A 135740-nucleotide genomic window follows, 5' to 3' on the forward strand; every position below is an offset into this window, starting at 1 on the left:
TCTCAGCATAGTCAAGATCCCCAGAGCAAGGTGACTAGCTAGACTAGTTCTGAATTCAAGTAAGAAATTCTGCCTCTCAATATAGGAGCAATCAAGGAAGATACCAGATGTTAACCTCTGACTTACACATACACGTGGATACTTGTGCATGAATGTCTGCACACACATGTTCCCATACACATTCAAATATACATATACACATGCACCCCACACACATACACATGCCCTTAGACCTCTCGCACCATGCACATTTATAGTCACATTCTTTTGCTTACATGAACTAATCTAATTAATTAATATCGTAAAAATGCACAAGGATGTAGATAGCAGAAGGCGAAGAGAAGTCACTAGGAGAAATAAAAATATTACGTAAAGCATGTGTGTGTATACACACGTGCATTTTAAGACAGGTTCTTACTACATGGGCCATATTGAATTTGAGCTCTTTACATAGCCCAGACTAGTTTTAAACCCATTGAGTAGCTCAGGCTAGCCTTGAACTTGTGATCCTCCTGCCTCAGCCTCACCAGAACTCCAAATTAATAAGTACTAAATAAATCTTACCAAATGTGCATCATTTCAGTGCCTCTTGGAGTAATTTACAGAAAGGTACATAAGCCATGTTCTTGTGACATGAATGTTATAAATGAAATTAAAACTGTTTAATTCAGTATATAGAATAAAAATTTACACTTCCATATCAATCAACATAGATGATTTTGAATGTGAAACCCTAAAAAAAAAAGCAGAAAGCCATCTTCAGAGGAAGCCACATTACCCTGCAGTCTTCCTTGCTACTGTTTGTATACATTAGCAGAACTCAAGGAAATCCCACTGAAAAATGAAACTGCAGGGAATCATCCCATTCCCAGAATTTCTGGACATGACTGGTCACATAGAGAACCCGTTTGCCATTCTGTTCCAGTGTCCCTTTTCACAAGCCTCTTTTGCAGGACACCTAACCAAGTTCACAAGATACCCAACAGGTTTTTCCTTCTTATAAAAATAAAAATAGTGTCTCCTTTTGGTGTTTAAAATGTTACTGACTGCTCGATGTATACCAATGATGAATACCGACAGCCTGGATTCCAGGAAGACCATGCTTCCACATTCTCTATCACAAGCACGAAACTTTCTTAAATTTAGAATTTGCAGACTGTTGTTTTTTAAAGCAGAGCTAGAGACATAAGTCATTATTTACAATATGAAGCAAAGGTTGAGCTTATATCATGAAAGCAGCAATCCTGAAGAGAATTGGGGGAGTTCCCTGTGGGATGGGGCATCTCCTCACAGTTCACAGATCCTATAGTCAACAGCGAAGTCGATCCAGGAGTGGAGAACTGGGGATGGTCTCCGACGCTGTAGACAAGAACTTGGTGCACGGTTATAGAAAATTGAAAGACCAAAACAAACGAATCAAAGGTCAGGATTTACAATCACGAACTAAAACTAGATCACTGATAGGGCATTGATCCCTACAACAACAGGAACATTTGTAGAATTCACTCCCTCTAAAGCACATCCTTTTTGTTCATATTTTAGGCAACCTTGAGGGGAAAATTGTCCTTTCTTTTCAATTTCACCCTATGAATGGGAAAAGCTGCAAAATGCAGGTATAATAATAAAAAGACTTCCAGGACACGGCGGGGTGCTCATTATGAAACTGTGTATGCAGTAAGACACATTTTCAAAAGCTATTCACAACCTTTGAAGTTCTGTACAATTCAAAAGAAAATATGAACACAGGAGGGTCGGCTCAGATTTTGTTATCTGCTCTCTGCAACTTTACTGTTCTGCATTATATTATTTTCTGGTTTGAAGTTTTGGAAGCTAATCATGCACAAAAATATTTGCAAACAGTGAGATCCAGCTCTGAAGGATGCACAGCAACATCCCAAGCCTTTGTTGATTGTTCCAGGAAAACTATCCTCATAGATGAGCATTAGCCACGCAATAAGGAACAGGAAAACGCAAAGGCACGGGCATTTCCATTAAAAAAAACCACTTTTAAAATAAAGAACGACAGGTGAAACAACAAAAGATGTTGGTTTTATGTTATCAGAAAAAAAAGTATAAAAAAAAAGTATAGAGTATCTTAATAATGTCCCTTCAGAACTGAATGTTATTTCTAAAGCAGGGTACGTAAGATGCATATCAAGGTTTGCTAAGCCTCTGCCCCCCCCCCTTTTTTTTCTCACAACATGCCATTTTAAAGGCAACCTACAGTGTTATTGAAGATCCTTGCCATGTATTTAACCAAGGAGAGCTCATATATCCAAAGATACACCTTAGGCTTTGTATAGATTTAATAAGAAAACCAGTAAGAAGAAGTAAGTGCACGCAATTGAAAGATGGGTAAAGGACATTGTCAATTCATCCAGGAGCATTCAATAAGAGCAAACACTGAAAAGGTTCTCAGCAAGAACAAAGACCGGAGCAGTGCGAATTTAAACTGCTAGGAAGAAATAACTAGCAGATACTAGCTACCTTTACCAATACAGATGCATTCAAAAGACTGATAGAGATCAGAGAGTGGTTCAGCACTTATGTGCACTTACTGCTCTTTCAGAGGACCAGGACTTAGTTCCTAACACCTATATCATATGACTGGCTTACAACCACCTGTAACTCCAATTCAAGGGGACCTGACATCATCAGCTCTCTATGGACATTGCACATAGATTGTGTATGTGCAGACAAGCAAGTACATACATACATATACACATACATACATACATACATACATACATACATACATACATACATACATCTAATCTATTTTTAGGTCTGAGAAGGAGGTTGGGAAAGCATCTCAGTGATAGACCATTTACGTAACATGTAGAGAGCCCCCAAGTTTCACCACAAGCATACACACACACACACACACACACACACACACACACACACACACACCACTTGGCAAGTTAAAAGGATGTTAAGTAACAGAAAGTTTGGAAGATGACATGTTTTTTGTTTATCACAGCCAAAGATTTAAAGTCCTATAATATAGTAATTTAAGTTTTAGATGTTATTCTCAAATTAAGTGCTGCACACTTATAATGAGCCATATATAAAAACTCTTGCAACAATGTTACTCTTAAGAGCTGCTCTGAAGTAGAAACAAACTAAATGTTCATTAACAAAATGGATACAAAAATGTAGCTATTGCTCTGGCTTCAGAGTAGGTTGTCCCTCCAGGGTTCATTTGCTGGAGGCTTGATTGCAGTGTTCTCTGGCATTAGAGGATCGTGAGGCTTTTAAGAAATGAATTCTAGGGGCTGGGGATTTAGCTCAGTGGTAGAGCGCTTACCTAGGAAGCGCAAGGCCCTGGGTTCGGTCCCCAGCTCCAAAAAAAAAAAAAAAAAAAAAAAAAAAAAAAGAAATGAATTCTAGTGGGAAGTGGTTAGGTGTTTAAGGGCCCTGCTTTGAGAAGGGATTGACTCTGCTGTAATGGAGTGAGTTCCTTCTTAAAAGCGTGGCATTCTTTTCTGGCGTGAAGCTTGAGGTTAGACATGCACAAACATATTTACAAATAGCCAGAACCAGTCTTGAATAATGTATGGTGAAATCTTAAGTTTTAACTTTCTTCCTTGAAGCTCACTATACAGACTGGCATTGAATATGCAGTGCCAACAGCAAAACAAACAAAACAAAGCAAAGCAAAGCAAAACAAAACAAAACAAGACCAAAGAGAAAACCCACAGGCTCAGAAACTTTCTGGGACTTCCTAACGCATCACGTAATCTCTCCTCACACACTCCCACAGTGACGACACCCACCATGTTGTGACATAATCAAGGGGGTTTCACCAGAGTTCAAAGAGACAGAGCTGCTCACCCTTGGACTTACAGCCTCCGTGACTGTGAAACCTCTTTTCTGTAGACATTATTCAGGACCAAATTTTTTTATTTGTTTGTTCAAATGACCAAAAGATGGACTACTGAAGTTACATTGGCTAAATGAGATAGTACACATCATGAAAAATGAACAAGCTTCAGTATGGCTCCCTTTCCTTGAGGGTGTCTTATAGTTCCCCCATGAATTCCTGAAGCCAAATAGCATCCCAAACCTCGTACATTCCATGGATTGTTTGCATATGTGTATGGTGTAGTCATGCATGTGTATGTATGTTCACATGTATGCATGTACATATGGAGGTCCAAGATTGACAGTGTATTTCTCAGTCACTCTTCATCTATATATGAGGCAAGGTCTCTCACTTGAACCAAGAACTTTCCTCCTCGGCTAGTCTGGTTAACCAGGATTCCTCATCTCAGCTTCCTGCTGATTTGGGGTTACAGCTAGCTGCCACACCTTGATGGCTTTCACACAGGCTCTGGGGATCCACATTCTGGTGCTCAGGCTTGCCTGGTTAAGAACTGTATCTCCTGAGTCATCTTCCCAGCCTCATACTGTGACTTTTGATTCGGTAAATGACATGGTGACTAACAGACAGATGGTGTATATAACGGGATGGAAATACAGGACAGAGATGGCCTGCGGGAGAGGGAGGGAGTGGACTATATATGAGAGCACATGTTGTACTCAGACTAATATCCTATTTAAGACCTTTGAATTGTTTCTGTAATTTTCTGTTTAACATTTTGGACTGTGGTGGCCCGCAGGTCAATCTGAAATTATAGAGGGAAAGTGAAGATGAATGAAAGGAAACTCCTGAATGTCAGGCAATGACATAGCTGAGCCTCATGAAAATAATGTTGAGCAAATAAGTCACACACGGTGTAATATATTCCGCAAGGTTCTATTTGCACGAGTTCAAATACGGGTAAAATGAAATTATAATGTTTAGGCTACATAGTTAGCTTGTTAAATTATAAAGAAAATTACAACCAAAGAAAGGTCCCAAAATTAGCAACCCCGGTGAGTAGGAAAGCTGTTACTGAGAAGTTGAAGTAGCTAGAACACTGCTTGGCAATGCTCCTTGCCTTGACCCACATAGTGTTTACACAAGTTCCATTTTATAAATACTCCTTAACTGTACGCTTATGTTTTATGCATTTTCTGTTATTCATGGAACAACAAAGGCATTTTAAACCTTCTTTCGACCTCAGCGGTGAAAACTCAGGCAATTATTTTACAATTTACCCCCAAATAATAAGGCATAAAAATCGATGTACTTCACACACTGACCTATTTGCAGTGGAAGTTATAATTCACATTCAACCCCATTTTAGGAAATGCAAAAGCATCTGCCAATGAGTCAGTCAGTTAATAAGTCTCTAGAATTAACAGAACAAAATCAGAGTTAGTAATAATCTGCCTCTTCTAGTTACGCCCAATCACTCCTGATTGCAAAAAGTCCTTTGCAAAAATCTTGAGCGTTCAGGGTTTCTTTACCTGCAATAGTATGCGTGACGATACATTAAGAAAAATATATCTGGCCCTGGGTTCGGTCCCCAGCTCCAAAAAAAAAAAAGAACCAAAAAAAAAAAAAAAGAAAAATATATCTGCTGGGTGTGGTGGCATGTGCCTTTAGTCCCAGCATTTGAGAGGCAGAGAAAGGTAGATGTCTGAGTTTGAGGCCAGCCTGGTCTATAGAGTGAGTTGTAGGGTAACCAGGGCTACACAGAAACAGATCCCTTACATTCTTTTTTTTTTTTTTTTTTTTTTTCCGGAGCTGGGGACCGAACCTAGGGCCTTGCGCTTGCTAGGCAAGTGCTCTACCACTGAGCTAAATCCCCAACCCCGATCCCTTACATTCTAACTGTGAACCTCACAGCCATAGTTAATAAATTACCTTGAGGTCACTTAAGATTGCTATCCTACTGTGTACTTAGCCTGTTTATTTAGCATGCCTTTAAGAGAACAACATAATAACCAACTTTACTTGCCTTTATTTCCCATCTAATCAGCTCCATAGCCTAGTTAATACATATCTGTAATCTTAAACTGTGCTCTTCCATGACCCTCGCCCTTGAGTGATGTCATAATAATCATTTGCTGGAAACAGCAAATAGGATGAAAATGGACTCATAAAATGAGTATCTACTATGAATGTTGAACATAACATAAACAATATTGCTTCATAAACAATGATATCTGTAATACTGTTTGCTATCTGGGTCAGTTGGAGTCAGTGATATAATCCCTTGTAAAACACTACTGAAAGATTTTGTAAAGTATCCTTCATTTCTTCCCCATGTGATACTTTCTTTTTCAATGAACACAGAGCAACATTCTTTGTTAGGGACACACACAGACAGTCAGATTTGACAGCTTTCAGGCAGGCACAGAGTGTGACCCATATAAGAGATAACTAGGAACAACAGAAGACACAGGGAGAGGAAAGTAGGAAATCCAAACCTCTGTTAAAGTACACCAAGCAGCAATGTTCCCCAAATGCCCTTTCCTTCATCAACACTGACATATTATTGGTGACTCTGAGTTTATAATTAACGTATTCACACTGACCACAAGGATGTCACATTTTCTGTGGTGATGTGAACATCTATTTGTAGGCATAATTTTTTTCCAACCTACTTAATAAGGGTTCACCCTCCCCTCTAGCCCACCACCCGCCAGAGGTAGTGGAGGAGAGAAGTTATTAGGACACGGAGAAGTGGACCCGTTTGCGGAGCGCGTCCAATCTTCATTGTCAAGATATCAGCAGTTCAGTCCAGTAGCAAACACCAAATAGGAATCAGCTGCCACAGTCTAGTCCTCTGGGCAGTCACTACACACAAACCAGCAAGAGCAGTTCGATCCAGAAGAAACCCCAAGGCTCTCCACCCGGCTTGAGGCTGCAGAAGTGGCAAGAAGCTGCAGGAACCTCAGCCAACATTCTTTGGCAAGTTTCTCTCAATGTTGTCACCATAAGCAGAGCTCGGCAACACAATGTAAGGCAAATCAATATATGTGGGTCCTAGAGAAGAACAGTGAGGCAGAGCAAAGCAAACCAAGGCTTGAGCTCCCACTGTCTGTGGGGACATGTTTACATTCCTTCTGGACGTCACACATCCTTTCATGCGTTTGTTATAGCAAAACATCCTTTCGCCCGTGTCTGCCTTAACAAGACATCCTTCTACCTATGAGCCCCAACAAAACATCATTTGACATAACTGACTTTCCAAAGAAACCAGAAGTTTCCACTTAATCTGTTCCCCTCAGATAGGGCACCATAAACAAAGCAAAGAGCCTACCCATGTGAGGCTTAGTCAAGCAGTGAGACTACCCCATACTAGCACTCACCCCCCTTCACCTCCACCCCTATGTGAGCATTTGAAAGCTCAGGTGACTTCCTGAGAACTTCATCATGGGTCATGCAGACAAGACTTAAGCAAGGACTTCTGATCACCAGGCTCACGGTTTTGCTCATTATTCTATGGAAGGAAAAAAAAGATGGAGTTACGCTGAAATGAAATTTTTATGAACAGGAAGAAGAGAACCAAAGCATAAACATCTGAAACACCAACACACAGTTTTTCCCTGGTGGCAAAAATTAGAAAGTCTAAGTATAACAATTGTCACTGAAGGTAACTGGGAACTGCCACAGCTTATCAGAGGGTATCAACTCAGAAAACTTCTGAAGTTCAAGATGAATATGCTTTAGGCCACAATACTTTAGACAATTTTTAAATGTGTCCAGTATATTAGTGCAATATTGGTTTTTTTTTTTTGGTTCTTTTTTTCGGAGCTGGGGACCGAACCCAGGGCCTTGCGCTTCCTAGGCAAGCGCTCTACCACTGAGCTAAATCCCCAACCCCGCAATATTGTTTTTAAATCTAAGTCATATGACTCAGTTTCATGAGACATGAGCCTTCTTAATCTGGGGTATTTTCCTTAAGAAAGAGAATACATTATAAACATAAGTAGTTGTCAGCTTAGAACAAAATAAAGAATTGTAAGAAGTTTCTGGTTTAAGTTAGTTAAAGCGCATTGTGTAAAACCCTGTCAAAACCTTCCCAGAGAGGCTACAGAGATGGTTCGGTTTGAAGAGCACTGGATACTCTTGAAGAGGACCCAGGTTCTATTCCCAGACCCCAAGTGGCAGCTCATAACTGTCTGTAACTCCAGTTCTAGAAGATACAACATCATCCCCTGGCCTTTGTGGATACCAGGAACACATTTGGTACACAGATACACATGCAGGCAAAACAACTATACAAGTAAAAAAATTTTTATTTAAAAAATAATCCTTCACAGAGTTCAGGAATAATGCTGATATAATTCACGGCACAGATAGAAAATACCAGAGGGTAACAACATGGACAATTCGTTTCTGTTTCTCACTCCATTCTTCAGGAAACTGAGAATCACAGAAAGTCTGGTAGATAAGTCTTCTTTATGTTGTAGGAGGAACAATTCATGGGTGTCTAATCACTAGAGTAACAAAATGAGTAAGAACACGAACGGAACAAGACTTTTAAGTAACTCGGTGTATGCGGCAGAAGCTCTAAGCTTCCGTTTCTTCTAAGCATGAGCGACTGTGAAGATGGAGTTAACACATGAAGTGTTCTTGGCATGGAATGGCCACTGTGTAACACTCTACTCATCACTGTGGCTGGCACGGTAGGACATTCACGTTAGAAATGTCGTTCTTGCTGCTATCGGGAAGGTGATGAATCTAAAGGCAGAAGTGTGAATCCAAACACTGAAAACAAATCAGAAGACAGTAGATAGAATTTGGCGCAGTCAAAGAGACAAGGGAGCGGTTGGCGGAGCACAGGCAAGCAGGCAGTGATCAGCTTTCACTGCAGTTTGCATTACCCATGGCTAATTTCCCATTTCACCTACTGCGGTCCCTTCTCCTTGGGTTACTGAACAATGGCCCTCTGCTTAGTTTTCTCATGAATCCTTTGGCTTCCGTAGAGGAAGAAAGTCTCCCTGAGATTTGACTATGGTTCTTAAACTCTAGCAGAGCAAAGCAGAGGAAGAAAGAAGATGAGACAGAAAAATTAGCCTAAAGAGAAAACGAGCTTGCTGGTTGCTGGTTTCATCCTTTTAGGGGAAGGGGGGTATCTAATATACTTTTATACTTTAAAATATAACCGATATCTGTGTATTCCGAAGGCTACACGTTTCTGTTTTGTTCCTTCTCAAGGTTCCAGAAGTGTCCATAAGTATTTTTATTGGAGATATTTTCAAGTCTGTCTAGCCATTTTTCTTCCCAGCAGCTTTTCCTGTCCTCTTCTTACAGGGAAATTTCTGACATTCTCCTCCGGCAAAATTCTAACCTTCCTCCAAACTCAGCCTAATTATCTCTTTCTCTGGGTTGCCATTCCTCTTGCCATGTGCACATTTGTGTGTGTGCTCTTGCTGGTTATAATGCAATGATGCCTCTCTGCTTCTATCTCTCTATCTCTCCTTCTGTCTCTCTCCCCCAGCCATCATCTTTACATCATACACTTCCTGATGGACAGGACTATGGTGTCTGACAGCGGAAACTTTAATTAGTCCTTATCTTGACCTTTTCTTGTTTAACTAGATAACCGTATTATCATGTGTCTCACTGAGTTATGAAAAGAAATAATTTTTGTGTAAACTTCAGATTTAACTGACTATGAAAATGTCATTGTTTTCCGATCAGACAATGCAAGTAAAATAAGAGGAAGACTTGCCGAGTCTGGCAGGGAAAGCTTCAGTCTCTCCTTTATAAGCAATGGTGTGTTTGGATACCACACAACAGCGACTTCAGCAGGTACTAGGTCTGGAGTCTGACTTCCTACAGCTCAGAACTCCTCTTTATCCCTAGGACTCTGCACAGACACTTGCCTTCTGCATCTGTCAATCCTGCCCACAAGTATTCCTCAGTCGCCCCAGAGATGATCCCAAAGAAGCTTCCTAGCTGTTTCTGAGAAACCTGAGAAACCCTTGCGCCTTAGCCCCGCCCACCTCAGTTCCTGCACTGCCAGCACCCGCCCCACGCAGATCACCCCGCCCCTTGGCCCGCCTAGCAAACTCCGGGACACAATCACGCATGCTCAGCCTCCGACTCCACCTAGCGTGATGACGTAGGAGCGCGCACGGAGGGACGTAGCTCAGTTGTAACGTGCTTTAACTCTGGGTATGGGCTCTGGACCCACCTACACTGTAACATAGGTCTCCGTGTTCGGTGTAGTAGAACCTTCTGTGCTTTCGGGAGCTGGACGCGGAGGAGGGCTCCTGCAGGAACGGCTTGGGGCGCGGAGGGAAGAGCGACCCGAGAGCCTGACGGCAGGACTGTGCGGGTGAAGAAAGCTGCTCTGGCGGACTGCGAGCCGGAACGTACCCCGGCCGTCCCTTGGATCTCTGGCCGGTCTCACCATGCTCGGGGCCCGGCGCCTGCTCGGAGCGCTGCGCCTCTGTTCCTCTGTTTCCTGCCCCAGGCCCCGCGCGACTGCCAAACTGCGCGTGCGGGACGCTCTTGGGGTCCAGGACGCGAGTGGGGAGTGCGTAACGGTGCAGGTGGGTTTGTGGAAAGACTGCTGCCTGAGCTTGCCTGGCTCTGAGATGTCCTATTGGACCAAGCTTGGGCAGAGCAAAGTTGGAAGTGAAGGCATCTCAAGAGCCCACACTTCTGGGATCGTCCTGTTATTTTTGCAAATCGTTCTGACGATTAGAAGTGCAGCAGCTGAGGTTTTCATCACACCTAAGAGTTACCTGTGAACACTTTTATCGTGAGGAAAAGTTGGAATGAACACGCCCCCTTTTGTTTATTTATGTTTGTAGTAATAACATGGGATGCCTTAACCCTAGTTCCTTGAGAGCAAAAATTCGGTCTTCCCTCTTTTCCTGTTCATCACCTGGCTGGCTGGCAGGAAATAGTGGTTCCAGGTGTGTCCAGCCTTTTGACATAGCAACACGGTGTTTCCATTTACCAAGTTCACACTTGAGCCATCGAGTGACCACCTCTACCCTCCAGTTAAAAAGTCTCAAAGTTTACAGTTCCGTTCTGGGCTGCATTCCCAACTATCCTTAGTTGCTCACTGTGGTTCATTAGACACAAGTTGGACACAGGAGAACCCATGCCTTTTCAGTTCCTTCTGCTCCTGAGGCTTCCATGTATTAAACAAGGAGAAAAAGCAACATGTTGTAGTTTAACAAGCTAAGGGCTGCAGTTGCTTTGGCTTAATTCGCTTGCCCTACGTAGTTTGTTACTTATGGGCATGTCACTACAGTGCCTCAGGCATCAGTTTCTCTTATGAAAATGGAGATAATAGTTTATATTTTGGAAAATTTCTGAAAATTAAGTGGGTTAATGAGTACAGGCTATTTGGAATAGAGGCCTGTCAATGGTAGCTGCTGTTATTTGTGACAGCTTTGAATAGATCTTAAAGAACAGAAAGAATAAGACCGGTGCTTGGCTGTTTCTTCTTGAATTGCTGAAACACACTAATTGGTCTTACCTATATATTCCTGATATCAAGCTGTTCTTCCTTGTGTTTATTTTGGTTTCATACTTGTCCCATGATCCAAATCAAAGTTATCAAAACTGCTTGCAGTACTCATTGATTAGTTTGACACCCACTAGTTATACCATTTTTGAGATGATCAAAAGATTCAAAGATGAACTGAACCTACTAATCAAGTCACAGACTTTCTTTTACTTGGGTGCTTTTACTTTGGTTACTATGGAAACTGCTAGCCACCTGTGGCTCTGAGCATCTGAAGTGTGTTTCAACTGCATGGAGATGTGTTGATTTTGAAGAGTAAATGAATTTTAAAATTTAAATATATAGAAATAAAAATATTTTTATATTGATTACATATGAATGATATTCAGAGTATAATTGTTTGAATAGCATGTTATTCATTACCTATTTTTACTGTAAGGACAAATCTTTTTAAAGATTAATTTTATCTTGTATTTATGTATATGTGTTTGCTTGAGTATGTGCCACACAGATAGGAATACCTATGGAGAGCCATAGAGGGTGTTAGTTCCCTTGGAGCTGAAGTTACAAGGAGTTGTGAGCTTCCCCAGACGGTACTAGGACCCAAACTTGAGTCTTCTGAAAGAGCAGAAAGTGCTGTTAACCTTGGAGCTAACTCTCTGTAAAACTCACTTTATGTTTCTGTTTAGCCCTAGTTTGCAGCAGTGTGGTGATTATTAGTGGTGCGAATAAAGAGCTGTAAGGAAACAGGGAGTTCCTGAGCTGTGTGGAGCTCAAGAAGGTGTTCCCTGCATGTCAGGTTGCCCTGGAGGATTGTCTCCCCAGGCAGGGTAACTGAGGGACTGGAAATAGCAGCAGGATGTGTTCCCAGGCAGGGTGGGAAGGAAACAGCATTCCAGAAACACTCGATGCTTCAGATTGTACTACCTCATAATTTTCTCTCTACCTGCATTATCCTTTAAATTTTTCTAAGCGTCTGTTCTTTTCACAAACGCCCACAGCCACTTTGTTTAGGCCTCATAAGGATTGAATAGCACAATACTTAGACTTCAGGACAGAAGCACATCAGAAGTGCTCCATGTTAACTTTCCAACAAGTAAAAATAAGAGTGTGGCTTCAGAAGTTGACTGAGAATGAGCAACCGTGGGTGCTTTGGGGGGCTGGGTGCTATGAAGTGGTTACACTTCGTGCTGTGCAGCAGTTTCCAGTCACGTAATCTCGGGTTCACACTTGAACACCAGTTCATCAGCACTGTGATTTTCATCTAACAGCCCGGAGCCACCGTTTATTTTATTTGGAAGAGAGGTGTGATAATCATTAGGACTTTTATGAGAAGGAAACGAGATAGCATATGAAAGAAGTAAGCTTTTTTTTTTTCTTTTTTTCGGGGCTGGGGACCGAACCCAGGACCTTGTGCTTCCTAGGCAAGCGCTCTACCACTGAGCCAAATCCCCAACCCCAGCTTTTCTTTTTTTAAAACATGACGTGTGTCCAATAGGTGGTGGATATTTTTTCACTTAAAATGTTTGTGTTGGAGAGATGGCTCAGCACTTACGAGCTCTTACTACCGTTCTAGAGAACCAGAGTTTTCCTTTTTGTTTGTTTGTTTTTCCTCCCAGAGTAGCTGAGTCAATTGGCAGAACCTAAATCAGGAGGCTCTCAACAACCATAAGTCCAGCTCCAGGGAATCCAGTGCTCTCTCCTGGCCTCTATGGACACCTACTCTTACTTGTCACACACATGTACACACACACACACACACACTCACTCACACACACACACACACACACACACACATATGTAAATGGAAATGAAGAGCAGCAGATGGTTCTCTTAAAGTTCCAGGTAGACCCTAGACCTTGTTTCAAAAAATGGACAGTAACAAAAACATTGGATTCTTACCAATGCACTAGCAATAAACTTAAAATCAAGTAAGCTTGATTTTTTTCTGGGCACACCTGTAATAGTGTCTGTAGGTATGGCTGAGTGGCAGACACAGTAATAATAGGAATTTTTGTGTGTGCATAGCCTCATGCTTTCTACAAGCGTTATTAGTAGGAAGTATCTATCCATTTCTTTACATTTAGGGGCCACTTCACAATGAGTGTCTTTGAAAACATTTTTCTCTGTTAATTCCTGTGCTGGTTAAATTCAGGTTGGGAATGAATGTAGCCATTAGTCCATTGAAGACTTCTCACTTGTTTTTCCTTTCCTTTCTTTTTTTTATTTGATAATTTACAAGTTAATATTTTTATTAAAATATTTTATTTATTCACATTCTAAAAGTTGCCCCACTTCCTTGTTCCTTCCCCTGAGTTTTTCACTCCATCCCCCCTCACTCCCCTGCCTCTGAGTAGGTGGTGCTCTGTCACCTGCCCACCCACCCCCACTTCACCCGAGCAGCGTCCCTCTTCCCTGGGGCATCAAGTTTCCACAGGTTTAAGCGTAACCTCTCCCACTGAGGCCAGACGTGGTTGTCCTCTGCTACACATGTTCTCTGGGGTCATGAAGGAGCCCTTGTATGCTTCATGGTTGGTGGCTTAGTCTCTGGGGGCTGTGAGAGGGTCCAGTTAGTTGACCCTGTTGTTCTTCCTATGGGGTTACAATCCTTCAGCTCCTTCAGTTCTTTTTCCTAACTATTCCACAGGGTTCCCCAACCTTGATCGAATGTTTGGCTGTATCTCCATTTGTCTCAGTCTGATGCTGGTAGAGCCTCTCCGAGGACATTCATGCCAGGCTCCTGTCTTCACACATAGTATGGCATCAGTAATACTGATAGGGTTTGGTGTGTGCCACATGGGCTGGATCCTAAGTTGGGTCAGTCACTAGGTGGCCATTCATTTACTCTCTGTTCCATTTTTGTCCCTACATTTCCTTTGGACAGAAACAATTTGGGGTCAAAAATTTTGAAGATGGGTGTGAGGCCCCTGCCTCCACTGGGGGCCATGTCTATCTGCTGGAGGTGGTCTCTTCAGGTCCCATCTCCTCACTGTTGGTCATTTCAGCTAATGTCATCCCCATTGAGTCCTGGGAGCCTCTCACATCTCAGGTCTCTGGGACATTCTAGAGATTTCCTTGCCCCCAACCCTCCCTGCTGAAAATCTCAGTTATTGCTCCCTCTCAGCTCCTCTCCTGTCTTCCCCCCAATACCTTATCCTCCCCCTCTTCCATTCATCTTCCCTGTTCCACCCAGGTTCCTCCTTCCCTGTACCTCTCATGATTATTTCTCCTTTTAAGTGCATTTCAGGTGTCCATACTTGGACCTTCCGTGTTAAGCTTTTTACAGTCTGTGAGTAGTATCATGAGTATTTTGAACATTTTAGTTAATATCATAATACATGCCGTGCTTGTCCTTTGGGGTCTGGGTTATCACACTCAGAATGATATTTTCTAGTTCCATCTATTTGCTTGCAAAATTCATGATGTCCTTGTTTTTAGTAGCTAAATAGTATTGCATTGTGGGAATGAACCACATTTCCTGTATCCATTATTCCATTGAGGGACCTCTTGGCAGTTTCCAGTTTCTGACTATTACAAATAAGCCTGCAATGAACATAGTGGATCACATGCCTTGTGGTATAGTGGAGCATCTTTTGAGTCTGTACCTAGGAGTGGTATAGATGGTCTTCAGGTAGAACTATTTTTAATTTTCTGAGGAACTACCAGATTGATTTCCAGACTGGTTGTACCAGTTTGCATTCCCACCAGCAATGGAGGAGTGCTCTTCTTCTATATCCTTGCCAGCATGTACTGTAGCATGTACATGTATCTTAGCCATTCTGATTGCTGTAAGGTGGAATCGCAGGTTTATTTTGATTTGTGTTTCCCTGATGACTAAAGATGTTGAACATTTCTGTAAGAGCTTCTCAGGCATTTGAGGTTTCTCTGTTGAGAATTTTCTGATTCGGGAAAATCTAGATGAAGTGGATGATTTTCTTTAAGGAAAATTCTGAATAAGTTACCCAGAACAGACTATCATTGTCTTGAGAACAGCATCCAGATTGTCTTTGAAATCCCCAGGATAATGAAATGTCCAGCTTGAAGTGTATGTGGTAATATCAGTCTAAAGTGAGTGAGTGTTTCTCCATGTCCAAGTTTGCCAAGCAGCTGCTTGCCTGCTTAGTTAAGAGGGTAAATAGCACACCAAAATTCCCTTGCTAATTTACTAGATGTAGTGTCTGGTGGGAACAAACACTGTTCCCCGAATATGAGTGCAATCCAGATTTCACTTGTAGAGGTCAACATCTGTAAATACACAGAGCAGGATCTTAACGTCACCTGCCATGACTTCTCTCTATGTCCCTCCTCAAGACTTCTCACTTGTACTTGGGCATACCTGTCCCTTAAGTTAAGACTGTCTTTGAAATGCATGTATCACTGTGTGTTCCTAACGAGACTTTGCTTTTTATCATAAATTTTTATTTGTTTGGCGTTGACATTTCTGTGCCTGCCGCAGAGCAGTTTTTGCCGTGGCAGAAAATCACACTTGAGAAATGCCCAGGAGACCGTTTTCAATTAACACTGTCTCTAAAATTTTAATTTATTGGTTAACGTACGAAGAAATGGGTCTCTGGTGCTGGAGAGATGGCTCAGCGGTTAAGAGTACTCACTGTTGTTTGAGAGGAAGAAGAGGACAAGCGTTTAGCTCCCAGTACCCACATAGGCCAGCTCCTAACTGTGTACAACTCCAGCTCTAGGGGATCCAAGACCTTCTCCTGGCGCCCCTGACCACACGATGCCTGTGGACACACACACAATTTTTAAAATCTAGTGTGAACCCACAAGCGTTAAAAAGACAGATTTCTTTCATTGTGACGTTCTTATATGTATATTTCATTATATTTTTTTCTTTTGTTTTGGTTCTTTCTGAGACCTAGACTAGCTTCATAGTCAAAGTTGCCCTCAAACTTGGGATCCTCCTGTCTTGGCTTCGAAAGGGCTGCCTCACAGGTGTACACTACCTAGCTTCACAAGACTGAATTTTTTGTTTTGTTTTGTTTTTTGTTTTTTTTAAAGAATATTTTGTAAACACGACATCTCATATGATATTTCTAGTCTAATGATCTCTCTGGATGACCTAAGGAGAAAGGCACAAACTTGTAGATTTTATTTTATTTCGTAATTGGGAGAGGAGTAGTTTTGAAAAGCCAATATTAAGGCGGGCCACTAAATGCATATCCCATTGTGATAAGAGTCGTGTGAACCGTGTACACATACAGATAAGCCAAAGGCAGTTCATTTTATGCGGCTGACAGACATACCGAGGCAAGATTGTGAACATCTCCTTCCAATCCCTTTTTAAATGTGCAGTGAAAATGTAAAGTGTTTGATTTTTAGGCTCATATTTAACCATACTTCTTTTCAGGGGTGGATCCGGTCAGTCAGATCCCAGAAGGAAGTTTTGTTCCTGCATGTAAATGACGGCTCTTCTTTGGAAAGTCTTCAGGTTGTTGCAGATTCAAGCTTCGACAGTAGGTAGGTTTGTTTGTTTTATCCTTTTTGTTTTCTAAAGAGTTCCTTGTTTTTTCTTTTCTAGTGTTCTCCACTTGTCTAATTGAATGTTTGATCTTTCTAATTGTATCTGTGAAAAATAGCCTTGAAGAAAAATCCAGATACTTGGAATCAGGAGCCTTCAAGCTCTAATATTTCCTCATGCTGATATCCTCTGCCCATGTTTTATTCCAATCTTTTTAAACCTTTTTACACCTCCCCTAGTTGTTGTCTCCTAGACCTTGCACATGTTGGTCCCTCTGCCTGATGTAGACCTGTTTGTGGCTCCAGTTTAGACATCATCTGGTGTCTATGGCAAGTGCTTCTCTGCTCCCTTAGGATTGTCCTGTGCCCATCCTTCATAGAATGGATAACATCGTTTGGAAATTAATTAGTAATTAACTTATTAGGCTCCTTTAAGGACTCAGTCTTTAAAGTTAGAAATGATGTATTCTATTTGTTTATTTATATTTATTTATTTAGTGTATGAGCACACTGTCACTGTCTTCAGACACACCAGACGAGGGCATCAGATCCCATTACAGATGTGGTTGCTGGGAATTGAATTCAGGATCTTTGGAGGAGCAGTTGTGACTGCTCTTAACTGTTGAGCCATCTCTCCAGCCCTGATGTATTCAATTTTTGTTCATAATTCCTGTCATAGTATTGGAAAATAACCAATTATTATTGGATAGCTGGAACTCTTATGGTCTCACTATCAGATGTTAGAACTAGTAGCACTTTATGTTAAAGTATAGCCTATAATTCTGCTAGAATAAGAGCGCTTTGTTATTCCAAGGACTATTGGGCAGAAAGACAAAATTTATCTTAATTATGTTTCTATTACTGTGATCAGTCACCTTAACCAAAGCAATTTACAGAAGAAAAAGGGTTTTGGAGGCCAACAGATTCAGGTTAGAGTCCACGACCATGATGTTGGGGAGCATGGCAGCAGTAGCAGGCATGCACAGTGCTGGAGCAGTAGCTGAGAGCTTCATCTTGCTCCACAAGTATGAGGTAGAGAGAATGAGCTAACTGGCGATGGCCTGTGCCTTTGCACCCTCAAATCCCACCTTCAGTGACACACCTCTTCCAACAAAGCCATCCCTCCTGATCTTCAAACAGTTCCACCAATTGAGGACCACACATTTAGATATCTGAGCTTCTGCGGGCCCTTCTTACTCTTGCCAGCACACTGTCGCACTGTGACAGCCTTTTAAAAGAGGTTTGTGCTCTCTAATGGTGTCTGTTAGGAAGCAATTGCATGGCTCTGTTTAGCCCTGCTGGATCACGAGGCAACTCATAACTGCCATGGACAGTCTGAAGCAGCCCCATGTCCCCATACCTGGGATTAAAATGAGGGCACACTCCTATTTCTATGTTTTTTTTTAAAGAAACCAAAATTCTCGATTCCCGAGACCACCTCTTAAAAAATAACAGCAAAACCCCTACATGTGCCAGGTGGTGGTGGCATAACTTTAATCCCAGCACTTGGGAGGCAGAGACTGGTGGAGCTCTGTGAATTCAAGGCCAGCCTGATCTACAGAGTGAGTTCCAGGACAGTAAGAGCTGGAAAAAAACAACCAACCAACCAAATAAATAATAAGGATTTTCTACATGTGAAAAGTAGCACCAAGAGCATCTTGTGACACCATTGTATGTTGTCAAAGCAGGGGGCCGTTGACGTTGGTGCAGTGCCATCAGCCAGACTGTAGGCCCTAGCCCCAGAGCTTACATAAAACCTGCCCCCTTAAAGTATGTGGGCCAGTGTAATTGATAAGACGTGATAGGCCTGGTGGCGCACACCTTCAATCCCAGCACTTAGGAGGCAGATGTAGGTGGATCTCTTTGAGTTCCATGCCAGCCTCATCTACAGAGTGAATTCTAGGCTCTTCTCCCACACCCTCAAAAATCATAACAGTTACATAATTTGTTAATTCTAAATAACGTTAGCAAGGGATTCATTTTTACAGTCCTAGTCCTGCCAGAGCATCTGCAGATTATTTAACTGAGGGTACTTTTGACATTGTATACTTTAGCAAGATTTTGACTGAAATGTAGGCTATCGATAGTGTCTTTTCTGATCTTAGTTCTTTTGTTACTCTAGAGAATTGGCTTTTGGGAGTTCTGTGCAAGTCCAAGGGCAGCTGGTCAAAAGTCAGTCCAAGAGGCAAAATGTGGAACTGAAGGCAGAGAAGATTGAAGTTGTTGGAACCTGTGAAGCCAAGGTGTGTTTACTGGTGGTTTTAGGGGCCGTTTAGGTTTAATTTAGAGCATGAGTGCTCTGCTTATGTCTGTTGCAAGGATAGCACACAGAGCGAGTTTCCTTTGTGACTTCCCTGATCACTGAAAGAGACCACAGAGACTATCGAGAAGAAGCATTGTAGTGATTGCCTCAGCTTCTGGAAGCCAAGTTTTCGTTAGTCCGTGCATCTTGGTGGCACCTGCCCTCTGAAGTCTGCCTTCTGGACATTGGCTTCTTGTTTTTGCTAGTACTGATTTTTAATATCTAATAGGCATAATTACCATCCCTTGGCTTCTATTGTTTTTATACTTTTGGTTTAGTGTTATATATTTACTTTAAACTTTTATTTTTCTTAATTCCAAATCCAAAACCTCAATATGTACGTGGGTCGTATCCCCTGCCCCTCCCTGCCCTTTCGGTGCTAAGAATCAAACCCCAGATCCTGCCATGGGTAAATGCTATCTCCTGCCCCAGCTGAGTGCTACTTAACATATTCAGACATGAGAGAATTCTGACTCTCTACTGATGGGACTGTAGTTTACCTCTAATAAGTGTGACATCTGTTTCTGTACAACATAAAACCAACGTTTACACAGGAGACTAGAAGTGAGTGCTATCTATCCTTTTTAACTTTGCTGTTATCTTTAATGGAAACTTGAAGTTTTGTTTGAAAAGATGTTTGTCTTGTTAATTTTGTAACCTAAGTGTGGCAGGTTGGAAATGTTACAGGTTAGACTGATAATTTCCTTTAATTTTTCCCAGTCATCAGTACTATGCTAAATGAGAGAAAGGTGTTGCCTCTCCCTCTTGCTGTTAGATAACAATAACAAGTTGATAAGCGAAAAAGCCACCTTAATCAGTTATGCTTGTGGGCTTTCAAGACATTGGGAGAAATACCAACTGTGTGTGAATAGTGGTAGAAAGTCTTTTATGCCTCTAGTGTTTGAGCTCACTAGTCAAAGTGAATTATTTTGAATAGTACATGCAAACCCCTTTAGTTGTAAGAGACTGACAGCTAATGGGTAGAAACTTGATAAATAAGGGGCAAGCCTCAGTGACATTGAGTAATTTAACTGCTAAGTAGGAAAGCTGGTTGTAACCCAGCATCTCCCTAACTCCACCCAACGATTCTGTTTCCCTGACAGAAGTAACAGGGCTACAATTCATTGTATTAAGCAGTAGGGGTGAGCAATGGCTCCGGGATAAATAAAGATGCTCATCTCCTAACTTGATAACCTAAGCTGGATTCTTGGGACCCATATGGTTGAAAGAGAGAACCAACTCCAGGTTGTCCTCTGATTGTTGCACATTGGTGTGTGTGTTTGTGTGTGTGTGTGTGTGTGTGTGTGTGTGTGTGTGTGTGCACGCGTGCGTGTGCACGCACGCACTCATCTGAACACACAAATACATGCACTTAACTTTTTTTTAAATAATAAAGAGGGAAAGCATCTTCCCAAAGTGCTAGTGTTTTAATAAATACTCTGTGTTTTTGTTTTCTTCTAAACTTCTTTTGGCAGGCATTTCCTATAAAGTATAAGGAGAGGCATCCTCTGGAGTACCTGAGACAGTACCCTCACCTGAGGTGTCGGACTAATGCTCTGGGTTCCATACTGAGAGTCCGCAGTGAAGCCACAGCTGCTATTCATTCCTACTTTAAGGTAAGGCCCTCTGCTTCCGTGTGTTCTTTCTACTGCAGAATTCGAATAGTTGTGAGCCTGGAGCATTTTTCCTAAAAGACCTCATTTTTTTAAACACTCTTTATCATAAAAAATTAAGTGTCACAGACATGCATATGTGTCTTCTCCCCTCCCGCCTCTATTTCCTTCTGTGTGTTTTAATAGCCATGTTGAGGAGTAACTGGCATAAAGAACTGTGCACACTGCCTCTTTATGTGACGAGTTTGGACATGGCTATACACCTGAAGGCATCACCACTGTGACCCTGAACCTTTGTTCCTGTAATGCTTCTTATTTACTTTCATTTCGAGTACCTTTTGTGGATATAAAACTGCAGGTCGGTAGGCGTTTTTGTGTATATGAGAGTTTTGCATTCATATATGTGCATGCATGTACCAGGAGAGGGTGTCAGAGTCCCCTGAGACCCGAGTTGCAGACAGCTGTGAGCCACCATCTTTGCTTAGAGACTGGAACATCCTAGGGAAGGGCAACGAGTGTCTTCACCGCTGAGCCACAGACCTTGTTAAGTAGGCTTCTCTTGGAGTCAGTGTAGCCTCAAACTCAACCTGACCTTGCCTCAGCTTCCCAAGTGTGAGGGCTACAGACATAGGCCCAGACTCCTTAAAGTCGCCAAGTCGCCACTGTGTCTTCTCATTGTTTCTAGTGGGACTTATGTCCTCTCTTTTGGTGGTTCCTCCAAATAATACCTTTTCCTTTGGCTTCTCCTTATTACTGTTTTTTATTTGTTTTAAAATTCAATTATTATGTGTTTTGGCATAGTTTTGTTTGTCTCTCTGTTAGGGCTGGTTAAGTTCTTAAATACACAAGTTTGTCATTTTTATTGGTTTGGGCTTTTTTTTTTTTTTTTTGCTTTGTTCCTAGGGCTTTCCTGGCATTTGTAATTCTCTTGATTTTAGTCATCATACCCAGCCCCTGAAGGGTGCTTTTAGCCATCATTTTTTTTTTTTTTTAATTTTTTTGTTGTCTCTTGAGATCATCCCCGTAGTGTTAGACCACTTAAGAATATCACATAGCAGGGTTGGGGATTTAGCTCAGTGGTAGAGCACTTGCCTAGAAAGTGCAAGGCCCTGGGCTCGGTCCTCAGCTCCGAAAAAAAAAAGAAAAGAAAAAAAAAAAGAATATCACATAGCACATTGAACCGAGGCCCTCAAGCATGCTAGGGAACTTTGCCTTGCACTTGTGGGCAAAAGATGCATATTAACCCTTGTTTGTTTTCAGATTAGAATCTCATTAAGTTGTCCCAGCTGGCCTTGAGCTTGTGATACTCCTTCCTCAGCCTCCTACGTAGCTAGAATTACAGGCTTGTACAACTTCACCCACCTGGGACTTATATTTTATGTCTTTCATGCCTATTTAACTTTTCTTTTTTTCTTTCTTTCTTTTCTTTTCTCCCCCCAAGGGCCTCTCCTCCCATTGATGCCAGCTAAAGCCATCCTCTGCTACATAGGCAGCTGTAGCCATGGGTCCCTCCATGTGTACTCTTCGGTTGATGGTTTAGTCCCTGGGAGCTCTGGGGTAGGGGTGGGAGGGTCTGGTTAACCCCGTCATTCGGGTGCCTGTGCTCAGTTCAGTGGTTGGCTGTGAGCATCCGCATCCATATTGGCTAGGTGCTGGAAGAGCCTCTCAGGGGGCAACTATACCAGGCTCCTGTCACCAAGAGCTTCTTGGCATCAGCAATAGTATCTGGGTTTGATGTCTGCAGATGGGATGGATCCATAGGTGGGACAGTCTGAATGGCCTTTCCTTCAGTCTCTGCTCCACTCTTTGTCCCTGCATTTCCTATAGACAGGAACCATTCTGGGTTAACATTTTTGAGATGGCTGGGTGGCCCCATCTCTCAACCAGGGGTCATGCCTATCCACTGGATATGTTCGCTACAGGTTCTCTCCCCCCTTTGGTGGGCATTTGAGCTAATGTCATCCCTGTTGGGTCCTGGGAACTTCTTGATTCCCTGGCATCTGGGACTTTCTAGTGGCTACCCCCAGTTCCCCATCCCCCACTGCTACACACCTCTGTTCAATTTCCTGACCTTCTGTACTTCTCTCCTGCCTACTCACACACCCGATCTTGCCCCCCTTTCCCCTCCCCCTCCTCTTTTCCTCCCAGGTCACTCCCTCCCTCCATCTAACTCCCATGATCATTTTGTTTCCCCTTCTAAGTAGGACTAAAGCCTTCACTCTTTTCTTAAGCTGCATATGGCCTATGAGTTATATCATGGGTATTCCAAGCTTTTGGGCTAATATCCATAAATCAGTGAGTGCATACCATGTGCGTTCTTTTGTCACTAGGTTACCTCAGTCAGGATGATATTTTCTAGTTCCATCCATTTGCCTACAGATTTCATGAATTCATTGTTTTTTGATAGCCGAGTAGTACTCCATTGTATAAATGAACCACATTTTCTGTATCCATTGAGGGACATCTGAGTTGTTTCCAGCTTCTGGCTATTATAAATAAGGCTGCTATGAACATAGTGGAGCATGTGTCCTTGTTATATGTTGGAGCATATCGTGAGTATATGCCTAGGAGTGATATAGCTGGGTCCTCAGGTACTTCAATGTCCAACTTTCTGAGGAACCTCCAGACTGATTTTCAGAATGGTTGTACCAGCTTGCAATCCCACCAACAATGGAGGAGTGTTCCTCTTTCTCCACCTCCTCACCAGCATCTGCTGTCACCTGAGTTTTTGATCTTAACCATTCTGACTTGTGTGAGGTGGAATCTCAGGGTTGTTTTGATTTACATTTCTCTGATGACTAAGAATGTTGAACATTTCTTTAGGTGCTTTTCAGCCATCTAGATTCTTCAGCTGAGAATTCTTTGTTTAGCTCTGTAACCCATTTTTTAATAGGGTTATTTGGATCTCTGGAGTCTAACTTGAGTTCTTTGTATATATTGGGTATTAGCCCTCTATAGGATGTAAAGATCTTTTTCCAATCTGTAGGTTGCCGTTTTGTTCTATTGAAAGTGTCCTTTGCCTTACAGAAGGTTTTCAATTTTATGAGACTCCATTTGTCAATAGTTGATTTTCGTGTAAGAGCCATTGGTGTTCTGTTCAGGAAAATTTCCCCCATGCTGATATGTTTGAGGTTCTTTCTTACTTTCTCTTCTATTTGATTCAGTGTATCTTGGGCTTTTTTTTTTTTTCATTTTTTTTATTGGATAGTTTATGTATTTACTTTTTTTTTTTTTTTTGGTTCTTTTTTTCGGAGCTGGGGACCGAACCCAGGGCCTTGCGCTTCCTAGGTAAGCGCTCTACCACTGAGCTAAATCCCCAGCCCCTATGTATTTACATTTTAAATGTTATCCCCTTTCCTGGTTCCCTCCTCTCCCATCTCCGCTCTCCCTCCCACCCACCTACTCCCACCTCAACACCCTGGCATTCCCCTACACTGAAGAAACGAGCCTTCACAGGACCAAGGGCCTCCCCTTCCATTGATGCCAGACAATGCCATCCTCTGCTACATATGCAGCTGGAGCCATGGGCCCCCCATGTGTACTCTTTGGTTGGTGGTTTAGTCCTGGGGGGGTCTAATTGATATTGTTGTTCGACCTATGGGGTTACAAACGTGGAAGCCCTTGATTCACTTGGGCATGAGCTTTGTACAAGGAGATAAGAACGGATCAAGTTGCATTATTCTACATGCTGACCGCCAGTTGAACCAGCACCATTTGTTGAATATGCTGTCTTTTTTCCATTGGATGGTTTTGGCTTAGGTGACCACATGTGTGTGGATTTATTTCTAGGTCTTCAGTTCTATTGGATTGATCTACCTGTCCTTCTCTGGATGAATACCATGTGCTTTTTATCACTATTACTCTGTAGTACAGCTTGAGGTCAGGAATGATGATTCCTCCAGAAGTTCTCTTCTTGTTGAGAATAGTTTTTGCTATCCAGGGTCTTTTGTTATTCCAGATGAAATTGAGAATTGCTCTTTATATCTCTGTGAAGAATTGAGTTGGAATTTTGATGGGGATTGCATTGAATCTGTATATTACTTTTGGTAAGATGGCCATGTTCACTATGTTAATCCTACCAATCCATGAGCATGGGAGATATTTCCATCTTCTGAGGTCTTCTTCAATTACTTCCTTCAAAGACTTGACATTCTTCTCATACAGATCTTTCATTTGCTTGGTTAGAGGCGCACCAAGATATTTTATATTATTTATGACTATTGTGAAGGGTGTTGTTTCCCTAATTTCTTTCTTACCCAGTTTATCCTTTGAGTAGAGGAAGGCTACTGATTCGTTTGAGTTAATTGTGTATCCAGCCACTTTGCTGAAGTTGTTTATCAGCTGTAGGAGCTCTTTGGTGAAATTTTTGGGGTCACTTATATATATTGTATCATCCACAAATAGTCATATTTGACTTCCTGCTACCCAATTTTTGACTTCTTTTGACTTTGGCTTCTTTTGTTGTCTAATTGCTCTGGCTAAAACGTCCAGTACTGTATTGAATAGATATGGAGGGTATGGGCAGCCTTGTCTAGTCCCTGATTTTAGTGGGGTTGCTTCAAGTTTTTCTCCATTTAGTTTGATTTTGGTTATTGGTTTGCTCTATATTGCTTTTACTATATTTAGGTATGGGCCTTGGATTCTGAATCTTCCCAAGACTTTTAACATGAAGTTGTGTTGTGTTTTGTCAAAGGCTTTTTCAGCATCTAATGAGATAATCATGTGGTTTCTTTCTTTGAGTTTGTTTATTTAGTGGATTACATTGATGGATTTCTGTTTATTGAACCATCCCTGCATCCCTGGATGAAACCTACTTGATCATTGTGAATGATCGTTTTGATATGTTCTTGGATTCGGGTTGTGAGAATTTTATTGAGTATTTTTGTATCGATATTCATAAAGGAAATTGGTCTGAAGTTCTTTTTCTTTGTTGGGTCTTTGTGTGGTTTAGATATCAGTGTAACTGTGGCTTCATAGAAAAATTAAGTGTTTCTTCTTTTCTATTTTATGGAATAGTTTGGATAGTATTGGTATTAGGTCTTCTATAAAGGTCTGATACATTTCTGTACTAAACCCATCTGATCCTGGGCTTATTTTGGTCGGGAGACTTTTAATGACTGCTTCTATTTCTTTAGGGGTTATGGGACTGTTTAGATGGTTTATCTGATCCTGATTTAACTTTGGTACCTGGTATCTATCTAGAAAATCATACATTACATCTATATTTTCCAGTTTTGTTGAGTCTAGTCTTTTGTAATAGGATCTGATGATTTTGTCAATTTCCTCAGTTTCTGTTGTCATGTCTCCCTTTTCATTGTTGATCTTCTTAATTAGGATATTGTCTCTCTGCCTTCTGATTAGTCTAGTGAAGGGTTTATCTATCTTATCTATCTTGTTGATTTTCCCAAAGAACCAGCTCCTAGATTTGTTGATTCTTTGATAGTTCTCTTTGTTTCTAATTGGTCGATTTCAGCCCTGAGTTTGATTCCGACCTGCTGTCTACTCTTCATGGGTGTATTTGCTTCTATTTGTTCTAGAGCTTCAGATGAGCTGTTAAGCTGCTAGAACCTGCTCTTACCAATTTCTTTATGGAGGCACTCAGAGCTGTGAGTTTTCCTCTTAGTACTGCTTTCATTGTGTCCCATGAGTTTTGGGTATGTTGTGCCTTTTTCTTAAATTCTAAAACATCTTTAATTTCCTTCCTTCCTTCCTTCCTTCCTTCCTTCCTTCCTTCCTTCCTTCCTTCCTTCTTTCCTTCTTCCCTGACCAAGTTCTCATTGATAACAGACAGCATTGAACAGCAGAGAGTTGTTCCGTCTCCTTGAGCGTGTGGGCTCTCTGGGCTTTTGTTGTTGTTATTGAAGACCAGCCTTAGTTTCTGGTGATCCGATACATTGTGTGGGATTATTTCAATCTCCTTGTATCTGTTGAGGCCTGTTTCGTGTCTGATTATAGGGTCAGTTTTGGAGAAGGTACCATGAGGTGCTGAACAGATGGTATATTTTGTTTTGGGGTGAAATGTTCTGTAGGTATCTGTTAAATCTATTTGGTTCATAACTTCTTTCAGTTTCACTGTGTCTCTGTTTAGTTTCAGTTTCCATAATCTGTCCAATGTTGAGAGTGGGGTGTTGAAGTCTCCAGCTATTATTGTGTGAGGTGCAATGTGTGCTTGGAGCTTTAATAAAGTTCCTTTTATGAATATTGGTGCCCTTTTATTTGGAGCATAGATGTTCAGAATTGAGAGTTAATCTTGGCAGATTTTTCCTTTGATGAATATGAAGTGTCCTTCCTCATCTTTTTTGATAACTTCTGGTTGAAAGTTGATTTTACTCCATATTAGAATGGCTACTCCAGCTTGTTTCTTGAGACCATTTGCTTGGAAAAGTTTTTTCCAGCCTTTTACTCTGAGGTACTGTCTGTCTTTGTGACTGAGGTGTGTTTCCTGTATGGGGCAAAATGCTGGGCAGTTTTTTTTATCCAGTCTGTTAGTCTATGTCTTTTTTTTTTTTAAAGATTTATTTATTTATTATATATAAGTACACTGTAGCTGTCTTCAGATACACCAGAAGAGGGCATCGGATCTCTTTACAGATGGTTGTGAGCCACCATGTGGTTGCTGGGAATTGAACTCATGACCTCTGGAAGAGCAGTCGGGTGCTCTTAACCGCTGAGCCATCTCTCCAGCCCTAGTCTATGTCTTTTAATTGGGGAATTGAGTCCAGTGATGTTGAGATATTAAGGACCAATGATTGTTGCTTCCTGTTATTTTTGTTGTTAGAGGTGGAATTATGTTTGTATGACTCTCTTGTTTTGGGTTGTTTTGAGACAATTAAGTTTTTGCTTTTTCTTGGGGGTAGTTTCCCTCCTTGTGTTGGAGTTTTCTTTTATCCTCTGTAGGGCTGGATTTGTGGAAAGATATTGTGTAAATCTGGTTTTGTCATGAAATATTTTGGTTTTGCCATCTTTATGTTAATTGAGAGTTTTGCTGGCATTTTGAGAGTTAGCCTGGGCTGGCATTTGTGTTCTCGTAGGGTCTGTATGACATCTGCCCAGGATCTTCTGGCTTTCATAGTCTCTGGTGTTAAGTCTGGTGTAATTCTGATAGGTCTGCCTTTATATGTTACTTGGCCTTTTTTTCTTACTGCTTTTAGTATTCTTTCTTTGTTCTGTGTATTTGGTGTTTTGATTGTTATGCGATGAGAGGAATTTTTTTTCTTGTTAAATCTATTTCTTGTATGTTTATGGGCATCTCTTTAGGTTAGGGAAGTTTTCTTCTGTAATTTTGTTGAAGATGTTTACTGGTCCTTTAGGTTAGAACTCTTCGCTGTATTCTATACCTTTTATTCTTAAGTTTGGTCTTTTCATTGTGTCCTGGATTTCCTGTATGTTTTGGGTTAGGAGCTTTTTTGCATTTTCCATTTTCTGTGACTATTGTGTCAATGTTTTCTATGGTGTCTTGAAACCTGTTAAATACTTTTGGTTCATCATATCTTGAACAGGGCTCAGTGCACTACTGGCTGTTCATTATGATCTAGGCCAATGGTTCGCAATCTTCCTTCTGTGCTGTGTCCCTTTAATACAGTTCCTCATGTGGTGACCACCCCTCCCTCCAAACCATAAAATTATTTTTGTTGCTGCTTCATAACTGTAATTTTGCTACTGTTGGGAATCATAATGTAAATGTCTATGTTTTTTGTGAAAGGGTCATTTGACTCCCAAAATGGTTGCCCTGCACAGGTTGAGGACCACTAATGGAGGCAAAGGCCTCCTGATTATTCTATTTGGCTGTGCGAGCATCCAGCCAACAAGCAAATACCAGACCCTGTCTCCGCCAATGTCTGTGGACTATTCCTTTCACAACTTTGCACATTTCCTTCTGTTCTTGTACTAATCACTTCTAGCCACCTGCCACCTGGTTCTCACCTGTCTGATACCCTGGCCTAGGAACCATAGCCATTTCGTTTCTTCAGACTCTTGACAGTTCCTCCTCAGTTCAGGGAGGCTTCTGGGGTCCACCTTACTTCCTCCTTCCTGAGCTGTGTCCGGAAGGTTCTCACTATAGTAAGCTGGGAGCTTTGTTTGTTTCTCACAACCCACAGATCACTTGCTGCCCTTGTTGTCTGATGTCTAGTATCTTGAAAATCATTGTTTCTAGATGTGAAGGGACTCTGAAGGTGGATGGGGGCAGCGTTTGGGATGTAAATAAATGAATACATAAATAAGAAAATCATTGTTTCATATATTTTGCCTCCTGTTTTTATCCATTTGTTTTGTGCGTATTCAGATAAGAGGGTGAACTCCAGAGAGCCAAATAACCCTATTAAAAAATGGGGTACAGAGCTAAAAAAATATTCTCATCTGAAGAATATCGAATGGCTGAGAAGCACCTAAAGAAATGTTCAACATCCTTAGTCATCAGGGAAATGCAAATCAAAACAACCCTGAGATTCCACGTCACATCAATCAAAATGGCTAAGATCAAAAACTCAGGTGACAGCAGATGCTGGCAAGGATGTGGAGAAAGAGGAACACTCCTCCATTGTTGGTGGGATTGCAAACTGGTACAACCATTCTGGAAATCAGTCTGGAGGTTCCTCAGAAAATTGAACATTACACTACCTGAGGACCCAGCTATACCTCTCTCGGGCATATACCAAAAGATGCCCCAACATATAACAAAGACACGTGCTCCACTATATTTATAGCAGCCTTGTTTATAATAGCCAGAAGCTGGGAAGAACCCAGATGCCCTTCAACAGGGGAATGGATTAAAAAAATGTGGTACTTCTATACAATGGAGTACTACTCGGCTATCAAAAACAATGACTTCGTGAAATTCATAGGCAAATGAAATGAACTTGAACATATCATCCTGAGGTAACTCAATCACAGAAAAACACACTTGGTATGCACTCACTGATAAGTGGATATTAGCCAAAAAGCTCAAATTACCCAGGATGCAATCCACAGACCACAGGAAGCTCAAGAAGAAGAGTGACCAAAATGCGAATGCTCCCACTCCTTGATATGTCTCTCTCAAAGTTTAGAGCAGTGACTCAAGGAACAGCCATTCAGAGCCTGCCCCACATGTGGCCCATATATACACAGCCACCAAAACTAGATAAGAGTGATGAAGCTAAAAAAATGCTGAAAGGGACCGGATATAGCTGTCTCCTGAGAGACACAGCCAGAGCATGTCCAGTACAGAGGTCAATGCTAGCAGCAAACCACTGAACTGAGAACAGGACCCCCTTGGGGGGAATTAGAGAAAGTATTGAAAGAGTTGAAGGAGCTTGCAACTCATAAAAACAACAATGCCAACCAACCAGAGCTTCCAGGGACTAAACCACTACTGAAAGACTATACATGGACTGACCCAGGGCTCCAACTGCATATGTAGCAGAGAATAGCCTTGTTGGGGCACCAGGGGAAGGGGAAGCCCTTGTTCCTGCCGAGGTTGGACCCCCAGTGCAGGGGTATGTCAGGGGGTGTAAGGGGGTGGATAAGGGGAACAACTGTATGGAGGGGGAGGGGATGGGGGTACCTTATGGACAGGAAACCAGGAAAGGGAATAACATTTGAAATGTAAGTAAAGAAATATATCTAATTAAAAAAAAAAAGAGGGTAAATCCAATCATCCAGTCTCTCTCTATCTTGGTCATATTTGTGGGAGGCCAGTGGTGATCCAGCAGATAGGGCCTGCGCTGTTTGCCCAGGTCACCTCTTCAGACTCTGCTCGTCAGACTCTGTTCGTTTACAGAGGCAGTGCAACACCATGCTCTTCCCCGTGGCCATCTGACCTCGTGCAGTCTCAGCCCTGTTCTATCTTCTTCACCAGGATTCTTCATGCTTTTTGGAAAGGTCCACTAGAGGTCATTTCTGGAAGACTGCCAAAGAGCATCATAGCTTTAAGGCATGTAGTTTTGATTAAACAGAGGAAAGTAAAGTATGCAATTTTATCCCATTATACCTTAAAAGGGCCTATTTACATGTCATGTCATAAATTTACTTATGCCTTTTATATGACTTTTTGGTAGTGCTTTGCCAAAAAGAAAAGGATGGTAGCAACATTGATATTGTCTCTCTCTCTCTCTCTCTCTGTGTGTGTGTGTGTGTGTGTGTGTGTGTGTGTGTGTGTGTGTGTGTGTGTGTGTGTGTGTGTGTGTGTGTCTGTGTATCCTGGACTTTGAATAACTGAGAAAATAGACCTGCTTTAATTCTGAAACAGTTATATGTAGTTTTGGCCACTAGATGGTGCTATTCACAATCCATTGATAACTGACAAGTAAACTGTACACACTTTTGTATATTTCTTTTTTATTTTGAGCTTTTATAAATATGAAAACAACTTAAAGAGTAAACTATAAAAATCTGAAGTAAGAAAAATAGTTAAAATTAAGTAAATCTGTATGTGATTGAAAGTAGTTTTTATTAATTACATTAATTTTAATTAACATTAATAGTTATGAAAAAGTCAAGATACTTAAACGCTTTAAATTTACTTTTTTAGTTTTTTAAAAAATACACTTGATGAATATGTGTGTTTTGCTTGCATGTATGTGTGTGCAGTGCATGCATTTTGAGGCCCGCGAATGCCAAAATGGGGCTTGAGATCCCCAGGAACCAGGATGAACCAGAGTAAACCATGATTGTGAGCACCATGTGGGCTGTGACTCAAACCCAGGTCCTGTGGAAGAACAAGCATGCTCTTAGCGCTGGCTAAACCATCTCTCCAGCTTCTCACCTTAAAATCTTTAATTATATCAAAACTATATAATGTTTCATTTTGTGGTGTCTGCTTGTATACACGACAATTTGAATTGTATATTTTCAAGAAGTTACTAGAACCAGAGTGTGTTGATTTCATGACTGTAATCTCAAGTACTCAGAACACTGAGGCAGGAGGATTGCCAGAAGTTGTGGTTAGTAATCACCACCTCAACCAGGGCTGCATAGTATGTCTCACAAATCAACAAAAAGTCATTGTTGTACTTATAAATAATGGTTATATATCACCTAACATTTGATATTGTTTCTTTGATTTATTACTCTAAGCTTACAAAGATGTTAAAATTTCATAAATTCCAGAGCTATCAAATTTATTAATATAGTAAAGCTTGGGAATTTGAAAAGTATTTTAAACTAGGATACTGTAACAGTCTAAGTCATTTTTTGGTTTGAATATCAAAAACGATTTTGTACGGGTGCCAGGCTGTGGTCGTGTTGCAGGAAGGCTTCAGCCACTCCGTGGAGGCAGACACCAGCGCATCCCATCTCCCGCTGCGGCTCACTTCGCATCCGATCTGGGTCTTCCTCTCCTACCTTCTCCTTTTCAGACTTTGCGTGTGCTACTTTAGCTGCCCTTCCTCTGGATTTCTCCTTATAGCTGTGGTAATGCCATGGACCTTGATGAGCTTCGCTGGCCGTGTTAAAGCGTACAAGCTGATAGTCCTGGAACAGCACGGGGGCGCTGTTAAAGTAGTCCCCGCGTTCTGTGGGCACGGCGGCTGTTAAAGTAGTCCCCGCGTTCTGTGGGCACGGCGGCTGTTAAAGTAGTCCCCGCGTTCTGTGGGCACGGCGGCTGTTAAAGTAGTCCCCGCGTTCTGTGGGCTTTGTGCTTTAGGTTTCGTGCTGTTCACCTCACATCTGCGTGCTGCTTCACATGGCAGCTCACAAGCTATGGTGTTGGCAACCGTAGTTAGCCGTTACATTCTTCCCCCACCCTCGTTTCCTTTGGATTTTTCACTTCCTTTCTTTGTTTACTGTGCTCATGCTCAGAGCTGTCTACATCACATGGGATACATGATTCATGCCCACAATTCTTGGCTCATAAGAAATAAAACTTTTATGCAATAGTTTTATTGATCGTGTTCATTGGTCCTTCCTAGTGCGCTGGGTGGCACCTCTAAGGATACTGCTTTCAGGTTAAGTGCATCTTTGAATAATTTCTGGGAGCCTTAATTTATAGCTTGGAAGTTTAACTAGTCTCTATCTATGTAAGTTGTTGATTAAATAATGTCTTTTGTGGTCAGAGCTCTTGAGTTCAGAGGTCACACTCCCTCTGCTTGTGCCTAAAGGCGTTTTTACATTCTACTAGTGATAGGCAGAACCTGACAGGGATGCAAATGCATGAATTTTTATTGTATTGATTTCAAGGCTGAAATTCTGCATTAAGTATATAGCATTCTGCCTGTACACTGTAAATTTACTTTGAGCTATCTGCACTCCCATCCTGCCACATCCATTCCAATGTAACCTTTTGCCTACATGCAGAGTCAAAACGACAGAAGCATAACCTTGAAGTCGATGGGTTATTTCAATCCTGCTAGCTACAGCTTTTGTGGTTCACTAATGGAAATAGTCGCAGACTTTTGATCGGAACGGCAGCAGTTGGGCGCCTCGGTGATGGATGGGCTTGGTCCTCTCAGAATATTATTCAGGCAAAGGAAGCATGCTCACTGCCTGTGTAATGTGCGGTGTGCATAGTATCATCGATCGAATGATGGCGCCTCCTTAGGTCATTCCTCCCTCTTCCTCGGGACTTCTTTAGTCCCTATTTATCAGACTTTAGTTTCTCCTTTGTGAGGGTCCATTACTGCTGAGGTTTCATTTCACCATAACCTCATGGTGTTCTCTTCGCAGTCCTTAGCAGTGTGGGCAACATCATCCCACATGACTAGCCCTAGGTGAAAGTGTGTTCCTTATCAGGAGTGGTCAGGAGGGGGGGGGGAGCGAGCGAGCGAGAGGGGGGGGGGACAAACATGCACGCATGCGTGCGTGCGTGCGTGCGTGCCTCAGAGCTTGCTTGTGCTCTGCCCCTGCCCAGCTACTGACTAGTTGTCTAACTTGGAAATTTATGAGATCTCTCTGGAACAGAGATTGCTTATTTTTGAAATGAAGTAGACAAGGTACATCTAAGTCTGTCACGTATTTTGAATTTTTTGTGTACTTCTAAGCATAATTAAACATTCAGCTCTCCAGGTATGATAATGTATGCCTACAATCCCAACACAAGAGGTTGAGAGACAGGAGGATCAAGAGTTCAAGGCCAGGGGCTGGGGATTTAGCTCAGTGGTAGAGCGCTTGCCTAGGAAGCGCAAGGCCCTGGGTTCGGTCCCCAGCTCCGAAAAATAGAACCAAAAAAAAAAAAAAAGAGTTCAAGGCCAGCCTATTGTTAGTCCATAACAAACCCTTTCCAAACACCCATAAACAACAACAAAAAAACCCATTTGACTGATCTTTGAACAGTGTTATATATGGAGAGTCATTGAGAGACACATAGTTATGTTGGTGCCTTTTTTTTTTTTTTTTTTTTTGGTTCTTTTTTTCGGAGCTGGGGACCGAACCCAGGGCCTTGCGCTTCCTAGGTAAGCGCTCTACCACTGAGCTAAATCCCCAGCCCCTGTTGGTGCCATTTTAATAGTAAGATGTGCGTTTGTTCTCGGAATCCTTTCACATACAAATGTACTGAAGAGTTCTCCTCCTCTTCCAGGACAACGGCTTCATGCACATCCATACCCCAGTCCTCACGTCCAATGACTGTGAGGGGGCCGGAGAGCTCTTTCAAGTGGAGGTAAGCTGTATTCCCCTTATGGCTGCTTAATGTGTTTCTTTTAAGGATTTGCTTTAATTTAATAATGGTTGCGTGGACTGAAGATCATGACTAGCACCTGAAGCTGTCGGTAGTAATCCTCAAACAACATCACGTGGCTCCGATCTCCTGTTTTTCCACTGTAGCTAGAAGGGATGAATTTATAACTCAGCGTTCTGTTTCCTTTTTCATGGAGTATATATGTCCATGAAATCAGAAAGGGGATGAGTGGGCCAGGAGAATGGCAGGGAGAAGAAGGGGTTTAAATAAGAATAAAACATTATAATACATACATATCTATAAAATGCCACAATGAAGCCCATTTCTTTGTATGCCATTAAAAAAAGTAGAGTAAAAATCAAAGTAAATTAAAAACATTAAAGAGTACAAAAGTATGCACATAAAGAATTTTCCAAAATTGCAAAGGAATAGATTGTTTTCATAAGAAATGATTCACTCCTAAAATAGTTTTTTTCTCTGTTCAACTTTATTGTAGTTTTGAGCATATTTTCCCTACATGTCCCCCACCCTCTTCTCTGCCCCCCAGCTTATCTCCTTTGTTCCCCTACACAGTTTTGCTTTTGCTTTCACATCACATATACACGTGTAATTTTATGTACTTATATAAAATCTGGAAACCAATAATGAGATGAAATGTGATATTTGTCTTTCTAAGGTAGATTTAACGCAGTACCCCTGCCTGCATCCATTTCTCTGCAGACAGCATCTTTGCTCTTTATGACTGGAAAATATTCCATCGTGTAGGCAGGGAAATTAGCTCCTTTGGTAGAATACTTACCAAAGCCTGGGGTTCAAATCCTCCTGTCTCATGAGCAAGGTGTAGCAGAGAGTATTTGTAATTCCAGCACTCGGGTGATGGAAGCGATAGGATCAGAAGTTCAAGGTGATCTCCAGCTCTAAAGCAAGTTCAGAAGTAGCCCTGATTACATAAAACCTGGCTTTCAAAGACTTCCATTGTGCATGTATACTGTGCTTTTGATGAGGAACGCTCCGGTGGTTTTATTACTTAGCTGTTGTGAATAGTGTCGTCATAAACATCAAGTATTTCTTTGAAGGTTTTCAGGTAAATATCTGGCAGTCATGTATCTAGGTCATGTAGTAGATTCAGTTATGGAGTTTGTGAGGAACCTTTTTAGGGATTTCCATAGAGACAGACTGGTTCACATTATCAACAACAGTGTGTGAACGTTCTCTTTTTTGTCCCCATTCTTGACCGCATTTGTTGTTAGTGACTGCCATTCTGACTAAGGAATCTCAATGTAGTTTTATTTTGTATTACTATGCTAGTGAAGCTGAACTTTTTTTCTTTCATATGCTTATTGGCCATTTATTGACTTCCTCTTGTTTATCTCATTGGACTATTTATCAATTGGTATGGGGGTTTGAATGAAAATGGCCCCCATAGGCTCATAGCTTTGAATACTTGGTCACCAGAGAGTGGCACTATTTGAAAGGATTAGGAGGTGTGGCCTCATTAAAGGAAGTGCCCTGAAAGTGGGCTCTGAGGTTTCAGGGATCCAAATCAGGCCCAGTGTCTCTTTCTTCCTGATACTGGATGTAGAGCTCTCAGGAACTCTTCAGCACCCATGTGCCACCATGCTCCCCATCATGAAGATAATGGGCTAAACCTCTGAAACTGTGTGCAAGCCCCAGTTAAGTGCTTTCCTTTAGGAGAGTTATTGTGGTCAAGGTGTCTCTTCACAGCAGTAGGACCCTAATGAGAATTGAGTTCTTTGTCTCTTGTTATGTAGGGTGTTGTTGTTGTTGTTGTTGTTGTTGGTGGTGGTGGTGGTCCTTGTATTCTAGCTATTACTCTTCTATTGGATGCACAGCTAGCAAAGATTTGTCTCATTCCAAGGCAGTATCTTCACTTCATGGTTTCTCACTCTTTCTAATTCATTAGCTCTCAACTGTCAGTGTTGGCAGTGTTTCCTGAGCTTCTAGAAAGTCCTTACCTATGCCTGTATCTTGAAGTGTCTTCTTCACTCTCCTTCTAGTTGTAGACTTTCAGTATCTCATTAGGGGTTCCTATCCCTTTGGAGAAGATCTTTACACAGGGTATTTGATGGGGATTTAGGTTCCTTTTTTCTGCATGAAGCTGTCCAGTGTTTGTGGTACCATATGTCAGAGAGGCTGCATTTTCTTGTGTATAATTTTGTTTGTCATCATTGTTAAACATCAAATCCTGGTGGCTGTGAAGGTTTACATATGCACCCTCTATTTTATTCCATTGATCTGTGTGTCTCTTTTATGCCAGTTCTATGCTGATTTTATTAATTAATACTATGGCTCTAAAGCATAACTTGAAATCCAGTAAAGTGAGTCTGACCTTGAACATCATTCATATGTGTGGAGGGTATATTTGTGTGGTGTATTCACATGAACTTGCAGCTTCATGTGTTTGCATGTGGAGGCCAGAGGTCAGCATCAGATGCCTTCTTCCATTTCCAGACAGGGTCTCCCACTAACCCTGCAGCTCATCAACTGGACTAGGCTCCAGGCTGGCCCGTGAGTTCAGGAATCCACCTGCTCATCACCCCCTTCCGGGGCTGCAGTTATACGCCCTGCTGTCCCTAGCTTTTATGTAGGTTCTAGATATCCAAACTCATGTCCTCACACCTGCACATGAGCCATGTCAGTAACCGAGCCATCGTCTCTGTCTCCAGTCTTCCCTTCACTCAGGGTTACTTGGCCATCTGGCATCTTTTGTGCTTTCATATGACTCTCAAAGGTCTTTTATCTATTTCAGTAAAGAATGGCATTGGGATTTTTATGAGATTCCATTGATTCTATAGATTGGTTCAGGTAAAATGGCCATTTTTGCAATATTACTTCTTCCAATCACTGAACATGGGCCATCTTCCTACCTTCTGGTGTCATTTTAATTTTTTTTTTCTTCTTCAGTGAGTACATTTTCATTGTAGTCTTCCGTTTCCTATGGTTTATTCCGGCGTCTTTTTATTTTCTTCTTAATTTTAAGGCATTTGTGAATATGATTGTTCCCTTGATTTAGTTTTCAGGATTTGTCACTGGTATATAGAAAAGGCTTCCAGGTTTTTTTTGTTTTTTTTTTTTTTTTGGTTCTTTTTTTCGGAGCTGGGGACCAAACCCAGGGCCTTGCGCTTCCTAGGTAAGCGCTCTACCACTGAGCTAAATCCCCAGCCCGGCTTCCAGGTTTTGTGTGTTGCTTTTGTAGCCTGCCACTTTGCCACTGAGCACTCATCACTTAGCCGGAAGGGCTAAGAGTCTTCTGGTAGTCTTTAGGATCTTTGTGTGGTTAAAGGAGAAATGTTCCCCATAGGGCAAGGCATTCATTCGCTCACTCGCTTCCCGGTTGATGGCACTCTCTGGGGCAGTATGGGAGGTGTGGTCCTGCTGGAGGAAGTGAGTCACCAGAGGCGGGCTTCCAGCTCCTTTTCTGTGTGCTTGTGGTAAAGCTGTGATCTCTCACTTTACCCTCCCACCGCAATTGCCTGCCGCATGCTGTTCTAGTTAAGATGTGAAGACTCTTAGTTTAATTATTTTTTAAAGATCTATGTTTATCTTACATGCGTGAGTGTTGTCTGCATGTTTGCATGTGTTCCTCCTCCCTGCCTGATACCTGTGGAAGCCAAGCAAGAGCTCCAGATACCCTGGAACTGGCCTTGCAAATAGGTGTGAGGCTCCATGTCTGTGCTGTTAACTCAGCCTGCCTCCTCTGCAGGAGCAATGAGACTGAACTCTTTCCAGCCTCACGCTTAGTTCTTTCCTTAATAGTTATCTTTTGAGTTCTTGGCATGTGCCAGACATGTGAGCTTGTCCACATTGCAGATTAAAACACACACATACAAACAAGACAACAGCAACAAAACCCATATCACCAGAATAGGCCACGCTTGATGCTTGTAATTACATTCATGTAACTACAGTACGTGGACGAAAACGGAAGCATTGTGCATTTTAGGGCAGCACAACACTGTGCCATGAAGTAAAATAAACAGCTCAGCCAACTTCTCGTACTGGTAAACTGTTGAATGCCATTCACTTACAGCTTACTGTTCCAATCATCATGTCGTAGTAGACTAATGGGTTGGAGAACCATATGTTGCTGAGTCAGACGTTTGTGTTTCTGTTGTTTATCTACTTGCTATTTTTTAATCCTAAAAGATGCTTTTTTAAAATATATATATATGCTTGTTTCTATCAGCTGACAAGATTTCCTTTCTGCTTTGGTACTTCTGTCTCCTGGTGACAGTGCTTTCTCTTAATGTTATAAAGCAAAGTATTCACGGTAAAAAGTTCTCTTAACCCATTGAAGCCATTATTAAGAATAAGAATCAAATGTTGTCCTTCATGCAAAAGTTGAGGAAATCTTGGTGATAATTAGCTTTTTAGAAAAAGCAAAATAAAAATTACGTGAGAACCAAAGGAAGTGTAGTGTTCCTGTAGTACTAGTACTTTAAAAAAGACTTGTTGAACATTTGAAGAGGAAGTGTTAGCATCTGCATTATGAATTCAAAGAGCAGCAAATAAAAACCCAGCAGTATTCTTAAAAATGTTCTTCCAGTTCTTTCCCTTTTCTTCTTAGTATTCTGAATGTGAACTGAAGAAAAATTACCCACCTTGAATACTCATAATTCCTTGATCTAAATCACTTAATAGTTTAAAAGGATGAGGATTAAAGTTGTTACAACTAAAAAGGGAATTTTTAAAGGAACTCAGTCAAGTTAAAAACTGCTTTTCTTGACCTTAATAATAAAGTTGGAGATAACAGATTTTCTCCCAAGGAGATCTCTTAAGCAGATCCCATGGATTACGTCATGTCTTCTGACCTCTAACTCTCTCAGGAAGGCAAGTTACCAGATGAGTATGACTAAGAAAAGAAAAATATATTCCTAAAGCTAAGCAGATGAGAAGTGTTCTTTGCTCACAAATATTTCAGGAGTGCACCCGGGACTTTTACTCGGCCGTTCAGATACCATAAAGACATGGTATTGATGGAGCGATGCTATACCTACAGTCACGTAGGCCAGACGTAGGCCAGATCTCGGCAGTCTGTAGTGCCTGTTTTGTGTATGACTGCCTTCTCTTTGCCTACAGAAGTTCACTAATGGGGTGTAACCTGCGAGCCTCTATTGTTTGGAAGAGGAGCTTACCAGGTTCCCTGTCCTCACCCGGTCCTTCAGGGTTCGTTGTTATCTCCTCCTAGCTCTTTGTTAAGCTAGGGCTACAAATCTCGGCCTCTACTTGAAAAATCAAAGTAAGAGATGTACTTGCAATGCTCATTGAGACGCGAGTACATGCAGTGTTTTAGTTTAGTTTAGTTTCTGACGTTTTTATTTCCTATGTGAAGACGTTGGATAGTTGTTAAGATCTAGGGACTGTGACACATATGTAAGGCGTTTGTCATTCAGCACACATTGGCTCCATCTGTGTTCAAGATGCTGTGTTACATATTGCACAGGGTATGATGCTGTAGCTGAGGCTCCAGTCTGTAAACTGGCAAGCAGGAAGTGATAAGGGAAGGTCGTGCTTTTCATTGTCTTACTCTGTCCAAATCTCCTTCCTGGTTGGTCATTGTTCCAGCTGAATTCCACTGTGTTTCCTCTTCACAATTCTGGAGCATCCGTGGTTGGTCCGCGCTTTAGGATGGATTGTTTTGGGATTTTTAAAGCTGCAAAGCATGGTAAGCATTCAGCAGGAACAGAACTTTGGTTTTGCTGTGCTGGGAATTAAGCCTAAAGCCCTGAACATGGCTAAGCAGAAGCACTTTACCACTGCACCTCAGCCCAGAGACCGTAATCTGAAATTTAATCTTTTTTTAGGCTAATAATATGCCGTAGGAGTATTTTTTCTTGATTTTGGGCAAGCAGCAAGCCACAACTACCAGTCAGCTCCGTGGTACTTGGTACACCAACTCTTAGTGTGGCATGTGTAAGTCATGCTATTCAGTGGGGTAGATATATGAAATGTATTTTTCAGTATTTAATACTTCCAGTTGATGAGGGACTTATCAGGATGTAATCCCATTGTAAGTTCAGAAGCATCTGTGGCTTGTTTCTGAGAAGATAAGAGATGGCATGAGTTAGAGGCTGTGGGCAGAGAAGGAGGTGGAACTGTGTGTACAGTCGAGATGCCACTGTTACGAATTAGAGGTGACAGGGAGTCCCAGGCAAAATCAGGTCAGTGATGAGTGAGTGGATAGGAAAAGCTTCAGGGCCTGAGGAGATGGCCGTCAGTTAAGAGCCCTTACTCATCCTGCAGAAGACCCGGTTCAGTTCCAGTCCCACATGGTAGCTCTCAACTGCCTTAACTCCAGCTTCACCTTCTGCCCTTGGGGTTGTCTAAATGTTTGTGGTATACATATGCTTCTCACACACATACACAGGAATGAAAAATAAATAAATCTTGAAGTTCTTTTTTTTTTTCTTTTTTCTATTTTTCGGAGCTGGGGACCAAACCCAGGGCCTTGCGTTTGCTAGGCAAGCGCTCTACCACTGAGCTAAATCCCCAACCCAAATCTTGAAGTTCTTAAGTGAGTATATGAATTGAATGTGCTGCAGAGAAGGTTTTCTAGGGGATGAGGACTTAGAGTTGAATTTCTTGGGGGCTTTTATTAGACTCCAACTAAACGCATGGGAGCTGCCTGTCGAGGATAAAGATGGACAGCTTTAGGGATGAGGAGAACAGGATTTTTATTGCGTGTCTGTTTAAAACAAATGTTTTGTTGTGACTAGGGAGGTAGCTCAGTTGGGAGAATTCTTGTTCAGCCCTGGCTCAGTTCGGGTAGAAGCAGGTAGGCCAGAGTTTAAAGTCATCCTCACTATTCTGAGGCCAGCCTGAAGGCCGGGAGACCCTGTGTGTGAAATAGCGGGAGAGCACTTGTTGAAACATGTTTCATGTACCATTAACTTTACTCACCTAAAAATACAGTGCTGTTGTTTTTAATGTGTTGGATGAGTTTCGTTGTTTTTAGTGTGGTGGGCGAGATTTCCGGTCAGTTGCCATGTGTTTGTGTGAGAGCATTTTCATCACTTCCAAAGCAAACCTCTAGGGGTTGGGGATTTAGCTCAGTGGTAGAGCGCTTGCCTAGCAAGCGCAAGGCCCTGGGTTCAGTCCCCAGCTCCGAAAAAAAAAAAAAAAAAAAAAAAAAAAACAAAGCAAACCTCTGCTCACCAGCAGCCTTTCCCTATTCCTGTGTGTAACTCCCACTGATCCACTTTACATAGGTTCGCTTCCCCTGAAATGCTTCCTTTGCTGTAGTATCTGAGGTTCATCCATGCTGTGTTTATATTCAGTCTGTATTCTAGTGTGTGGTGCCCACATCATGTGTGCCCATCTGCCATTTGCATGTTTGTGTTGTTTTCTACCTTGGGGATAGTATGAATGCCACTAAGAGAAGGTCAGTGCACAGTTTTGTCTGGATGGACATTTCATATCTAATGAGAGCCCCCAGGAAAATCAATTCTCTAAGACTTAGTAACTTTCCAACATTTCAAAACCTGTCACAGTATTTTCCAAGGCGGCTGTACAGTAATCTTGCCACCAGCACTGTTAAGAGGGCTCTGATTTCACTGCATCCTTAGGTATGTGTTATTTTCCGTCTCTTTGATTATAGTTCTCCCGGTGAGTGGTGTGGTATCTTGTGGCTTTAATTGCATTGTCTTAACTACTAAGGAGGGTGAGTGGCTTTTCCCACATGTATTGAGTATGTGTGTATCTAAGCCCTTTGGCCTTTTTGGAATTGTGTTGTTTGTTCTTTTTGTAGTCCATTGAGTTGTAGGAGTTCTTTTACATATTGTAGAGATACGAGATTGTTTTCCACCATCACTGCCCTCCCCCGTTACCTCTGCCCCAGCACTGTGAAAACTGTTGTGCTCTCAGAAGCACAGCCTTGAACACATCCACATTACACAGACTGTGTGCACTTGTTAACGTGGGCAGGCTTTCTTTGGTTGCCTCTTCCCCTGACCACAGGCCATTGCTTTATAATTTTTCAACAAAGCCATGGGCCATAGATTGCATCATAAAATGATTCTGTCAAATACAGGCTCCTTGTGGGGATCGTTCTCACGGTCAGCATGCAAATTTGTTCTGACCTCAGAAGCACTGTTCTCAGCCAGCTTTTCCACTTTCTTCCAGCACACTAGTAGATCTACAATGTAGCCTGTGCTCAGGGACTCTGCCAGTCTCCTGTTGCCTAGTGCTGTAGTCACTGCCCTTCTAGAGAGCACTCTTCTGTGTGACCTTTCCCATAGACTATTGCAAATCATGACCTTTAGGACAGATTTGGACTGCTACTCTATGGCCTGCGTCTCTGCAGAGACAAGATCTGGGAGCTAGGGTTCTAGTGCTCCAGGCAGACACTGAATTACTTCCTCATTTAGAAACTGAGTGCTGAGGGGAACAGCAGCTCCAGGTGTCCTGGGTGTGCCTCACCTGGCCTGGAGTTCCTGGAGCAAGAGCCTTCCACCTGGGTGGGACCAATGGGGCAAACAGAGGCATGTGGTTTGGCTGTATTGATCTTGGCCAGTGGTTCTCAACCTGTGAGTCTGGACCCCTTTGGGATCTGCATCTCAGATACCCTGCATATCATATAGTTATACTATGATTTATAACAGTTGCAAAATCACAGTTATAACAAAATTATTTTATGGGTGTGGGGTCACCACAATATGAGGACTATATTAAAGGGTCTCAATGTTAAGGTTGAGAACCACTGGTCCAGATAGAGTTTCTGTCATACTGAGCTGTGAGGAGAGGTAAACAGGAAGTGATCTTTAATGCAAACACCATAGGCTCATTCATCGATACTAATTTTTGGTGGATTGTTTTAAGATTTATTTATTTATTATATATGACTATACCGTAGCTGTCTTCAGTCACACCAGAAGAGGGTATCAGATCTCATGTGAGCCACCATGTAGTTGCTGGGATTTGAACTTAGGACCTCTGGAATAGCAGTCAGTGCTTTTAACCACCAAGCCATCTCTCCAGCCCTGGTGGATTGTTTTAAATAGATCTTTTTTGTTTGCTATGTGTTCTTGGAACTGTTTCTAGAGACCTTAATGGTTGTTTTCTTTTGTTTTTAATAACTTACCGGCTTCTCTGAGGAGTAGGTCAGAAGATAGTCTCACAATCATTCAAGAAATAAGGGGAAGGAAAAGGCTATCATTTACTTTCCCCTCTATTCTGACCTCAGTTCTCTCACTTACAGAGTGGGGATAATGTTCTAGTTAGAAGTTCTAAGAATTAACTGAATGCACACAGGAAAACTTAATCAAGTAGCATAGCCAGGCTGATGATCGCATTTTCTTTTCCCAGCTGTTGTGCTTTCTAAAATAAAAGGATGTCACTTTGATTTTTTTTTCAAACCTTAATTTTAATGATGGTTCTTAATTGCTTTAACCTCCCTTGTAGTCCACCACCCACCAGAGGCAGTGGAAAACAAAGGATATGGGGAAGGAGCAACTCCCTTCTTTGTTGTCTGGAAATCTGCAAGTTCAGTTCATAAGTCAGCAGCAGCAGCTCGATCCACTCACAAACACTTCACGGATACACCAGCAGTCCAATCCAGTAGATTTGGGGTAGCAAACAGGAATCAGCAATGGTGGCACTACTTTGCAGAGACAGCCAGGCTTCAGCCTCCGCACGAGTCAGCAGGAGGGACCCAGTGGAACGCCAAGAGAAGTTCTCAGCGGTGTCCCTCTCAGGGAAGTGGAGGTCAGCAAAGACCCAAGACCACACGTGTTGCACAGCCAGGCTCAGCCTCCATCACTGTCCATTGAGTCCTATCTATACTCCCTCCAAAGCCCACGTGTCCTCCATGGGTTTTGCCTCAGCACCTTTGTGTGTCTCAGCAGACTGATTCTGCCAGTCAGCCCGAGTCTACAAAAGTGGCAAGAAACTGCAGCATGCCACCAGAAGGTTTTGGTGTGTTTTTCTCTGTGGAGTTCCAATAAATGTAGTTCAACTATGTAATGTAACCAAACAATAGTAGTGTTAGCAAAAATCCTTCATCACGTGTCCTTTCAGGTGCTTGCTTTAGCAGAACATCCTTTCTCCTGTGTCTGGTTCAGTGAAACTTACTTCACGAGTCTGCCTTAGTGTTTCACTTGTCCACTTCAGGAAAACACTCCTTTACGTGTTTGCCCCAGCAAAAGACCATCTGACACAACTGACTCTCCAAAGAACCTTAAAGTTTCCACTTCAAAAAGACATTATTGGACATAGGAATGTTGTGGTTATAACATGTTATGATTATATTTCTATGCCCCATCTCATTTGGGCTCCACTTGATTTCTTTTTGAATTTGTATATATGGACATTCTGCCTGCCCATACCCTTGCTTGCACCACTTATACGCCTGGTGCCTGAGGAGGACACTAAATCCCCTGAATTGGAGTTACAGATGGACATTGGGAAATGATGTCATCTATAAAGTTCATACTTGAGAACCACACAGTGGAATGACAAAGATGGTGGTGGTGATGATGATGATATACTGAGTGTTTTGTTTTGTTTTTTTTTTAACTTTTTACTGATTGTGAGTTTCACATCATGTTTCCCATCCCACTCATTTCTCCATCTCCTCATGTCTACCCCCTGCCCTTACAACCTGCCCCCCCCATAAAAACACACACACACACAAAGCATAGAAAACATCTCATCATGGAAGCTGTAGTGTGTCACAGTGTACCCCACACTATACCCCTCCGTCCACACATCTTCACCTGCGAATGTTCATTGCAGTGAGTCATTGGTCTGGTTTGAGGTCTCTGGCTTCTGTGACACCATCAATATTGGATCCTCACAGGACTCCTCCGGGTTATCCTGCTGCCTTTGTCTTGGAGATCCTGTAGCTTTAGGTCAGCAGGACCTGTGCTTTCATGCACCAGGACAGATCACAGATGATGCAGATGTTGGGCTGCACCAACTCAAAGCCCTCGATTTGGGCCTGGGTGGTAGCTGAGCTGATGGCTCACCAGCTCTCCCTTAGCCACACCTCCAGGGCGAGCGTGATACTGAGTATTCTTATATGCTAATGCAGGGGATTCTGCTCTCATACAAGAATAAACGTGTCATTTTTATATGTTACTACCAAATAATACTATTTCCAATGCACTGTATCTACTCTCTTCATTAATCAGTAGTTCACACTCTCTTCACAAGAATCCGCCTCAGTCCTCTGAGGGCGAGATTGCTATTCAGAGCATTGCCACAGGTACTGCAGCACATCGGAGTTATTCTTTACTGGTGGGATTTTAATTGTTTCCACTCTTTCACTGTCACCAATACAGCTTCATTGAATACTACTACGTTCTGATTATTTTGCACACATGGATATAGTTATAGCACTGTATTAATTACCTTTATGTTGCTGTTATAAAATACCCTTACAAGAAGCAGTGAAGAAGAGAGGGTTTGGTTAGCTTACATTCCCAGAGGGATGGAGTCCATCCTCATAGGTGAGGCATGGCATGGTGGTCAGGGAGCTGGGTGCTCCTCTTTTTATCCACTCACAGGAAGCAGAAGTGGGGATGAGATGGGATGAGGCTGTGAACCCTTCAAGCCCATCTCAGTGATGCACTTCCTCCAGCAAGACTATACCTCCTAAAGGTTCCAGACCTCCCCGAGTAGCACTACAGCGGGACGAAATGTCTAAATAAGCCTGTGAGGGACTACTCTCATTTAAATCACTGCACACTGTTACAGTAATTGCATGTGGGAAAGACATAGTTTATGTTTTGATTGACTTTATTTTTATTCAACCCCATGTCCTCAAGCCTCACCATCTGATCTTAAGAGTAGCAGGCCCCTTTTTCTTTTATTTGTCTTGTTCTTCCTCAGACGCTCAGCAGGAAAGCAGACAGTTTACACTCTGAACTCAAACTTCCTTTCCTGTACTGCAAATAGTCGCCAGGTTGAAACCTCTCTCAGGACTGAGCATGGGTGTTCTTGTTAGTGGGTGTTCTGGAATGCAGACAGACCCTAATTCTGAGGAAGATTATTTTTACTGTAGAAGTCCAGTGTGTACCAAGATACACATTTGTAGCAGCTGAAAAACAGAAAGAAACTGGACTTACTGGGAGTGGCTAGGCGGTGGAAGTCTTATTAATATGCTCAGCACAGTGAAGCATGGTTCACTGCTGTGTTTCCCTTGGTTTTCATCTCACTTCATTCTACGGTGCCCTCTAAGAACTTGTCAAGACAATTCCTTTAGCACTTCAGCCTGTTTGAGCATAGCTCGATAGGAATCTTTCATGTTCCCTATTACCAAGCGGAAACTCCTTGGAGACTGCACCACAAGGTTTGTCCTTAGATGCTTAGAATTCTATGTGCTAGGGAGATGGCTTACTTGGTAAATTGTTTGCTACACAAGTGTAAGGACCCGAGTTCAGATCCTCAGCACCCATGTAAAGAATAGATACCTGTAACTCTGGTGATGGAGGCAGGGGATCCTGAGGGCTTCCTGGACATCGAGCCCAACCAAAACAGTCAGCTCCGGGTCCTGAGAGAATACGATCTAGAAGTGACTGAGGAAGACACCTAGTGTCAGCCTCTGGCTTCCACACATGCACAAGCACATGCACACAGACACATAAGTTCACCACACAAGTGGCGGTGGGGGAGAATTCTATACTTTGGAATGATTTCTATAGAACCATTCTGAGCCTGGCAGTGGTGGTGCACACCTTTAATCCTAGCACTTTAATCCCACAGATTAATTCTTTAAGCTCCTCTGAGAGGCAGAGGCAGACAGATCTCTGAGTTTGAGGCAAGCCTGGCCTATGAGTTCCAGGACAGCCAGGACTACACAGAAACCTTGTCTAAATGAAAACAAAACAAAAAATCCTTCTGGGTACCATTGCAGCTCTATGGAAAAACGAGCACCCTGTGATATAAGGACCAGTAACTGTGCTGGAGCCTGAGACCCTGCATCCTAGCACTGATCCTTACCCCAAGCAGGCTGTGTGTGACGTTCGACCTAACACTTAATATTTCCACTTTAGGCTTTGGTGTCTAAGTCGTATATAGCTCAGGTCCTTTCAAATCTTTTTTATATCTGTATCATGTAGGTTAGATTCAGCCTCATGGGGTCTCTCACTGAGATTAAACAACTGCCCCCCACCCCACACTGGAGTGTGGCGCATGCAGATGGGTGATATTCTAAATTTCCTTCGTGGCTTTGAGGAGAAGTCATGGATTGGAATAAACAGGCCAACAGCATGTAGTTTTGACTGCAGACCTTTCAGGCTTCTGTGACATGCTGCTGCTTTACCGATTTTATTCTCAACTTTTCCATTCTGGGATTGTGAGGAAACAGGAGTGAGGGCGAGGGGACAAAGGAGAGGACAGGAAAAGCCAAGGGGCTCGGGAGGCTGTGGAGGTTAAGTAAACTTTCCGCCAGGACCGTGTTCTTTTCCAGTGTTAGCTGCTGCTGCTGCTGCTGCTGGCAGCTTCTCCTGCACTTTACGTGGAGATAGCTGACTTGTGTGGGTTTTTCTACTTCATTCCCTTGAGACTGAAACTACTCAGCTATATTTGTTCTGCTGTGAGAACAGATAACTGGGAGGCAGTTCAAAACATTTGTTTAATGTTTTCTTGGAGATCCTTAAAGCAGCAAAGAGCTTTATACCTTGATTTTTTAAAAAAGGTCACTGGTTCTACACATCCTAAAATGTTTGGTGATTCTTAGTTTTCTGTTTCTTTGCAACACTATTTTTTATTTTCTAATGGCAGAGTAACCTTGGAAAGTTGTGTTGCTCTAATAACTTTTTTGTGACCAGGTTAAGGTAGAGTAGCATGGGAAGGATTTTAATGTCATTTGTTGCACTGGTTTCATATATACATTCCCAAATGTCTTGTCTAAATAAAATCTGACACCGAGATGTTTAAGGAGATAAAAAGTGGTAGGTATTAATGAGGTAGCTTATATCTGAATCGTGTGGGTGACCAATCATGAGTGAATGACAGTGGGGACCTGGGAGATTGTGGAGAAAGCCTCCCTTATAGAATACTTTGAACTTATTGCAGGACTAACTCTTCCTACAAGTTGATAATTTTTTTTTGAGGAAGCATTATCATAGTCCAATGTAGAAAGGGCTTGAGACCTCTCCTATGACAGCGTGGCTTCTGAATCCCTCCTTGAAGACCTACCCGAGGCTCTTGAGCTGGTCTTTCCTGAAATACACTTGTGGCTTGCCTGGTGTCTTTGGTTTCTTGTTCTGGTTTTTGCTTTTATTAGAGATTTCCATGTAAGAAAATACATCATGAATATTTCTCCCTACTGATAAAGACCTTCCATTGTTGGGGTCCATGATTTCAGGGATGTGTGTATGACACTGGGGACAGGCTTTGAAGTTTCAGAAACTCATATCGTTCCTAGTCAGTCCCCTTATTTGCCTGCTTGCATGTGTCTCCCCTCCCCCACTTGCTATGAATCCAGTGTAAGCTCTCAGGCACTGTTCCCATACCATTCCTGCCGCCACGCTCCCCGACATGATGGCCATGGATTCTAACCGTCTGAAGCAGTGAGCCCTAAGTGCAGTTGCCTTGGTCATGGAATAGAAAAGTAACTAAGACAAGTCTCTTGTAGTTGAAGCTGGCTTAGCGCCCACCCTGAGCCAAGACTGACCTCACACTCCTATTCTTAACTTCCCTAGCTGGGGTTATAGGCATGAGCCACCATGCCCAGCCCATCACAGGCTCAGGGGGCTGTGATTGTACGGTAGTCTTTTGTTGACTAAAACATAATTGTGCGGTACATGACTTAGCCGAAACAGTCAATATGCAGCCTTTTTAGACTGGCTTCACTTAATTGTAGAACTCATCAAAGTTGTCCATCCTTCCCGGAATTGACAGCTCATTTCTTCTCCACGCTGAATCCCTCTGCATCCCATCCTCTGAGTGCACAGCAGCTTCTTTACCTGCTGTAGGATGTCTTACTTGCTTCCTAGTTTTGGCAGCTATGAGTAGCATAGCTATAAACGTCCATATACACCCATATACAGTTTTCTTTTTAATACGGACATGATATTTCAGCCCCTGTGGATAAAATACGTAGGGACTGATGCATGGCGGGAGTGTGTTTGTTTTCTAAGAGACTAAGTGTGTTACAAAGCAGCTGGGCCTTTTTGCCTTCCAGTCAACACTGAGTGAGCCTGCTGTTTTCCATCCTCTCCAGCATCCAGTGTTGTCACTGCTCTGGATTTTGACCTTTGTCCCAGGTATGTGACGATCTTGATGGGCTCTTCCGGGTGCTTGGCCAGCTTCCTGGTGTGAGTCATTTTCTGTGGATCACATGGCTCAGCCACTCCCACCCTCATCCACTAAAATGAGCAGCCGTTAGTGTTTTCAGCCTTCTGTGACCCAGAATTCCTTAGTATACCTGAATAAGCAAGAGTTTAGGGAGAGTTTTGAGACAACATACCAGTTAGTGATGAGTGACTCAAAATGGACTTCATCAGTATCCAGACATGCTATTTAAAGAGGTTTTTTTGGTCTGTTTTTTAAATATTTATTTATTGTGTGTGTGTCCGTGCTTGTAGTCAATTCTGTCCTTCGCCTGGTAATATGCAAATATATCTATAATTGAGGTGGAACAAGAATTCAGTTTTCAGTGGCAAGAACATGAAGGAAAATCCCCATGAGGAATACAGTGATTAAAAATGCTTGAGTGAGTAAACATTAAACAAAGTGTAAAATTCCTAAATGAAAACAATGTGGCGGGGTTGGGGACGTGGTCAGGTACTGAGAACACTTTAAGCTCTGAGTGGAGAGGACTCAGACTCAGTTCCCAGCACCACAGAACAGCTCACAATCATCTCTAAGTCCACATTCAGAAGGCTCACTCCCTTACCTGGCCTCCAAGGGCACCAGGCACGCACACAGTGTGCATACATACATGCAGGCAAGTGAGATAACCTGGGAACCTAAGGTAGAACCAAATACTGCTGCTCTAAAAAGACAGGCAGCAATTAAATGACTCCCGATGGCATGCTGCTGCACTCCTAGAACAGAGCTCTGCTCAGCCATCTCCGAGCTTCCTCCTGCAGCAGATGGGAACAGATACGGAGTCACCTCTACATACTGTGCAAAGAACCAAAGACCCCGAAACACGCAGCCCTGAATGGGATGTCCCCATCAAGTCCCTCCTGAGGGCTCAGAGAACCCTGAAGAAGAGGAGGCAGAAGGAGTGAATGAGCCGGAGGGGATGGAGGACACCGAGAAAGCAAGGCCCTCTGACTCAGCGGGATCAGAGCTCACATGGATGCAGAAAGACAGAGGCAGCCTGCCTCGGCCTCCACAGGTCTGCACCGGTTTCTCTGTATTCATGTTGTGGCAGTGGTTCTCAGCCTGAGGGCCACGTGACCCTTTCATAAGGGTCGAATGTATATCAGATATTTACATTACAATTCATAACAGTAGCAAAATTACAGTTATGAAGTAGTAATAAAAGTAACTTTGTGCTTGGAGGTCACTACAACATGAACAGTATTGAAGGGTCACAGCATTAGGAAGGTTGAGAAGCATTATATTATGGCTTCCAGTTTAGGGTTTGTCTGGGATCTCTGAGTGTGTTCATAAGTGAGTTTCTGTTTCTTGTGCCTTCTCTTGGGCTCCTTTCCTTCTATTTGTTTGTTTTGTCCAATTTCAATTTGTTAATTTTTGTTTTATCTTACTCTATTTTATTATTATCCCTTAGAAACCTGTTTGTTTTCTAATGAAGGACAGAAAGGGAGTGGATATGGGTAGGAGAAGAGGTGGGGAGAAACTGGGAGGAGTAGAGGGAGGGGAACCATAATTAGGGTATATTGTGTGAGGAAAAGTCGGGTTCATAAAGGGGAAATCCGCAGTATGTGTGGAGGTCATAGGGCAGACTTGCCACAATTCGTGCTCTCCTTCCACCATGTGGGTTCCGAGCATAGAGCTCAGGTCATCAGGCTTAACAGCAGGCATTGTTGCCCACTGACCCATCCACACAGCCCTATATATGTTCTTAATTTTAGCAAGTTCTGTAGAATTAGCAGTAACAGTTTATACCATGCAAGCATTTCCTACTGGTTTCTGTTTCTTATGAAATCATTCTCTATTGCTTTATAACAAATTATAACATTAGTGGCTTAAAACACCGTGCAGTAATTATCTTATGGTTCTGTAGGTCAGAAGTAATAGCATGGCTGGAAGGTGACAAAGGCCAAAAGAAAGCCTGGCTTCCGCAGGCTGGATCCCATCTAGGAGCTCTCTCCTGAACTCCCTGCTTACCCAGGTCTCAGTGCTTGCATTTGCAGTGCCCAGCCTGGTTTCTTAAAGCTCTCTCCCAGGTTGCCCTTGCTAGAGACTGATCTCAGACCCTTTCATGTGTCCCCGCTCCCTCTCCGTGCAGCAGCAGCATGTCACATCCTGCTGACAGATCTCTGACCTCTGAAGCAAGCAGGGAATACTTCAGACTTTTAGAGTGCCCGTGTGAGTAGGTTAGATAGAGCCTCATAAACTCTGGATCATGAAGCTGTTTGATATGGAACTTTAATTGAATTTGTTAAGATCTGATATGGAACTTTAATTGAATTTTGTAAGATCAATTTACACCAGTAACTGGTTTTTGAAAATAGCCATGGTCTGGGAATCATGGGACACGTCTTTGTGTCCCATCTGCCACGCTGAATTTCACCTGTACTTGATCTTACATACCCGCCCACTTGTAGCAGTCCAGTGTTGCCTAGTGTTCTTAGCATGCCTTCTTATAATTTGGTGTTTTAAATTTCTTGATCAGTTTTGAGAACTTGTATACATATATCTTAGCCATTTAACCACGCTTTTATGTAATCTACTTGTCTATGTAAGGAGCAGATTGTTTTCTTGTTTCCTTGGCAGAAGATGTTCTTTGTATTCTGCCCATTAATCACTTACTAATTTTAAAGATTTTTTTTATTAATGTGTATGTGTGTAGATCTGTGTGAATATATGCCATGTGTGCACCTGGTACCCACAGAGGCCAGAAGAGGACATCGGATACCCTGGAAACTGAAATTACAGATGGTTTTGAACTGTCTGATATTAGTTCTGGGAACCAAACACAGGTCCTTTGGAAGAACAATAATCTATCATAACCATTAAGCCATCTCTCTACTGCTAGCATGATTGATTTTACGTGCTGCAAATACTTTTTCTTAATACATCATTCTTCTGTTAGCCTTGTCTGTCTTTGCTTTATTGAACAAAATTTCTTACCTTTAATGTTCTCCAATTCATCTATCAATAGTTCAGTTACAAGTACCAGGTGTTTAAAATTACAAATTTAAGATTACTACCTTAACCCTAACATTAACCCCCCAAGTCCCAGGGTGGTAGTTTTTGAACTAGAAAGGTTCAGACTTACTTTGTTTTTACTCTTGAGGTAATTCATACCTCGCTTTATTTCCCAGGTCCCCTGAACTCGTGGGTGCCAGCCATCCTCTTGCCTCAGCCCTGGGTAGCTGAAGAGCTGTGTGCTCCTGTGCCTCGTAGATGAGTTCATGAGTTCACTCTCCACATGTGCTTATCTAATCGAGCCAAAGTTAATTTAATGCAAATATGTATGTGGAGGGGCTTGCATACTGGTACCCTGTGTGAGGAAGTTAGAGGACAGTGTTCATGAGTTAATTTTTTCTTTCAGTCATATGAGCCCTGAAGATCAAACCAGGTTGTCAGGTCTGGAGCAGGCACCTTTACCCAATGAGCCGTCTCCATGAGCCCAGAATTAGCTGTTTCTCGGTGCATCATAGGCATGTCTGGTGCCCTTGGAGGCTAGAAGAGGGTATCAGATCCCCTGTCACTGGAGTTGGGCATGGTTGTGAGCCACTATGTGGGTGTGGGGCACTGAACTCAGCTTCTCTAGAAACATAGGCAGTTCTCTTAAGCACTGAGCTGACCTCTGCAACTCCATGTGTGTTATTTTAAATGTCTTATTTTACTTTGCATAGTGTTTCCAAGGTTCATCTCTATTTTAATATAAAAGCATACACTTAAACATATGTAGGTATATGCTTTCTTATGCTATTTTGCACATATCACATTTGTTTATGTGTTTTGCACGTATCACATTTGTTTATCTATTTTTGCATTGATGGATATTAACATTGTGTTCCCCCTTTGGCTGTTGTGAACATTTTTGTTCACATATTGTTAAGAACATTTGTACATAAGTATTCCTTTATTTATTGAACTGCAAAGTTAATACTTTGAGACATGCCCCATAGGAATACAAGAAACTTGGAGGGATGAGTGACTCCTTACCCTCTGAAGTAGCCTGGGGCCAAAGGGCTACCTGCCTGGACAGATGCGCAGAAAGGACCCTGTGACTCAGAGAAAGGGGGTATTCCTGGTGCTTCCAGAGGGTGCCTGATGGGACAGGCTCCTTGAACACAGGCAAGTGGCAAGAGGGCTGGTCTTGGCTGGTCTTGAGCCTGCGTGGCTGCCTGGGTTCCTGCTTCCTTCGCCTTCCCCCTCTCTGCATCTACTGCATGTACTTAGATCCTCTGCTCCTTCATTTTCTTCTGGACAAAGTTACTTCAGGTCATGGCCACAGCTGCAGTTTCAGCCTGCCTCAGTTGTATCCTTTCATTCTATCTCCAAGTATTTATTTTAAAACCTCATTTTAATTCTTTCTAATGCATACCTAGAAGTACAGTTCCTGGATAATTATATTTTAAAATAAGAAACCACTAAACTCCTTTCCCTTGATAAATGTGTTATTTTTTCATTTCTGTTTTAATGTTTTGGTTTTTTGTTTGTTTTGGTTTTGATATTGGTTCGTGTTTTCTATTGTGAGCAGTGAAAATTGTATCACTCTCTCCTGTAAAGTCTTCTCAGGCTTGTTTTTATAGCCTACTGAAGACTACCTTGGATATTGGTCCACTCATTCTCCTGCTAACTGAATTCTTCCATTTTTAAGTTGCCATTTTCTTGCTTGAGCATCCAGTTGGTTGTTATAAACTTCCGGCTGTTCACAGTTCTCCCATCCCAGTGGGAGAGGGTAGGCCTGTGGTGTATTTCCTTCTGTCCTAGCAAGGGTCACTATTTTGTGCTGCCTGGGAGGACCTGCGCAGTTTGGTTTGGTTTTGGCAGTGTCATCAGGTGAGACGGTGGAGGCAGCGAAGGTGAGGAAGGAGGGGACAGATGTTGAGACCCCTCTGGCTAAGCTCACATGATGGGAAGATTGCTCACAGGAGAATCACCACTGTGACTGAGGGCGAGACAGGTGTCGCCAAACCCAGTTACCTCCTGTTTCCTTTTTACTTCCCTTTCCTCCCCCTGGGCGTCTTTAGCACAGCCATCAGTGTTCCCTGTGCTCTGTGGTCTTGTTCTCTCTGGCTTCAGAGGTCTCCACCCTTCTCTGCACTGGATGACAGCTGCATCTTCAGCCCCCAGGCCTTCCGCATACACATACTTTGTGGACATCACTTTTAGGATGTCTGTCTGTCTTCCTTCCCTTCTCCTCCTCCCCTCTTTCTTTCTTGTTTTTTGTTTATTTGAAGCATGGTTTTTCTGTAACAACTCTGGCTGTCCTGGAACTTGCTCTATAGACCAGGCTGGCCTCAAACTCAGAAGTGCTAGAACTAAAAGCATGACCCACCACACCCAACGGAAATATTTCTTAATGCAAATAGTTCACAATGATTTTTTAATACTATGAAATAAAATTTTATAGACATTATAACTCAATACACACAGAAGTATAAAAACCAGTGTAATAATTTAATTGTAATATAAGGGTAAATGAACTATCTTACAATGCATGCATTTCATCCTACAATGCTTATACATAACATTGGAAGACGGTGAAGTAGGATTATGTTTGCAGCCACTTGAATAAATCAGATAGATTTATTTTCTAAAATTTTCTAAAAATTTTTTGTCTAACTGCTAATAAAATGAAACACTGAAAAATGCTCATAATCACCAGAAAACTCTCAAACCTGATAAGCACTTGTAGCAAAGTGGTTATCAACATACAAAAACATAGGAACTTTTCTGTGTCCCACTAATGAGCATGCTAAGCAAGAAATCAAGAAAGCAATACCATTTACAGTAACCTCAATAGAGACCAAACGCCTAAGAATAAACCCAAGGAAGGAGTTGGAAGCCCTCTGCACTGAGAACTAAACACTGACGCAAGCACAAGAAGATGAACCACTGCCCATGCCTATAGACTGGGGAGAATTCATGTGACCAGAATCACTGTACAGATCAAATGCAGTCCCCCCATCAGAATTCCAGTGTCATCATTCAAAGTGCAAGAAACAAATCCTTAAACTTATGTAGAAGCATAAACACTCCAAATAGTCTGAGCACCCAGGAGGCAGAGGCAGGCAGGTCTCTGAGTCTGCGGCCAGCCTGGTCTACACAGTGAGCTCCAGGACAGCCAGGGCTGCACAGAGAAACCATGTCTTGAAAGCCAAAACAAAAAAAAAATCCTCCAAGTCACCAAAACAAAAGAGTTCTGAGAAAAGGGTGGTGCCATGAACACACATGTGAGTGGTTTTTATGTTGTTTGGGAATATTGTGAGGTCGTGGAGAATGTAGACATTTAATCAGACAGTTAAAATGCATTTGCAGTCTGAGTTTAAATCTTGAAGAGGCCATGAATACAGAGACTGGTAATAATTTTGTCCACAAGTTTACAGGAGTCTAAAATAGGGGGCTAGCAAGATGCTGGAGAGCACTGGCTGCTCCTCCAGAGGACACAGGTTTGGCTCTCAGCACCACCTAGCAGCTCACACCCATATGTAAATCCCGCTCTAGGGGATGCAACACTCTCTTCTGGCTTCTGTGGGCACCAGGCAAGCACTCACTACACTTACATAATCGCAGGCAAAATGGTCACACAGGTAAAATAAAAATAAACAAATCTTTTTAAAAACTATAGTAGAAGTACAGTTAATATTTTAATAATATGACATGTTCTGGAAGCTACTCCCTGAGAAAATTAGGTCTTAATTGTAGCTCAAATTTAGAGATCATGTGAATTGTCATATTTAATGTTTTAATTCATAATCTGTTGCCTTGGTTTACCCTTAATCAGAATTACATTTTTGGGGAAAATTCATGAAAATTTCTATGTCCTGCACTTACTGTGTTTTGAAATTTCATGGTAAGCTCCTCGGCTGTTAGAACTGTCTACATATGTATGCTCTGTTTTAAAGCATATGAACTCCTTTTATTTTACTGAGAAGGAACAGTCCTTACATCTAACTGCAATTTTTTTTTTGCTATGGCTCATGTGTGGTTGTGAAAAGCAAAATAAAATCCATAATAGCTTTTTGTGGCTTGTGTTTTTATTTACAGCCTTCAAGCAAAATAAAGGTACCCGAGGAGAATTTCTTTGATGTTCCTGCTTTCTTAACTGTCTCAGGACAACTTCACCTAGAAGTGATGTCAGGGTACAGAATTTTATTTTTCTATTTATGCTGATTGTGATTTGGGGCAGAATGAAACAGTGTTCTCAAACATAAAAGCTGAAAATATTCTATCACTAGTCTACGAAGTCTGTTTAATGGACAATTTGAAAATGTGCAAAGGAGGGGTAAGAAAGATGGCTGAGTGGTTAAAAAGAGCACTTGTTTTTAAAGTAGACCTGGGTTTGGTTCCCAGCAGCACATGGTGGCTCATGTCTGTAACTCCAGTTGCAGGGGATCTGTCATTCCCTTCTGACTTATGAGGGCATCAGGCATGTACATAGACACACATGCAGGCAAAACCCCTCACACATAAAATAAATATAAGAAGACAAGGAAAAAGAAACATCTAAATGTTTTCCAAGTAAAGCCATACTAGTCTAGACTTCTTTTTAGTAAAAGGTGTAACAGCAAAGTGTGAAATTGTAATTTTTTATTCTTAATTATTCTTGCTTAAATCCTAACCATGTAATCAAAATTTCAATACAATTGACCATATGTGTGGAATTAAAGGCTGTACATGGCTTATGTCTGAGTCATATACTAGCTCATTTCACTTGAAAGAAAATAGAGGAAAGTAGGGAACGTTTTTGTTCAGCTGTTGATGTGCATGTGTTCATGCGTGTCTGCATGTCTGCGTATCTGTGTTAGAAGAGGACATTGGATCCCTTTGAAGGAGTTGCAGGCCATTGTGAGCTGCCTGATTGGGAGCTGGGAACTGAACTCAGGTACTGTGGAAGAGCTGCAGGCACTCATACTCACTGAACCATTTCTGCAAACTATCAGCTGTTGGATTTTAAAAAGAAAGTTAATACACTGCACTGTAGATCCATTAACAAGTCTCAAGTTACATTGAGTAAATTTCTACCACCATCAGACTTTTGGAAAATATCTTGAGCCCAACTTCCCCTTCCTTAAAGAAGAGATTGGACAACAAACTCTGAAGAGTTTAGAGCTGTAATCCTAGCACTTCAGAGATAGTCATCATGTCGTCACAGTCTTAACAACCAGCCAATTAGGGGAAGCCCTGGGTCCTGCTAAGACTGAACCCCCAGTGAACTAGATTGGTGGGGGGAGGGCGGCAGTGGGGGGAGGGTTGGGAGGGGAACACCCATAAGGAAGGGGGGGGGGATGTTTGCCCGGATACCGGGAAAGGGAATAACACTCAAAATGTATATAAGAAATACTCAAGTTAATTAAAAAAAAAAAAAAAAGAACTCCGTATTAATTACAAGTGGGTTGGTGTCCTAGAGATCAATAAACCTTAACTTCCGGTATTATTTCTTATAACTGAACAAAGTATTGTTATATTTGAGGACAAAATGTACAAATTGATATGTATGTAATACAGAGGTTTTTTTTCACAGTAAAGAAACAACAGAGCAAGGGTATTCTAAGTGATAACTTTACATGGGTCTCTATTCTCATACTTCGTCAAACAGATAGTACTTTTTAACTTACCTTTTGCCCTATATTCAAGGTATAGGTAAGCTATACTGAGGCACTAGCCTGTAATTATAAGATGATGAAAGGAGGACCAGTAGTTCAATGTCAGCCTTACCTATATAGCAGTATACATATATATCTGAGGCCAGCTTGGGCTGTATGATACATTGTCTCAAAACAAACAAAATAGTACTAATTTCTTTACCCTATACTGGTAGAGGCAAGGTCTCTCTCCCTCAGAAGGATTATGTATGGTATGTAAGCTTATCAAACGCTTGTTCCTATATTATAAAACTGCTAATGTAATAAACATGCCTCTTTCTCAGTATCTATAAAGTACACGTGTATAATGTATATATACACAAGTGTATAATGAAACTTGATGAATGATTAATTTGTGGAATATTAGGTCTTAAATTTATAATATGTATTTCTAATAATATCCTGCAAATGTTCCTAATTTAATATGCATAATTCTAGAACTATGAATATACAATATATCGTGCTTCATGATTTACTCTAGTAAGAATTTTTTTATCATTCCTTCTCTTAGCTCTGTGTTTTATTTAATTTTATTTAAAAGACTGTTAGACAGCATAAGTGTGGTTAAATTTAGAAGGCTAGCATTTTCCAAAGAATCTCTGCTAGTCTAATGGGCTTATGACTGTTTCCAAGGTTCTTCATTCTTTAAATAGCTGCTGTTCAGGAATCGTCTCTGGATGTACAGGCAGGTCACAGATGCAGTGCAGTCCCCACCTCCCCCTGGCCATTCCCTCACCTTTCATTACTGTGATGCATTTGTCAAAACGAAGAGCACAGCGTTAGCGAGCAGCCGTTAAGCAGATTCCACGCTCCATTTGGGTTCCGCTGGCTTCTCTGCTAATCATATCTCCTTTCCGGGATCCAGCTGAAGAATCTGAGATGCGGTTGTCCCGTGCCCCAGACTCTCCTTGTCTGTTGCTCTGTCCCATTCTTTGTTTTTCATGACCTGTAGGATGGAACCTAATCTTAATTCACCTGATGTTTTTCTCCAGATTAGACCCAGATCATGCAGGTTTTTGAAAAGATTAGCACAGAGACGAAGTGCTTTCTCACTGTGTTCTCTGAGAGAGTGTATGTCGTATGTGGAGCTGTTGGCTGCACTGTCAGAGAAGTACTGATTGTCGGATCTCTTCAGGGACAATGTACCAGCTTCTTTCTCAACTCTGCTTTATACGAGCATCCCTAACTCCACCTCCACTTGGGTGAGCGCTTGGGGTGCAGGAAGTGAAACTCACCAGGGATATCTAGATATCTGGTTCTGTACAATAGGTCCATTCATTTTTATTTAGTCTGTCGTTTTCATCAGAGTGGACTCAGGTGCATCTATCCCACAGCTTGAGTTAATATTGTTCTCCACTTAGTTTCTAAACTGCTTTAGCTGTGGAAAACTTAGTACAGCGTGAGTCTGCGGTGCCTTTCACGTGTCTGCTATCCCATGAGTTCGTTCTTTTACATCCTGATACTACAGGATGTCTGTTTTCCCTTTAGTTTTTATGTTTTCCACCTTTATCATCCCTCCCTTTGATAAATCTGTACTGACACATAATCCCTACCTGAGACCCGTAGTTCACATGAGCATTCATTCTTAGTGTTGTACGCTCTGTGCTTTTGACATGTACCCACCCTTACACATACAGAATAGCAGCCCTGCTGTGGAAATTCTGGCATCAGTCTGCCTTGTATCTCTGTAGCTTCCCCATTTCTATAGTGCCTCAGACTTGGAGTCATACAGTATGCAGCCTGTCAGAGTGGCTTCTTTCCTTAATAGTATGCATTGAGGTTCCTCTCTGTCTTTTCATTACTTGATATCTCATAGGTTCATGGTTACTGAGATGCACAAATATTTATTACATCATAGACTTTGAGCAAGGCATGCATTAAATAAGGAGTTGTATTTGTGGTAGCCATTATGTCCTATTCACAAGAGCAGATGTCAAAGGACTTTGACCTTGATGTGTTGAATGTAATTTCGAGGTAATGTTGTTTTAATGTTTACATGACAGTATATTTTAAAATGACATTCAGTTTTAATTGCTAAGACTTTTATATTTTATATTATACCTTGCTTTTGTATTCTTAAAACCTCAGAAATCCAGTTTTCTTCCCATTATTATAGGCTGCAGTTCGTGTTTTCTCTATTGTCTCTGGAGTATCTTTTGTCATGATGAATATATTATTGAGTGAATTATGTTTAGACAAATCATTAAAATCTAGAAAACTGCATAGTTTCTCTGTCCCATTCCTTTATCAACTCCCAGGTTCTTAGAATCTATTATTGAACTTCCTATGAAAAAGTTAGGACTTTGTGCCCATCTCTTGCAGGGATAATGAAGGACACTACAAGCTAAAAAGTGGTTGAAGATGCTGGGTGTGTTTAGCACAGGGAAGACAGAAGCGGGATGGTTTTATAGGTGTTAAAGCTGGCTTCCTGGCTTTCTATAAGAATACCGTGTTCAGAAGAGTAAATTATATATATATTTTTTTCTTTTTCTTATTTCTTTTTTTCGGAGCTGGGGACCAAATCCAGGGCCTTGCACTTGCTAGGCAAGCGCTCTACCACTGAGCTAAATCCCCAACCCCTAAATTATATATTTTTAAGAACAACTTTATTGACATATCATAAAGTTCACTCCTTTAGGCTAGGAAAATGGTCCAATCAGTAAAGTATTTGCCATGCAAGTGCAAAGCCCCAAGTTCAATTCCCAGAACCCATGTGTGTTTAAAAGCCAGAGATAGTAGTACATGATTGTAATCCTCACACAAGGCTATCAAAACCAAGTAGGCCTTGAGGAGTATCCGCTAGCTCTTTACTGAGCTCTAGGCTAGGGAGAGAGAGATCATCTCAAAAACAACAAAAAATTTAAAACAAACCAACAAAGAAAAAGAAAAAAACAAAAGACCAGTACCTAAGGAGTGATACTCCCTGAGGTTGACTTCTGGCCTCTGGGTATATACATACACAGGTGTGTATATACACACACACACACACACACACACACACACACACACACACACAGAACCTCCAGTCCATCCTTTGAGGGATGGTAGACATAGAATTTATTGTTCATGAAATACAATGTCTGTTGGTGTTATCCAAAAGCAGCTACCTATTAGTGAACTAGGAGACATTATACTAATCCTTAGTAATTAGATCCATATGGACAGTGACTATATCTATAAAAAACAAAGCAAATATTGTTACTTCTTTCAATTACTGTCCAAATTGCTCAGGTAGTTTTAATTACTTTTTTAGGAGAAAAAAAAATCTGTTTTGTGCTTGATGAATTTTAGTTAGATTGAGAACAGTTTTTGTCATTTTGATTTTTTTTTTTTTTTTTGGTTCTTTTTTTTGGAGCTGGGGACCGAACCCAGGGCCTTGCGCTCCCTAGGTAAGCGCTCTACCACTGAGCTAAATCCCCAGCCCCTTGATTTTTTTCTTACTAGTTTTCCTTAAAAATAGCCATGATTACTCATTTACTCAATAGTGGCTTTAATATTCACATGAGGAGTATGTAACTGTTGGACATCTAGAAGGATATTGAACATGGAGAGGGTTACTAAGATGCTAGGATAACCATGCCAAAAAGACTGGTACTGTCTCCCAAATAAATGGTCCTGTTAGCTGAAGTAAATGTAGTCAGAGAGAGTTAAACTGGAATTCTGTCTTGTTTACATAGTTAATAAGTTTACTGTCTGGGACACCACTTATGATCTATAAAAACCAATAACAATTACCTTTTAGAGCTGTTGTAAGAATTAATTGGGTACTGTAAAGTCATGTGTTTGTCACAGTATGGGCACTGAATTGTTAGGTGCTCCACTGGTGGCAGTGCTGACAGCTGGCACCTCTGGAGGATGGGTCTAGCTAAGATACTGTGACCAGGAGGAAACAGCTGACAGGTAATTTTCAAGTTGTTTTACACAACAGAATTAAATCTAGAGTTCCCAGGAAGCAAGAGAGTTGGAATAGACACTGTGTCTGCCTGGACTTAGAACTCACAAGACAGGTCAGGTTAAACCAGATCAGTGCCTGCAATGAAGGAGTGGATTAAATCATAGAACCTAAATACCTCCAGAGGACCACAGCAGAACTACGACAGTTTTTGAGAACAGATTAGACTGTGTATGACTCCAGCTCCAGCGGGATCCAATACTGCTGGCCTATGCAGATACCAGCTCTTGTGTGCACATAATTAAAAAATAAAAGTAAATCTCTTTTAAAAGCTTGGGATACTATTCTGTTGATATACTGAAATATTTTAAGTGTACCTGATATATGAAAGTGAATTCTTATTTGTCTTTTTCACATAAATATGAATTCCTGTTTATGTCCATTTAAATCTTTTGGTATTTTTTTCAAACTAAAACTTAATTTTTTTTCTGTATGCTGTACTTGAGTTACCTAAATCTCTGACTTGTCTCTGTATATCTTATTTAGCTGAAAGTTACCATGACAGACTTAAATGGAGATTAGGCAGATCGAGTATCTGTACAACTTTAGAAAAACTGCCAACCGGCTTCCTAAAGTAAGCCTCTTTCCTGTGCCCAGCAACAGGTGAGAGGGAGTGAAGTTACACCGGTGCTCACTCCAGGCCAGTGAACATGAAACAGCTTCTGGCCAAACCAGGGTGTATGCTCACCCTAACACATCCTAACGCAGGTGACTATGAGTGCAGTAAATCTGCCTTCCCTAGGATTGTATTTTTTAAAGGGAACTATTTAATAGACGGCCTAATAGGCCTTAGTAGAAATACTAATAAATTTTGTGGAAAGTATTAGTAAGCTTTCTTTAATACAAAATACAGGAGCTAGAGAGATGGAGTGGCTAAGAATATTGGCTGTTCCTTTAGAGAATTCCAGTATGTTCCCAGCACCTCATGGTGGCTCACAACCACGGGAAAATCGGTGTCCTCTGATCTCTAGGCACCAGGTTCAATGTGATGCACATACACACAGATTAAGAAATCGTTAAGAACTGGGCAGTGAGGGACTTCATTTTTGCTCCCTTAAAAAAATGCTAGTGAAGAAACTGGTTTGTTGCTTTTCCTTCTCTCTCATGAGCAAAAGCTCATGACAAGTTTGCACAGGTATTGGTTAATCTTGTTTTCATTTCTCTTGACCCTGCCACCTACTAGATCTCCTATGAACTATTGTATCCTGAAAAAAGCAGGCATGTGTTGCCGTTTGAAGCAGGTGGGTAGAGTAGACGGCGCGTGTGGAGGTACATAAATCCTTACAACTTGGAGGTCTGTGAACCCTACCTAGCAAGCCTTACTTCACATTTAAACTCTTACTGTTGTTCTTAAGAATCCCTTTATTATAGACACTGGTTTTCATTTCTGCAACATTTATTTACTAACTTTAGCTTTTTCAGCTGAATAATCCCGGTCTTTTTCTTCTTGTTCTAATTTAGGACACTGGCAGGAAGTTTAACAACAACAAAAACTGAACTCTAGTAAATGTTATTTTAGGACTATTACACCAAAAGGTTTTCTCTATATATCTTTTAACCTAAATACACATTTGATTTGAAAATACTGCTATTTGCTCTATAGTTGTAAAAGGTTTGGTATAATTGACCATTTGAAGCTAACAATCCAGTAGTTCAACCCATGATCTCTTTACTTTTCATGTAAATTACAACAAGATCTGTACCATTAAGAGGTTCTGTTTATCGTGTTTGTTTGTTTGTTTGTGTAAGGCAGCATCTCATAGCTTGGGCTATCCTTGAACTCATTGTGTAGCCAAGGATAGCCTTGAACTCCTGGTCTGGCTTCCATCTCCAGTGCTCTGAGATGGAACCACATCTGATGTTATACGGTGCTAGGAATGAAACCCAGAGCTTCCTGCATTTGAAGGAAGCATTCTCCCCAACAGAGCTATATCCCCAGTCCCAGGAACAGTTGTAGTGTTGGTGTTGCTACAAGTAACATTTACTAATAGTGTTTCTTTGTGTCCTGCAAAGCCTATTTATATGAAAGGTGAAGCAAGGAAAATGGTGCTGTCTGCTCCATTTTACCGACAGAGGTCCAGGGTCTTTGGAGAATTGTGGGTCCACTGTCATCCTCAGAAATGCGAGCCGAGCCGCATGGCTTGTACAGCTTTTTTTTTTTAATGCATATATTTGAAAAAGCTGCAAACATGCTTTACTAAGTAATCCTTGAGTGTATATCAGAACCTTTCTGAAAGAGCCCTTCTGTCGGAGCTGTACTTACATGCACAAAAAAGTAAGGTTTGCTCCCTGTAAAGCAGTGCAGAGGAGAGAGGGTGAGGACCAGGGACGGAACTGCTCAGTGTCTGAACATGATATTTTTTCTCCTTAGTCAATCTTCATCTTGCTTTGCTGAGATTTCAGTGTGTCTTCTGATGCTAGAGACTTACTACAGTGATAGGCATGCTCTGTAGTATTGGCCCAGCATGGACGTCACTAGCTGTGCTTCTTGCTTGCTTGCACTTGCTGTGTTGCATGTGTGATTGCCATATTTCAAGAATTAAATTTTTGTTAATTTTATTTAATTACAACTAAATTTAAATAGCCCTATGTGTCTGGAGGATGTATATGAAACAAGATCTGGTTGGCACCATATGATATGAGATATTTATATACATACAGTTTTTAAGTTTCTCTTGTCCAGAGTGGCTCAACAGATTAAGTGCCTAGTATACATTGGTTGAATTAGATGGGCAATAGGGAGGAGGGTGATTTGGAAGCTTTTAGACTTAGTGCTGGCCTGCTGGGTCCTTTGGGCTTGGTATTTTTATCATAATTTGCCACTTTTATTTTCTGCATACCTTGTTCACTCTACCTTTTTTTGGTATATAAATATTATATAACCACGAATTTAGATTTTAGAAATATATACACAGGTACAGTTTCTCTCTCTCTCTCTCTTTCTCTCTCTCTCTCTCTCTCTCTCTCTCTCCCTCCCTCCCTCCCTCCCTCTCTCCCCCTCTCAGTGTGTGTGTGTGTGTGTGTGTGTGTGTGTGTGTGTGTGAGAGAGAGAGAGAGAGAGACAGACAGACAGACAGACAGACAGACAGACAGACAGACAGACATGCCTTTCTGCAGGCCAGAAGTCAGCTTTGGGTGTTTTCCACTATTGCTTTCTACCTTTTGTGATAGGGTCTCTTCTCACTGATTGGCTAGTGAGGCTGGGCAGCTCAGGGGATCTACTTGTTTTCCTATCCCTTTCTCTTCCCCTCAATTCAAGTCCTTGGATTACAGACTTGCACTACCAAACCCAGCTTTTATATGAGTGCTAGAGATCAGAACTCAGGTCCTTACGCTTGCACACTATGCCATCTCCCCAGCCCTGTCTTACCACTTTCTTATGTCCTAAAATGGAAGGCAGAGATGTCCCAGTTATCCATCAGGACCATGAGGAGAGGGGCTTTGGGTAAAGGAAAAGAGCAAACGGGAGGAACAAGAAATAGCAGTCTTGGAGATGACAGCTACGTGCTGGTGGGGAAAAGACTAGTTGGAAACAGCCTGTGGGACATGACTTCTAGCATTAACCCTATTGTCTTCTAATGCCTATGAGAACAGTTATTTCGGAAAGGAGCAGAAGTTTTTAGTAATTGGCTTTACCAGCTTATTCCCCTGCCACCATCCCAAATCAATGCTCTTTCAAAATTCTCTTGAGAGAGATTAGCATATTTCATAGAAAGTTATCTTGTTTATTTGACAAATAACCAGGGACTGAGGGATACTATAATGAACAATGAGTAGTGAAATGTATTAAGTATAAAACAAAATCACTGGTGGGGGCTGGAGAGATGGCTCAGTGTAAGAGCACTCGCTGCTCTTCCAGAGGACCCAGGTTCAGCTCCCACTGCCTTCATAGCATCAGTTGCAGGGGATCCAATGCCATATTCTGACTTCCTCAATATCATGCATGCCCTTAGTGCACAGACATACATGCAGGCAAAATAACCATACACATAAGATAAAATTTAAAACTTTTTAAAATGAATTTTAATTTATATGTCACAAAATTTTAAATCTCATAGAAATGAGCATTAAATGATCACTGAACTGTATGAGTGTAATTTCATTTTTAAAAGGCACTATGAACAGCAGTTCATGGTGTTATTAAAGAGGATATTAGGATTGAACCCTGAAGACAAACTGACCTTGGTTGTGGAATGAGTTCAGCTTTTGTTAAGGGAAATGATTGGTTCAGTGGGTGGGTATATGCATCTGGAGTGCAGAGAAAAGGCCTGACAAAGAGGGTAGGATTGTGAACTGTGGGTAGTTAAGTGAGATTGTTGCCTGCAAAAGATCATGTGGGGACAGAGCGAGAAAAGAAGAAAGTCTAGGACTGGGGACAAGGCTCAGTCAGTGGTAGGATTATATGCTCAGAGCCCTAAGTTTGAGTGTCAATATTGCAAAGAAGGTGACGGTTTAGGACTAAGCTTTGGTGAATTTTGGTATTTAATAAGCAGGCAGAAAAAGTAGCATGTAAAAAGAGGCAGATACATGGGAAGAAAAAAAACTAAGAGGAGAAATACAGTGTTAGGCATTTCAAGCAAATAGAATGTTTGGAGTAACAAGTAAAGGCTGTTTGTCCCTTGGAGTACAGAGGAGGCTCTTTATGTCTGGCTGCTTGCCCTCTCCTTGACCTCGTCCCTTACCAGTCACCTTGCACTGGCATACTCTTGCTTTTGTGCATGTCAGGCTCTTTGCTCGCTGATAAGGTAAGAGCCTTGAGTTCCTTTTCCTGGAACGGAAAGTCTTTTCTAGAATCCAGTTGGAGAGGAGTGGCTGCCACTTCTGCTCTTGTAACAGTGTTGCTGCAAGTTGTTACATTTCATTGTATGATTAAAATTAAATTTCCGCAGCCCAAATTCTGTACCAAGTAAAATATAAATACATGTGAAAGAAAAATAAGTCTTTTATGACATTTTGTGTATACACAGACAAACGCACGCGTGCGCGCGCGCGCACACACACACACACACACACACACACACACACACACACACACACACACACGGATGTCTGAGGACAGGTTATAGGTTTGGTTTTCTCCTTCCATGTCAGTCCTAGGGTTAAACTCAGGCTGTGCCTCCACCCATAAAACTATTTCACTGGCCCATAAAATGTTCACTATGTGGCAGTGATGGTTTAGAAGAACTTTTAGGTTCCAGGAAGCAGCCTTTCCATAAAACATGTGGCCTGTTGACATGACAAGGCTACACTTTATACCTTCTACAAGTACAAGATTTAAAAAAAGATATTAAAACTGAAAGTGTTTAGAATATAGTTTTGAGTGTGGATCATTACTGAATGGCAAATACAATACAGTATTGATAATGCATTGGCCATAAGACAGGACTATATCAGTTTTCAGTGCTAAAAATCGAACTCAGGTCTTTGTGTATTTTCTGTTTTACCTTTTTGTTTTAGGTTCAATAAGTTGCTCTGGCTTACTTGCTCTGGTTTAACTTTCTCTGTAGCTCAGGCAGACCTTGGTTTTGTACTTCTTGTCTTAACTTCCATAGTTGCTGGGTTTTCGGGCAGGCACAGGCAGCCGGCAGGCACTTCCCCCCACCCAGCTTGTAAGCAGACAGGTGAAATCAGGTGGTTTCTGAGTGGTACAGTTAACAGTTGCTCTCTGAATAGTGGAGGCAACACTTAGCAATGTCTGGTTTGTTTGTTTTTTAATTGTTTTATTTAATTACATTCTAGCCATTGCCTCCACCTGTTCCCCTCTACAGTTCTTCATCCCATTCCCCCTCCCCCTTGCCTCTGAGAGGGTGTCCCCCCACTCCCTTCGTCCCCCTTCCTTGGGGCCTTAAGTCTCTGCAGAGTTAGGCACATCTTCTCTCACTGAGGCCAAACCAGGCAGTCTTCTGCTATATATGTGCCAGGGGCCTTGGACCAGCCCATGTATGCTGCCTGGTGGTGGCTTGGTCTCTGGGAGCTCCTGGGGATCTGGGTTAGTTGAGACTGTTGGTCTTTCTGTGGGGGTCACCCTCCCCTTCAGCTTCTTCAAAAAAAGGAGAAAACTGAGTGTCTGGAACCTGCTCTTGGGCATGGATCAGTATTGAATTGCAAATACATTATGGTATTGATTATGTATTGGCCATAAGACAGGAAAATAGACATTTTTTTTTTTAGTGTTAAAAACTGAACTTAAGTCCTTGTGTATTTCATTTCCTTCCCCTAATTCAACTCTAGGGGTCCCCAACTTCAGTTCAATGGTTGGGTGTAAGAATATATGTCTTTCTCAGTCAGCTGCTGGTAGGGCCTGTCAGAGGACAGCCATGCTAGGCTCTTTCCTGTCTGTGAGCACATCATAGCATCAGTAATAATGTCAGACCTTGGTACCTGCCCATGGGATAGATCCCAAGTTGGGCCGATCACTGGACTGCCTTTCCTTTAGTCTCTTCTCCATTTTTGTCCCTGCATTTCTTTTAGACAGGAACAATTCCAAGTCAGAAGTTTTGACTGTGGATTGGTATCCCCATCCCTCCACTTGGGCCCTGTCTATCTACTGGAGGTGGGCCCTTCTCCCCATTGTTGGACAATTTGCCTAAGGTCACCCACATTGAGACCTGGGAGTCTCTCACATTCCAGGTTTCTGGGACCTCCCACCCCCCAGAAGCTACATATGTCCATTCATTCTGCTGGCCCTCTGGGCTACTCTTCTGTCCTTCCCCACCCCCATACCTGATCCTGTTCCCCTTATCCCATCTGCTTTCTGTCTCCCACCAAGATCCCTCCCTCCCTCGGCTTCCCATGATTATTTTGTTCCCCCTTCTAAGTGGAATTAAGGCATCCTCACTTGGGCCTTCCTTCTTGTTAAAATTCTCATGGTCTGTGGGTTATATCCTAGGTATTCTGTACTTTTTGGCTAATATCTACTTATCAGTGAGTACATATGCATGTCCTTTTGAGTCTGGGTTACCTCACTCAGGATGATACTTTCTAGTTCCATCCATTTGCCTGCAATATTCATGATGTCCTTGTTTTTATTAGCTGAGCAGTAGTACTCCATTGTATAAATGAACCACATTTTCTGTATCCATTCCTCTGTGAAGGGACATCTGGTTGTTTCCAGGTTCTGGCAATTACAAATAAGGCTGCTATGAACACTGTGGAGCATGTGCCCTGTGGCATGGTGGAACATCTTTTGGGTCTGCGCCCAAGAGTGGTATTACTGGGTTTTCAGGTAGAACTATTTCCAATTTTCTGAGGTACTGCCAGACTGATTTCCAGACTGGTTGTACCAGTTGTCAATCCCACCAACAATGGAGGAATGTTCCTTTCTCCTCATCCTTGCCAGCATCTGCTGTTGCCTGAGTTTTTGATCTTAGCCATTCTGATTGGTGTAAGTGGAATCTCAGGGTCATTTTGATTTGCATTTCCCTGATGACTAAGGATGTTGAACATTTCTTTTCAGTGCTTCTTGGCCCTTCAAGATTCCTCTGTTGAGAATTACCTCTGAACCCCATTTTTTAATTGGGTTATTTGGTTTTTTGGAGGTTAACTTCTTGAGTTCTTTATGTATTTTGGATATTAGCCAAGATGTAATTAACGATTTGTCCTATTGACAGAAGTGTCCTTTGCCTTATAGAAGCTTTTTAGTTTCTTGAGGTCCCGTTTATCAGTTGTTGATCTTAGAGCCTGAGCCATTGGTGTTCTCCTCAGGAAATTTTCCCCTATTCCAATGAGTTTGAGGCTCTTTCCCACTTTCTCTTCTATTTGATTCATTGTATCTGGTTTTATGTTGATCCAAGTGGACTTGAACTTTGTGCAAGGTAATAAATGTGGATCTATTTTCATTCTTCTATATGCTGACCACCAGTTAGACCAGCACCACTTTATTGAAGATGCTTTTGTCCATTGTATGTTTTTGGCTTCTTTACTGAAGATCAAGTTTCCATAGGTGTGTCAGTTTATTTCTGGGTCTTTGATGCTATTTATCAACCTGACTGTCTCTGTACCAATACCATACGATTTTTTATCACTATTGCTCTGTAATACAGCTTGAGGTCAGGGTTGATGATTCCCCCAGAAGTTCTTTTATTGTTGAGAAATGTGTTCACTATCCTGTGTTTTTTTTTGTTTTTCCATGTGAAGTTGAGAATTGCTCTTTCCATGTCTGAAGAATTGTGCTGGAATTTTGATAGGGATTTCTTCGAATCTATAGATTGCTTTTGGTAAGATGGCCATATTCACTACCTATTCATGAACATGGGAGATCTTTCCATTTTCTGATATCTTCTAAAATTTCTTTCTTCTGGGATTTGAAGTCTTGTCATACAGATCTTTCACTTGCCTGGTAAGAGTTACACCAAGATATTTTATATTATCTGTGTCTATTTTGAAGGGTGTTGTTTCCCTATTTTCTTTCTCAACTTATTTATCATTTGTATAAAGGAAGGCTACTGATTTGTTTGAGTTAATTTTATATCCCTCCACTTTTCTGAAGTTGTTTATCAGCTGTGTAGGAGTTCTCTGGTAAAATTTTGAGGGTCGCTTATGTATACTGTCATATCATCCACAAATAGTGATACTTCTTCCTTTCCAATTTGTATCCCCATGATCTCCTTTAATTGTCTAATTGCTCTAGCTAGAACTTCAAGTACTATATTGAATAGATAGGGAGAGGGTGGGCAGCTTTGTTTTGTCCCTGATTTTAGTGGGATTGCTTCTAGTTTCTCTCCATTTAATTTGATGTTAGCTGTTTGTTTGCTATATATTGCTTTTATAATGCTTAGGTATACACCATGAATTCCTGATCTCTCCAAGACTTAAGGCTTTTTCAGCATCTAATGAGATGTTCATGTGACTTTTCCTCTGAGCACTGCTTTCACTGTGTCCCATAAATTTAGGTGTGCTGTGTCTTCATTTTTATTAAATTCTAGGAGGCCTTTCTTTCTTTCTTTCTTCTTCCCTGATCAATTTATCACGGAGCAGAGAGTTGTGCAGTTCCCATGAGTATGTGGCTTTCTGTTGTTTTTGCTGCTATTGAAGTCCAGCCTCAGTCCGTGGTGATCTGATGCATGGGATTATTTCAATCTTCTTGTATCTGTTGAAACTTGTTTTGTGACCAATTATATGGTCAGTTTGGTGAAGGTTCCATGAGGTACCGAGAAGAAGGTATAGTCCCTAGTTTTGGGGTGAAATGTTCCGTAAATATCTGTTAAATCCGTTTGGTTCATGACTTCTGTTATTTTCCCTGCATCTCTGTTTAGTTTCTGTCTCAGTGACTTGTCTATTGGCAAGAGTGGACTGTTAAGATTTCTCACTATTCATGTGTGAGATTCAGTGTGTGTTTTGAGCTTTCTTTCACAAAGGTGGGTGCCCTTGCATTTGGGGCATAGATATTCAGAATTGTGATTTCCTCGTGGAGGATTTTTCTTTTGAGTATGAAGTGTCCTTCTTCATCTCTTTTGATAACTTTTGGTTGACAGTCTAACAGTGGTTCTCTGAATGGTGGAGGAAACATTTAGCAGTGCCTGTTTTAGGGGCCACTGGAAAGCTGCCTGTGTTTCACTTCCTGTCAGTGGACTTGTACCAAGTGGACAGTGGAGGGTAACATGGAGGTTGGGGGATTAGAAAAAATGCTGTTTGGTCTCATATAAATTCAGTTCTCCAGCTAAAGAACAAAAATACCCTGTATTCATTCTAACTATGAAGCCTAGTTCTTCAGAAAGAATAAATGGTCATATATTCAGTGACCATTTTAAGTTACTCTATTTAGCAACTTGAGGACTTGAGAAAACTCCACAGGAAAGAGAAAGTGTCTTCTGTAGAGCTGCCTCTGTGATTTCACTCCCCACCCCCACCCCCACCCCCAAAAGCTGTCTTTGTAGCAATCTTGATTGATGGGTATTGAATGTTCTTTTGTTATCTTAAACATCTACTCTAAGCTCAGGACTTTCCTTATATAGCTCTCATCTCCCCGGAATTTGGCACAGAAAGGGTTTTTAGAGCTGAGTGCTTTCTTCTGGCGTCCTCTCACAGCAATGCTGGCCTTTCACCTGGTTTTGTGTCTTATTTTAGAAATTGTCCTTGTTCTTTGGTTTTCATTTTAAATGTTGGTTGGTTTAAGCTTTGCTACACTTGATATAACCAAAAGGCTAAGAAGCAATTTTTAAGCCTTGCTGCAAATGGCTTTATGCCTGTGGAAGACAGAAAAAAAGGAGGGAAAAATTGATTATATTAAAATGAATTCTTTAGATCCATAAACAAAATTATTGCAAAATACCACTACATAGGAAATTTGAGGCCAGCTTAGGATATTTGCCCGAAATAAATAAATACAATTGCTACCCATTCCATACACTCTACATAGAATTGCCAGCTAAAAGCTATTACCCTTGTGATTTGATGTTTTTTTAACCAGAATTCTTTAATATCAATTCTTTAACTCTAATAGCAAATATCTTTTGAGTAACAAACCTTTTCTTATATTTCAGAGCTTCCAAAGTAAGTTTCAGCTTCATTGTCTGTGTATTTAAGGAAAATTTCAAAAGATACACTTGAATGTTAACATTTTTGTTCATACAATGTATCCTTGGGAGACAATACCAGAATTACCATTTTAATGTGGATACTATTGGCAGCCAATCTCAGAGAGCATAGCCCTAAAGTGGAAACAGCTTGTACCTGTTTGGATTGGTGCTTGGAACAGACCAGAATTATTTGACCCATTTTAGATACCTATTTCAGTATCCATTTAGGTACCAAGTAGCAGCCTGAAAAAGTCTCTGAGTGTTTTGCTCTTTGTCATGTTACTGATAAGGACGTGAGCCTTCCCGGCTGATGCAGAGGCAGCCTGCATCATCATCAGTGCTTATTCATCTGCATGAGCACCTGCTTTAACGAGGCACTGGAGATGCAGGCATGAATAAAACATGATTCCTGTTCTGGAAAATTTCATAGTTCACTGTGGGAGAGGGAGGTATTTAAGCACGTAATTACATATCAAAGTGAGACACTTTATATAATAATATATAGAGAAAGTGTTGTAGTAATAAATATGAGGGAAATTAAGTTGAGGGAGGGGTGATAACATTTCAAAATGCAAGATGTTTAGGGCAAATTTTGAAGGTTTGATGGGAATTTGTATTTAGAGAGAGAAGAGCAAGGGTGGCCTAGAGGATATTCTGTGCAGAGACGTAAGGCTTAGAGACATGCTAGGTAAGAAGAATGTCTCCAGAGAGCTGTAGAAAAAAGGCTACATGGGAAAGAAGAAGAGTTTGAGTTTCTCCTCTTGATAAGAGAGTCATTAAAGATTTTTAAACTTACTGTGTAGTAAGATTTGACTTTGAAAACTCATAGTAGTTTGGAATCAGAGGAAAACAGGAAGCAAACATGAGTCAAAAAAAAAGTATCTGGGGTTGGGGATTTAGCTCAGTGGTAGAGCACTTGCCTAGGAAGCGCAAGGCCCTGGGTTCGGTCCCCAGCTCCGAAAAAAAGAACCAAAAAAAAGTATCTGTTTGGCATGCTTGATCTCAGCTCTTAGGAGGCTGTGTGTAGAATTTTGAGCATTCAGTGCTGATTTGGGCTGCATAATGGGACCTGTCTCAAACAATAGCAATAAAACAGAAGAAGGCCTAGTGTTTCCAAGGAAAAGAAAGGCTTACTGTAACAGTTACTGGGGAGATAGGAGTCACTAGACTTGAGAGTGTTTTTTGAAAGTGTAAACCAGTAAAATTTGTAATCAAAATGATAGTGGAGCTGTTTGCATGAAGGGCTGGGAGGAGTGACGTCTGCCTGAGTGACTAGTAGATGAGCAGGGCTAGGGAAACTTTTAAAAACAAGGATTGTTCATCTTGCACATGGTAGACTTAGTCTTTTTAGGAACATTCTGGTAGATGAGTCTGGATCTTAATCATAGGAGAGGTATAACTATAGAAATATGTTTACTTTTTTATTGTTTACTTGCCCATTAAATGTTAATGTTCTCACAGATTTACGGATTTTGGTCTCAGGAGGGGAACTGCAGAATCAAGACATAAATTCCTAAGCTTCTAACCAACTGAAAAGGCCTCTCGGGGGGCGGGACCTGTAGGTTTCTATTGTAATTATTTCAAATTATTTTTAACTTCCCCCAAGTATCTTTTGGGGAAAAAATTGGCATATATTTTTAAATTCAAATACGTTTTAAACTGTGTGTACTGATCATGACAAAGTAAGTTCAAGACCACAGAAAAGTGAGTCTTAAACCTTTTGTTGTTATAAAAACAAAATTTAAAATTAAATTCTCAAGAAATGCGCATTTTTAATTTTTATGCTGGTCAGTTGTTGCCTTGCTTGAGTATGAGGGAAACTATGCACATTAAAGAAGAAGCTGCAGCATCTACGTCTAGGAGGGATTAAACACTAGGGCACTACTCCATTTAAATAGATGAGTTGGGTTCTTTTTTGAAATTGAGAGGGTAGATCTTCAAAAATTTTCCCTAACCCTAAATTTTATGTCACTTGAAAGATACAAGTGGTTGTAAAGAATTTAAGTAGGCCTTAAGTAGGTAAAGTGTTACTGTTTTATCTTTTATGTATTAACAGTCTCATATACAGTTTACTGAGTACGGTCTATCTCACACATACCCAACTCTCACCTCAGCCTTTTGAGGAAAACCCCCACATACCCTCCTCCTTCACGTCTCTCCGTCTCTGTAGGTCTCTGCCTCTCCTCTGTGTGTGTGTATGCGGGTGTGCGTGTGTGTGTGTGTGTGTGTGTACATGTGTGTGTGTGTGTGCGCGCGCATGTGTGTGTGGTTGTGCGCGCGTAACCCAGTGAGTTCAGTTAGTGTTGCTTGCTGGTCTTGACCAGAGCTCCAGTGAGTTCATGAGTGCAGTGGGCACGTCATGTCCAGAAGACAACATTTTGCAGCATTCCTTTCTGTCATCTGGCTCTTAAATTCTTTCTGCCACATCTTTGATATTCCCTGAGCCTTGTGATTGGAGTTGATATGGATGTCCCATTTCAGAATAAGCACTCACTTATAGTGAGTACTTTGACTAGTTATAAGTGTGTATTTACAGCCTAGAGGAGGAAAAGGCTTCTTTGGACAAGATCGAGAATACCACACTAATCAATGGCTATAAATATAAATACTTAGGAAGTAATTTAATAGCATGTTTATTTAGCAAAACAATAATAATAGGTTCCCCTTAAGGTTCCCCCCCATAACCTTCATACCACTGTTGTGCCATTGGTCTATCACATCCTGTGCTGGGTAAGACCATTAATGTCCTTTTTCCCAAAGTGGCTTGCATAGCACCATCTAGTACTATAAAAATTAGCAGGAAGTTTTCAAGTCAGTTCCAGCTTGATTTCTGTGTCCTTTCAACTGAGGTGTGCTATGCCTTTGCCAGTAGGGTTATAGACTACTTATGGTGGACAACCAAGAGCACTGTTTTGGGGCCCCTTAGGCCTCCTTGATCAGCAGCTCATAGACATGCCAGGCCTGGTGCTGAGATTTCCTTTCATTACATGTATCTACTGAGGGTGTTACATGGTAATGACATCCTTCTCTGTGTCTTTAAAAATAAGTTGAGCGGGGTTGGGGATTTAGCTCAGCGGTAGAGTGCTTGCCTAGCGAGCGCAAGGCCCTGGGTTCTGTACCCAGCTCCGAAAAAAAAGAAAAAAGAAAAAAAAATAAGTTGAGCAAACCTTATACACATGAAATTCTAGTTTTCATTGTTGTTAACTCAGTTCTGTTTCTTGGGTTGTGCTGTTTTTCCTTTACTCTGTTCTTGATTGCTTTGAAATGTAGTTGCCTGCTGCTTAAGGCAGCTGCAGTAGAGTGCACCCAGGAGTGGTTAGACTTCTATATTTAGAAAACCATAGGGTTTATAAAGCAGTTGCAGATTCCTTTGGGATAAAATGGTTTCTATAAATGTAACATTTTTAATGAAACTATTATTATCCCCCATTAGAGAAATAGAGCAGCTAGTATGTGTGGGTTTGTGGACTCAGCATAGATGCAATTTTTTTTTCTTAAGATCCTTAAATGAATCACGTATTCTATGTTTGTGTTCTTAATCTTGACTTGCAGAGCTTTTACCCAAGTGTTTACCTTCGGCCCAACGTTCCGAGCTGAGAATTCGCAGAGCCGGAGACACCTGGCTGAATTCTATATGGTCGAAGCCGAGGTTTCTTTTGTTGAAAGCCTTCAGGATCTCATGCAGGTAGGCATACATTGTGTCATCTTCAGGAATCGCTGACATTGTAGTGCTTCTGCATTATAGAGAGTCATGGGGTGGAGAAAAGAGGAATCCATTTCAGTAATACACCTTAAGTCCTACTTCACAGAGCAGTTGAGATAGGGCAGCTGGGTGTTTGCAGGTGTCTGACTGATACTTACTAATTACTCAGAAATAGTTTGTTGTTACTATTCTAAATTCTCTCTATCAGTAATATTTGGTCTCTTAGTTTGGATTTATAATGTTCAATTTAATTTAGCCTAATTTAAAAATAATGAACCGTTCGTTTACTTTCTACATATTGTGTGTCATAAACTCCTATTCACCCAATAAATGACCATTTTAACATAGTCACTGAGGTAGGGGAGAGCCACGACTTTATGGCCCTGTTCTTTTCTCTTAAGTTCTATGACAGATTTATTGCCATCAGAGTGCTTTTCTTTTCTTTTTTTAAGTGGAGAGACAGACAGACAGACAGACAGACAGACAAAAACTTTGAGAGACAATGAGAATAAATACCAAATAGGCCAGAGGTCTTGGACCCCCTTGGAGCTTGAGTTACAGGCAGTTGTAATGCACCCACATGGATTCTGGGACCTGAAATTGGATCTTCAGTAGATATCAGTTGAGCCATTTCTCCGTTCCAGGCTTTTGTTTAAGATTATTTTACTTTATCTTATTTTATATGTATGAGTGTTTTACCTGAGGAAGCCCCTCCTGGTCTACCCTCTGACAGCTCCTCATCCTATTCCTCCTCCCCTGTCTCCTAGAGGATGTCCCCACTGCTCCCCCACCCCACTAGACCTTCCCACTCCCTGGGGGCTCAAGTCTCTCCAGGACTAGATGCATCTTCTCTCACTGAGGCCAGCCCAGGTGGACCTCTGCTGTATATGTGTGGGAGGCCTCCGACCAGCTACTGTGTACTGTCTGGTTGGTGGCTCAGTGTCTGAGAGATCTCAGGGGTCCAGGTTAGTTGAGACTGCTGATCTTCCTATGGGGATCTCCCTCCTCCTCAGCTTCTTCCAGCCTTTCCCTAATTTAACTATAGGGGTTCGTTGATTGGGTGCAAGTGTCTGCATCTGACTCTTTTTCAGCTGTTTGCTGGTTATATTGGAGGGCAGTCATGATAGGCCCCTTTTCGTGAGCATACAGTAGCCTCAGTGATAGTGTCAGGCCTTGGATCCTCTCCTTGAACTGGATCCCACTTTGGGCCAGTCACTGGACCTCCTTTCCTCGGGCTCTTGTCCCTGCAGTTCTTTTAGACAGGAACAATTCTGGGTAGAGTTTTTGACTGTAGGATGGCAGCCCCATCCCTCTACTTGATGCCCTGTCTTTCTGTGGAGGTGAACTCTACAAGTTCCCTCTCCCCACTATTGGGTATTTCATCTAAGGTCCCTCCCTTTGGGTCCTGAGAGTCTCTCACCTCCCAGGTCTCGGGTACACTCTGTACCCCTCCACACCTCCTACCTCCTGGGGTTGCCTGTTTCCATTCTTTCTGCTGGCCTTCGGGACTTCACTCCTTTTCTCCCCCTCCCCAGGACCTGATCATGTTCCCCCTTTCCCCTCAATGCCCCTTCCTACCTGCCTCCCTCCCTCTGCCCTGTGATTGATTTCTTCTCCCTCCCAGGTGGAACTGAGGTGTCCTCACTTGGACCCTTTACCTTGTTAACTTTCTTGAGTTCTGTGGACTGTATCCTGGGTATTCTGTACCTTTTTTTTGGGGGGGGGATAATATTCACTTATTAGTGAGTACATACCATGCATGTCCTTGTGGGTCTGAGTTACCTCACTCAGGATGATATTTTCTAGTTCCATCCATTTGCCTGCAAAACTCATGATGTCCTCATTCTTAATCGCTGAGTAGTATTCCACTGTGTAAATGAATCACGTTTTCTGTATCCATTCTTCTGTCATGGGACATCTGGGTTGTTTCCAGCTTCTGGCTATCACAGATAAGGCCACTATGAACATAGTGGAACATGTGCTCCTGTAGCATGGTGGGGCATCTTTTGGGTATATGCCCAAGAGTGGTGTAGCCGGGTCTTCAGATAGATCTATTAACAATTTTCTGAGGAATCTCCAGGAATGCTCTTGAGAACACTGCCTGTAAGGAAAGGATCAAAGCATTGAGTAGAGGGAAAAGTTGGACTTTGGTACATCAAGAGAGATGGCTACCTTTTCTATAAGGAAGTCCAGAGCTAGAAATAACTTTCCTTTAGGAGTACAGGAGGATGGAATTTTGTGCTTTTTCCTGTCAACCAGTTATTTAACATGGTTAGCTACCCTTAAAGAAACAACCTTGAGAAAGGCAGCGCCTTTGAATGGGCAGTTCCTGAAGAGTCCATTGGCAACCAACATTGCCAGATAGCTTATTCAACCTTCATCGCTATGCCTTCCGTGTAGGTCAGTATCACTCGTGGGGCATTCCTGCTTGTCCCTTCAAGGAGCAGGCAGTGATGGCAAAGTCATTATTGCTAGTATGTAATGGCTAAAGACAGAGATGGTTTCCAAGGTCTTATCGCTCACAGGATGAATTCTCTTCCCCTGAGGATTTCTCTAGTTCAAAATGCTCGTGATGCCTCTGGGATAACCCTGTAGCTGGCCATATGGAGTTAAATGCTGAGCCTTAAAGGACAGTATGAATTCCTTCAACAGCTTCACCTGAGCCCACTACCCAGTGTTTTTTTTTTTTTTCTTCACTTAGATATGAGAGCACTGTAAGGAAAGGAAGCACTCTTGGTCCTCCTGTCTCAGCATATACAGCAAAGGGAAAGGTTATGAAGACAATATGTAAATTGTTAGACACATGACAAGATTGCAAAATACTTTCATTTCCTCAAGTTTTTTTTTCATAAGAACATTGAGAAACGGATAAGTAAATACCACGGTGTTATCTTTACATTTATGTAAACAGAATGCAGTTCTGTTTTTCATACAGTGGGTAAAGGTGGTTGCTGTCAAGCCTAATGGCTTAAGTTTGATGCCTGGGACACATAGGGCGGAAGAGGACTGACTCCCACTGACCTTCACAGTAGTACTATAGCATCACAAAATTAATAAAATATAGTACTGGGGTTGGAGGATCTGGAGATGGTTCTGTGGTTAAGAACAATGGTTGCTCTTGTAGAGGACCTGGGTTTGATTCCCAGCACCAGTGTGGCACCCATGTGACACCCATGTGACAACCATCTTAGTTCCAGGGGATCTGATGCCTTCTTCTGGTTTCCACAGGCACTGGGCATGCACATGTACACAGTCATACATGCAAGCAGACACTGATACATATACAATAAAAAAATCTTTTAAAAAATGTAACAAAATTTAAAACATCTTTGAACTATATCATTATTCCATTCTCTCTTTTCCCTAATTCATTAATTCTCTGTTGTTTATGTTCTTTATAGATATTTAGCTGATGGATTTTTAAGCACTAATGATAAATATCCAAGAATAATGTGAACCATAATGGCAGTCATGTTATCCAGAATGTCACCACCCTAAGATACTCCTGCTGGTATCATTTCATATATATATATATTTTTTTTAAATAAGTCTGGGAGTGATAAACAAATTCAGATGACCCCAGAGAGATGAGCCATTGTGTAACCAGTGGCTTTGGGTGAGGAGGCAACTCTTCTGACACTGAGAAACACACAGTGGCTTCCTACAACAGTTTTGATTTATAGCTGTTGTATTAGTACCACATTCATGTAAACTGTAAGTTTTAAGGCATATATCCACCTCTGTTACTATGACTACAGTCAAAATATAGAACAATTTTGCTCTTACAAAACAGCTGTGGCTTGTTGCTGCATTGCGTTCTAACTCCTCCCACTGTCAACTGCTGTTCTTCCCCGTCTCTGTTGAGTAATTTGCCCTTTTGCAGACTGTCATGTGAACATTAGTGTGTGCATATCCGACTGTCTTCTGCCTCTCAGTGTGTGACATACCAGCTTCTCCTGATGTCAGGTGCTTCCCTCACACAGGTGCACCACACTCACTGACCATTGGTGCTGAAGAACACTTGAGTTACTTCAGTCTTGGGAATCAATGAGAACAGTTTCTATGAACCTTCTAGTGCAGGTTCTAGGATAACATAGTTTTCATCTCTCTTGGGCCAGGTCCAAGGAGTGAGGTGGTGAGATCCATGTTCGATGTTCAGTGCTGTTGCTGTTGTTGCTGTTGCTGTTTTCAGGAGTCTGGTTTAGAAGGTGATAGGACTCTGATGCATTCCTGCAAGTAATAAGCAAAGACAAGTTTGTCTTCTTGGCACTAATTCTTATTTAAAGATGTGCTTGTATCCGTGAGTCTGTGGAAGAGACAGACAGACACTCACCAATGAATGACTGTGTGCTATTCTATTAGCTTGGCACCAGCATTGTGCTCTGGTTTTATTTTGTATTTCTCCAATGTGTCTTAAGGCTTTCTGTGTTAGGCATCTTTTCATCTGCCTAGTAGCCATCAATTTCTTGTCTTGGGTCAAGTTGTTTGTTTTCTTGTTGTTGAGCTTTGATTGTTTTGGTTTGTGAGACGGGTCTCTGTGTAGCCCTGGATGGCCTTGAACTCAGGCATTCTGCCCTCCAGCCCCCAAGTGCTGGAAGCTGTGCACCTCCACACCTGGCCCTGTGTTGTTGAGCACTGAGATTTATTCGTTTTCAGATGTACATCCTTTTTCATATTCATAATTTGCAAGTATTTCTCCCAGTGTTGGCAGTTTGTCTCTTCACTCTCTTAGCAGTACCATTCAGAGAAAGGCTTTTTGCTATGCCGAACATTAATTTGCCAGTTTAGATTTGGTTATGGTAACACAAATCTATAGTCCTTGACTTGAGAGGCAGAGGCAGAAGGATTAAAAGATCCAGGCTTTTCTAAGGTATGAAGTGAGGCTGATTCAAAAAGAGAAAACAAGAATTAATGTAAAAATTAAACCTTTAAGGCCCTGTCTCATAATAAAAAGAAAAGTAAAAAAACGCCCGTTTGGGCAGTTTCCCTCATAATTGCACAAGAAGACCTCTGACTGATTTTGCACGTCTTGGTGCTGATTCATGAAGCCATGACAGCTAAGCACTGAGATTGGGTAAGAATGATGTCTGAACACCAGCATGATGGCTCAGAATGGATAAAGCTCTTGGTCGTGTAGTCCTGATGGAGTTCAAACCCAGGAAGCCTTGGAGGAAAAAGAGAACCAGCTTGTGAAAGTCGTTCTCTGACCTCTGCCATGTACTGCGCGTGGTACATATGTGCTGACACAACCATGCAGTTAACTGTAATAATAATACTCAGTATTAAAAGAGAATATTTAAGTTCTGTTGGCAGATTTGCTACTTAACTCACTCTACTAGTGGTACTCAGCATATATTGTTGAATGACTCAAAATATATAAATCTTTTTTCTGAAGACAGAAGAAAATAACCTCCTGCTTTTCCTTTTCTTCCAGTGCATTTAAGTTTTGACTATGAGTGTTCCTGAATTATAAGTAATTAATTATTAAAGACTATTTTAGTAACTTTTCTAAACATCTTAATACTCACCCTTCATTGTAGTTCCTGGTTTTATTAGATGTATTTATAGAACTTATTCTGAAAGTCAGAGTTTGGGATGGAGGGCAGGAATTTCCATCTTCAAATTAAATTTTTTACTCATAAGACAGCAGTAGAGCAACCCAGATGGTCAAAGGCTTGTTCTTCCACCGAGCAGAAGGACCATGCAGTCTGGCTGCTCCTCTCCCTTCTCATGGTGGGCTTTGCTCTGTAATTGAGGGACATACTCAGGTACTTGGCTTTGTCTCTCACTGTCGTGTTGGAAGGGGATAGAGGCTGCACCTGGACATGGAGGGACTTTGACCTCCGATGACTGTTCCTCTTTTTTCAAGTCCCCTGACTCTACTCCCCCTCCACTGGATTGGTCTACTTTTCTTTTTCTTTTAGAATGTAAACATTTTAGAATTTTGGTTTTTTGAAACAGGATTTTATATATCCTGGAGTAATGCACCTCTCCAGTGCTAGGGTTATAGTTGTGCTTGTAACTGCCACTGCCACACTGTCCAGTTTATGCAAGTTAGGGAGCTAAACCAGCATTCTCCCACCTATGCCATACAACTTTTCTTTATTCTTATTTTATTTTTGGGTTCCTCTTGGTTTTCTATGCCCCACATTAGTTGTCACTACTGTTCATGCTATTGGTAACTTAGAAACTCAAACTCTTAGTTGGGTGTGGTGGCAACATTGATAATCCCAGTCCTCTGAGTTTGAGAGCAGCCTGACCTATATAGTGAGTTCCAGACCAGCCAGGGCTGATGAGACCCTATCTCAAAAAATACAAGTAATTAAATTAAATTCTTCAGAAATATTTTGCATTCTAATTACTGCTTTCTTCTAAGGAAAACATGTCACCCATGAGTCTTACAGGGATATGCTTGATAGAATTTATATTTTAATATAAATTCTAATTTATATTTTATATTAACAAATAACGTTATATACAATTATTGTCCAGATGTATGTTGTTGCTTCTCAAATTTTCAAGGTTCCTTTCATTTACCATTGACTGACCCAATCATTTCACAAAAAGTTCTCTCCTCACAAAATCTAATGTCATGTATATTTCTTTGAACCAAGAGCTAAGGTAATTTATAGGATTATTTAATATAATTCTCACAATAGTCCTGTGAATGAGGTGCTATGATTGTCTTAATTCTGCAAGTGAGTTCATTAATAAGTAAAGAGACATCAGTCAATGGAAGGTGTTCATTTGACAACTCATTTCAATACCAATATTGATCTGAGTCACTGTAATATGTTCAGGGATTAACAAGCGTAATGGATTTTTAGTTGCTGGGAAGCTAGAAGAAAGTCCTTTAAGCCCTGAAGCCCTGGAGGTTTTTGTGTAAAACTGCTGCTCAGACACTTGTGTCTCATTCCTCATAGGTCATGGAAGGACTCTTCAAGGCCACCACCGAGATGGTTCTCTCACACTGTCCTGAAGATGTTGAACTGTGTCACCAGTTCATAGCTTCTGGCCAGAAGGTAATAAGCCTATGGATACAGCCAAATGCATAACTCTTTACGAGTATTAATTATATATATAGTAAATAGAATTACATTTAAACTCTGTTCTCTTTTTTTCTTACCAAGGACAGACTAGAACATATGCTAAAAAACAACTTCCTAATGTAAGTAGATATTACTACTTTTCTGGATTTTGCTCATACTTGACCACTGTATCACATTGAGTTATAATTTTTGTTAATATATCTCTGTGTTCCTTATACCAGATTGAGGCAAGACCCATATTCTAATTATTTTTATTGCTTTTATACTTAGCTCATAGTTGATAACATGTGTCTTTTTTTTTTTTTTATTAACTTGAGTATTTCTTATATACATTTCGAGTGTTATTCCCTTTCCCGGTTTCCGGGCAAACATCCCCCTCCCCCCCTCCCCTTCCTTATGGGTGTTCCCCTCCCAACCCTCCCCCCATTGCCGCCCTCCCCCCATAGACTAGTTCACTGGGGGTTCAGTCTTAGCAGGACCCAGGGCTTCCCCTTCCACTGGTGCTCTTACTAGGATATTCATTGCTACCTATGGGGTCAGAGTCCAGGGTCAGTCCATGTATAGTCTCTAGGTAGTGGCTTAGTCCCTGGAAGCTCTGGTTGCTTGGCATTGTTGTACTTTTGGGGTCTCGAGCCCCTTCAAGCTCTTCCAGGATAACATGTGTCATTAAATAGATGGATCATAGCAAGATAAAAGAATATAGAAATTGGTTTGTATTACTAAAATTCATACCTTATATAGTAATCCCTTGGCATCCCTGGAGATTGGTTCCTAGAACCCTAGATATACTAAAGTCTGCATGATTAAGGCCCTCTATACAATGGTATACTACTTGGATATAAGCAATAGCCATCTACCATTTCACCTCTAGAGTACTTATAATGTCTCATACCAACTACCATAGTGTGTCAAATACCATGATTAGATCCTCAAAGTAAACTAAATAAATCACAACGCTTTCCCTTTTTTTTCCTCGCGCACTTTGGAAACAGTTTCTGGAAAGGCAAAGAAGTATCCTTTATGCATATCAAGAAACATACTTAGTAGCGAGACTTTGCGAAGCCCATTAAGGATATCCAGTGTCAGAGCTGTAATCTGAACTTGAGAGCCATGCTTTAATTGGAGGGTGTGGGGGTGAGAGGAAATGGACGAGATCATTATCCCCAGAAGAAACGTTTCAAATCATTATTTCTTCATAATGAAGCATAACAACTGTATAAAAACTACCGCTTCTTAACGTTTCTCAGTGTAATTGGTAGATCATACGAACTGGTAGATGAGAACAGTGGAATGTCCAAGGAAAGAACTACTGACAAAGTATTTCATGTACAGATGCTTAAGCTTTGAATGTACTTATCACATTATAAAAGTTAACCATGTTTTCAGTCAAAGCAATTAGTATTACTAAGCAGTGGAGTCAGAAGAACACAGTGCCTATGACTTACTCTGGCATAGCACATGAAAATATAAATGTTAGACGCTATCTTAGCCCCTGAAAGCAGGGACTGAGTCAGCAGACTGCCTCTTACTTTACATGCGCGGTCTCTGGCAAGTTGCTCATATTCTCCCTAAGCTTCAGACTCCCTTCTGCACAGTGCTCAGCTCTTAAATTACCCTCCCACAGCCAGCCAGCACTACTGCTTCCTTAGACATGCAGCGTGTAATTTGAATAAAATGTTCACTCTAGAACAAAGTCTGTCACTCAAAACATGGCTTTGGGAGCTGGCTTTATTTGTACTGTAAAAACATTTTCTAGTTCATTTGCATAGGTATGAAATTCAGAGCATAAGTTTTCTGGGTAGATTGAGTTCAGGGTCCTTCAGAAAGCTTTGTAGATTTTTTTTTTAAATCATCCAGAATACTGTTGCAGTATCTTTTCTTATAACTTGCAAGGAAACTGGTGTTTCTTTGCTACAAACATGTTCATATGCTTCTGATACATGTACAGTTTTATGACCTTGTGAAAGGGAGGCCATTAAATTTGATATACTTCAGAATACATAAAAATTACATTTTGATCCAATCATTCTATTTTTTCATATGCATTAGAGAGGTGTTTAGTTATGACTTATAGTAGCAAAAGATTGGAAACATCTGAAATACCATTAATGGATAATTAGTTAAAGTCAATACACACACACACACACACACACACACACAAATACTTAGAATGTTATATCTTAATTCAAAAAATGAAGTTCCTGCCATGAGAGGCAGAAGCAGGCAGATCTCTCAGTTCGAGACCAGCTTGGTCTACAGAGTTCTAAGACAGCTGGGGCCACACAGAGAAACGCTGTTTCAGAACAGGTTTTGGCAGTGGGTGTAGCTCAGTTGGTAGAGAGCTTCTCTCACAAGCGTAAAGAGCGTCATTGTGTTCAGTCCTCAGCATCACATGACACTGTGTGTGGTGGCATTTGCTTGTAATCCTGGTGCTTAGGAAGTAGAGGCAGGAGAATCATGAATTCTGGGTTACCTTCAGCTAGCCAGGGCCACATGAGACCTTGTCTAATAAAAGTTTTCATCACAGTACAGTGATTAGTAACATACAATCTTGAGTTAAAGTGTTTGTGATATATGCTCTGACATTTGCTAAAATAGGTGTTATATTCACATGTTTATTCATAATCTCCTAAAAGAGTACACAGATAGTAGTAACAGTGGGCATGTCATTAAGAGGAGGGGCCGGGAAAATCTCTCAAATTCAGAGTACTTGCTGTTCTTACAAAAGGACCCAGGTTGACTTCTCAGCATTCACACAGTGGTTCACAACCATCTATAACTCCAGTTCCAGAGGCTCCAATGCCTTCTTGTGGCCTCTATGGGCACCAGCACACATGAGGTATGCATACACGCACAAACACACACACACACACACACACACACACACACACACACACACACACGGAGGTCATAAATACAACATAAAGTAAAATAAAAGCCTGAGGAGAAATGGATTCAGTGGCTGTGGGACAAGGCAGGAAACATATGTGCTTTTATTTCCCCTCCCTCCCTCCCTCCCTTCCTTTTTCTCTCTAACCATCTTCTCCCTTTGTTGCTCATACTAACCTTGATCTCCTGGGCTTAAGCAGTCTTCCTAACTCAGCTTTTAGGTGTGCACGCTCGTGCAATGGAGCTTTTTCATGCTGGGCATGTGAAACTTCTTAGTGAGAAAACCAATGCTAGTTTTCCTCAACAGTCAGTCCTGGAATGTTTAGAATATGTTAGGAAGGCTTTACCAAAGCCTGAAAAAGTGCTCAGGATCTGACTGCCATTCTCCTCTGATTTCCTGGGATGTTTCCCCTTGCTCAGTGTGCTCCAGTCACACTGACCTTTTTGTTCCTTCAGTAGGACAAACTGTTCCTCACAGAAGGCCTTGGACTTGGTATTCTTTTTGTCTAGTATATTCCTCCCAGTTATTTATACAGTTCCTTTTTTTTTTTTTTCCATTTTCTGGTGCAGGTTTCTCTTCAGATGTCACCAATTCAGAGTGCCTTTTCTGAACATCTCGTCTAAAATGGAACCAAGACACCAGCCCTACTGTAGTTTTCTTTGTAATAGTTATCTGTCAGTGTTATTGTTCGTTTAATTTGCCCCACACCTCCACACACACACACATCTTAGAAGCTTCATTTTGTTTATATCATTTTCCAGTACCTAGAATAAGGCTTGCCATCTAGCAGCTGTGGCATACATGTTTGCTCCATGCGTCAATGATTGATACCTTTTAGAAAGAACTTTTACTCTCTGAGCCTCATACTGGCACAGCATGGACTCTGAGAAGCAGCTCTGATTTCTGATGTGACTTTGTCACTGCATGCTTGTCAGGAGAGGGTCTGTTGAACAGCCACTTCTCTTCAGAGGAGCTCATTTCCATAAGGCTAGGCCAGCCTGAACCCCTCCACCTGGTGCTCACGTACGGCTTCACGGGTTATATTGGAATTGGTGGTTATTTTCTTTTTTTCTTGTTTAAACTGGCCTAGTATAAAATAGTTCTGCTGTGCTAACCTTTCTCCACTTTTGTGTTGTTTTCTCCCAGCATCTCTTATGCAGAAGCAATTGAGATCTTAAAGCAAGCATCCCAGAACTTCACCTTTACACCCAAGGTAGTGTGTGTGTGTGTGTGTATTTTATTAGTGACATAAGTATTTGTGGAACTGTGCTGTGTATAGACGTAGTGAGTTTTGTTGAACATAGTTGAGAATAACTTTGAGATGAGTCTTACTATGGAGCCCTGGCTGACCAGGAACTCACTATGCAAACTGAGGTGTCTTGGAACTCACAGACATCCACCTTCTCCTACCTCTCAAGTGCTAGGCTTAAAGGTATACACCACCATACTTGGCAATGAAAATGATTTTAGAAGAGAATTTTATCATGTGGAATAGAAATAATTAAAGGCTTTAAAGAAGTATATACCAATTCAAAAGGAGAAATAATAATAATAATAGATTATTTCTATAGAAATCAAGTAGTTCAGTGTTTTGACATGTATATTCTAAATAATGTTGAAAGCTGGCAGACAAAGAAGTTACAGGATTAAATGTATTTGGGCAACATATAAAACTGAGGCACACAAACCTAGTAACTAACGAAAGCCTGTTATGAGGAACTGATTATCACTGCAACGGATCAGATTCTGACGCAACAAAACCCAGTGGCTCAGGTGCATGGGAGCAGCTGTAAGTGGTGTGTGCGAGTGCACACTGTTTGTGACCAGATGGCAGGAGGTCGAGACCTCTTTTTCTCTATGGACCATGAATACATTCTCAGCTAGGAACTGCAATTTGGTTCCACCAAATACCAACTACTATAGTAATGTTTTCTTTTTCTCTGTGCCTCATACTGAAACTGTTTTTTTTTTTATATAATATTTTGATTATGGTTTCCCCTTCCTCTACTCCTTCCCGTTCTTCCCCCTCCCTTTCCATCTGGATCCATGCCCTTCTGGCTCTCATTATAAAACAATGGGTTTCTAAGAAATAATAATAAGATAAAACAAAAACGACAAAACAAACAAACAAAAGGAAAGGAGTCCAAGGCAAGGCACAAGAAACAGAGACCCACTCATTCACACTCTACAACTCCTATAAAAACACTGAACTAGAAGCCATAACTCATGTGCTGCGGGCCTAGTGCAGACCTCGTACGTGCTGCTTCAGTCTCTAGGTTCATATGAGCTTTCATCATGTTGATTTAGAGTACCTTGTTCTCTTGTAGTCCTCCATCCTTTCTGGTTCTTTCACTCGTTCCACCTCCTCTTCTGCAAGGTTCCCTGAGCCCTGAGGGCAGGGATTTAATGGAGACATCCCATTTAGGGCTGCATGTTCCAAGGCTTCTGTGTAATGTCTGGCTGTAGATCCTGTATTTGTTCCCGTCTGCTGCAGGAGGAAGCTTCTCTGATGATGTCTGAGCAGGGCACTGACCTATGAGCACAGAATGTCATTAGGAGTCATTTTATTCCTAGCTTTCTTTTTAAGACCAGTCTTATTTTACCTTAGAACCCTGGGCTATTTAGTCTCAGGGTTTTGGGCACCAAACAGTGTCCGGAATAGCTCATGGAGTAGGCCTTCAGTCAAATCAGAAATCGGTTGGTTACTCCAGCAATGTTGTGACACTTTGAATTAGCATGTCTTGCAGGCAGGACACCATTGTCAATCCAAGGATTTATGGTTGCATTTGTTTGTTTGTGTAGCTTGCAGAATACCTTTCTGTACCAAAGATGACAGAAATTAGGGGTGAGAGTCAGTCCTTTAGATACAGCAGCCCGACTTCTCCACATTCAGTGACTGTTGTCTTCATCAGTTTGGGGAGAGCAACTGATAGTCTAGGCACTAATCTGGGTTACTTGGAGATTCCCATGAGACCCCTTTGGCCAACAGCTCAATTAGATGTAACCTAAACTCAGTACTAGAAGCTTCATTTGATGATAAGAGATAGCCAGTCAGTGCTCTGCCCTTCCCCCATTAGTTGGCAATTTCATATCCATGTCTTCAGTGCCTGAGACTCTCACCTCCATCTGTAGGTGTAGGTATTCTGTAGGTGAGGCTTACCTGTGAGTGTCCTGGTGCATTCCTAAAATTTTCATTTCCAGATTTTCCTTAATTTGGGGTTTATTTCCACTTTCAGTCTTGAACTGTTTTATTCATTTCCTTTTGCCACTTGCTAGTATGTTCATAGATTTCTTTAAGGGATTTTTTCCTTTTTTCTTTAAGAACATCTATCTTTCTCATAAGGTCTTTGTTGTATGGTTCAGCTATGCTAAAATTCTCAGGGCCTGCCGTGGGCTCTAGTGGAGACATGTTGTTCTGGCTGTTATTGATGTGTTTTTACATTGGCATGTAGCCATCTGGGTTTGGGAAAATTGTAATTCTTGCTGATGATATCTGGTCTTGTCTTTGTTGGGTGGATGCTTTGTTCTTCAGAGATCCTGGTGAGTGTGGCCACTGAGGGTTCTGGGTAAAGTGTGTTCCTAGGTATTAAGAGCTGACACAGGAATGGGGATGATCTGGGGGTGGGGCTAAGGGACCCACAGGAGAGAGGAAAGCAGGGTGTTCCACCAGGATCTGCTTAGGAGTGGAGGTAGAGAGAGTAATGAGAGGCCACAGCAAGTAGTCTGTTACAAGCTGAGACTGGGGGATTGATTTGAAGGAACAGAGAGGTGGACATACGCAGTTAGCCTGCCTGCTTTCCTGGCTGGAATGACCTGTGGGTTCCTAGGGAGTGCCTACTAGGTTTGTAGGATGGGATAAAATAATGAGTTGGAAGTGAGAGATCTGTGTGACCCACTGGTGGCAGCATGGTGTGGCTGTAGCAGATAGTTTGCTACAGAGCTGGGATAAGACTGGAGGACTGACTTTAGGAGAGTTGGGGGGAGGTACCAATCTTCAGTTAGCATAACTACTTCCGTGGCTGGAGTCTAGGAATGCTGTCTCCTCATCGCATCCCCACAGGGCTTCTCTCTGTTGCCTTGGCCTCCCTGGAAGACCAGGCTGGCCTCCAACTGGAGATCCACCTACCTCTGCCTCCTGAGTGCTGGCATTAAAGGTGTGAACCACCACTGCTTGGGTGAATAATGTTTTCTTATTCTTTTTTACTTACCCCCCCTTCATTCCCATTCCTTTACTACACATAATATAACTGGCGTATGTTGCTTTTTTTTTCCTAATTAAATTGCCAGTAGATGTTTTGATTGACACCAAATGGAGATATGTTAGAGAAAACCCTGGTTGTGTGACGAGACTCCCTTTCTCTGTGGGCGACATGCTCATTCAGCTTTGTCTTCTAGCTAAGTCATTTGGTAAAGACCTGGTGCCTCTGGTTGGTCTGCAGCATATAAACATCAGAGAAGTCAAGACTGAGAACAAAGTCATACTGATCTTAACACAAAAACCCAGTAATACAATAAATCACCTGGATTGGAGAATTGCAATTTTTTTTAACCTATCTTTATAAAATCAGGTACACTTTTACAGTTTTTGTTTATCTATCACCAGTATATGCAAGCCAGTCTATATTTAACTAGGGCAGTTACTCTTAAGGAAATGAATCTAAAGTAGTTTTCCCTAATTCCCCATCTTGTTTAAAGTGTTTAGGGAGCAGAGTATTGCCAAACCTGTGGGAATATGGTGTGCTACACATGCTTTTACACAGTCTTTTACAGTAGTCCCATCTCAAGCTGTCATATGCTCTGCACAGTTTATTAGTGACTTGAGCTTCTTTGCTGGATCTCATGCAGTCCAGCTGGCCTCAAACTTCCTATGTTAAGGATGATGCTGATCTTGTGTCTACCTCCCAATGGCTGAATCATAGGTGTGTACCACCAGACAGCAGTACTTGTTGGTTTTAAAGTCAGTTAATTCTTTGTGTAATTTCTACTTTGATATTTTCTATCAAGCTTCATGAAGTCAAGCATGATACCATTTGGGGGTTTGTTTGCTTGTTTGTTTTTTGTTTTTGTTTGTTTGTTTATTTTTACTACTATATCCAGTACTTAAAAGGCCACCTGGAATTTAATAGTCACAGTAGTATTTACTAAATAAATAGGCTGGGCAGTATTGCTACATAGTCATCAAAGAACATCTTGTGTATGAATTATCTTCTATTAAAATAGAAATTTCCTGAGAAAAGCCATCTTGCTAAAGATGGGCTCAGTATTAAAAGTACTATCGCCCATCATTTAATTTCCTGAGACTTAGAAATAGTAACGAGGGGAGAAGCTCTAGACAATATTAATAGAAAAAACATAATTCTCCATCAGTTTTATCCTTTTGGGAAGTATTTTGTTTTCTTGCCTGTGTTGTGCTTGGGACTGCTACTCCCTGAGATGGGGCACAGGAACAATAGTGTTTATCTACTCATTTCAGCTCTCATCTCTCCAGGCCGTCGGCGTTTTTCTCAGCAAGCATTCCCCTTTGGTTTAGTCAGCTGCGTAACCTCAGCAGGCAGCTGCACACATCACTGAGCCGCAAGGGCAGAAGCCCTTGGAACTGGTACAGGTTGTTTCCATGTGTATATTTTAGCCCTTTCTTCTCGTTTCTCGTTACAGTGGGGTGTTGATCTACAAACTGAACATGAGAAGTACCTGGTGAGACACTGTGGCAACATACCAGTCTTTGTCATTAACTATCCATCAGAACTCAAGCCCTTCTACATGCGGGAGAATGAAGATGATCCTCAGAACACAGTAAGGAGATTATAAGTATAGCTCATCTTCTGAATCTGGATCCTCCCCGCCTTGTTTCATTTCTTTAACTTTAAAAATATTTTCTTAAATAATATCCATCAGTCTTCCCACAGAGCCCAGCGTTCTATAAACATACTTCTTTTTCTCACAGGGGGCCTTAGTTTAGCAGATCCAAGTGTGATTGGGCCTCATTTTGCTTTTGCCTTTCTTCCAGGAAGTAGCCTAGAACACTGGATAACAACACCGGGTTGATGTCAAAGTTCAGTGTTGATTTGGAGACTCCTAAGAAAGAAGCTTGCTGGAGCACAGATAATACCACTATCATGATCAGGCAGAAGGACAGTTGGCTTAGAGTTCTTTTGTCCGGGCTATATATAGACAGGAGGGAGGGATGGAGGGATTGGAGAGTTCTCAGTAGAGTGTCTGTCATGGCCTCATCTGTCTTCTCTATCTGCCTGTACTGGTTCTCTGATTCTTCACTGTTTCTAATTGATTTTAGTCTTCTAATTTACTTTCTCTTCATTTTCTTACTGCTTACAAGATGAGATATAAAAATATACTTTGACTTACAAGAGACTTACTAAATTGTTTTTTGTAACATCATTAGTTATGTTTGTGAGACAAATATGTTTATCTCAAAATAGATCAAAAACCTAAATTTTGTTGTCCAGTATCTCACCACTTACTTGTAGAAAATGGAGGTTATACTATAGCCACAAGTAAACAAAACATCCCCGTTGTACATATAGATAGGTATCTGACTGAAAGTTTCCTGCTTCCTTCTACAGTGATGGAAGACAGTATATGTCACAGACTTGAAATCCTAGAGCAGTTTTGCCAAGAAACTTGTTTTCTCTGTTTACAAATGAAAAACTTAGATAATTTAGCTCTACTCTCCCTACACCGTGGTTGCACAGGGCATTCTCATATTCTGCCCCTCAGTGTACTCTTTCTCGTTGAGTTCCTTTCTACACTATACTGTGGTGAGTCCTCTGCTTGAGCCTTTCCTTCTCTGTTAAGACTCAACTCCAGCTGCCTAGGCAGCGGAAACCACCTTCCTGAGGGTCTGTGTAGCAAGTGGAGAATTGGTAACTTTATAGCAATGTGTCTGTCTCCTGGTCTATGTAACTTAATTGGTCCTCACTCGCCCTCGCCCTGTCGGCTTCACTTTTGGATCAGTCATATTTTCTGCTTCTTTTTTGTTACCTGAACACAGTTTCCTCTTCTGCCAGCTGCTGCAGCTGTTTTGTTCCACTTAAGGGGTGATCTTCATGTCATTAAGCCCAGGGACTTTTCAGAAATCTTTTTGATTTGACCTGTCTGCAACTTCTTATTCTTAAAACCCTCTTGTCCCTCAGCTTGTGGTGTCATGTCCTTTCATATCCTCTCTCTTTTCACTGGTCACTCTGATTAAATCTCTACAGATTTTTTTCCCTCCCAATTTATTAGATGTTGGGATTCCTTAAGTCTAATCCTACATCTTTGCTTTTGCAAGGTAATTTCATATGTCCCAGTGGCTTATCATTTGTTCTTACATAATTAGAAATTTATTTTAATTCAGATTCTCTTTAAAGTTCTGGACTAATATCTATTGTTGTTGTTATTATTATTATTATTATTATTATTATTATTATTATTATTATTGATTGTTACATTCATTTATTTATTGGAGAGCACACATACATGCCATTGTAAATGTGTAGAGTTCACTGTGTGGAACTCAAGAGATCCAACTCAGGCCATCAGCCTTACTGGTAAAAACTTTATCCCCTGAGCCATCTCATCGGTTCTGCCTTGTTGATTACTATGTAAGCTAAAGGCTTGTCAAAGGCAGTAACCAGAACTGAGTGCATGGCGTCTCTCTCTCTCTCCCTCCCTCCCCAGTCATATTCTATCTATTCTTACTCTTCCTTTCTTTCAGTAGGGTCTGACTTATAAGCCTGGCTAGCACAGAACTCAATGTGTAGACCAGGCTGACCTGACATTCAGAAGAGAACTTAGAGAGATCCACCTGCCTCTGCCTCTGGTGCGAGGACTAAAGGAGTGTGTCATCGTCTCTGGCCATGATCTTCTAATATTTTCTTTTGTTGTGATTGTGGCAATTCCACATCTGAGTCATCTCTGAAATTTCTCTCTCACAGTGAAATGCAAATCATTACTAGACTCTGACATTTTACACTGAGATGTGACTCAGATCTATTTGTTTATTTTCATTTCTGCTTTTACCTTTTAGATTAAGATCTGTGTCTTGCCTGCACCTCTCTGTGACCTCCTAACCATTCTTCCTGTGTCTACTCTTTCCCTCATCGTCCCTGTCCTCATCTCAGCACGAGCTTTAGATAGAAACCTAAAGCTGGCCGTGACTGCCCAGTTGTGGAAGATGAGAACGTCAACATTGTCTTCATCTACATAGTTTGGAGCCAACTTGGACTCAGAAAAAATTAAAATGTAAATCTGATCACGTTACCCCCTTTCTTAAGACCAGTCAGGAGCCTCCTGTTGTTCCTCCTAAGCCAAGTGTGACTTCCTGATGCTGATGCTGGGCTCGGTCCACACCTGTCACCCTCTGCCAGTGTGGACAGCCTCCTGCCTTGGACTCCTGCATATGCTTTATTCTGAGTACTCTTTCACGCCTACATAATTTTATTTATTCTCCAAATCATGCGTTTCTCATAAGACCTTTCTTTGACCATTATAATTAGTCAGAGATATCTTTTAGATGCCCTTAAGTTTCAGACCTAGAGCTGCTCACTTGTTAAAATTTAATGTAACTTTTTATTCATTAATTGAGAATTTCCTATGTGTATGCCATAATATATTTCTAGAGGCCACACTCCTAGAAGAAAAACAATCTGACCCTTCCCCCAGCAACCATCAGCTGCCAGTATTCCCTCGGGTAGGGATGCGGCCTCACGAGCCTCTCCTCCATCTGTTGGAATGCTGCTGTCTTAGTTGTATGCAGGTAACCACAGCTGCTGTGAGTTTATAAGTACAGTGGCCCTGTCATATCCAGAGGACAGCGTTTCACAGCAGCCTGTCCTCAAACCTGTGCATGCCCTGTTTGGGGATGAGCAGTCCACAGACACGTGTTCTCTGCACTCTGACCCCTTGTGAGTCTCTGTATTAACCACTGTCCACTACCAAAAGAAGCTTCTCTGGTGGTCTGAGCACAGCACTTCCCTATGGATAAAGCTTAGTGTTTAACGACAGTTTATCCGTTAGCAGCACGGTAATAGAGGTTCTCCTCTAGGGTTCATCTCCATAGCTACAGGCTCTTGGCCATGAGCCATAGTCCAGTGGGAAAGCGATTGGTCACCCCCAAAACACTCACACACTGTTTTACCAATGAGCATCTTGGCCAGGTTGGATCTGAGCTGCTGACTCTCAACCCATCCTAACTTTTAACACAGGACGTTTTTACTTACACATATCACTACTTTAATTGGTGACTTTCCTTTGTCTAGAGCACCTGTAGATCTCTTTTTACTTAACCGATACAGCCTCGGTGCCTAGCATAAGGCCAAGAACATGGCAAGTATCTAATAATCTGTTTTGTGTAGGACAGCCAATTGGATGAATACAAACCATCCAAGTTTTAGAAACAGGGTGAGCACAAATGCATGGAAACTTGATTTGTTAAGGAAAGTAGGGCCAGGCTGGCTAGAAACTTTTACTATAAATTTCTTGAGCAGTGACAGTGATGTAAAAGGAAATATAATGGCCCAGAGTTACATACTCTTGGGTTCAGGTTACAGATCTGTGTGTTATACATCACATGACTGATCTAAGTGTGGAGGTACAAACTTGTAATCCCAGCACTAGGGAGACAGAGGCAGACAGATATCTGTGATGTCATGGCCAGCCTGATCTACATAGTGAGCTCCGGGATCGTCAAGGGCAGCATAGTGAGACGCTGTCTCAACAAAACAAACAACAGCAATAAAAATAAACTATGTGATTGATCTTAGGCAAAACACTGAATCCCTCTGAATTTTAATTAAACAATACATGTTTATGATCACTCTTGGTTCCTAGGAGTTGAACTGACCCAGCTGGCAAGTTCTAGTTGGATCTTTCATAAAGTTTCAGTCAGGGTTCTATGTGGGACTGAGACTATCTAAGTTTGAGGATTAGTAACGTACGGAAAGTATGACTTACTATTTGGAGTAGCAGGAAGTTAAAAAGTATGGTGTTGTCTCTCTTCCTTTTTAACTTGTGATAACTTTATTGTGAAAGATATTGTAATGCCCAGTGTCCGTGTGTGACATTGTAATGCCCAGTGTCTGTGTGTGACACTAATGCCCAGTGTCCATGTGTGTGTGTTGCTGTGCTGTCATCTGAGCCCTGAAGAGATAGTCCTGCTCTTATGTGTCCATTCTAGGAGACCGGTAGACTCTGACAATGCCTCAGATCATACAAGCATTATAATGAGACTTTAGTGTGCTTCCCTAGTCTTTGAAGTACTATAGCGTATAGCTTCTCATTACCACATTATTTGAACGTCATTTAACTAAGATATTTACATTAGCCATAGATAGTGGCATTTATATTAGCAACCTCCTTTTTTTTTCCTGCAGAAAGTGCCTGTTTCTACTCCTAAAAAACTCAAGTGGTAAATATATAAACCATGGGGCATATGAATAAATGCTGTTTTTCTTTCAATGGGACTCTAATTACAGGTTTGCAGAAGGTTTGCCAGAGTTTATGCAAGAAATTTCTCCTCATTAGCTTCAGCTGTCAACTGGACGGCCAACAGTGATCTGGGGGAAGTCTCCACCAGAGGATTGCTTCCATTAGCTTGTCCTTTGAGCAGGTCTCTGGGCACTTGTTGATGGCTGACATAGGCAGGCCCAGCCCACTGTAAAGTACCATCTCTAGGCAAGGGTCCTAGGCTGTTTAAAAACTCTGTCTGGGCTGGAGGGATGGCTCAGTGGTTAAGAGACCCAGGTTCGATTCCTAGCACCCACATGGCAGCTCACAGCTGTCTGCAACTCCAGCCCCAGGGGATCCAGTGCCTTCTCCTGGCCTCCACAGGCACCAGGTAAACATGCAGGGGAAACAGCCATACACATAAAAATAAATAAATAAAATTTTTAACTTTTAAAAAGAAGGCTAAAACAGAAGGCATAGAAGTAAAAGAACAAAGGGAAAGCTGGCTAAGTAGAGGCTAGGGAGCAAGCCGTAAGCAGCTCTCCTCCCTGCTCCCCCATGCTCCCTGCTGCTGCCCTGCCATCTGTTACCCACTGTGACCTGCAAAGGTAAGATGAACCAAACCCTCCTCTCCTCGTCACTTTTCACCATAGCATTTATCACAGCAACAGAAAGAAGCAAACCACGAGGTTCCATGAGAGCTTAAAGAGTAAAACCGTTGTGAAGGCGTGCATGGCGGCTTGCAAACCATTGTGAAGGCCTGCATGGCGGCTTGCTCATGCAGTTGGGAGGCTGAGTTGCCTGAGTTGAAAGCTAGCCTGGACCACATAGTCTATAGAATGAGAGTACATCTCACTAGCCCTACCCCAACCCTACAAATAAACAAAACCAAACAACCAAACGAAAAACAGTAAAATAGAGGTGTTTCGATGGTAGTTTTCCCAAGCAAATGAGAATAGAGAATGCGAATGAGGATAGAGAAATATTTAACAGTTTTAAACTATGGGCTGGAGTAGTAGATGCACAGCTGGTATTTCCACAGTCCGGTGTTGGTGTATTCTCTTCCACCCCCTGCAGTAAAATGAAGATGTGCAGACGGCCATAACGAAGCCCACTAGAGTGAGAGTGGAGGTCTGAACGCCAGCACTCTTACAGCTTACCTCTGACAAGGCTCTGCTGGCACGGAGCCTTAGGATGTCCTCCCTACAGTCAGAGAATTGTGCTAGACTTCTGAGGTGCATCTCTAAAAGCCAGTGATTTCATGTAACCTGTTTTTTTTACTGGCATATGTAAGAATAACACGTAAATTACAATGAATAATTTTGTCATTTGAAAGCCTAATATAATAAATCTAAGGAAACATAGAAAATGGATCCAGGACATTGATCAAATACCCTAAATGCAAATGGAAAATATGCAGCTATTATGAATGGCTTCCCAAGGAATATTCATTCATAACTTGCAAATGTGGAAAAGTATCTACCAGCGGTTGTAAGTGAGGTAGATCAGGACCACCAGGTAGTGTTAGGATTCTCAGGATCGTGTCAGTAGTACTTATATTAATATGTTTTAGCATTGCATCAGAAATGATGACACATCGATGGACATTCAGTGAAGTATATAGTGGGAAGTCACTTGGACAGGCAACCAAAGAACATCTAGTGAGTTTCCCTAGCCTATGCACTGAGCTATGTCGAAATATCTTGATCCTTGAATCAACAGAAATAGTGAAGAAATTGCTATTTTTACTTAGTGAGGACTAATGATTTTCCTGGCAATTTATATCAAATAAAAGTATGCACTGCAGCCCAGCTCAGGTTGCTTTCAGGCTCTATGTGTGTACTTTGGATTGTAGGGATAGGGGAATATATTGTAGGGAGGGGGATAGATTTGAAACTTTGACCTGCGTGTGATAGATTTCTAAACTTTTATTGCTGTTCTGATTCTCTCCCTTTCAATCTCCTCATTTCCTTATAAACAATGAGTTTAGTTAAAGGTAGACATACAAGAGAATACAGATACCTTTTAAGCCTTCAGGTAAAATAGGACTGTAATGGATGTTGCACTGCAGGCTAAAGAGATGGCTCAGTGGTTAAGAACACTGACTGCTGTTTTAGAGGTCACAGGTTCAATTCCCATCTCCCACAGGCAGCTCACAACTGCCTATCACTCTAGTTCCAGAGGATCTGACACCCTCACACGGATACACATGCAGACAAAATACCAGTGCACATAAAATAAGTCATTAAAGAAGGAAGCTGTACTATTATGAAGAACAGCAAAGAGTAGTTCAGAGTAAAGGAATGACTCCATCATTTCACTTAAGTAACTACACACATCTTGCAGGAGTAGGACGTATGCTAGTTAATTTTCTCATCGTTGTGATAGAATGAATGCCTGGCAAACAGCACCTTGGAGAAGAGGGGGTTTGTGTTGCTTAAACTTTGAGAGAACACATTCCACAGTGGTGAAGGCATGACGGCAGGAGTGGGGGCCGCTGCTCACTTTGCATCCGTACAAGACCTGGCCTACTATGGTTCCACATTTCTGTCCACATTCTCAGGAGAACTATTACAGAAGTCACTGGAGAAATGCGTTATACTTCTGTGAACTGATGACCCTCTACACTGGGTATCTGCCTTTTCCCAGTAGCATCTGTGGATGAAATCTTTACTCAGACCTTGGGAGCTAGAAATCATATTCCATTTTCATAGCACTACTAAGCATTATATGATAGGATATAGCATGAGAATAAAAATCAATCAAGAGATAGTTAATGAATCTCCTTGGCTGACTAATGAACCACATCACAATAGCCTGCAGACCTGCCCAGCAGAGTGAGGAAGGCGATGTCAGCACGAGAGGCAGCTTTAAGTACAAGAATCCAAACTCCAGAGCTCTGTGCTGTTTATACAGAGTTCAAAAAGTAACTTCACCATGTAGGTTGTAATCAAGAATTACTATGTAATTCTTTGTAAGGATAACAAAAAGAAGGCACAGAGGGACTTTTTGGAATGCTAATCTTGTTTTGCTTTTTGATTTATGTTGGTGACACTGTGCTCATTTTATAAAAGCTAATAGAACTAGACTATTTTTGTACTTTTATACATGATGTTATATTTTAAGTAATTTCACTTCAGTGGGGAATGCTGTTCTTTTATCGCTTCAAATGGTTTTTGAAAGTGTCTGCTTAGCTTTGCAAACTAGACTCTGCATAAAGTACCATAAGGATGGCTCAGTGGGTAAAGGTACTTGCTACTCAAGCCTCACAGACTGGAAGGAAGAGCAAACAACTCCTAATTATACACACACACACACACACACACACACACACACACACACACACACACACTATTCTAAAGAACTAGCGATGGTCTATGAACTGAACTAGAAGATAGAGGACTAAGGGTGAGTCACAGGTAGTTTCCAGAAGTTGGACTTTTAATTAAAGGAGGCATTTACAGAATAATTTCCTTTCTCAGAGAGGAAGAACTCAGATAACACGTATGTTTATGTACCTCTCAGCTGATTCCTGCTGGCTAGCTTGGAATTTGGAGCTCCCCAGGGAAAAGAGAAGTGTGGTAATTACCTTGGTCCTGAGGGAACGGAAGCATTTCGAGACAAAGTGAAAATTCCATTCCTTTGAAACCATTAGTATCGTTGTAAGCTATAAACTCTGCCTGTGTAGCACAAGTAATGAGACTGATTCGGGATTCATAAGACATAACTAACTTCAGCCCCTGCCGGCTGCCCGCCCATCTGCATCTTCCGGCCATTGCATCTAGAGGATATTTCCTCTTTCTACCTTCTTTCCAGGGGCAACAGAAGAAAGGACATTAAACTTTTCCCTTTCCTGAACATAGCATAGAAGGGTCATAATCAAAGACTTTGCTCCTATTTAGCCTATTATTTTTAATTGAAATTTTAAGTTTTGAGTACACTGATTGGAATCAAAGAGTCAGAGGAGAACATCATAAATAGAAACCAGGGTTCACTCAGCTTGAATACCAACATGAACTATTTCGAGACAGCTTGCTGCTGCAGCTGTGTGACTTAAACAGAATCAAAACTCATACCATGGAGGAAGATGGGCCAGGAAGCACTCTGGGCCTAGAAGATGGACAGACTGAGACAGGTTTGTTTAAGCTGGGGGAGTTTTGGATGTACAAACTCTGGTATTTCCTTAGCAGGAGAATGAATGGACAGCAGAGCCAAAGTGCTTCCACTATTAAAATGTCCAGGTTTTACTAAAAACAAGGACATCGTAAATTTCACCGGCAAATGGATGGATCTAGAAAATAAGTGAGGTAACCCAGACCCAAAAGGATTTGCATGTCAGGAACTTAGCATAACTGTCCTCTGAGAGGCTCCTGAGAGGCCAGTGGAGAGAGATGCAGAGACTCACACCCAAACATTAGATGAAGCTCAGGGAGTCTTACAGAAAGTTGGGAGAAAGATTGAGGGACCTGAAGAGAACAGGGACTCCACAAAAAGACCAACAGATTCAACTAACCAGGACCCTTGGGGGCTCCCAGAGACTGAGTCACCAACCAGAGTGAGCACTGACTGGATCTAGTTCCCCTGCACTTAGGTAGCAGATGAGCAGCTTGGTCTTCATATGCATCCCTGAAGAGCAGGGGCTGTCCCTGAGCCTGTTGCCTGCCTGCCTGTAGATCCTGCACCCCTAAATGGACCTCCATGTCTGGCCTTAGAGAGGATGTGTTGGGGGGAATACTTGGGGATAGGATGGGGGTCTGGGGGGTTGACACCCAGAGGGGAGCTTCCCCTTCTAAGGGGAATGGAGGAGGACTTACGTGAGGGAATACTGGGAGGAGAGGAAGGGCTGATGATGGGTTGTAAAGTGAATAAATTTAATAAAAAGAAAAAATTTTCAGACTTCAAAGAAACACAGTGGTGATTCATACTTAAAGGACTCAAACTAGGTCATTTTGAATTAAGACATTTTTCTCTGCAACTTGCAGATCTTTAATGATATGGTTGGCTCCAGTTTCTGACCCCAGAACCACCTCATCTACACCAGTGTTTTGTGTTCTGATCCTGTAATCTGTTCTCTTTAAGTACAAATGATTGTTAATACAGAGGACATTTAAGAATTCAAGGTCATGGGCTGAATTTTGCCTGTGATTTGATAAATCCCTAAGAAAAAGACTAACAGGGAGCAGTGAGGGTTCGTACACCATTCATTTGTTGTTCAGTAGTCATAGTGAAATTTGAAAGTAGAAATAAATAAGTATGCCACATAAGTAAAAGATACAGATATTCTTCAAGGGAACTTTCAAAGTCAGCAGCTCCTGATGATATGCTGCTGCTCTGCGGCTCCCAAGCTTCCTTCTGCGGCCCTTCCATACAGGTTCTCAGGTTCTAGTGACTCCCAGTCAAAATATTTTTTGCTACTTCATAACTGTAATTTTCTACTGTTATGAATTATAGAATTATAATGTAAATATCTGATATGCAGGATATCTGATATGTGAACCCCGTACCCACAGGTTGAGAACCACTGCTCTAACTAGTTTAAGGCATTCCGACAAAATCCAGCTGTGCCCACAGCTGGGCATGCAGCAGCTGACTGGCAGAGAGGAGGTGCTAACAGACCAGTTTCTGAGTCACCTTTACAGGTGGCACATCAGACCAGCTGTGAGGACTGTGTGGTCACTTGATATCAGTACTTTGATAATGATTCTGAACTGTGATTGTTTATGGTACTTTGTATTTTTCTTGTGGGCTGATGGAGGAAAATGAAAGAATACCGATTCTGTCCATTGTAACAGAGAAGAACTAGTTGGAACACTACAAGCGAAAGACCCAGTGGATGAGGAATGAGCAATGCAGTGCACTCTTGCTCTACGCAAGCTTCTGCTTCTCCCTCAGTGTGTATTACACTTTCCCACCCTGTTGACATGAGCTCTGTCATGTGAATTGCATTAGCCAAAGGATTATAAGCAGAAGTGACATTATTTTTCACACAGGCTCTTAACAGATATATATGTGTGTGTGTGTGTGTGTGTGTGTGTGTGTGTGTGTGTGTGTGTGTATACATTTTTTTAACTGACTGCTCCAAAACTTTTTTTTTATTTATTTATTTTTTTATTAACTTGAGTATTTCTTATATACATTTCGAGTGTTATTCCCTTTCCCGGTTTCCGGGCAAACATCCCCCTCCCCCCTCCCCTTCCTTATGGGTGTTCCCCTCCCAACCCTCCCCCCATTGCCGCCCTCCCCCCATAGACTAGTTCACTGGGGGTTCAGTCTTAGCAGGACCCAGGGCTTCCCCTTCCACTGGTGCTCTTACTAGGATATTCATTGCTACCTATGGGGTCAGAGTCCAGGGTCAGTCCATGTATAGTCTTTAGGTAGTGGCTTAGTCCCTGGAAGCTCTGGTTGCTTGGCATTGTTGTACTTTTGGGGTCTCGAGCCCCTTCAAGCTCTTCCAGTTCTTTCTCTGATTCCTTCAATAGGGGACCTATTCTCAGTTCAGTGGTTTGCTGCTGGCATTCGCCTCTATATTTGCTGTATTCTAGCTGTGTCTCTCAGGAGCGATCTACATCCGGCTCCTGTCGGTCTGCACTTCTTTGCTTCATCCATCTTGTCTAATTGGGTGGCTGTATATGTATGGGCCACATGTGGGGCAGGCTCTGAATGGGTGTTCCTTCAGTCTCTGTTTTAATCTTTGCCTCTCCCTTCCCTGCCAAGGGTATTCTTTTTCCTCATTTAAAGAAGGAGTGAAGCATTCACATTTTGATCATCCGTCTTGAGTTTCGTTTGTTCTAGGGATCTAGGGTAATTCAAGCATTTGGGCTAATAGCCACTTATCAATGAGTGCATACCATGTATGTCTTTCTGTGATTGGGTAAGCTCACTCAGGATGATATTTTCCAGTTCCAACCATTTGCCTACGAATTTCATAAACTCGTTGTTTTTGATAGCTGAGTAATATTCCATTGTGTAGATGTACCACATTTTCTGTATCCATTCCTCTGTTGAAGGGCATCTGGGTTCTTTCCAGCTTCTGGCTATTATAAATAAGGCTGCGATGAACATAGAGGAGCACGTGTCTCTTTTATATGTTGAGGCATCTTTTGGGTATATGCCCAAGAGAGGTATAGCTGGATCCTCAGGCAGTTCAATGTCCAATTTTCTGAGGAACCTCCACACTGATTTCCAGAATGGTTTTACCAGTCTGCAATCCCACCAACAATGGAGGAGTGTTCCTCTTTCTCCACATCCTCGCCAGCATCTGCTGTCACCTGAGTTTTTGATCTTAGCCAATCGCACTGGTGTGAGGTGAAATCTCAGGGTTGTTTTGATTTGCATTTCCCTTATGACTAAAGATGTTGAACATTTCTTTAGGTGTTTCTCCGCCATTCAGCATTCCTCAGCTGTGAATTCTTTGTTTAGCTCTGAACCCCATTTTTTAATAGGGTTATTTGTTTCCCTGCGGTCTAACTTCTTGAGTTCTTTGTATATTTTGGAAATAAGGCCTCTATCTGTTGTAGGATTGGTAAAGATCTTTTCCCAATCTGTTGGTTGCCGTTTTGTCCTAACCACAGTGTCCTTTGCCTTACAGAAGCTTTGCAGTTTTATGAGATCCCATTTGTCGATTCTTGATCTTAGAGCATAAGCCATTGGTGTTTTGTTCAGGAAATTTTTTCCAGTGCCCATGTGTTCCAGATGCTTCCCTAGTTTTTCTTCTATTAGTTTGAGTGTGTCTGGTTTGATGTGGAGGTCCTTGATCCACTTGGACTTAAGCTTTGTACAGGGTGATAAGGATGGATCGATCTGCATTCTTCTACATGTTGCCCTCCAGTTGAACCAGCACCATTTGCTGAAAATGCTATCTTTTTTCCATTGGATGGTTTTGGCTCCTTTGTCAAAAATCAAGTGACCATAGGTGTGTGGGTTCATTTCTGGGTCTTCAATTCTATTCCATTGGTCTATCTGTCTGTCTCTGTACCAATACCATGCAGTTTTTATCACTATTGCTCTGTAATACTGCTTGAGTTCAGGGATAGTGATTCCCCCTGAAGTCCTTTTATTGTTGAGGATAGCTTTAGCTATCCTGGGTTTTTTGTTATTCCAGATGAATTTGCAAATTGTTCTGTCTAACTCTTTGAAGAATTGGATTGGTATTTTGATGGGGATTGCATTGAATCTGTAGATTGCTTTTGGTAAAATGGCCATTTTTACCATATTAATCCTGCCAATCCATGAGCATGGGAGATCTTTCCATCTTCTGAGGTCTTCTTCAATTTCTTTCCTCAGTGTCTTGAAGTTCTTATTGTACAGATCTTTTACTTGCTTGGTTAAAGTCACACCGAGGTACTTTATATTATTTGGGTCTATTATGAAGGGTGTCGTTTCCCTAATTTCTTTCTCGGCTTGTTTCTCTTTTGTATAGAGGAAGGCAACTGATTTATTTGAGTTAATTTTATACCCAGCCACTTTGCTGAAGTTGTTTATCAGCTTTAGTAGTTCTCTGGTGGAACTTTTGGGATCACTTAAATATACTATCATGTCATCTGCAAATAGTGATATTTTGACCTCTTCTTTTCCGATCTGTATCCCTTTGATCTCCTTTTGTTGTCTGATTGCTCTGGCTAGAACTTCAAGAACTATATTGAATAAGTAGGGAGAGAGTGGGCAGCCTTGTCTAGTCCCTGATTTTAGTGGGATTGCTTCAAGTTTCTCTCCATTTAGTTTAATGTTAGCAACTGGTTTGCTGTATATGGCTTTTACTATGTTTAGGTATGGGCCTTGAATTCCTATTCTTTCCAGGACTTTTATCATGAAGGGGTGTTGAATTTTGTCAAATGCTTTCTCAGCATCTAATGAAATGATCATGTGGTTTTGTTCTTTCAGTTTGTTTATATAATGGATCACGTTGATGGTTTTCCGTATATTAAACCATCCCTGCATGCCTGGGATGAAGCCTACTTGATCATGGTGGATGATTGTTTTGATGTGCTCTTGAATTCGGTTTGCCAGAATTTTATTGAGTATTTTTGCGTCGATATTCATAAGGGAAATTGGTCTGAAGTTCTCTTTCTTTGTTGTGTCTTTGTGTGGTTTAGGTATAAGAGTAATTGTGGCTTCGTAGAAGGAATTCGGTAGGGCTCCATCTGTTTCAATTTTGTGGAATAGTTTGGATAATATTGGTATGAGGTCTTCTATGAAGGTTTGATAGAATTCTGCACTAAACCCGTCTGGACCTGGGCTCTTTTTGGTTGGGAGACCTTTAATGACTGCTTCTATTTCCTTAGGAGTTATGGGGTTGTTTAACTGGTTTATCTGTTCCTGATTTAACTTCGATACCTGGTATCTGTCTAGGAAATTGTCCATTTCCTGAAGATTTTCAAATTTTGTTGAATATAGGTTTTTATAGTAAGATCTGATGATTTTTTGAATTTCCTCCGAATCTGTAGTTATGTCTCCCTTTTCATTTCTGATTTTGTTAATCTGGACACACTCTCTGTGTCCTCTCGTTAGTCTGGCTAAGGGTTTATCTATCTTGTTGATTTTCTCAAAGAACCAACTTTTGGTTCTGTTGATTCTTTCTATGGTCCTTTTTGTTTCTACTTGGTTGATTTCAGCTCTGAGTTTGATTATTTCCTGCCTTCTACTCCTCCTGGGTGTATTTGCTTCTTTTTGTTCTAGAGCTTTTAGGTGTGCTGTCAAGCTGCTGACATATGCTCTTTCCTGTTTCTTTCTGCAGGCACTCAGCGCTATGAGTTTTCCTCTTAGCACAGCTTTCATTGTGTCCCATAAGTTTGAGTATGTTGTATCTTCATTTTCATTAAATTCTAAAAAGTTTTTAATTTCTTTCTTTATTTCTTCCTTGACCAGGTTATCATTGAGTAGAGCATTGTTCAATTTCCACGTATATGTGGGCATTCTTCCCTTATTGTTATTGAAGACCAGTTTTAGGCCGTGGTGGTCCGATAGCACGCATGGGATTATTTCTATCTTTCTGTACCTGTTGAGGCCCGTTTTTTGACCAATTATATGGTCAATTTTGGAGAAAGTACCATGAGGAGCTGAGAAGAAGGTATATCCTTTTGCTTTAGGATAGAATGTTCTATAAATATCCGTTAAGTCCATTTGGCTCATGACTTCTCTTAGTCTGTCTACATCACTGTTTAATTTCTGTTTCCATGATCTGTCCATTGATGAGAGTGGGGTGTTGAAATCTCCCACTATTATTGTGTGAGGTGCAATGTGTGTTTTGAGCTTTAGTAAGGTTTCTTTTACGTATGTAGGTGCCCTTGTATTTGGGGCATAGATATTTAGGATTGAGAGTTCATCTTGGTTGATTTTTCCTTTGATGAATATGAAGTGTCCTTCCTTATCTTTTTTGATGACTTTTAGTTGGAAATTGATTTTATTTGATATTAGAATGGCTACTCCAGCTTGCTTCTTCTGACCATTTGCTTGGAAAGTTGTTTTCCAGCCTTTCACTCTGAGGTAGTGTCTGTCTTTGTCTCTGAGGTGTGTTTCCTGTAGGCAGCAGAATGCAGGGTCCTCGTTGCGTATCCAGTTTGTTAATCTATGTCTTTTTATTGGGGAGTTGAGGCCATTGATATTGAGAGATATTAAGGAATAGTGATTATTGCTTCCCGTTATATTCATATTTGGATGTGAGGTTATGTTTGTGTGCTTTCATTCTCTTTGTTTTGTTGCCAAGACGATTAGTTTCTTGCTTCTTCTAGGGTATAGCTTGCCTCCTTATGTTGGACTTTACCATTTATTATCCTTTGTAGTGCTGGATTTGTAGAAAGATATTGTGTAAATTTGGTTTTGTCATGGAATATCTTGGTTTCTCCATCAATGTTAATTGAGAGTTTTGCTGGATACAGTAATCTGGGCTGGCATTTGTGTTCTCTTAGGGTCTGTATAACATCAGTCCAGGATCTTCTGGCCTTCATAGTTTCTGGCGAGAAGTCTGGTGTGATTCTGATAGGTCTCCCTTTATATGTTACTTGACCTTTTTCCCTTACTGCTTTTAATATTCTTTCTTTATTTTGTGCGTTTGGTGTTTTGACAATTATGTGACGGGAGGTGTTTCTTTTCTGGTCCAATCTATTTGGAGTTCTGTAGGCTTCTTGTATGTCTATGGGTATCTCTTTTTTTAGGTTAGGGAAGTTTTCTTCTATGATTTTGTTGAAGATATTTACTGGTCCTTTGAGCTGGAAGTCTTCACTCTCTTCTATACCTATTATCCTTAGGTTTGATCTTCTCATTGAGTCCTGGATTTCCTGTATGTTTTGGACCAGTAGCTTTTTCCGCTTTACATTATCTTTGACAGTTGAGTCAATGATTTCTATGGAATCTTCTGCTCCTGAGATTCTCTCTTCCATCTCTTGTATTCTGTTGGTGAAGCTTGTATCTACAGCTCCTTGTCTCTTCTTTTGGTTTTCTATATCCAGGGTTGTTTCCATGTGTTCTTTCTTGATTGCTTCTATTTCCATTTTTAATTCCTTCAACTGTTTGATTGTGTTTTCCTGGAATTCTTTCAGGGATTTTTGCGATTCCTCTCTGTAGGCTTTTACTTGTTTATTAATGTTTTCCTGTGCTTCCCTAAGTGTGTTCAGGTCTTTCTTGAAGTTCTCCAGCATCATGATCAAATATGATTTTGAAACTAGATCTTGCTTTTCTGGTGTGTTTGGATATTCCATGTTTGTTTTGGTGGGAGAATTGGGCTCCGATGATGGCATGTAGTCTTGGTTTCTGTTGCTTGGGTTCCTGCGCTTGCCTCTCGCCATCAGATTATCTCTAGTGTTACTTTGTTCTGCTATTTCTGACAGTGGCTAGACTGTCCTATAAGCCTGTGTGTCAGGAGTGCTGTAGACCTGTTTTCCTCTCTTTCAGTCAGTTATGGGGACAGAGTGTTCTGCTTTCGGGCGTGTAGTTTTTCCTCTCTACAGGTCTTCAGCTGTTCCTGTGGGCCTGTGTCTTGAGTTCACCAGGCAGCTTTCTTGCAGCAGAAAATTTGGTCTTACCTGTGGTCCCGAGGCTCAGGTTTGCTCGTGGGGTGCTGTCCAGGGGCTCTCTGCAGCGGCAGCAACCAGGAAGACCTGTGCCGCCCCTTCCGGGAGCTTCAGTGCACCAGGGTTCCAGATGGTCTTTGGCTTTTTCCTCTGGCGTCCGAGATGTGTGTGCAGGGAGCAGTCTCTTCTGGTTTCCCAGGCTTGTCTGCCTCTCTGAAGGTTTAGCTCTCCCTCCCACGGGATTTGGGTGCAGAGAACTGTTTATCCGGTCTGTTTCCTTCAGGGTCCGGCGGTGTCTCTGGCAGGGCTCCTGCCGCTCCTGGGCCCTCCCCCACGGGAGCCCAGAGGCCTTATACAGTTTCCTCTTGGGCCAGGGATGTGGGCAGGGGTGAGCAGTGTTGGTGGTCTCTTCCGCTCTGCAGCCTCAGGAGTGCCCACCTGACCAGGCGGTTGGGTCTCTCTCTCACCGGGTCTGGGAGCAGAGAGCTGCTGCGGGCCGGGATCCGCGGGTGTGGGACTTCTCCAAAACTTTTAAAAGAGACTTTTCTCTCAACTCCAGGGCAGTTTAAAAAGGCAGATTTATTGTAAACTAGTAGGGATTTTTTTACATTTATTTTATATATATACATATGTGCATAGGCAAATTCATTGTAAACTAGTAGTTCTTTTTACATTTATATTTTATGTATACATATGTGCATAGGCATATGTATATCATAATACACACATGCCATGGCACATATATGGAGGTCAAAGAGCAACTTGGCAATATTAGTTATTCCCTTCCACATGTGGATTCTGGGTCGAACTGAGGTCGTTATACTTAGCAGCACGCACCTTTTACTTGGCAGCCCATAAACTGATATGTTTCAGTTAGGATTGATGCGCCCTCCTTTCTCTAGCCTCTTGATGACATTTAGCAATGCCTGGAGACACTTAGGTCTGACACACTAGGCTAGTAGTGTATCTGACATGCAGTGGGTAGAAGCCAGTCATGCTGCTAAGTACCTTGCAGTGGGCTGAGTGCAGCTCATTGGGAGAGCACAGAGACCTAAACTCCACCCCCAGCACCAAAGGGAAAATAAAGTTCTAAACACATGCCTCAGGCCCTTACAACTAAAAATTATCTAGCCAAAGATGTTATTAATGCCGAAACTTGGAAGACTGTGGAGTTTTATGGTTATAGCCTACTTCTAGCCTATTCTCATCGCCTCTAGCACTTCAGTTTTGTAATAGTTGATGCAGAAATGGTGGAACATATCAGGATTAGACATTTTCTAAGGATGCATGAGTATAATACCATGATGTAAACTTTAAAGGTGATTCAAGTTGCTAATGAGATGGCTCAGTGACTAAGAGTCCTTGCTGCTCTTACAGAGAGCCCAACTTGAGTTCCTAACACCCACATTAGGTGACTCACGGCCTGTACCTCCAGAGCATCCTATGCCCTTTGGGCCCGGGGGTGGGGGTGGGGGTGGGGGAGGCACACATAAATAAGAGTAAGAGGCTAAAGGTGACTACTGCAATTGTTATGATCCAGATAAACAAAAACCACCCAGGATGCCTAAGGTGTGCTGTGGTCACACAGCAAACTCTCCAGTGACCTCACGTATTAAGAAGTATGCAGTCAAAGATAAGCATTAGTCTTCTATGCTTCTTTTAAACAAACGGAATGATAAAACAAAACACTAGGTCCAGAATTACTATAATGTAGTTCTGTGAAGAGTGCTAAGCTCCCAGAAGTATGTTTTCTGTTTGTTTTAGTTATGTTTACATGAAGCCCAAGCAGGAACTGCTGTTTGGTTATACGTTCCTGGAGAAACAGCAGCCTGGCTGGGCCTTCTCTGCCCACTTCTGTCACCTGCACAGGCGCTTCTCATGTGCGTTGTGAGACAGTTACCTTTCAGTTTGCCTCATTAATTTTTGTGTGTTCTTGCATTTTAACAGGGATTATTACCACCCTTCTTATATAGAATTTCCCCAGTTTAATCTTTGCACATAATAGGTGAGGATAGATAGATAGATAGATAGATAGATAGATAGATAGATAGATAAATAGATAGATATCCATACCCACACGAAATAAATGTTTTTAAAAAGCACCCAAAGAATTAAGTCACAAGGTAATACAGATTGCAGATAAACTTTCTAAAATAGAAATAGTGCTAAAGAACCCTTAAAAGAACGAGAAGTTGTTATTGCAGAAGACACAGTCTAATCCCCTGTACCCACCTGGCTGCTCACAACTGTCCATAACTTCAGTTCCAGGGGATCCACTGACCTCTTCTAACCTCTGCAGGCACCAGACATGCAGTGCTACACATACATACTTGCAAGCACAACACTCATATACATAAAATAACTTTAAAACAAATTAAAATAAGCACCAGTAGTGATTAGACACTACAAACTGAAATAGCACACAGTAATTTTCCTCTATTAAAAGTTTTTTCTATTTTCTCTAACAAGTGTAACATCTTCATTGTAGAAAGTAAGAAAATACAAATAAAAAACCTTTACATCTATATTCCTATAAGAATGGAATCCCATTCATTAAAATTTTATTATGTTTATAACAATCTTTTTTCCATGCCTAAAATGTATTTAAGTGTCTCTTGCTGATCACACTTGAATTTTTGTTACTGGAATTGATACAGTTTTAATGTCCTCCACATTAATCTTTTTGTGTCTTTGATTGCTCAAGTTGCTGTTGCTGACCCCGGTTATCAATGGCCAACTTGCTAACCTAGAAACATTGACCCCGGTTCTCTATGGCCGACTTGCTGACCTAGAAACATCGTCTCCGCTGTACGCAGGCATTTCTCTATCAGCTCTCTTCCATGTTGCTTATGTCTTTTACTTTTTTATCAAAATAAGGAACTAAAAAAAGGTATTTCATTGTTTTAATTTGTACTTCAATTGATAAACAATGCTTGATACCTACATACAAAAATTAAGGAATTTTTTTCTCTTTTAGAATGTAGCATGCACAGTTATAGAGTAAATGCACAAGGCCCACATTCACTTCCCCAGAAGGGGAAAAAAAGAAACTTTTGCTTTCTCTAGTCATGAAATAACAAAGTTGTACACACAATGTCCAAAAAGAGTTCTATACTCAGAAAGCATGCAGTGAACTCTGCTCCATCCTTAGCACTGAGTACAAGATGTCGTGGTACACAGCTGCAGCTCCAAGGGCAGCGAGAGACCTGCGGGTCAGGAGACCCAATCCTCAGCTACAGCTACAGAGTGAGTTCGAAACTAGCGTGGACCAAATGAAACCTCGAGAGCAGCTGAGAGGCAGGTGGTCGTGTGCATGTGAACGTGTGTGCGTATAGAGGTTGACAGTGGGCATCCTCAGTCTCACTCTACCTCATGTGTATGAGAAGGCTTCAGTCACAGCTTCTGGACCCACAGCTACAGATCTCAGTAGCCTTAACTAGTGAGCTGGGTCAGGGCCCTCTGTCTCCACTTTCCGAGTGCAAGATTACAAGGTGTGTGCCACCACACCTGGCAAAAATTACGCTTCTAAACAAACTGTGCAGCTATTGAGACATTTAAAATATGTAAAGTGACTTTACTAGCATGAGGTTTTTTTTTCTTAAAATATAAGGTGGGGCAATTAGAATTTTACAAATACAATTTGATCTCTAGCATACTTTTTACATGTATCAGAAAACTGAAAAGCATGCTGAAGTCTATCTATCTGCCTACTAGTCGGTGATTTTAATACTGCACATTTTATGATTAAGCTATGAAAAAGAAAACACATATTGATCATTTTGTACTCATTATTTATAGATATTAGGGTTCTGCACTTGAATATAGACAGTGGTTCTATTCTAATGTTGAGCTTGCGATAGTAATTGAATCCATGATGAAAAATAATTGGCAGTGCTATTTTGCTTAAGATGGTGCATTTTTATTTTGTTTAGTATTGTGGAAAAATTACAAAACTCAAAAAAATATTAAAAGTAGATAATTAGCCAGTCATTGTGGTGCATGCATTTGGAGAACTGTAAGCAGGTGGATGTCTATGTGTTCTGAGCTGGTCTGGTCTATATAGCAAATTCCAAGCAAGCCAGAGCTACACAGTATGACCCTGTTTCAAACTATAAATATATAATTATATTACTAATGTCTCTTTACATTGCATATGCAGTACTCAGATGAGTACTTATTGAAGAGCCAGTGTGCACTTGTTTCTAGTTCATGTTGTCTTTCTTCGAAAACACTACAACTTCAGAATTGTTTCCCCTCAAACGAGTACTATATTATATATCAGGTATTATTTTATGAGCCTTATCAAATCAAGTTTATGTGTGCCACATTCTTCAGCTGTTGCATATATTGTTAATTTAGTAGTTCCTTCAATGATATTCAACAAGAAGAACCCCGTGCCTCATACATATAAATCTATGTTACCAGACTGATGTTTCCAGACATCTAGTCCTAGCCCGCTTTTCTGGTCTGGAATATAGATAAACCTTCCTGTGAATCCTGTCCCTAAACAAGACTTATTTTAGAGACAGTCATAGTAGTTTACACCTGCTAGCACAGCATTTGGGAGACAGAGACAAAATGACCACTGTAAGTTCAAAGCCAAATTTTGAGGTCAGTCTAATCTGCATAACTAATTCTGGGCAAGCAGATTCTTTTTCAAAAAGAATGGGGGCTGGAGAGATGGTCAGAGACCAAAGGCACTTGTTGCTCTTAAAGAAGACATTGGTTCAGTTCCCAGTATCCACATGGTGGCTCAAAACCATAAATCCTGGGGACCCCGTGTCCTCTTATAACCACTGGATGCACCAGCCACACGTGGGGCACATATGTACATGTCAGTAGAGTATTCATACACATAAGACAAATCTAAAAAGTTTTTTAGAATTTAATTCCTCATAAATCTTATTGTGCACAAATCTGTATGTACTGCCTCCTTCACATGGGACCTTTAATCCCATCCAAATGCTGTTTGTCAGAACTCACTTAAGTCTTTCTCTTCTCTGCTGTTTCTCTGGGTATTGCTTGCAAGACTTTCCTTGAATTTTTGATAATCACACGAATAATAGAAGAGAGAACTCTTCCCATAACATGTTGCATTATTATAAATATAATATTAATTTGATATTGAAACAGAGAACATGAACAGAAAACGCAGATGAGAATCTAATAGTCAGTCATACAACTAATTTTAAAATTGTTTCAAGAAGATGTTAGATTTACATGAAAAATCTGAGTGTTGTTGGAATCACCAAGAAGTACAGTGCTGTTCATGGTTGGTTGGTTTCTTCTTTAGGTTGCTGCTGTAGATCTTCTGGTTCCTGGAGTTGGGGAGCTCTTTGGAGGTAGCCTCAGGGAGGAACGGTACCATGTCCTAGAGCAGCGACTAGCAAGGTATTGTCAAACCTAAAAGAAGCACACTTAAGTAGCTGGGGTGGGGTCCTCAAAGGTGGTCCCTGCATAATAACACAAACAAAGCACTTGGCCTCCTCACACCTGACTGGCCTGGCACTCGGGCTCCAAGTGATCTACAAAGGTTGCTCTAACATCTGTGAGTATCTCGTTCTTGAAGACCAGATCTATTGGCAGGCATAGTAGTTCATGCTTATAATCTCAGCAAGAGGCTGAGGCAACAGAAAGAATTTCACAGGTTGCAAGCCAGCCTGAACTACAGAGTGAAACCCTCTCCAAAAAAAAAAAAAAAAAAAAAAAAAAAAAAAAAAAGAAAGAAAAAAAGAAAAGAAAGGCAAAGCAAGGCATGCCCATGGGTCCAGCACTCAGAGCAGAAGCAAGAGGATGTTTCTTAAATTTCAAGGTCACCCTGGTCTCCATAGTGTGTTCCAGGTCAGACAAAATTATATAAAATTTAAGACCCTGTCTTAAAAAAAAAATTAAAAGCAATAAAAGCCATGTTCCCAAGCCTTTCTAAGCTTCTCCCTCATTTTTCTCTTACTTGTGTCCTTTTTTTATGTACTTGGTTTTATGAATGTCATGATCCCACTAGGTTATAAAGACAGACTGAACTAAGAAAAGAGGAACGATAGAAAAATGCTAAGCTAGCATTTATCAGTATTTTTCTTTGTTCGAGTTCTCTATTGTGCACAGTCCTGACTTAGCTGTTTGAAGAACTTTGTTTTAATTTTCTTTTCAAGATGTGGAAAATGAATCCATAGATACAGAAAACACTTTGGAGATAGAAAGTAGGGAATAATTTCTAATTGAATATCACTCCTGAATATGCATGGTCTGCCAGAAAACCTGATGACTTCCAAAACTGGCCACACTTACAAACCTGTTTTCTGATTTCCACTTGGCTGTACCAGGCATTACCTTCTCAAGTCTGTTAGTCCTTCTCTCCAGTAGTACTGGGTCTTGTCACATTTGGGGGGTGGGGCATTTTGAAAATATCCTGTTAAATTAGCCATTTTTAAGGCCAACTTTTGCTAATAGAGCCATGCTTTGAAAGTGGATGCTTTTCTAAGACCTGAAGCTATAAATGTCTTGAATAACTTGGTGTGGAAAAATCCAACCTTCTTGGCTGCTCTACTGGATAAGAGTCCAAGAGAAGGAAGTAAAGGGTGCTGTGGAAGATTCCCTTTATTGATTAGACGATCACTTTTTGCTGCCTCTCACTGTTAAGACAGTCCTGGGGAAGTTGTGGAATTAAAGTGAATTAGATTTTAATCTCTAGATGAAAGAATTTTAACTTCCTCTTTAAAAAAAATGTGAAAATAGTAAAAATCGCATGTGGCAAGAAGCCTTATCTGTTGTTAGATTGTCCAGCTTCTTCAGTTGCTCCCTTCCTCCAGGAAGCCTCCCTTCATAACAGTAAATGCTTTCCTAATATCTGATAACATCCAACTTTTTCCTTCTCAATGAAGTAGATGTTCCTCTGTTTCATGGATCTGTCTGTGGCTGTAGCTCATGTTTTCTGTACTTTAGAAAGTTAGAACTTCAGTGGTCCTTGCCATTTCAGATATAGTCCTAAATACCTTTTTAAAGGGAGGAGGTTCATTTTAATGACCACTGAGAGCTTAAAATGTTATTCCCATTTCCCTAGACAAGAGCTAAATTGTAGTATGAAAGCAGCTCAGACTTGCACATTGATGTAAATGTCGTGGAATAGAAGTCATGTCCAGGTGTTTGCTGCCTGCTTGTGCCTCCAGGCACCTCGACTAGTACTAGCTCTGATTATCTTCCTTCCTGGTCAGTAAGCTCATGTCAGATCAGTCCCTTCAAGTCCTATTTTCATTCTACAGCATTTACTACAGTGCCTCTCATTTCATAATAACTCATTGCTTACTGTTAGTATTGATGGCCTTATTAATAGAACGTCTTCTCTCTGACTGGAAACTGAACCTCCTCAGTCCTGTCACACTGACTGGAGGACACAGGGTTCACTGTGTCTATTTCTTTACTAAGGGTATATACATATATACCAGAATAAATGTTTGGTGGTTGATCGATATTTTATTCTAATTGACACAATTTTTTCTTTATTTTCTGTTTACAGATCAGGACTTACGAAAGCCTATCAGTGGTAAGGATGTGGCCCTATTCTGAGTCATGTGGAAAGGAGTTTTAGTTGTATTTCTATTCCCCTGTAAGCAGATGCTAAGAACTAAACATGAGAATTAGAAACTGTCTGTGAAAAACAGTAAAACTAATGATTACCATTCAGTTACTGCTTTTTATATACAGGGTAATGCTCACCATATTTTTGTTACTACAAGTAATCATCAAACACTTAGGTAGATACTGTTGTTGTCCATTTATCACCCCTCCCTTCCCCTAAACATGAGGCCTTGGCGTATGAACTTAGTATTGTAGTTAGGAATGGAGCCAAGTATTCCATAAACCAAAATCTTTCTTGTTCTTTTGCCCATTTATTACGACAGAGTCTTATACATAGGCGAGGCAGACGCCTCTGCTCTCATTCGTTATGCTTCAGTTCCCTGTGTTTGACATTGGGAGCTCTAATTGCGTGACACCTTAGATATCTAGGAGCTGCATAGCCCTGAGCTGCTTAAGAATAACACCTGTCACAGTCACACTTCCACAAAAGTGTTCTGGTTTGAAATTTTTTTTTCAAGACTATTCAAATGTAGACAAATTACTTACATGTCTACATAATGCTGTTTTAGAATCTTAATAAAATATCAGCAATATCACTAACCATTTTGTTGTTCTTAGGGGAAGGAAATGACATGTACACTTGCTTTTTGTTAAGGAAGGAGATAGGTTTCAGAGTTTCAAAGTTCAGTTAATGGTTTTTGATTGCCTGGTATTTGCCAGCAATATCATTAATTATCTCACTCTCTTTTAATTTTTTTGTTTTTAATGGTTATAAAATGAAATGATAATATCTGCTTCAGAGTCATTTTAGAAATGAAAAAGTACAGATATATCCACACGGAGTAGAACAGTTCACTAAATGCTAGATTTTTTCCCCCTTTTTTCTGTTTTGCTACTTAGTAGGTAAGTCTGTTGAGCCAATTATACTATTTTTACCCCTCAGAGTCAATCAACTAATATTTAAAGTGTTTTAAAACTTACTTAAATAACAACAATTGTTATATAAATAAATATGATATTTACTAATCAGGTCTATACTATTTTTTCTTTTTTTGAGAATATTTTAACTGTGTTTTGGGGGAGGAAGATGATTCACATGCCACAACTAGTATGTGGAGGTCAGAGGACAACCCTTTTGGTGTGTGTCACTCTGTGTCTGTGTGTGTGTGTGTGTCTGTCTCTCTCTCTCTCTCTCTCTCTCTCTCTCTCTCTCTCTCTCTCTCTCTGTCATAGATTCTAGGCTAGAACTCAGGGCAACAGGCCTAAGTGCCTGTGATCATACCAGCGGGGTCATCTTTATAGCTCCTGTACTATTTTTCTAGCTAAGGTTTTCACACTTAGGATCTCTAACTATAAATAATTCTGACTTGACTTCACTTCCTCTTATGTGGTAGTCATAGTATGTTAAAGGTGAAAGGAACTTGAGAAAGTTTTGCATCCATGATCTCTATGAAAGTTCCTCTGTAGTTTGAAAAGCCAGGTGTCTGGGAGTGCAGTCACTTCCTACTTCTTCTTGTCATATGCAAATAAAATTAGTGACCAGTTCCATATATTTTTGGCATCTTTTCTATATCTGCTTGCCCCAAAATCAATCTAATTTTCAAAAACTACAGCTCAGAAGCATGGAATAGTAATAAACGATGATCCGATCCAGCACTCAGAAGGCAGAGACCGAGGAGCTCTGTGAGTTTGAAGCCAACCTGGTCTGTGTAATGAGTGTCCGGCCAACTGGGATTACCTAGTGACACCTGTTCAAAGACGAAGTCCACATTTTAATTAAAAGTAGATTTGTGTTTTCTATAGCAAAATGAAGTCAGGCAAAGCTTGGTGAGCTGGGTCCTCCTGCAGACTCCGCTCTCAACATTCATGTCACTGTCCTGACATCAGCACATGGGAAATCTAGAGATGCGAACCCCATTGCTGAACCTCTGCGCAAACTTGGTCCTGCAGGTTTTGACAACTAACTGGTTTGGTGCACCTCCATCTCAGATTGTGAGTCAGTGTACGTGTTCCAGGCCTTGTAAACCTGCAGCGAATTCAGCCATCGGAGCTGCCCTTAAGACTGTTTCCTCCATTGATGCCCTGTCGTTGTTACTCAGAAGTGTTCTAAAATCCACATCCTATTGATCTCACTTGCACACAGCCCATCCAGTTGCCGTTTGTTCTTCATGTTAGATCTTTACCCTAACGTGTGAATGTATTCATCTAGAACTGAAGAGCCAAATGGCTACTTGTTATGGTGCTTTGAAGTCTTACTCTGGAGCTGATTTACAAATTATTTGAGAAACTATGAACTTGCTTTAATTTGTGTTTTCTAGCGAGGGACCCTGAGATGGCTCGGTGGGCAAAGGGACTTGCCACCCAACCTGACAGCTTTAGTTGGATTCCTAGGCTACTATCATAAAAGGAGAGATAGGACTCTTAAAAGTTGTCCTTTGACCATGTGTAGGGCTGTCCTCTACCCTTTCTCCCCAAGTAACTTGATTCCATGCAAGTTTGTAGGAATCTGTGTTTCAGTCATGCCTGTCCCATTTTTAGCCATGAAGACTGAAGTGGTAGCAGATCCTGCATGACAAGCCCTGGAGGTGGCTCCATTCCAGAGAAGGGACGCACATTCACTGCCCTAAAGCAGAACCTTCCTTTCACTTCCCAACCCACCAATATGCTTTTCTAGTTTAAAGAAATTGGGTTTTGCAGAGTGAACAGCTACTCTAGAACATTCCCTGCAGGTAAAAGATTGTCTGAGACCAGTGCCTGCTCCTGATAGAATGAGCAAAATCTTGGGGCTGGAGGAATAGTTTAGTGTTTACGAGCAATTGTAGCTCTTCCAGAGGACCTGACTTTGATTCTCAGCACCCCCTCAGCAACAGTCCTTAACTGCAGTTCCAAAGGATCGAATGCCGTCTTGGTCTGCGGGCATTGCACTCACATGGTGCACAAACATGCGGGCAGGCAAACCCCTGTGCACATAAAGTGAAAATAAATCTTTTAAAAAAGCAACATCTTTTGCTACCTCTTTATTCATGGATAGAGAGATGGCTAAGTCGGTAAAGTGCTTGTCACACAAGCTTGAGGATCCGAGTTCAGGCCCCGGCACCCAGGCAAAAAGCCAAAGGCAGCAACTTACATCTGTACCAAAGCACGATAGTGGAGAGGGCAACAGACACAGGCAGACCCCAGGCCGTGGCTGGTGAGCCAGCCAAGCAGAATTGGTGAGCTCCAAATTCAGACTCTCTCTCAACATAACATAGAGAAAGGTTGAGGAAGATGCCTAACATCCATTTCTGGTCTCCACATGTCCCCACCAAGCACAGGTACACAGACAGGCATGCAGCGTCAACAACAAGCTCTTCATTCTCTGTGGTGAGTGACAGGATTGGAGTGAGGGGGAATGCTGTCATTAGCATGCAATAAAAATCATGAGTGTGTTTTTAAGAAGTCTAGTATAATATTTCTGTAGTATCACAAGGCGAGTTTTCTGTATGAATGGTGCTTAGGCAACTTGGAAAGAATAAATGTCAAGTGACAGAGCCCACAACTGCACGCAACCTGCTGCCGTGTGTGAGTGGCCCTGGATAGCTAGGTCACTTTATATCCTCCATTTTCCTGATCTCTGTGGAATGAAAAGATGGATCTGCTCTACCCCAGAGACAAAAAATAAACAACTGCAAAATACTTATAAAGTACGAAATGTCATCAACGCATTTGGTCTCGTTGACAAGTAATGATTCTGTCTCCAAAAACAGGTACCTGGACCTTCGCAAGTTTGGATCTGTGCCGCATGGAGGCTTCGGGATGGGATTTGAACGCTACTTACAATGTATCCTAGGAGTTGACAATATCAAAGATGTTATCCCTTTTCCAAGATTTACTCATTCGTGTCTTTTGTAGCTGAAAGATTGTTTAATGAGAAGTTCTCCATGGCCATGAGTATGTATGGAGAAGACTGGGGGTCTGTGTTCTGGAAATGTGGAGTTCAGGGCACAATTCATAATATATGAAAAATACAAATGGTCTTGATCACCTTGAGGAGTCAAAGGCTTTTCATGGACAAACTCCTGCAAGGAGAAATACTAAGAGCAAGTGGGCTCTCAAATCCGTTACCTAAGTTAAGAAGAAAGCAGTAGTGGCAGGGCTGTCCGGCCACTGGAGGAGCTGGCACAGGAGAGTAACTTGAGCCTGGGTAACATCTCAAGAAAGAAGAAAGGAAGACATGGAGGTGTAGACACTCAGAGTGCCTGATGGTCCTGCCTCACCTTGCTTCAGATCTTGGTAGCTCACTTCCCTTTGGTTTGTTTTGTTTTTGGTTTTTTTTGGGGGGGGAGGGGTTGTTTTGGTTTTTAAACAACTAGTGGCTAAAAAATAAGGTGATGCCGACCCTTTTCTCCCTTGCCATTTAAACCAACAACGCCAGTCTTACTCTCGGTGCTTTACTCAGCTTCATAGAAGAAAATATTCCTTTTCAGGGTCTAAATCAATTAATGAAGTGGCTATTCTGAATTGAAATATTCATCATTGAGTAGTGAAAAAAATCACATTTAATAACTGTTGATCTTTAGTTTTAAAAGTTAAAGAGCTAACATTAACCATTTAAACTTGTCAATCATTGTTCTAGTTCATTTATATTAGATGTTTATAATATTTTTAATAGTCATTAAAATGCTTTTCTAAGTTGATACCTATGAAAGAAGTTATTTTTAAATTCCTCTTGATCCTTTCCCCATGAAATCTGGAAGAAAGATATCTTTAATCAAAGGTGGTATTGGAAATGTGGCCAAATCTACAAGATGGGTAATTTTAGAATATGGTGTGGCCTGGTAGACTGTGACTGGTGCCACTTTTGAGTGCTCAAGATCTGAGACTTCTAACACCTTGGACAACACCACTTGCTTTGTATAGGCTGAAACATCATTTCTTCAGAGCTGTTACAGTACTTGGACACACTTGTATTTGTGTGTATCTGAAATCATGCTTGAACTGGAAATGCAACTCAGGTAGAGCATTGGCCTAGCATGGCAAATGCGCTCTGGGTTTGATCCGAGGCGTGGGTAGGACTTGGGGGTGTCATGCTGTTAAAGCTCTTGACTTGTTTTAGTCTTCACTGGGCTTCATTTATGTGGATCTATTGTTGGTTGTACATTCAGTTGAATTTATATGTATCAAATTATCAAATAATTTTAAAATAACATGCATACCTAAAATAATTTTCAAAGTTTCATTGGATTCTCTTGCAGGTTAATTACTTTTTAATTTAATTTTATGTGTTTGATTGTTTTCTCTACGTGTATGTATGTACACCAGTTGCATGCCTGGTACCACCCACAGAGGCCAAAAGCAGGGGCATCTTATAACCTGGAATTTGTAGTTAGAGAAGGCTGTGAGCTGCTGTGTGGATGCTGGGAATAGAGCTTGGCTCCTCTGGCAAAGCAGCTGGTCCCTCAGCTGCTGAGCCATCTCTCCAGCCCTCGGAGTTTAATTCTCTCTATGTATCCCTGACTGTCCTGGAACTCTCTAAGTAGACCAAACTGGCCATGGCCTCAGTTGTGCACAACCATGCCTGGCCCTCCCTTTGGTTAGTTTTTCACCAGTTTAAGTTGTGTTTCTTAACCTAATTCAGGATTAACATCAGAACCTCAGGGTAAAAAGACACCTGGGAGGTTGACTGGGTTGACCTCCCTAATGCGGAGAACACCTCTGTGCCTGGGCTGTGTGCTTGCTTTGTTTGAGGTGGTGGTGGCAGTTTGTTTTTTTCTTGAAAAGATGTTCATCCCATTGCTGAATCTTTCTGATCAGGATGATAGCTGAGCTAAAGCCTGAGCTCCAGTCTACTTTGCCTTACATACTAAGTTTAGGAAACAATGAGGACAGTAGGCCTTTCATAGGACTCGCTGCAGCCATGATTAGAAGTCCATTTGTGTACTGGAAAAATACTGTTTAAGCTTCTTTTGTGTGTCAGTACTGTGCTAGATGCTAAGCAATTCTGAACAAAACAGAAGTGACACTTCATGGAATGTATAACCTATTAGAAAAGACACATACTGAGATATGTATACATTATTTCAAATGTGATGAGAAGAAAGCAGTGTAAAAAAACAGTAAGCATCCTAGAATTCTAAGGCATCTTTGGAAAACGGTGATATTTAGCTTTTGAATCTGGATGGCTAATGACAAAAACCACTTTATTTATTTTTAAGTTATTACATTTATTAATTTGTGGGGACAGTGTGTACACATCACATGCAGGCAGTTGTCGGGGTCAGAAAACAACTTTCCAGAGTCTGTTCTCTTCTTCCACCATTTGGGTCACAGTGATCAAACATAGGTTGTCAGGGGTGACAGCAAAAGCCTTTATTTACCTGCAGAGCCAAGTCACCAGCCTTAGAAAACATTTTAAAACATTTGCAGCGTAGGCTGGTATTGACATAGTGCTGATAATTTTACCGAGTAAGCCCATGCACACTCACAGTCCAGGGAGCTCGTGGCGCTAGCAACTCTGAGCCCACTAGGAGTCATGCCTCTCATGATTTTCAAGAAACTAATCTTACAGGATGGTAGGACATCACAAGAGCCATGATGGAAAGAGTACTGAGTAAGAAGTTCCATGTTCCAGTCTCAGTACCAGTTTATCTGAGGAGTCTTTCTGAGGCGAGCAAAAGCACTGCTTTTGTGTGGTTTGCAGCGGTTCCATTGGCAGGATTCACTTTGAAGGAAATAAACTCTGAGTACCCTTCAGTCTTAGGATTTCCATTGCTGGAAGAGACATCATGACCAAGGCAACTATTATAAAGGCAAATATTTTACTGAGGTTGGCTTACAGTTTCAGAGGGTTAGTCCGTTATCATCATGGTGGGAAGCCTACAGCATGTAAGAAGACATGGTGTTGGAGGAGCTAAGAGTTCCACATCTTGATCTGAAGATAGCCACAAATGACCAATACGCTCACGCACGCACGCACGGATACACCCTTATCAACATCCTCAGCTATAAAGGAAATGAAAATCAAAACTGCATTAAGAATCCATTTGACCCCTGTCAAAATGGGTGTCATCCAGAAAATGTTAGCAAAGATGTAGAAAAAAGAATTCTTTATACACTGTTGGAAGGAACGTAAGTTAGTCCAGCCACTGTGGAAATCAATTTGGGGATTCCTTTTTTTAAGGCAACTAAAAATAAAACATATGATCCTGCTGGATATACACTAAAAGGAAATCAGAAGCAGCATAGCAGCAGGGCCATGCCAGTGCTCACTGTTGTGCTTGCTGTTCATGATAGTCAGGATGAGAAGCAGCCCAGGCATCCATAAACCAAACCAAACCAAACAAACAAAAAACAAAAACCAGCATATATGCTCAGGGAGTATACCATCCGCCTTACATGGAATTATGTCATTTGCAGGAAAATGGATAGAAATAGAGATCATAGTAAGCAAAGTAGGCCTGACACAGACAAATACCACATTTTCTCTTGCTTGCTTGCTTATTTATATGCTTGTTTTGAAACTAGTTCTTACTGTATGACCCTGGCTGGCCTAGAACTCAATTTGTAGACCAGGCTGGCCTTAAACCTCAGCCTCCCCAGCTCTGGAATTGAAGGCATGCACCACAGTGCCAGCTAGAGTACAGTTTTATTTTTTGTTGTTTGGTTTGGTTTGGTTTGAAGATATGGTATAGATAAGATGTAAGTTCTAAGCTACTGCTCCAGTACCATGCTTGCCTACCTGCCGCCATACTTCCAACCAAGATGGCCATGGACTCACCCTCTAAAACTGTAAGCAAGCCCCTAATTTAGTGTTTTTACAAGTCACCTTGGTCATGGTGTCTTTCATAGCAACAGAAAAGTAACGAAAACAAGATCTCATCATATTACCAAGGCGGGCCTGAAAGAACTGATCCCCTGCCTTAGCCGCCTCAGTGCTGGTTTTTACAGGCATGTACGTTAACCCACACCTAGCCCTACACTGATAGATTGTTTTTGGTGGGGAGCATAATTTAACAGTATAGGATCATATAATATTCTCTCTCTGCATGTGTGCACGCATGTAAATACATATAGATGCCAAAGGAAGATGTTAAATTCTCACAGCTGTAATTATAGGGCGTGTGTGTGTGTGTGTGTGTGTGTGTGTGTGTGTGTGTGTGTGTGTGTGTGATGTTCCCCGATCCTCGTTTTGGGCAGCAAACACTCCTTACTACTGAGTTACCTCTTTAATACCATAATAATATTGTTATAATGATTTATATATTGAAAGGTTGGTTTAAGTTGACTTAGGTTTTTCTTGGAAAAATTGATTTCCAATGAGAAAGAAATGAAAATCTATTTTCCCAAAATTTTCAACTATCACCTCCAAATGATAGCTCCAGCAATTCAAGAGTATAATCTAAAAGTATGTTCTAAAATATATATATATATATATATTGTTTTTTTTATTTATTTTTTTTTATTTTCTTTTTTTCGGAGCTGGGGACCGAACCCAGTAGCTCTACCACTGAGCCAAATCCCCAACCCCTATGTATTGTTTTTAAATTTCCATTTGACTGTCCTCTTTGCTAGTGGCAGTTGTCATGGTTTTTGATCTAGGAGAATGTAGTGGTGTGATTTGTGTTCGCCTCTACCCTCTCCATGGTCTGACCCATTGTGGGGACTGCTGAACTGTCAGAGCAGCAAGGAGCTGTTTGAGCTGTGCCCTTCTCCAGCAGGATCTGTCAGATGCTTCTCTTTCTGATTCCAGTGGTTTGCATTCACCTTCTGTATACGCGCAGCCCAGGCATCCAAGCATGACTGAACAGGCACTGGAGAGGCATTGGTGAAGGGCAGTAACTGCCCAGTCCTTGGACTACACTGCTGCTTATTCATGTATTTGTTTTAGTAAGAGGATGAAGTAAGAGCATAGAAACAGCTGAAAGACTGATTGAATTGGTAAATGTGTGGGGTATTTTGGCTTCTGATCAATATTTGTATTCAGTCTACAATATAAGCTATGTAAATTAAGAAAGAAATACATAAGATTAGTATCCAATTGTAACTTCTTCCCAGTTGTTATGACAAATTGAGAGTTAGGAAAAGCACTAAAATGATGACTAAAAGTCATCCTTTATCACCCTGTATAAAAGAGAGACTGTAGGACTTCCATAAGTAACATTTTACCAGGTTCTGGTCAACACTGCCTCGTGGAACCTCAGGGTTCTGGGGTAGCCAGAAGCCTTGGATTCTCTTAGCAGTCATGGCTCCAGAGATCTTATTCAGAGTTCTATCTGTCGTGGATTTACAGCTTGTATTAGCACATGGAGTCTGCCAGGTGCTTCCCAAACTGACCCTGAGGCAGACGGCCTTCAGTAACTATTTCCAGAAGCATGTAGCTGTTGTTGGTCTTATGGCTATCATTTGGACATCATTTTACAGTTTCTAAAATGTTTCCATATGTATTATTTTCTTAATTCATAAAACAGTATTGTCTTAGGGTTTTATTGCTATGAAGAGACACTATAACCAAGGCAACTCGTGTATTGGAACATTTATTTGGGGTTGGCTTACAGGTTCAGAGGTTCAGTTCATTATCAAGGTGGAAGCATGGCAGCATCCAGGCAGGCCTGGCACTAAAGGAGCTGAGAGTTTTACGTCTTGATCCAAAGAAAGCCAGGAGTAGACTACTGTCTTCCAGGCAGCTAGGAGGGTCTCAATCCCCACCCCCACAGTGACACACTTCCTACAACAAGGCCACACCTCTTAATAGTGCCACTCCACCGCCATCTGCCTCTAAAGACGTTAAAGCCAGAACTTCCTAGTAACCAAACAATGTTGTATCTTAAAGCCCAGCATGTTGTAAAACACACCTTTTGCCTCTAATTTCTTTGTTCTACAGAGGGAGAAGGGAATTAAAATTGGAAGGAAAAACAACACCATGTTTGAGCTTAATACATTCTAGTTAAGAGCAACTGAAAATGGGACAAAGGACACTATGTCAACCAATTCACTTCAGCTTACTGTGCCTTGGCTAACCTCCGATTGGAAGTATGATGGATACAGGGTCACAGTATGTAGCCTAGGCTGGCTGGGGTCCTCTTCCTAAACCCTCTTCAGCCTCCCAAGTGTTAGAACTGCAGGCATGCTCTGCCTTATCTTTGTTTCCTTCTTTCTTGATAGGGTCTTATGTGGCCCAGGCTGGCCTGGTACTCTACGTGTAGCTGAAGATGACCTTGAACTCCTGGTCCTCCTACTTCTGCTTCCCAAGTGCTGGAAGCATGGGTTTACACCACCACAGTCGGTTTATGTGGTTCTGGAAGTCAAATCTGGGCTTCCTTTAATGCTTGACAGGCACTCAGCAGCTGAGGGCCATCCTCAGTTTCTTAAATGCGTTTATATCATATTTCCCCTGTGTTTGTCTTAGACTGTCTTATGTATAGAAAGATGGGAGAACTTGGATGAGAATGCTGATATCCTCCCAAGTGAAGGATGGTTGTTATTTAAACAATACTCTTCTGACAATCAAAGCTTAGCAGACCTGTCTAGTAAAAGGCTTGGTATTTTGTCTCACTTCCTTGGTATGAGGTTTAGTTTAGCAGTCCTACATATATCTGACAGAACCCGGGCTGTTTACTATTGTGGCTGACACAGCCTTCTCCATATGCTGGCTCAACAGGAGATTCTGGTTTTCTCATTTTTGTTAGGATCCTAGTTTTAAAACAAAACACAAAACCCAGAGCCTCTAACTAGATATTATATCCCACTTCCCAGCCCTCACATATAAACTACCCTCTCTATTTCCCCTTTCTGGGTAATTTGCCAATTGCCCTTGTAAATAGTAACAACATCGCTGCCTTGATTCTGCTCCAATGGAAGGGTTGATGTGTTGCTTCCTGTTTGGGTTGGTTGGTTGATTGTAGTACTGGCCATTGAACCCAGGACCTCACACATGCTAAACTGACACTCTCCCACTTACTTCACTAGCCTAAACTCACCACCTTAAGAGAAAACTTTTCTATTCTCAGAGTGACTATCAGAAACCCCTGCCTGAGAGTAATAAACCAGTGTGTAGCTTGTTACCAGGTTAGAAATGTGGTGGCACTTGGCTACTCCCAAGCCTTCTCTTCTCCAATACATAACTCAGCTGGGTAACTCCTCTTCTCCTGGGGCTCCAGGTCACTCCTCAGAAGTGTAGCCTTGAAATGTGGCTTTTGGCCAACTGAAAGCTTCCCTCTCCTGCTCATGCAGCAGCTCCCCAAGTGTGTCCTGTAATGACACTCTTGGTAGGAGAACTATGAAGTCACCCATGCATCACTTACATCCTGTGGTGTTGCTCTACCTCCTGTAAATGCTACTTAAGACTCTTAACTGCACTTTGAGAGAACTCACATGTAATCCCGCCTCCTACACTTCTGGATTACAGAAACCCACAGCATGAGACAGAGCTGAAGCACACTACATTCCTCCACTGAAGATTAGCACTAATACATTACATTTTCTTTGCAATACCTCAAAAGGCAAGGCTTCCTTATGGTTTCCATAAGTTGGTATATGTCTGACCAGTGATCTCTGTAAGTGTAATTCCATCTGCCCTATTCTTCAGTACAGGAGTTTTCACTGGGAAACTGGTGAGTGAGTTAAATTTCCTGCCAGAACATTTTATGAGTATTCGGTGACAAAGAAATGATACAGGCTGTCAAAGACCTTGGTTAAGTCTCTTTGCTGGCTGTGTACGCTCAGCAAGTTATTTAATCTCTGAAGTCTGAAAGCCACCTACAAAATGAGAACAAAGCTTCTACATTGTTGGGAGAAAATTTGAGGTTATGTGACAGGATTTCATAAATCAAAAGCACTGCCCACATTGAAGGTCTCATAAGGGAAAGTTTCAAAATTAAAAGGAAAACATACTTAAATTAACATGTCAATTGAAGTGTTTATAGCTAGTAAGAATATGAGAAAATACACTAAAATATTTGGACAATTAGTTTTAATCTGTGGGTAAATCCTGTGTACATGAAAGAGAGAAATCGGTTATTACAGGGCAGTGGCATTGTGTGACTTCCTTTAAAGGCTTTTTAGGTATTCAGTTCAGGTCAATAAACTTTTATTGACCTCTCACTATGCCACACCCAATGCACTCTCTGGATAGAGATAACTGTGACATGCCCCAGTTCACACAGTCTTTGTCAGAGGTTATGGTTTATATATTGAGTATATCTGGGATAGAACAGCCAGACTTAACAAGTAGATGCCAGAGTTTACATCTAGCTATGTAAGAGTTTCTGCACTGAGAAAAGTTCAGAGGGGTTTTGATTCTTTTATATATGATAAAAGATGCATAACCATACAAATGTCCTACTCAGTGAACATGATGGTGGGTTTGTCCTCCGTATTCATTGTTGTCGCTGTTACTGGAGACTTGTTCTCACCGTGTTAGTCACGTTATAGTCAAGCATGGGGCAGCTTGCCTCAGCCTCCCAAGTACTAGGATTACAGGTATATGCAACCATGCCAGTTTGTTCTCTATACTTTTAAGCTAGTTTTTAAGCCTGTACATGAAGTATGATACCTGGTGGAAACCCATGCCCCACAGCCTTCCATAGCTCTCATCCACATTGCTTCGCCTCCAACACTCTCCCACATTTCCTCCTCTCTATGTGTTTTCTCCTATTCTGGATTCTCTTATGCTAGCAGTATATCAGTGTCCAGGTGCTTCCCCTTCCTTTCTCCGTGCCAGCACCCCTGGGAAGGTCAACTGAAAACAACTTTCCTTTCTCTAGATACTAACATATATGAGTATTTATTTTAAAATATCAGAGTGGGTTTTTAGTGGATTAATGATAGCAAAAACATCCCTAGACTCAAAAGCAATAATCGAAACTAGTACTGGGGTCTAGGAGTGCTGCTCTGTTGGAAGAGTGCTTTTCTAGCATACTCGAGACTCTGAATTTGATCTCCAACACAGCATAAGCCAGGTATAATATATGCCTGTAGTCTCAGGATTTAATTAGTAGATACAGAAGAATAAGACATTCCAGCTCATCTTCGGCTATGTAATGAGTACAAATCTAGCCTGAATTGCATGAGGCTCTCTAATTTTAAAAAATAGTTTTAGGGGCTGGAGAGGTGGCTCAGAGGTTAAGAGCACTGACTGCTCTTCCAGAGATCCCGAGTTCAATTCCCAGCAACCACATGGTGGCTCACAACCATCTGTAATGGGATCCTCCGCCCTTTTCTGGTGTGTCTGAAGACAATGTACTTACATATAATAAATAAATAAATCTTTTTTAAAAAGTTTTAAAAAATAATGGACAATATTCCTCAGCTGAGTATTCTTTGTTGAGCTCTGTACCCCATTTTTAATAGGATGATTTGGCTCTCTGGAGTCTAACTTCTTTAGTTCTTTGTATATTTTGGATATTAGCCCTCTATCAGATGTAGGATTGGTAAAGATCTTTTCCAAATCTGTTGGTTGCTGTTTTGTCCTAATGACAGTGTCCTTTGCCTTACAGAAGCTTTGCAGTTTTATGAGGTCCCATTTGTCGATTCTTGATCTTAGAGTATAAGCCATTGGTGTTCTGTTCAGGAAATTTCATGGCTGAGCAGTACCTAAAGAAATGTTCAACATCCTTAATCATCAGCGAAATGCAAATCAAAACAACCCTGAAATTTCACCTCACACCAGTCAGAATGGCTAAGATCAAAAACTCTGGCGACAGCAGATGCTGGCGAGGATGTGGAGAAAGAGGAACACTCCTCCATTGTTGGTGGAATTGCAAGCTGGTACATCCACTCTGGAAATCAGTCTGGAAGTTCTACCACAGTTGGACATAGTACTACCTGAGGACCCAGCTATACCACTCCTAGGCATATACCCAAATGATGCTCCAACATACAACAAAGACACATGCTCCACTATGTTCATAGCAGCCTTATTTATAATAGCTAGAAGCTGGAAAGAACCCAGCTATCAAAAACAATGGCTTCATAAAAATTATAGGCAAATGAATAGAACTAGAAAATATCATCCTGAGTGAGGTAACCCAATCGCAAAAAAAAAAAAAAAAAAAACACATATAGTATGCACTCACTAATAAGTGGATATTAGCCCAAAAGCTCAAATTATCCAAGATACAATTCACAGACCACATGAAGCTCAAGAAGAAGGACGCCCAAAGCGTGGATGCTTCAGTCCTTCTTAAAAGGGATAACAAGGGGGCTGGAGAGTCGGCTCAGCGGTTAAGAGCACTGACTACTCTTCCAGAGGTCCTGAGTTCAATTCCCAGCAACCACATGGTGGCTCACAATCATCTGTAATGAGATCTGGTGCCCTCTTCTGGTGTGTCTGAAGACAGCTGTAGTGTACTCATATAGCGAAATAAATAAAATTAAAAGGGGGGGTGACAAAAATAGTCATAGGAGGAGATATAGAGACAAAGTTTGGAGCAGACACTGAAGGATTGGCCATCGGAGCCTTCCCTACGCGGGGATCCAGCCCATATACATACAGCCACCAAACCCAGACAATATTGCTGAAGCCAAGAAGTGCATGCTGACAGGAACCTGATATAGCTGTCACCTGAGAAGCTCTGCCAGAGGTGAATGCTTGCAGCCAACCATTGAACTGAGAATGGGATCTCCATTGGAGGAATTAGAGAAAGGATTGAAGGAGTTGAAGGGGTTTGCAACCCCATAGGAAGAACAACAAAACCAACAACCAGAGCTCCCAAGGACTAAACCACCATCCAAAGAGTACACATGGACAGACCCATGGCTCCAGCTGCATATGTAGCAGAGGATGGCCTTGTTGAGCACCAATAGGAGGAGAAGCCCTTGTTCCTGCCAAGGCTGGACTGCCCAGTGTAGGGGAATGTCAGATTGGGGAGGCGGGAAGAGGTGGATAGTTGGATAGGGGAAGGAGATAGGGGGTTATGGATGGGAAACCGGGGAAGGGGACAACATTTGAAATGTAAATAAAAATTATCCAATAAAAAATGGAAATCTTGTGGTATATGCCTGAAATTCCAGCACTCAGGAAGCTAAGGCAAGAGAACAGCAAGTTTGAGGCTAACCTGAGTTTCATAATGAGATGCTATCTCAAAACATACACAAAAATCCAGATGTTCAATTACTAGTCTGTCCCTCGAATCTGTGTTTAGGAAGGTGATCTCTGTGGCATTCTTGGATGCAATGACTTGGCAGGTGACTTCTCAAGAACAGATCTGACTGCTCACCATTATAACCAACAACATGCCATTGAAATGGTATTCAGTTAATATTATTGAATGAATATATCCAGCTGAAAAAATCATACTGAAAATGCTGAGATTTTTTAGTGATTTTCTTTAAGCTTTCTCTAAGTCTAGACAAGTTTCTTGCCTCCAATTTAAAGTCATGCTTATATACTCTAACTCAACAAATGTCCATCGCCTAGATAACCTGAAAGCAAAGTGAAATACCAGTCCCTATTTCTTTAGTCCCCATAGACATGGTGAATAATTTCTGATTTCATCTAAACATACCCCTGAAAACCCTGCTCAGACACTGCTGCAGAGGCCTGCATACCTCTGCTCAGAAGGATCTGGAGCTTCCTAAGAAACCAGTCTGTTCATCTTGGCATTGTGCTGCTGCACTTGGGATGGTAGATTCTCAGCAAATCCTTCCTGAGCTTCGAATCCTAGACATGTACCTGGATATAAGCATAGATTTTGTATTTGAAAGAAAGGCATGCCTTTCTAAGTGGTTTTGAAGGCCAAGTGATAACTAGGTACACACTGAAAAAAGCGGAGTTGCCTTTTATACCTAATGTTCTTCAGACCTGAAATGGCAATACAGTCTTGTAATCCCAATATTCAGAACCTAGCTAGAAGGATTAGCTGCAAGTTTGAGAACCACCTATATACCAAGACTGTCTCAGAGGAGGAGGGGGAAGGAGAGAAGGGGAGAGGAGCAGGACTAGGGATGTGACTCAGTTATAGAGCACTTGCCTCGCATTCACTAAGCTCTTGTTTGAGTCCCCAGGACCTCATAATTGTTTATTGCTAAGTTCATTAATTGGATCAGAGAAATTTCAGAGGAGAATCTTTGAGGTTTTTTTCCCTAGAACTTTATAAAAATACTCAATTACAATTGCTGCCAACATATTTCTAACCACTCTAGGAAAAGAAAACAGTAAGTGAATTTCCAACTCTTTTGAGAGACACTGGACCCTGGATATGCTTGCATGTCATTTGACTTCCAACTGCTTTCCTTTTTTACTTAATTGTGTTTAATATGGTTAATAACTCCTAACCCCAGTGGAGCTGTCATTTAGAAAGGGGCTGAGCCGGAAGCTGTTTTAATTCTGGCTTTTGTTTCAGCCTCTAAATGTAATGCCACATGATTGTTGAGCCAACAGTAATCCAGTTTTAAAAAAAAAAGTCTCCAGAGTTATTACATCATCAGAATTAACCCTGATTACATCAAATTATGTTGAAACAGACCACAGCTGTTTGCCCTGTTGCAGCAACTGCCTGAGGCCTCATCCAGAAGATACATCTGGGTGTCAGGAAGATGTTTGGGGTTTATTTTTGTCCCACAATACTAATGTACGGCGGAAACGATCTCTTCTTCCGCTGCTTGGTAGGAGCTGAAAACTTAGTGACTACCCCAGCAGCAGTCAAAAATCACCTCCATTACCAAAGAAAACGGACCCAGAACCTTTTGTACAATTTTCCATAAGGGGAAAAAGTGTAAGAAGTCAACATAACTGACTAAAGAAGAGGTGGACAGAGGTTATTCAGCTGTGTGTCTAGGTGTGCTAGAACTGGCTCGCACCTGCTAGTGAAATCCAATTGTTCAGTTGGAATGTAACTTATAAGTTAGTTGTTAAATAATGTTTAAATTGTAACAAAAGTGGAAACTTCGAATCCAGAAGACAGATAGATTGGAGCCCTGCTCAGACATTGTAGGTAGGTGTGGCTGCTATGGAAAATAATCCATCAGTACTTAAGTAGTTGAACAGGGGGCTGGAAAGAGAGCTTAGCAATTCAGAGTGCTTACTATTCTTGCAGAGCATTGGCGGCTGATTCCCAGCACCCACGTGGTGGCTCACAAATGCCTGTAATTCAGTTCCACGGTTCTGATACAATCTTCTGGCCTCTGTAGGCTCCTATGCATGTGTGGTGCACATACACTCATTCAAGCAAATGATTGCACATATAAAATAAGAAAATAAATATATTTTTTAAAGTTGAACAGACCAGACCCACCTGTGCTACTAAATGTGCCTTAGAGTTTCCAGTTCTGGATGCTTATTCCCCAGGTATTGCTTTGCAAGGCTGTGGAACCTTTAAGAGGTGGGGCCTAACTGACCAAAGTAGGTGCCAGGGCCAGGATTTTGAAGACTACACCTGCTCTGAATCCCCACCCCACCCCATTCCAGCTCCAAGCTCTCTTCCTGGTTCAGAATCAGGGAAGAGTTTCTGCCACCAACTGGTCTAATCTTCTCTGCATTCTCCACTACAATGGCCTTAAACCAGTAACCAAATTAAATCTTTCTTCTCTGAAGTTGTGTCTATCAGGTATTGTGTCACCATGATGCAAACAGTTAATAATAAAGCTACTTAGTGAGGTCCTATCTAAAATAAACTGTTGATCAAAGACTTGAAACCATTTGTTTATATAATATGTCTGTGTTTTATGTCTTTATCTTTAGGCTGTAAATAATATGGTGTGTTTGTGTGCATCTTGTGACTCTATTCAAGGATATTAAATTGATAGCCTGAAATGATTCGGGGGTGGAGGATGGATGAGTATTTACTGGCAAATACTCTAAAGCAGCCTCCTCCCTCCCAGAGAACAGTTTTTAGAACAGTCAATATCTCACAAGCTTTGGACCAGTCATCTTGGGAGCTGGGGAAGAAATACAAAGTGAGGTCAGGTGATCCCTGAGGCCTTTTTGATCCCCCTACAAAATAAAAAGTACAGATCCACAGCCTGCAGACTCACATAATATGTAATGCAACTTGTGCAGGGAAGTGGTGTTCCTTTGAGGGGTGGGCTTGCCATTGGCCAGGCAAGCCTAGCATTTCTTCTCAGCTTAGGCCTCCAGCCCATTGTGATCTTCCTCTCTTTATGTCTTGAGTGCTCGATTACAAGCATCATGAACCATCATGCCCAAAAGAATAATCTCTGCTCACGCTTAGTGAAACTACTTTGAATCAGGGGGTGTGATTTCTCCTACTTTCCTAGTTCTATGTGGGTAAAGAAGTTTAGTACTAGAACTGAAGTGTTGTTAGTACCAGGATAACCAGAAAGATTCAATGCTTACTCCCTAAGAGGAAGAAAACTGAATTTGGAAACCAAAGGTTAACAGCTCACACTCTGGACCCTGAGGGTATAAATCAAAAGGTCAGAGGAACCATGGATTTTGAAACTTCCCAAGTGTTACTTCTGTTAATTAGGCCAGCTCTATAGCCCCAAACTACACTCCAAGCTATACAGCCATCTTCATGGGTCAGGATTCCCTGCATCTGTTCAGCCAGTCCATCTAGGACTGTGGCTGTGGTAGGACTTCTCTGGGATTCTGGGTGTTCCCAGTAGTCCATGGTCCTACTAGTCATCTCTTTTAAGGAGTGACCATGCACTGTGAATCTGACCTCAAAAATGAAGATATACTCCTGCCCTCAAGGAACACATAACTGATTAAGTATTTGCAATAAAGAAAGTGTGGTAAGTGCTAGGGAAATGGTTCTTGATGTGTATCCAATTTGAGCTGCAGCTCTGTGGATCGGGTAAGGAGCTGGTCCTTGTTTATAGCACTCAGTATTTTTTTAGGAGAATGTGACAAGGATTTGCAGCAGGATCTGTTCAACAGTGATGCTGCTTTGGCCACCATAGCAAAAGATATTCTAAAGAAATACTACCCTGGGTTCGGTCCCCAGCTCCGAAAAAAAGAACCAAAAAAAAAAAAAAAAAAGAAATACTAATATGCCTCCCCTTTCAGCGATCAGACCATTAAAAGAATACACACACACACACACACACACACACACACACACACACACACACACAATTTCTCCAGTTTTCATGCTGGAAGAAAATGCTAATGTTGCTTTAGCCCTGTGCTAGCCAAAGAAGGGACTTGCTTCCTAGGAAGAGAGTCCATACAGTTCTGACAGTTAGGGGGCCAACTTCCAAGATAAACTGGAGCTAAGAAAATGATTGGTCAGTGATTGACAGGACCACACCTGGACCAGAATTACTTATGTCTCTTGCCCTCTATTTAAACCCAAGCCTCAAGTCAGCGATCTCCAGGGTATGAATTTGGGGTCAGGAGTCAGGTCACTGAAACTTTTTATTTCTCAATATGGCCATACTGGATACATTTCCTTTCTCTGCTTTTTACTATTAATGGCCTCCTTATTG

General features: G+C 41.4%; 1 protein-coding gene and 3 long non-coding RNA genes across 13 annotated transcripts; 1 reads left to right on the forward strand and 3 right to left on the reverse strand.

The window, feature by feature from the left end:
* Nucleotides 1-8121: 8121 nt before the first annotated feature.
* On the reverse strand, nt 8122-10341 carry LOC134485154 (uncharacterized). The gene is made up of 2 exons (XR_010063117.1): nt 10044-10341; nt 8122-8611 (listed from the first exon to the last, which is right to left on the reverse strand). It is a non-coding gene; the product is annotated as an uncharacterized LOC134485154 (long non-coding RNA).
* On the forward strand, nt 9964-121595 carry Nars2 (asparaginyl-tRNA synthetase 2, mitochondrial). Of its 6 annotated transcripts, NM_001398738.1 has the most exons (14): nt 10001-10404; nt 16699-16808; nt 18931-19051; nt 20586-20726; nt 34216-34296; nt 56644-56738; nt 76263-76395; nt 83337-83435; nt 83544-83581; nt 87499-87565; nt 92008-92145; nt 114094-114191; nt 116311-116337; nt 120119-121595. In NM_001398738.1, the coding sequence occupies exons 1-14, from the start codon at nt 10264-10266 to the stop codon at nt 120261-120263; spliced, it is 1434 nt and encodes a 477-aa protein (NP_001385667.1). In that variant the 5' UTR covers nt 10001-10263; the 3' UTR covers nt 120264-121595. The 6 variants fall into 6 exon arrangements, with proteins under 6 accessions (XP_063141061.1, XP_063141059.1, XP_038961877.1 ...); XM_063284991.1 differs by lacking the exon at nt 87499-87565 and having other exon boundaries at nt 9964-10404; nt 83549-83581; nt 120119-121576; XM_063284989.1 differs by lacking the exons at nt 83544-83581; nt 87499-87565 and having other exon boundaries at nt 9964-10404; nt 120119-121576.
* LOC134485155 (uncharacterized) lies at nt 43676-61548 on the reverse strand. The gene is made up of 2 exons (XR_010063118.1): nt 58978-61548; nt 43676-46372 (listed from the first exon to the last, which is right to left on the reverse strand). It is a non-coding gene; the product is annotated as an uncharacterized LOC134485155 (long non-coding RNA).
* On the reverse strand, nt 65221-89241 carry LOC108349194 (uncharacterized). Of its 5 annotated transcripts, none has more exons than XR_010063115.1 (7): nt 88665-89241; nt 81942-82158; nt 80747-81296; nt 80361-80643; nt 76930-78514; nt 76284-76444; nt 65221-72377 (listed from the first exon to the last, which is right to left on the reverse strand). It is a non-coding gene; the product is annotated as an uncharacterized LOC108349194 (long non-coding RNA). The 5 variants fall into 5 exon arrangements; XR_005499317.2 differs by having other exon boundaries at nt 65223-72377; nt 78168-78514; XR_005499316.2 differs by having other exon boundaries at nt 76284-78514; nt 80200-80643.
* Nucleotides 121596-135740: the final 14145 nt, after the last annotated feature.

This window comes from Rattus norvegicus, chromosome 1, assembly GCF_036323735.1.
Source record: "Rattus norvegicus strain BN/NHsdMcwi chromosome 1, GRCr8, whole genome shotgun sequence".
NCBI lineage: Eukaryota > Metazoa > Chordata > Mammalia > Rodentia > Muridae > Rattus > Rattus norvegicus.

Coding starts and splice junctions, on each gene's coding strand:
- Nars2 (NM_001398738.1), top strand. CDS start 10,264: ATGCTCGGGGCCCGGCGCCTGCTCGGAGCGCTGCGCCTCTGTTCCTCT. Junction 56,739..76,262: donor CACCTAGAAGTGATGTCAGG/GTACAGAATTTT, acceptor CTTGACTTGCAG/AGCTTTTACCCAAGTGTTTA. Junction 83,436..83,543: donor TCATAGCTTCTGGCCAGAAG/GTAATAAGCCTA, acceptor TTTCTTACCAAG/GACAGACTAGAACATATGCT.